A 144179-nucleotide genomic window follows, 5' to 3' on the forward strand; every position below is an offset into this window, starting at 1 on the left:
GTTTAAACAGAACTGCACCAGTTTGTACCAGTAGACCAATTCTCTCATCGTGTCATCCAACTTAGTCCTGTCAGGCTGATGTTGCTAGCAGTGTTGTTGAAATGTCTAACATACCAAAAAAGTGCATGTTTTAAAATATGTGCATATATTCCTATAAAGTGATGGGGGAGGTGTGGGGGGGCGGGGGTGTAGAAAAGAAAGAAGACCTAACAAAAACTCTCAGGCTTCAAATTCCCTTGCCTTTTTTTGCTTGCTGGCAATGATTTTCTGATGCCTTTTTTTTTAAAGTGGCAGCAAATTTATTATGGCTGCCGCCGCAACAGGTACTTGGCATTTTTGTGAGCACTGAGGGAAGTGGTGGGTGACAAAATTTCACTACTGTGGGTAACTGTGGAATGCAGCAGAGCACACTGCTGGAGAGGTGCAGTGGGTCTGAAAACACTCTGCCCTTTCCCCATCCCTACAGTCTTCTTCTAGTCCTCATGTTATTTTGGGGGGTGATTCAGGATTCCCCAAACCCCTCACCAAAGCTCTGCCTAAAATGCCACTTTCACGTCCTTCACAGTATAAAAGTGAAAATCCTTCCTAAACCATGTGATAACAGGAGCAATTATTTCCCTGGTCCGTAATGGTAATTATTAACGATTAAACCCACTCAGCACTTGGGATAAGCTGAGCACAGGTATCAATTTCTGTTCCTTTCCCACTGCATCCACTAGTTTTATTCAGAAGAGCTATCACAAGCTGTAGCAGAATGAAAAATCAATAGGGGCTTTTTCTCCCACTTCCTTCTTGTTTTCCACTGCGAGTTAAAGTTATTTTCCCCAAATGCACAACACATTGCTATTGGCTGACTCTGCTATAACTGACTGTCATAAAGTTTTGAATCCCTTAGATTTTAAAGTTCTGTCAAATTCAGTCTAATAAAAGTTACTGCATTTTTGTATACCAGCTAGGAGCCTGTTTTGTGTATTTCGTGAGCATGCAATAGCGCCTCTCATCTCCCTCTCCTTTTATTGCACAAAAGTTGTTTTATTGAATGGGAGGTAGCAAAAGATTATCTAAACTTTAACTTCTGTCTGCCAGTCTCTTCCTGTACAAGGGTGAAGTTTATTCTTGCATGGGGTCATGCTGACTTCAATGATGTTTATTTGCCTGGGCAAAAAACAGCCAGGTCAGTAAGGGTGATCAGGACTCTGCCCCTGAGTTGCAGCCTCTTTGCATCTTCTGGATATTTGAAGGATATGCTGCAGGGTCAGGAGTAGGCATTAATTATTAATTTTTCCACAGTTCTGAGTGAAGTAATAGGAAATGGATTTTGGCTTTATGTACAGCTTTTCTTCTGCTCTATTCACAAAATGTTACACAAGTAAGTTAAGTGCAATGACTTTCAAGGTGAAAAGGAGGCAGACACTGTGTGCTCAATATTGCTTACACTCATTAGGATTTTTCAGTCTGTTTCGTTGAACAGGGGAGACTTGGATGACAAGCGGCATGCTTTAGTAACAAAATCAAGAATTATTGGCCTTCACATGGCTTCCCACTGTGGACTTCTTTCTCTAGTGCCACAGAGATCACATTGTGTGCAGCCTCATTCTCCTTTCACATGGGCAGCCTGAAGTCCAGAGGAAAAGGTGAAGCCTTTTCTGTTTCTTACCCAAAATCATGCTGTAATGAAGGAACTGCACTACCTTCTTTTCAGCGCTTAGGCCAGGCTGAACTGGGCTTGGAGCTGGGGCTGGAGATGAAGACAGCACATTCTCCACCCCACAGAGGGTCTCTGGCAGCAGATTCAGGTGTTTCCAGCATCCCTCTGAAGCTCTGCCCTATTCCATGGGCTGCAGTGAGCGAGGCACAGAGATGCTCAGCTGGAATACCTATCTGGGACACAACAGGCATGTGTGAGCAACAGCTTGTTCTTTTTCTTTCTGTCATACTAACGAGCATCCTTCTGCTGCCTTCAATGCAGGTATAGCCTGATCCTCAGCAGTGCTGAGAGCTTCCCATTCTGTAAATTCTCTGTTGCTGAAGCCGCCTGAGCAAGTCTAAATTGTCTGCTGGAAAGAGCCATTCACGTATCCATGATGTCACATATTACCACAGATTTGGAAGACCCTGTTGGTTATTTAGGTCTCATCTGTACCAACCCTGCATCTGTGTAAGCCCCCATCCTGTGACACTTCTCGTCACAGCCACCACTGCTCCAAAACTTTAAGTATGACTTCTTCTCAGGCTGGAAGAGAATGCATACATTTCTTCCACAAACTTCTGTCAGATTCAGTAATGCCAGCTTATAGTGCCAGCAATGCCAGTAAAGCCAGCTTATAGTGCCAGCAATGCCAGTAAAGCCAGCATTTCTCTCCCTGGGACCACCTCAATATGTTGTATCAGTGCCCCCTCCAATGCTCTCTTCTGTGGTGGAGGGTCCCTACTAAATACTACAGCGTAGTCAAAAGCCTGGAGAATTATGGATTTCAGTGAAATCCTTTAGGATTTCCCTATACATATAATTTCTGGTGTGCTTGATATATCTCTGCATAGTCCCCAAACTTAAGGACACATAACATCATAAAATGGAATGTGTGGTAGCTTTATTTTTGATGGCTTTAATCACAACCATTTTAAATATATTGAGCAGCATATCAGGATGATGCTTACAAGGATGGTGCAGTCCTTCGAGGGCATTTTTACCTCACTACGCATCCTATTTGGATGTCCTGTAATGGCAGTGAAGTCCTGGTGGAAAAGGTCAGCAAATGCTGACCTATGCAAAGCCACACAGCTCAAAAAATTCACACGTTATAATCCCATCACTTCAACTTCTCTCTTCCTCATGCTGTGCACTATTCATCATCAGACAGGAGCATTTTCAATTCTCTGCCTCCTGTTCTCTTCCTGCTGTTCTCAAATCAAGAAAAACAGCCTCCTCCTTAATTAATTAAACTGGATTTCCTGTAACATTTTATCAGAGAGCTTATATAGACATTAATTTTCTTAGGAAAAAGCCTTCAAACTAAAATCACTGCATTGATCATGCAAGAAGCAGTAAAGTCTCTTTGGACAGCGGGTTGTTTTTGTCTGCAGCCTACACATCTTTCCAGCTGTGAAAGCTCATTTGGATGCTGAAGACTCTAGAAGCTGTATTCAGTGAGGAGTGGGGGGAGAGGAAAGAAAAAACCTCTGCAGAAAGGGCCTAAGGTTCCTGGTCAATGGCAAGTTGACCATGAGTCAGCAGTGCCCTGGCAGCCAGGAGGGCCAAGAGTGTCCTGGGGTACATCAGGCACAGCATCACAGCCAGGCAAGGGAGGGGATTGTCCTGCTCAGCTCTGAGCTGGGGCAGCCTCAGCTCCAATGCTGGGGGCAGGTCTGGGTGCCACAACACAAAAAAGACATTGAGCTGTCAGAGAGTGCCCAAAGCAGGGCCATGAGGATGGTGAAAAGTTTGGAGGGGAAGCCGTGTGAGGAGTGGCTGAGGGCACTTGGTCTGTTCAGCCTGGAGGAGACTGAGGGCAGACCTCAGTGCAGTCACAACTTCCTTGTGAGGGGAGCGGAGGTGCAGGCACTGATCCCTGCTCTGTGGTGACAGTGACAGGACTTGGAGGAATGGCCTGAAGTTATGTCAGGAGAGATTTAGGCTGGATATCAGGAAAATTATTCACCCAGAGGTTGGCTGGGCACTGAACAGGCTCTCCAGGGAAGTGGTCACAGCACCAGCCTGACAGAGATCAAGAAGTGTTCAGAAAATGCTCTCAGGCACATGGTGTGACTCTTCACATGTCCTGTGTAGGGTAAGAAGTTGGCCTCTGATGAACCTTCTGGTTCCCTTCCAGCCCAAGATATTCTGTGATCTACAGCCTGACCTCAGCAAGGCAAGGTTATGGAGCAGATCATCTTGAGTGTGATCAAACGGCACCTACAGGACAACCTGGAGATCAGACCCAGCCTGCATGGGATTGGGAGGAACAGATCCGGCCTGACCAACCTGGTCTCCTTTTATGACCAGGTGATTCGCCTGGTAGATGTGGGAAGGGCTGTGGATGTTGTCTATCTGGATTTCAGCAAGGCCTTTGGCACTGTCTCCCACAGCGCACTCCTGGAAAAGCTGCAGCCCGTGGCTTGGACAGGAGTACTCAGTGCTGGGTTAAGAACTGGCTGGAGGCTGGGCCCAGAGAGGGGTGTGAACGGTGCTGCATCCAGCTGGGGATCAGTCACCAGTGGTGTCCCCCAGGGGTCTGTGCTGGGGCCTGTTCTGTTTTACATCTTCATTGATGATCTGGGTGGGGGGATCGAGTCCACCATCAGTAAATTTGCAGATGACACTAAGCTGCATGGGAGTGTCAATCTGTTGGAAGGTAGGAGAGCTCTGCTAGAGACCTGGACCAGTTGGATGGATGGGCAGAGTCCAACAACATGAAATTTAACAAGACCCAGTGCCAGGTCCCACATTTTGTTCACAAAAACCCCCTGCAGTGTTACAGGCTGGGGACAGTGTGGCTGCACAGTGCCCAGGCAGAAAGGGACCTGGGGGTGCTGGTACAGCCGACTGAACATGAGCCAGCAGTGTGCCCTGGTGTCCAAGAAGGCCAAGGGCGTCCTGGTTGTACGAGGAATATGTGGCCAGCAGGAGCAGGGAGGTCATTCTTCCCCTGTACTCAGCACTGGCGAGGCTGCACCTCGAGTGCTGTGTCCAGTTCTGTTCCCTCTGTTTAGGAAAGACCTTGAGATGCTTGAGTGTGTCCAGAGGAGGCAACAAGGCTGGTGAGGGGCTTGGGACACAAACCCTGTGAGGAACAGCTGAGGGAGATGGGGTTGTTCACCCTGGAGAAAAGGAGATTCAAAGGTGATCTTATCACTCTCTACAACTCCCTGAAAGGAGGGTTCAGCCTCTTCTCCCAGGCAATCAGTGACAGGATGAGAGGACAGAGTCTCTTTAGGTGTACCAGAGGAGATTTAGGCTGGACACACAAAAAAATATTCTGTGTAGAAAGAGCATTTGGGCATTGGAATGGGCTGCCCAGGGAGGTGCTGGAGTCACTGTCCCTGGAGGTGTTTAAAAAAAGACTGGATGTGGCTCTCAATGACATGATTTAGTTAATACGATGGTATTAGGTCAGAGGTTGGAGTTGATGATCTCAAAGGTCTTTTCCAACCTAGCTGATCGTGTGATTCTGTGATCATAAAATACAAGATGATAAATGTTTCTTTTCTATTTTGTGGATTGCCCATCATCTCAGTTCATGAGATCACAGTGCCTGGCTTTTTACTTGGAAAGGTGAGGAACAGGAGGAGGAGTGACAGAGCACAGGTGACCATGCTGTGCTGCAAGGTGGCCTGCAGGCCTGTCAGGTGAGAATTGCATTTCCTTTCCCTGTCAGAATTTGACCCTGAATCTCATCTTGTTCATGATGAAGCAGGGGACTAAACAATGACAGAGTAGTTTTCTTCCTTTTTTTTTTTTTTTTTGGAGAAAATAAGTGTATATTTCTACTTGTCAGAAATGTAGGTAAAGCTGAAAAATACATAATAAATGATGCTCTAAATGTAAAAAAAAAATAATTAAACAGCAACTAAAAAGAGCCCAAGCTTTATTTTAATCTCTTGGCAATTTTTCTAGCTAATGTTATTATTCTTCTGCGTCCTGTAATTTATAAATATCTGGAATCACCATCAGTCACAACACTACAACACCATTCATGAGCTCCCATGAGGATACTCATGTGAGGGTGGAAAGTGAGGCAAGAAGTTCACATGGAGCTTCTGTCTCTGCTCATACCTCCTGGGGAAACAGGTGAGGAGAGATGTGTTGAGAAGGATGATGTAAAAGGAATCTTGATGCCCTGGCTTCTTCTCTCCTGCTGCCACAGGGACAGCCTTGAAGCAGTATTGATTCTGTGTCTTTGCACATTGCAAAGGTTTCTGCCAGCACCCCCAGAGGCATTTCTGACTGGTTTTCTTCTTGGTTCCTATGTTTAAGAGCTGACAGACAAGTGCTTTGTGGGCTGATGGGCTGCCCTTCACACCAGGGTCTCACAGCTGTACTGTCAGACGTGGTAAACACATAAATGACAATGTAGCCGAGACCACCCCTGGTTCATTTGTCCTTGCTCCTGGCTACAGAAATTAAAGAAACAGCTGCATGAAGTCAAGAAATAGTTGGAAATACTCTGAACATGAGGGAAATAGTTTTCAATAGAGGTGAGGCGTCTTACCATATCTATTAAAAGTGTTCCAGGGCACAGAAAGCCATCCTTCAGTGAAATCACTCAGCTGGAGACGAGTGCCAGAATGGTCTGCTCTAAAGTGAACTCTTGTTGGCCACATCAGATTGAACCTGATACTCTTCTCAGAAATGAGCAACCTCTTCTCTGCAACAGAGTAAATATTGACAGGAATTTCTCAGTCACACCATTCCCTGGATATTATTGTTTTAAGAGCAGAGTTTGCCCAGGAGGAAAATTTGGCCCATCACAGGCTATAAAGTGCATCTTCACAACAGCTCATTTTTGACTCTTTGAGACAGTGATTAAGCTAAGCAAATTCCATGGTGTAACTATCAATTTGTTTCGTTTAATTGCACATTTTGGTGTTGTTGTAGGGCGTCAGTGTCCACAGTGCTGGAGCTGGTTGCTCGCCTGAATAGTGACCAAGGAAGTTTTGGCTATGCAGTGTGGAGCCCTGATTTTTTCTTTTGCAAGTAAGTTGAACACAGCCCAGATCAGCAAAAAACCAACCAGTTGGACACCTCCCCCTCCCAGAATGGATGGAGTCACTTTGAAGTCATTAAAATTGCAAAGATTTAGTCTATCTCCTTTTGAATTTCCAACCTCTGTAGATGCTAAGATTTCCATCACAGAAAGGACATCTAGAAATTAATTGCTTTAATGTGCAAGCAGAGAGTCAAACTGCTAGCTCATCCAGCTATGGTTTCTCTATACACCTGCAGCTTTTGTAGGGGTCTAAGACTCATCAGTCTGATAGACTACACACTGCTGCATTACCATTCTGACCTCCCTCCCACTGAAACACAGTGCAATTTTTATGCCTGTATAGAGACTACATTTATATCCAGATTAATTTGGCCTTGTCTTCTCTCTGCTCGAGGAGTGTGTGCTCATAGGTGCATACACAGGTATGTATGTGCGTTTAGACTGTTAGGTTAGGATTATCTAGGACTGGGCTGCTCTACCCTGTCTGCTTTTTACCTAATAGGTGATACAACAGAAAGTCATGATGTATTTGGGCAATTTGGATTCCCAGTAGACTGTAGTCTCCCTTCTGGATCTGAAAATCCGTGGCAGCCCATCCGGCTCAGGAGTGTGTTTATACTGTGGGGAAATACCAAAGCACAGCACTTTAAACCAAGGAATGCACCTCTCTCTTGCACAGATTATCACGGAGATCTTACATTTCCTTCTTTCCCTGATCTAAAAATAAGCATGGCAACATACACACAGTTTCTGTGCCCCATCTTGGCCCCTTTCCATTATGCCTGAGGGCTTGTCTGCACCTGGTAATTCACTGAAATAGCAACTCTGGATAATGACACTGGCTTTATATCCATATATCTATCTAAAAGCAAAAACAGAACAAAAAACCATTGCATGGCTTCTGCCTGGATACACAAGCAGATCAAAAGGGCCAGTTATCCATACCACTTGCCTAAAAGCTTCTTTCACACATATTGTGAGTGACCTCCTGCAATGGAAAGCTCCAGACAGAACCATTTTTTTCCTAGCACTCCAGCAGTTGTCATTTCTGGGCAGCAGTAGATAAACTGTAGTGAATATACAACGGGACATTTTCCTTTTGTGATTCTTTTGAGATTACTGGATAGTATTTTAGTATTTTCCCTCCAGTACATCTGAGTTTTCCTTAATCACCTCATTACTATAGCCTTCTTTTTACAGGCAGGCATAAACTAGCAAGAAAATATGTCCGGTTTCAAGCTGTCTGCAATCAGCATGGCATTTTGAGAGAAGATCCAGGGTTTTTGAGACAAATAATTATCTGTGATTCATCTCTGTGATTTTAATAGGCCAAAATTACACCCAAGGATGAAAACTCTGTTAAGAATTAGGGTACTTGAGACTAAGATCTATATTTTCCACTGTGAGTTCCACTTTGACATTTAAAATATTTTTACACTGGCTTATATGAGTGAGATAGTGAGTCCCTTGGAGAAGTAAAATGATACAGATAATTTGGTTTAACTTTTTTACAAGAGGAGTTGCTCATGTGTTTTCTCTGTTTCCTTGGATACTAGAGATTTCATGTCACAGTTCAGCCACACATACATTTTCTATTCCATTACAGCACCTGGAATATGCATGAAAAATCCCCATAGATTGTTAAGACATGAACAAGGCTTCAGGAGTAACTTCAAGCAGGAACATGCTCATCAGGGTCAGACAGAAGTGGACAGGGAAAGCAAAAAGCTCATCATCTGCATAGGCTTCTTAGTGCTGCTCTTGCTTTTCTAAGAAGTCAGGACTTGCATGGCAATATTCTCTTCCCATTTTGAGGCTGAAGTTGCTTTTGGCATTAATCTGATTAAGCTCAAAAGATAATTAATTAGACTATATGCATAATTTGGACTGAAGGCTAACCCAGTGCATTTCAAAACCAATTTTCATAAGTATTTACACAATCATAAGTGTGTCACACCAATCAGAACCTCCAGCCTTAAAACTAAACTTAGGTATGCAGAATTATTTACTAATCTTACGAACCATTTCACAGAGAAATTCAAATTATTTCCATTTACTTAAGAATGTTTGCGTAGCATCTTCAAGTATTTTGCAAGTTATAAATATTTTCACAGAAAAGGACAGCTTACTGTCTAGCTCCAAAGGTATTGATATTGTTAACAGAAAAGCTGGTTTGAATAGTCTTATAAAATACGACCAGACAACTTTTAATGAGACTTCTTTAGTTTGGATAAAAGGGTATGGAAGACCTGGAAAAACGTGGTAAGTTATTCTAATTTTAGGTGGTGTGCGGTTTTTCTTGTTTGTTTAGCAGATGGACTTTTCCCATCAATGTATTAAGTTATTTTGAAAATCCAAACTTTTATCATTTACATTAAAAAGCCCCTTTTATCATTTACAATGTATTAAAGCAGTGAGTGATTCAAGTTTACTGTTTTTTGTGAACACCTACCTCTTGTGATTGTCTTGTTTATTTCAGTCAGTGTTGTTGAGGTATTGTGTTGGAAGGGCCCATGAAAATTAACCACCACCTTCAAATCACTCAGTATTCTACAGTGAATCAAGTTGGGGTTTTTCTAAGATTTTTTTTTTTTTTGATAGTGAGTATAGTTGAGTTCTGCCCCATTTCCAGTCTGAAGAGTCTTAAATTGTTCATATTTTTATCACAGGAAAGCTGTCCTCTAGCTTCATAAATATCACTTTTTTTTCCCTAGAACTTCTCAATTCTTTGACTTTCTTAGCTATTTCAAACAAGATATGGTGTCCAAGGTGAAATGATATCATAGCTAAACATACAGTGCCATAACGGCATTCACTGCCCAGTCCTTTACCATTTTATGAACAATTTGCCTCTTTCTTCCATTTCTTCCAATATTCCTTGCAGAGCAATCTGGCAGATTTGGAACCACTTTGCAATGGCAGTATCTGCCTGATGGAGAAAAAGAATCAGTATGAACCAAGCCAGTGTGGTGGTGGGCACTGGCAAAACTTCCTACCTGGATTCCCAGACATGTCCTTGCCCATGATGTAGGAAGGTGAACTGGCAGGAACTTAACATCCACTAGGGCAGGTCTGCTGTTTCCAAAAGGCATCAAGGGATATTAATACCCCAAGGCTTGTGGTGTAGTAATATTCTAGAATTGCATTGAAATCACTTTTTAACTAGTCTTGCAAAATTTCTTTTTATTGCATATACCACAGTAGAAATCTTAGCAAGGATGATGTCCCCTGCCGCAAAAGAAGACTGCAAACTTGTGGTTAGAGAGGGTTTCTGCATTGTGAAGGCTCTTTGAAGGTAGGATCATTAACTCCAATTCCCTCCCAGGAGAGTGGCTTGCTTCATGACTAATACTCAGCACAGTTAAGTGGCACAGCTAGAGTTCTTGGCAAAGCAACATATGGTGTTTTTTTGAGCGTTGTAGATACTTCATTGCATATGTTTCCCACTCTGTTACCTCACGACACTGCAGGGCACTGCTCGTCTCTGTTTATTATTGCTGTGTTAGTCCTTTAGATCTATGTCTTCAAATGTTAATTATTTAGAATATAGACAGCAGAAATTCGTAATACAAGGACAGATACAAACACACCTTTTTGGGCATTTCTTGTAGTTGAGACTCCAAATTGTGCACTCTTTCTGATGACAGACGCTGTCTCTTCTTTCCATCATATTGCGCACTCACAAGCTGGGGACTCTTTGTACAAAGCACCAAGGCCTTGGGTTTATGCCAGCTAGAAACTCAATACACTGTTTGACTGCTCGCCTGTGTTCTTTGGAACAACAGCATTTTCATTTGCACAAGTAGCCTTTACATAAATAAGCTTGGTTCAGAGGCAGGCAGAAAGATACATAGGCACACACAGCAATAAAGCCCGGCCACAGCAAGCGGAACATAGAGTTAGTACACTGTGTTTTTTCCAGGGAACTCTCTGGAAAAACCATTGTGATGTTTTCTGCAGAGTCTAAAGAGAAAGTCCCAGAACAATCCTTCTGAGTCACTAGTTTCCATTTGCACAAAGCTGGTCTTAAATGAAATGATAGAGGAGCAAATAATGATTAAACCAGAAAAGATACAAAACCTATCAGATTAAATTAAACAATAGCCAGTTTCGGATGGAAAATGCCTCCTGCCAGTCTGCTAAAAAATGCAGAGGTGAAATTGGATTACTTATTACTCAAGCTCTCTGCTACAACCTATTTTCTTACATATTGCAGCCAGGTCAATTAAAAGTATTAGGACAGATATATGAGGCTAAAGGAGAAATTGCCTGCCTTGTTTTATCTGAAAATCTCATCTGAAATCATATCTAATTAGGATAATTGTAGCTCTAAGATCTATGAATTGTACAGGTAGAGAATATGGATTACACGTTGCCTATATGAGATGCATGTTGTAGAGAGGTGAAGCACTGGAACAGGGTGCCCAGAAAAGCTGTGAGTACCTCATGCCTGGAATTGTTCAAAGACAGGTTGGATGGAACTTGGAGCAGCCTGTTCTAGTGGCAAGTGTCACTATCATGTCTGTGTTGAAGAAAATTGTCTTTAAGGTCTCTTCTGATACAAACCATTCTATGCTACTGTGGTAAGTTGTCCATATTCACAGGACTGATGCTAGAGTGAAATTGAATGCTTCAGAGAGGGTCTATGGGGGCAAATTGCACTCACCTGCACTGCTGAGAATGGAGCAGCTTTCTTCACCGAAGAAGGTAGGTGGCTGTAACACTGATTCTCTTCCCAAAAATGTGTCCCATTTATTTCTTGAGAATACACTAAGGAACAAAGAAGGAGGATTTTTTTACTAGGGACTTCTTGAATTTCTAATTTTTCTGTCCTTGGTACATTTAAGAGAGCAGCTTGTCATATAAACCAAACAGGAATCTGCAGCAGCAATATTAATGTTAAGACTCATCCTGCCCTAGGGAAAAATGAGGACCTTTGATTTTTTTCAGTAGGCCAAACCACTGAAAAGTGATTAATCCCCAATAATAAATCTGGCATGAAAAATATAAATACATGTAGGGCACCACTCTGCGCTGTGGCTGCTCTGCCCTGGCTCAGCAGTGTCACCCACAGCAGCAATGTGGCACCCCCAGCCAAAGAGCTCATCACTGCTTTGCAGCTCATCATTCTTGCTCCCTTCTTGTACTTCTTCCCAGAAGCCTTCAAGCTGCTGAAATGGTCCCCAGATGGCCCTGCTACCATCCATCATGGACAGAGACTGTCAGTCTGATCTACACTGTGGGTGGGGTGTGACCTACCCCAAAATGAGTAGAAAGCAAAAAAGTAGTCCAGCATAATTTTGATCGCTGGGTTTTGCAATGTGTATCCGGGGCAGAAAACCTTTAGACAGTTTTGGGAGAGCACAGAAAACCCTTCTGATGACCTTTGAGAAGTCAGGATGGTGACTGTCTTGAGTCCTAAGGCCCAGTGGCAGTGCCATGAAAGGAGCTGAGGTTCTTGCCTAAACCCTGTAAGGGACTGGCTGGATGTGACTCCAACTCCATAGAAATCCAGGAGATTTTCTCTTCTGATCACTCATCAATTTTCACTTCTGATCACTCCTGATCACAAGTCATCTCTTCTGATGACTTTTAAATCCCACAGGATAAAATACAGCAAGCAAACACTCACAAGTGAGGTAAACTGAAAAAAAATTAAAAGTTACACATTGCACTGGATCATCCAGCCACATACTGACATCTGTGAATGTCAAATAATAAAACAGCTGAAGAAAACAGATGAAGAGCAAATCAGAGCCAGCTAAATCAAATGGCACCAAATTCAGTAAAATAGTGCTACTGTGGGTTCAAGATAAAACTGACCTGTAACTTTTGACTGCTCAAAGAACCCCATACAGGCCTATTCCATCCACACTGCTGACTTTCTTTCCAACAACCACTTTTTTTTTTAAATTTCGAAGCATAGAAAATGCATAATCTTAGTCATGACAGTATGGGTTTCTGGAGTTTTTCTTTATTTATGTTTGCAATGGTTTGTGAGTTTAAAAAATACCATATCTCTTAATTTGGGTTTGATGTGGATTCTGTAAGGTCACCACACAAGAAATAAAATGTAGATAATTTATTTTGCTTTAAGCTGATACCCAGTAACTAACTCACGTTCCCTGATAATTGACTGCAGTTCATTTTCTGCTTGGGCAACATTTTATGTCAACCATTTATTTCACTCACAAGATAATCTTGGTAAATGATGTGATATGATCAAAGAAAGGTAAATTGAGCAATGATGCTTGTGGGTGCACATTCTAACTGATGTTAAAACTGATGTTTTGGTATTGACACAAAGCTTATTTTCTGCAAATCCAGGCTTTGTAGCCTAATAATATTTCATCCTCTCACCTGACAAATTCCAGGACTTTGTTCTGTGTCCTGCCTTTTATACGCATGAAAAAGGAATGTATATGTGATATAAACAAAATCAGGAATCAAGTCAAGAGCATCTTCATTTGGACCACATGTTCCCCCATATTTTCGCTTCAGATTAGGAAGCTTAGAGTAGCAGCTCTGCAGGGAGCATATTGGTTAGCTGTAGGTATTCCTGTCTTAGACCATAAATGCATCTATGGTTTACAAAATATCAGGAGTTGGAATATTACTCTGTAACAATAATGCCATAGTCCTAATAACGCTACCATATTGAGAACAATAATACCACATAATGATAGTTATGCCACAAAATTAACAGATGCTGGAAAAAATCAATACAAAACTGGATCCCCATGAAAGTGGGACTGACACTGCCTGGATATTTAACTCATATTTGCACACATATACTCATTCCATGTGGGTTTTCCTAGCTGGTCTGTTTGTTCTGTTAACACCATGACTGACCTTTTCATTCTCATTTAAATCAAACTCCCATCATTCACCCCTAACAGCTCCCTCTTTAACAAAGCCCTCACAACCACAAAAAAGCCCCTTGAACCTGACCATGAGCTTTAAACAATTCACCAGCCCATCCCTCTTAAGAATCCCCCTAATCCGTCTTTTAGTATTATTTCCTGCCCTGCTACTTCCCACAACACCAATGACAATCAGAGAACTGCCAAACACCTTTCCACCCTCCAACTATAATTCTTCCACTTAATTACAAAACAGCAATGATCCACTAAACAAGGGAAGACACAAATGATTTTTAATGCTAACATCACTAATAACACTCCTACAGATAATTAATCTTCTAGGCCAACTAGAGTGTACATTCACCCCCAGCAATCAATCGCATTTGCCTGTTAAATATTTTGTTGTCAAAGTCTACAGCTCTGTGGTGCACAAGTCACTGCAAGACTCTTTCCATGAGACTTCTACTTTTGCCAGATGAGAGCATCAGCCTTTCAATCCAGCCCAAGCCACACTCATCAACTCCTACACTGTTTTGGTAAAAGTCCCATTCTGGACGGAGGTGTGAGAAAACACACAAAAACTGAATACGTGTTTTGGATTTTATCTTGTGGCAAATGCCCATGGTTTCCCCATTAGCCAAGGATGTTTCCTTTCTTGGAAAATGGTTTTTAGTTCTTCACTTTTAATGTGCAAAATAAATATATCTAGCAATGAGTAAATATATAGTCACGCTGGGTAGGCCCGTGAAATGTTGTCAGTAGTGATGTAAGCCTGTTCAGAACAGGTATAGGCAACATTTCAGGGCAGTTCCTACCAACTTCTCTCATGGGCATGACCTGTGGGCTCTCAGAGGTAAATTGTGCACTGCCAGCCCTCTACCACCATGCAGTCACAACCTTTGTGCACAGCAGTCAGCCTGCACCTACAGCTTCACTGCCATTTCCAAAATGCCAGAAGCTGATGACTGAGGAAATTTCAGAACTGATGACTTCTTTCTACCTCTGTGACTTCTTTCCATGGCAGGCAGTAATTTCATGGTACTTACATAGTATTAAAGGTGTATTGGAAACACAATGTGTATGTCTTCTATTTTAAGTAATAAGATGATGATCTTTTATTATCAAAGAGATATTCCAGCACAGTCTGGAGCCTCACAGGCAGCTCGAACAGGTGAGACTGTGTCTGTAGCACTCTTGGCTTGCCTATGTGTCATTTCAAATCTGTGTCATGAAAATGCCCTTCTGAAGAAGTGTCAACATCAGAAATGTTGCAAGAGTAAGGTTCTATCGTGGTTATACTCCTATCAATTGCAGAGTTACTGGTAGGTGGTTTTAGGTTCATTTTTATGTGCCCTCCCAACAAAAACAGGACAGAACTGCATGCTGCTTTACATTTAGGTCCAGGTATCTGAAGGTAAACTTCATTTATATATGTGTTGTCTTCTCCTGTTCTAATAAAGGGGATATCTAAACACTTTTTATGAAGAAGTGAAATTCTCTAAGATAAAAAGTATCATGCATGATCAGGAAAGAAATGACCATAATAATATTCATTTGCATTTGCAAATATCTTTCGTTTCAAGTGGCTTTACAAACCCTGGCTTTTGTTCAGGCTTAGTCTTTGTGGGGGCAGGTCTAAAGCTCATACACATATTTGCAGTAAGGCCCCATGAATTTATTTGCACAGAATATGCAAAATCACAGGTACATTTAGTGAGCAGTGAAGTCACAACTCTGTAAAGGAAAGCCTCCTATGAGAAAGAAGGGATTATAGTACTATTGTTATTTGTCAAAGTAATGTTTTCAAACACTTCCCAGCTATCACTTCCACCCAAGGCTCTGTCTCAGTAAAGCCATGAAAGCACCATCCCTGAGTACAGAGGATGTTGGATCAGGCCCTCCTGTTTATTCTCCCATATCACGACATTCAAAGCACCGCTTAAGTAGCTTGTTTTGTCTCATTGACATGGCATCTGCCTATATAATCACTAGCTCTCTCTGTGGCAGCTGTCTATTAACTCCCCAGAACATTAAACTAGCTCTAATTAATCAGAAAGAAAGTAAAACTAGTGTAACACTTCAGTCTTCAGCAGCTGGTCTTTAAATAGGATTCCTGGCAGATCCGTGTTTGTCTGTAGCACATTCTGCTGCAGATGTACTGCTGTAGGTAGAAGAGCCCTTTATTGCACAGCTTCTTGCTGGATCTACTAGAGGCAACAGGAGAACACAAGCCAGAAAAGCTGCTGATTTAATCAGTTAGCCCACCACATGGAGAAGATACTGGTAGACAAGAAAAGTTGAATATATACCCCAAAATTAAAACCCTGATATTGCTTGGTCAAGCAATACTAGGCACATTTTCAGCTTCCTAAGCTAGCAGAAAGATCGACCTGAAGTAAATAATTTTATGTCTGTTGTGAACTGCACTCAATCAAAAGAAATAAAAACTATCCATGTTAAATTAATGACCCTTTTTAATTGCCATATGAAATTTATATTTTACTTAGGAGCATCAGGTCTTTCCTTTAACGTCTAACAGGTTTGGCCTCTGGTGGCAAACCAAAATAGAAAAAAATACAAACAGGTAAGATAAAAGCTAAATCTTTTGCTGTTAGAGAAATCAAAAAGACAAATTTAGAAGATATCATTCATAGCAATAGCTATCTGATGCAGAGAACAACAATGGAGTCCTTTTCTGCAAATATCAGTCAGATGCCTGATGGGGCCCCTGGCAAACATGCACTTGGGAGGCGTGCAGTCTGTCCATCAGCTTTGGAAGCTATTTTGGGACAGCCATGTGTCTCCAGGTGGTCATCATCCCAAGAGCAGATTTTCACTGGAACTGCAACATTTCAGCTCTTCAGTAGGCTCTGGATTTGTCTCAGTGTGAGCTTCCAGGACATGGTGGGCACCCTGCAGCAGGGTTATTCCCCTGTGAGCTGCGGCTGTGGTTTACCAACAGCTTCTGCTTTTCTTGTTTTCCTCCCAGGCTGCCCCTCAGAGGCTCATTCACCACCACTGAGAATTTGGCACACACAAAAGCAGAAGGCAGGTCTTGTCTTCTCCTATGAAAGGCCTTCTGTGACCCTAATTTCATGTTCATTGGGACAATAACATCTGGTGTTGACTCATTTAATGTATCCAGCATTTTAGTGTATGTTTAAATTTATATTAGTGTACCTTCAAACTGCAAGAGTAAAAAGAAAACCTGGAAAAGAGAGCTCTATATATTTATTCAGATAATTTGCTCTAGCATTGTGATGTTTGATGCACTTTAGACCCGACATTATAGCAACATATTGATTTTTGTCCAGGTGAAAGGGTGCTAACATTTTTCTGCGAGATAAATTTCTTGAACACCTTTAATGTACTGATGAAAGGCCAGAAAAATGAAGATGCCCTTAGGACTAAAGGAACAGACAGCTTGGATAGCCGGTTTAATGTTTCTCTTTCAGATTCACATTGTAATAGTCCAGGTGTTACATTCTTGCTTGTCCACAGACAGAATTTTACAATGCATTTAGAAATCAAACTTTTACTGTTTCCATCAAGAGTCAGAGGCAGGAACATTTCTGGATTGTGCATAAAGCTTTCAAAAGGTGAGCATTCATTCTGCAGGACCAATTCAACATATTATCTGATTAATTTGTGTATGAAAATATATTTAAAAAATTATATATTTTTCTGTATCAACTTATTTTTGTTCCCCAAAAGACAGTTAAGACTTTTTCCCAGTTAAAATTTTTAATATTAATATTTGTATTGTATTGTATTGTATTGTATTGTATTGTATTCAAAGTATAAACATCAATAATCTCAGGTCTGAAATTATGAAGATAATTTAGGCAATTATGAAGATAACAGCAGTTAGTGCCTTAATCCAAAAAGCACCAAAAGTGTTTTCTGCCTCGTTGCTGGCTATGTCATTAATACTCTCAGACTAGGCAACTTTCTGGAGCAGTTCAGCAAGTAACGCATTAAATTGGTGATACTGGCCCACCTCTGGCTTTTAGACAATTGGCTTTTGCTCAGCAATTTCAAATGAAAATGATAACTGCTTTAAACCAGCTTTTGAATTACATGTACTGGGATTACTAATGCAAAGGCAAGAAATGTATCAATTTACTATTACTAGTTTTTTATAATCGGGGGAGCAGCTGATTTCGTCCATTTGACTTTGGAACAAAAAAGCCTAAGGAGGGTCTCTCCTCCATGGCACTGGTTTCTGTAGAAATGACAGCTATTATTTAAACCCAGATTAGCAGATTTTTTCAAAGGACTTGTGCATGACGGTGTGTCCAAATTGATTTAGAAATGGCATTTCTGTAGGGACAAGGTATTAATTGTTTAAAAAAAATTGATCCTCATACACTATTAGCACAGCACAGCATGTCTGAGACTCAGTGCACATTGTCTCCATTTCACAAGGAGATAGTGAACACTTCTATTTCAAGTCTCATATAAGATTTTACTTTCCAATAGACCTTAATCACTGTAATGTAATGTATTTCAATTTATTTATGTCTTACTCTAAGAAGCAAGCTAGTTCTGTAAAATAATGTAGCACACTGAAATGAGGGTCTATCTATAATGCACAGAGAGTCTTGTAAAGACAGAGGTTACTGCCACTATCTAGGCACATGCAGAGATACTGCAGGGAAGGATGCATTCTGAAACTCCAGATAAATACTTGACAAAAAAAACAGTGTAACAGTCTGTATTATTATTATTATCATCATCATTATTATATTTGTAATTTATTTTTTAAACAATCTATTACAGGAAATACATCTGAACATTCAAGGCATCCATCTCTGGGCACTCAGCAGTTGTGCCACCACAGCAGCTGTGTGCAGGGCTGTCCCAAGTCACGACAGCAAAAGAGAGCTGCACAGGCACTTTTCATGGCAAAGACGGAATGAAAATGTCCTCAGGACTGGAGCATGAGAGAAAATGGCATTTACTGTTTACACTTTTTGGTGAGTTCTGACAGCAGCTGCCATCTCAGGTGCATCCCACAGGAAACTTTCCACACATCAGAAGAAATGCTTATACACCTCGGGCCTAGTTCTGGAGTTTAGAGATTCTGTACAATTTAGTATTGCATTTTCTTTTGGATACAGTATTTCATGCAACATTTTTTGGTCAGATGGAGCCTAACTCAGAAAAAGGGCCTATGAAGAGACTTGGCCTGACTCACTAAAAAGCACACTATGATTGAAATGGTCAAAGCTTTACTATTATAAATGAAAAGCATCTGGAAGAATTTGATTATTATGTTTTGGATTAATATTAATTCCTGTGCATTAAGTCTCAGGAGTTGCACTGGGGTTGCACAAACACATGTAAATTCCCTTGCCTTTGTTTTTTTCTCTAACTGCTGATTGTGGTCCTACCAGTGATCTTTCTTTTCATTTCCTTGCTCTTCTGTGACCTTTACGAAGAACATTTCAACCTTTCTGGCAAACCAGACGTAGTAAACATTTTGAAGACATAGAGCTGTTAGACAAGGAATGATAGTTAAGTTCATTTTTGGAAGTGCTTAAAACCAGACCACATATACATGTTAGCAGGTTCCCACAGGAATGTGTCCTGAGGCTACCAATCAATATTGGCATTGGGATTGTGTTACATATTCCTCAGTACCTTGGAATCTGAGACCACAAACATTTGCTTTATGGGAGACTTACTAAACCATATCAAGTTATCTATGCATATACCTGGTTACAGGGTTTGGCATGTGGGTTAGGATTTGCCACCAACAGCGCTACATGTGGCAGGACAGAGCCGGCAGGCACAAGCTCAGTCTGAATGGGTGTTCTCCACAGCCAAGAAAACACTTTTACTTCCTGCAGTGCTAGAGAGGGCTCTGTCAGCATCCACCTTCTCATCCGCCCAAGTGTCATCTCATCGGATAAAAGCCAAGCTATGTAAAAGCTGCATGAAATGGAAGGGTTACAATACATTTCGGTCACTTCTCATTTGCATGTTCCTGGCCATAAATTGAAATATGAGACATAATAGTCAGATTTGAAAGGCGTTTCATTTTGATTTGGTGGCAGATTTTCTCACACTTTGTGCCTGTCCTTCCACCCTTGCAGGAACCTGCGCAAGTGCAAAACACGATCAGAGCAGCTGTGAAGTGAAACATAACCTGGCGGTCAGACACTCACGCCACACTGATTGCACCCAGAAGGAGACTGAGGACAGGATGGAAGGCAGATCCATAGATGCTGAACTGCAGGTAAACCATGTTCCCCATGGAGAGCTCATTGTCCCAGATCCCAAAGTCAGCCATTTCCAGGCATGTGGCCTCTTATTTTAGAACAAGATTTGACCCCTGGCTGTGGGCCCAGAGCTGGGGAATGGAAGAGACAACACATCAGCTCTTTGCCACCTGGGACATGGGTGTATTGGAAAAAACCTTCTGGCCCATTCATCTGGCTTTGGGAAATGACACAAAGTGACCTTTAATGCATAGCAGCATCTAGTGCCAGCAGCACAAAAGCAGAGTGTTAGAAGGACTGCTTTTTTGAAGAGGTAGTGAAATGCTAGTGTGTATGTGCTGATGTGTTAATAGAGGCCTCTGACACAAAGATCATGCTAAAGCCATGTATTTCATTGCAGCATAGGTCTCCAAGTGGGGGAACTCTTAAAATCACATTACACCAGCATTGTCAGAGCAGGAGCATGCCTTGGCTCATGTCCCTGAGTTCTAGCAAATGGTACTCATTTCAGTGCTCTGTGCATTGCTGTGAAAAAACTCCACCAGTTTGCAAACAAAAACCTGAAAACGTCAATAGAGGCAGAAAAAGAAAACACAAACAATTCCTCTTATGCACACTAGGGTCAGATAACTCACAGTATCTTGTCATAAACTTTTATTATCCTCAGCGTTGAAGGATACAATTGGGATACTAAAACTTCTCAGCAGAGTGGTATGTTCTGATTTTGTAATCTGACTAGCAGGAATGGTCAGGATCCAGATTTGGTCTCCCTAGAAGAAAGTACACTGGAAATAGCTCTTGACAGATGTCAGAGGGAGAGATGGTGTATCAGTCCTACCGGAGTTCTCCAATAAATAAAATGATGGGGGGAAAAAAGAAAAATGAGCTTTGCTTGGAAATGGAGAAAATTGCCTAAGAAGTTCTGTCAGAGCATATAACGTTTTACTTAATGGTGGAATTGCTCAGTGAAATAGTTTCCAAGGGGAATGATGAACTTGAGCCATGTTTTCCAGCATTATCATGTGCCAATCTAGAATATGCTTTCAAATGGACTATTGTTTGCTCAGGGGTTTAGCACCTCTCTTAACACAGCTTCAGCTAAATATCTGTATAGAATGTGTATCTGTATTTTCTTTGCTTTGTATAATAGTTATTATTTTTTTTATTTATGTGGCATTGACAGTGTGTATTCATTGATTTACAGAATTCTGCCTTCTGACAAGAGAAAAGTTCTGGAATCCAACTGTTCATTTTTGGTTCCCCATCCTGTGGGAACTGAAGTGACCACTCAGCCAGAAGGCAAGGAGGGGCATGGCAGTGGCAACAGAGGCTTTAAACAATCTTTTGTGCTGCCTGTGTGGAGCTCAGAAGTATCCTGTGAAGATTTATGTGGGAATTAGATCATGCCTGTGATTACTACCCATTGAACACAGGAAGAAGTGAAAACCTGTGGATGTAATTTTTAGCAATTCTACAGAAGCCTACACCAAAAATTACCAGTTTGGCATCTGGCTTTGTGAATATACTAATCTTACCAACATTAAAAGCACTTATAATTGCACCCTGACCTTTAGATTTTGGGACTTACACAGCTAAAATAATCTAATTATCCCAGGCTGTCTGCTGATGAATTATCCTTTCAAATTCTCCTATTAACAGTCTGTAACTATGAAATATACTGCACTACATATTTTTTTCCCAATCTGACAGAAAGTTCTATAACATATAGTAAAGCCTCTCACCTTTCTCATGCAGGCTATTTTCCCTCAGACACGTAATCATAGGAATTACTCTTTCATAAACACTTCATTAAAGGAAAAAAATCTCATTGTATGACTTAGAGCATTTCCTTATCAATGCCTAAGGCGTGGCTCAGCCTAGTACAAAGAGCTTGTTTGAGGAGAAATCAAGCACATGTCCCTCATTTTCTCTACAGTGCCCCACAGTGCTGTTTTTTTCCAACCAAATATACTTCTGGTCCTGTCAGGATTATCTAACTGAAGGCCACTGTGATATGCAGGCCTGCAGTCCATGTTAACTGGAGAAACACTCCACATATGTTTGCATGGTGGTTTTTTTTCTAAATCATGTATTCCAGACTCACTGCATCACTGCACCTCCATTGTGAGCTATTTCACTCCAGCCATCTCCAGCACTTTGCATATTTGATATCACACTATGCATGTGAAGATTTTCCTCACTTGTGGTACAGGTGATTGTGTTTTATATATTCTGATAGCCCATTCATTTTCATTGAAAACAGCTTGATATTTTGCAGTTCTGCCAAAAGACTGGAACTAATCAAAAGTGATCCATTTTCACTTTCTGCTTTAAAAGGAACAAAACTCTGGTATCTCAAGAAAAACAAAAAACACTAATAGGAAAGAATAAAAAATTCAAAAACTTAGTTACTAATCTCCATTTTGGCTGTGAGTTACTTACTAATTATATTGTTTTCAATCCCCGTTACCATGACCCGTATCTGACACTGAAGGTTTCAAACAGATGATTATAATGAATGTTCCTTGGATCTATTTTCACTTTTTTGGTAATTTCAAGCATTTTCTAGTTTCTCTCTGTTGCAGATAGGAATCAGTAATGCCTATGCAGATCCTTCTAAGGTACAGTAATTTCACAAATACAAGCCACACCATTTTGACCAAAATTTTTGCTCCCATACCAGAAATGCAGCTAATATTCAGGTGCGGCCAACATGTGAATAATTTTCTGACATTTTCAACCCCGGGAGTGCAAACCAAGTCAGTGCAAACTGCAAAGTCGAGCTCCTGCCAGTAAAACCCTGCATTTACGCGGTTGTTACAAATTGTTACTCTGTTGCGCGGCGGGTGGAGCTGCTCTGTGCGGGCAGCACAGGGGGTGGGGAAGGTGGGGCAGCTCTCTCCTACTTGGCTCCATGGCTCGGGGGGCTCCCGTCCCCGTGTGCCGCTGCAGCAGGATCAGGCAGGCTCCATCCCCGGCTCCCATCGCCGCCGCAGGTGCCGGCGGGCTCTGTGCCCCCCCTGCCGCTGCGGGGCAGCGCCGGGCCGGGGTGACCGAGCCCAGCAGTGGCGGCGGCTGGCCCCGAGCAGCCCCGCCGAGTGGCAGCGCCGAGCTGGGCCACCCAGCCCTGTCGGCAGGCCCGAGCCCTCATGGCCCGAGCTGAGCCAGTAAACCCCGCCCTGCCGCGGTTCTGTTACTAATTGGCAACTTTGCTGCATGCGGGTCCTCTCTGCGAACACAGAGCGGCTTATACTCGGGTGCGGTTTATTTATGGACAAAGAACGAAATGTTTGCCAACACCCGGCGATGCGGCTTATACTCAGTGCGGCTTTTATTCGTGAATTTACTGTAGTTATGCAGGAATAGCAATACAAAGAAAAAAAGTCTATGTCACTTCATGCTTCTTGTTGGCTAAATATGGAAGAAGAGAACATTGTCTTCAAACACATCTGCAAGTTCATCGACAAAGAGTATTTATCAGGTTCTTATTACAGTGTCAGCTTCCTGGGGCTATGCTAGGAGCCACAGGGTTGATGTCATGCCAAAAGGTATTCCTACAGGCACGGTGTTGTGGGAATGGCAGCAGACTCCCAGATCAGTCCCTGCATATGTAACAGGTGGTCTCTCCTTGCCCTGTTGCCTATCTGTTCTGTTTTAAGTTTTTCTACTGGATATCTTCTTGCTCTACTATTTTTCTATTGCTAAATACTATTTTAAAATCAAGGAAAATTACAAATTAAGACAAGAGCTTAAATGAAGGCCTTTAAGGCCTGCTGAGTTCTGTTTCCCACCTTGCTGCTTGTCAATGCTGCTCCTGTAGTATTTGGGATAGAAAAACCTATCCAAAACCTTATCAAAAGCATCAAGCCAACTCTTTCATAAAGCAACGTTTCTAATGACTTCACTGGGACATTATCAGGACAGAAATAAGGAATACTTATCCCATCATCACATGACTTTGAGAATGTATACTCCACGAGAGAGACCATGAAAGATCAAGGGAACGGACAATATATTGAGGGTCTTCACTAAATCCCTTCCTCTAAAATAGCGCCAAGATCCCATTTAACACCCACAAACTTTTACCATGTCTTTTGCTCAAACACTTACTTGACTTAATATTGGCACACACTGGCATATTCTTGCACATATACTGTCACATTTTTCAGCAAATTGTTCTGAGGCCAGGTATAAAATTAGAGGCAATATCTAATATGGTCTGGAAAGTGCTTCTCTCTGAGAAATGGGTGTTGGTCAAATAATACTCAGTGAATGTGAATAAAACCTGTTAGCAAACTGCTTGTTTTCATTGCAAGAGTAAATTCGTGAAAGCCACGAGGTTTAACTCTGTGCTACTGAAATCCAGAATAATCTGTGAAACTGGCATAGCCTTATGGTGCCATAAAAGTAGCAAATGTTGTCCCTATTTCAAGTTTATTTTTTAAGCTGAATTTGGACAATATTAGGGGGGATGTTTTTGCTGTAAATGGACTTTATGTTTTCCCATTTTAAATTATGAAGACATGTTAAGTAGCAGTGAATGTGACTTACACCATTCAGCCATATATCCAGAACACCAGAGATGAAAATTGTGGCTGTGATTGACATATGTGTGTTGCTGAGCTGGTTGTGCAGTTACAGTCCCAAGTCACACACATGCTCTTTCAGCTGCTTAAGCATAAGGACTTAGAGTAACTACAAAGAAAAAATATAGAAGTACTACACTCTAAATTGCACCTTCTAATTCTGATCACTAATTTAACCACTTAAGTCTCATAGCTACCATGCTACTCTCATAGCAAGCTGGTAGGGCCCAGAACTGAGAAAAACAAAAATAATCATAAAAGTTAATGGTTTTAATGTGCTCATTAGGAATGCAGTGCCAAAACTCTAGATCACTTCCAGCTGCAGCAATGCTAGGCCATACACTTGTGACAAGCTAGGTGATTCTCTTTATTTGTTTATATTTGCATTTGTGCACCAATATCCTTGCACTTGCATCCAGTACAGGTGATCTTTGCCAGCCAGCCACTTTCTGCAGGCACCCAGGAACCCCCTCTCTTTTCTGCAGCACATGCTTCCCTAGAGAACCTTCATCACATTGGTAATGCATCCTCATTTATTTGCTTTTGATGTGTTTGAGGTCTTCAGAGTGCTGCTGAGTGTGGCTTGAGTTTGTCAGATCTTGGCCTTTAGGTGACAGGAAGAAGAAAAGCTCCTAACAGCCCAAAGGAGGCAACCAGTTTTTTGCAGAAGCTGCAAAAAGGGCAACAAAAGGCCAAAAGAAAGTCAATCACACACGATAGCATTAATAACCAGCTGCAGAAAAGCAGTACAGGAGCTGATAAATTAAAACCTTGTGATGAAAAAGTGGCAGAGACAGCTGCTGAGTAAGGTCTTAAAGCCCCATCATGACTGATGTAGTAGTGTGACCTATACAGTCTGCCAGTTCCCAACACAAGCAGCTGCTAAGATTGTTGACTGAATGTACAAATGTGTACCAGGGACAGCATCCAACTTTTAGCTGTGTTGAGGTTTGGCCAAGACTAAAATCTTCTGTAATTTTGCCAGAGCACATTTCTGTCCTCTGCTTGCCAAGATCTAAGAAGAGTGGTATTTTGGAACACTGGGATGTGAACTTAGAACTAACACCTTCATCACATCCAGAATGATTTTCAAGAAAACCTTTGAGACTTAAGGCACATTTTGAATTGTTTGTATATTGACATGCCTGCTATCTCTTTCAAGTACAGTTGTGGGAAATATTTTCTCTTTCCTTTTATAACAGAAAAGGAAGACAAACAAGGAGATAATTACGAAAGAGGCAAGAATGGGAAACGATATGAAAATAGATTAAAACTTCTAGAGAAGAGAGGGAGAAAAAAAGAAGGAAAGAATGGGGAGGGGAGGGGAGGGGGGGGGGGGAGGGGAGGGGAGGGGAGGGGAGAATGTGTCCCAGGTAAAGGTTCACAGGAAGGAGTGGTGGCGGCTCAGTCCTCATCAAATAAAGGGAAGCTGATGGTATCAATATGGAGTCAGATCATCCCATAAAGAGGGATAGAGATAGCCAAAAGGCTGAATGCAGGCTCCACAGACACTGAAAGCTTGCTGCTGGTTTCTAAAAAAAGCCAAAAAACAAACAAACCCCAAAGCTAAGCCTTTAGTAGCTATCCTGTGCTTCTCAGATGACATCTGGTGGACAAAAGCTAAAGAGATAAAAGCATTCTGCCTTCACAGTGCAGAACCTTGATCCTTGCTCACAACTACACTACTGCACTCACTGCAGGTGCACCTATCAGCTGTCCCCCATACTCTGCTTATCCACCCCACATCCCCAGTCCACTACTACAGCTGCTCAGAATAAGCACATATCACCCATGTACCCACAACTTTTTAAAATATTATTTTTAATAATTTTTAATATTTTTAATAATTTTAATAATAATTTTAATAATTTAAAAATAATTTTACATAATTTTAAAATAATTTTAAAATTATTATTCTGACTCATATGCTGAGTTTGTTTAATTCTGACTTGAAAGTCTGAGGCCAGGCTAGAGTGGGTACCCCATTTCCAAAAATAAAAATATCCATGCCCATGGAATGCCCATTGTAGCAGCAACAGGGTGCTTTTATGGTGTGGGATAGCTAGACAATTTTACCAATGCCTTCATAAGTTGACAGTTGCACTCAGAGGATTAAAGGCTTTAGTTGCTTCTGATTATTAATTTATTCTTCCTCTTTTAAACTAATTCCAGTTTACTTCTGTTACAGAGTCTGTCTTTTCTGCTTAATGCTTTACAACTACCCTTAAGTATCCCTGTTGAGGTCTCAGAAATAAGTTAGAAATATAAAGGGGGAAAAAGACACTCTGAAGAGAAACATATACAATACTTAGAAAAGTATTTATTCTGGGAATGCTTGTATCTCTTGGTGAACCACCTTGAGGCGGTTTCCTCAAGGAACTCATGGACAGGAATATTAAGTTATGGTGCAGTCCTGTTTCTCTGTTTGGCTCAAAGGATTTCAGAAAATGTCAGATATTGCTGAATCAATGCTGTGACATATGAGGCCTCCGCCATAAATAAGGTGACCGTGATCAATTGTTTGATTGCTGGCATTGCATCTTCCAGGTTAATAGCTATTTTTTATCCCTGCTATTTGTTTTTATTTTTCCCTATTCTGTGTATACTCTATTCCTTTAAATGTTAACAACTTTATTCTTTACTTGGTGTATTTCCATGCCTTCTTTTTTTGCCAAACCTTGGAACATTTTATGAAGCAAAACACACAGAGAAGTCAGTCATTTACTTCAAACACCAAGCTAAGCTGAAAAAAAAAGTGGTAGAAGTCAGAAGGAAATTATGTAATTATCACAATTGCTTCTTCTGAATTCATATTACTTGTTTACCTGTTTGGCAAACAGGCCATCCATGGCATCATATTTGGTCTGGCTAAGGTGATGTTAACATTCAAACAGCTGTGCTTTGTGTTTATAGCCACAACAGTTGAGACCACTCCAGTATTGGGCTCCTGGTGAACAGTGCTCAGATGGCATCTCCAACACATCCCACAAAGACCAGCAGGCTTGGAGTGTGCAAGAGGCTGGGAAGGGAGACACAGCTGGGACAGCTGGCCCAAACTGACCAAAGGGACATTCCATACCATACGATATTGTAAAAACAAAAGCTAATAGGTGGTGATTTTTTTTTTTTTTTAAGGTTGTTGTGTTCTAAAGCAACTGCTACATATACTGGGGCCATATTCCCAGGAAGTTGCCAGACATCACCTGCTAAGAGCAATTAGAGAATAAATCTTTATGTTTCTCAGTGCGGCCTTTGCCTTGATCTCAACCAATGAGTTTTTAATCTCAATTTCTCCCCCTGTCCTGCTGAGCAGAGCAAGAGATGGAGCATCTTTGTGGAGTCCTGGTGCCCAATCAAGGTGAACCCACTACAGGCACATCCTGGCTGAAACAAGTTCTGCCCTGCAGAGAGAATGAAATAATGTCCTGGCACAGCTGAAAGCTAGGGTTCATCTTTATACCAGCATCACAACTTGATGTCCAAGTCCCTGCTGCCCTAAGCCAAATCTAATTATGCTCTGACACCTGAAATATCCCTGCATATGATTTCCAGAACAACTGTAAAAAGTCCTCAGGATTCTGAGTAACTCACAAATAAATTTAGAGTAAATTTAGTAAATTTAGTTGTAAAGATTGACCAGGCAGAAACAGATGAGTTACTGAACAGTACTTACACTATGAGTGGACACACCTTATTAAAGCACTTTCTGGAAACAGATGATCCCTGCAGAGCAGTCCCCAGCCAGTGACCAATTTGCTGCTACAGTAACACAAAACTTGGAAGGGCTGACAATCACCAAAAGAAAGCAAATGCTAACATAACTTATATTTTTCTCTTACACCCAATAGTTCATGAAGGCCAAGGCACAGAAGACTTTGAAACACTGCTGAGAACACTTTTACAAGCCTTTCAGGCAGCACTCCGTGAGAACAACCTTCTTTATTTAATACTGAAGACTCTTTCCAGGTTTTGAAATGTTCTGCTTTACTTTTTAGTTCTTAAATACAAAGACAACAACTATAGCCATAAAATACAAAGAGAAAAAAATGTATTTGGAAAGTGCTGTTAAAAATATTAATTAGGCAATAAATTGTCTTCAGCAATCTGTGAATGTTTGTGTCCTGGGAGAACACTGGCTCCTAAAATCTCTGTAGCAGGAAAGCCACTGGATAAATAATTATTTCTGTTCCACGGAAACATCAAATAGCAATCCATTTGGAAGTTAGTTTGATTTGCATACACGGGTGAAAAACAAGACCTCAGAGCCCACCCCCAAGAATTTATTGAGTCATGTGGAACTCTTCACACTCCGACAGGACAACGAGGGTACACCCCGGTTTTCCCGAAGGAAGCAACCCACACAAACCCTCGAGGATGAGCGCAGCCAGCGAGGGGGGCCGAGAAATGAAGAGTTAAATGGAGCAGCGAGGGCGCGGCCGCCCCTCCCCTGGGCGGGTAGGCGGCAACATGGCCGCGCTGGCCCCGGTGCTGGCGGCGGCGGCCGGGCGGCTGCAGGTAAAGGCCGCCGGCAGCCCGCACGGCGGGGCCGCACCCCCCGGAGCAGCCCCGGCCCCCCGGAGCGGCCCCGGGCTGCGCGGGTGTGTGGGGCTGGCCGCGGCACCCAGCCCTGAGAGCCCTCCGGGAGCGCACGGTCGTGTGGGCGGGCGGGTCGCTCCTCGCCACAGCTCCGTGCCCGCGCCGCTTAAAATGGCTTGGAGAAAACCGAACTCTGCGCTGTGGTGGTGTCTGCTTGAAAGTAACCGAGGGGCATTGAAAAAAAAAAAAAAATTGGTTGTTAATAACAGTTGATTTTGTTATCTACAGAATGAAAGCTGTTCCAGTAGTGCAGGTGCTGGCCGACAGTTTCAGAGCTGGAAGACCAAAGCTGAACGAGCTAAGAAAGTTGAATTCATAAGAACTGCAGAAAAGCTAAAAGCTCAGTAAGTTAAACACTTTATCATAAGTATGTTTTCATTCTGTTCTGGAGGTAGCATTATTAACTCGAGGATCAAAGTAAGAATGTATGGTAATGAAAGCTTTAGTCTGAGAGTTTCATTTTCAGGAGCTCAAATTATTGTTTGTTACAGTAGCTCAGGGCAGGCTTATGAGCTCCAAAATGCCCCGTTGTTTGAATTACCATTTGGACTTAAGTTAGTCATGTAGTAAGAATTTAATAAGAATTGCTGCTCTTAGGTGCACAGAAAAGGAAGTGTGTGTGGCACAATTGAGTTCTCAGTCTTCCTACTTAGCTGAGCTTACCCTCTAAAGCCCTTAAGACATACCGACAAAAGGGGAACTGCAGCAACAGAGGATTGAAAGACTTCATCTAGAATATCTGGGCTGCTGTTTTGAAAAACAAGGGCTCAAACCAGCTCAGGCACAGAAGTGATTTAAATCTGCTTCCCCACATTTTCACCAAGTGCTGATAAGAACTACTCTGGCAGCGGTAGAAAGAACAGGGAGTTTTCTTCTCGAACACATGAGCATTATGGGGAATAGCTGATGTAGCCATTTGACTGAAGGAGAGGCTTGCAGTTGTGAATCCTGATTGAACAGGGCACTTAAGTATCACACCAGTGTTTTACACTGTGTGACTGAATCGAGTTCACCTTGATTGCCCTGGATTTTGGGTTGCGGCTCAAAATTTGAATTTGAATTTTCGCTGGGTGCTGTAAATGTTTCCAAGCCACTTGAAATGAGGCATGCCATTTAACTGTGGCCCAGCGTCCTTCAGTGATGTTGTCTGTGCTGGGGCTCCATCTAGGTGTGCCACTGCATTAATACAGCCTGTCTGCCCGCACTTTCCAGGGAAAATCTCTTGCAAGGCATCCAGAAAGAAAACATGCACATAAAAATTCACTGTGTAAACCACTGTGTGCTGAGATGATTTCCTTGTTAATTTCTTGTTAAAGTTATTGACTTATTGTGGTGTGTAGTCTTATAGCTGCGCAAATATTTTCCTTGAAAACAGTTGTAGAACAAACCAGGGATTTGTATAAAATCTAAGACAGGCCTGTTAACACAGCCTGCACACTAACCTTGGAAAATCTTGGGGCTTTGCTAAGTGTTCGTGCCTTACTAAGTGTGTCACCCTTTTTTCCTAGGCTTGCAAATATGGAAAAAGACAAAAATGGACACCTTTATAACAGGAAGAGTGATTTCAGGGTAGAATACAGATTACTAGAAGAACTGGAACACAGCATGACTGTCAGCAGAAAAATGGAAAGTAAGTGAGGTTTTATTTGGGCTTGTTTGCTTTTTATTTTCTTTAATATACATGTTTTTGTAAATTATTTAAAAATCAGTAGTACAGAGAGATGAATTTAGGTGGAAGATAGATACTGGTAAGTGTAGTGTTTCACCATGTGCTTATAAACACACAATTTTGCCAAATTCAGAAGCATGAACATTTTGGGCATCATATGTTACTAACTGTTTTCTTTCAGTCTTCAGTGTAAAACTACCAGTGGTGGAAAGGTACTGTTCAAGAAACTTGGAATCAATTTTGTTTGTATATTGCAAAACCTAATGTAGTCCAGCTAAGGCATAGTAAAAATATTCTTACCTCAACATTCACACACTGATTGTTGCCTTTAAATATCTTTTGAACCGTTCTATGTTTGCATTTTTTGGGTTTTTGGACATGACTATTCCTAGTTTACGTAGTGGTGTGAGATGGTACACAGTCTGTCCTACAGTATCTGTTTCACTTACATATTATAATAGAGCTCAAGAAAGCAAGTTACTCCCTTTACTCACAGTACTTGAATTCTTTCAACAATAATCACATAAACCATGCTATACCACCTGATACAGATCAAAGTATGTTGAAGAAAGGAAAGGGACATAGAAACAATTAAAAGTATACTTTCTTACAAATTTGCACATGTTCTGATGTGTGCCTTTTATTTAAGGAATCTGAGAATATCCTTTACATCTTGCAGCCCTTAAGAAATGTAAATTTTTGAGGAATGACTAAGATAATAAGTTTAGAATTTTTTCCATGAGTAAGAAGGGAGCATGGAATATGATGCTATGAGATGAAAAAGAGGACAGTGATGAGAGCACTACATCTCAGATGTGAAGGAGTTGATCCTAAAAGATCCGGAAGTGTACAAAGGCCCCTCCCTAAATTCCCATTTACTATGTTAAGGTCTTTCATTCACCATGATCTGTGTGCTTTAAGATTTTCTGTGATCTCAGCAGGAACCTATAATTTCCTTAATCCAAATCTTTTAGGATAGAAGATACAGCTCCTTAGTACCTAAGATGTACCTCTTCAGTAGGTGGAGTCATGAGGAGCCAAGCGGTAACAATGCAAATAAGTGCACACATGCTTGGAGCACATGGAAACATTGATTCTTCACTATTTAACACAACAAATAAATGAATCTTGTTGAAGTAGTGCATTCATATACACTTCTAAAGTTTTCTCTTCATAAATGGGTGTTTTGAAGCCTAGGTCAAAGTCTGCCTCAAAACTCCAGAAACTACCAGCTGCATAGGCAGTATTCTCAAAACTCCTCTTTAGAAATGGGAGCTACTAATTTTAAAATCTGCTGATGCTGTGTAGGGAGCTAACATGGACCACGTGCTCAGCTACCATCCAATTGCCAGTTAAAATGCTCAGTATTATGACAGTTTCTTATAATCAAACAGAATTCGTGTCCCTGCTTAGATTTATTCGGAACACTTCATTGCTTTTGTTCTTTTATTGAATGTAATGTACAAAGAATCTGTTAGAGCTATCAGCACCTTATTTTGTTTAACAGAAGCTAAAATCCTGCAGCAGCTATCAAAAATACAAAACAACGTGAAGAGACTTCAGCAGCAATTAAAAGATGTGAAGCCTACACCAGAGTGTAAGTCATGATGATGGCATTTTAAAAGATATTCCTCTACAGACAGGTTTCTTGCACAGTTGTCTTTCTCCTACAGACTTGGGACACTCGTCCAGTGTTTATGATTTTGCAGGAATCTAGAAAGGGAAGACTAAACCCAGAAATGGCAGAAACTTAAGAAATGGTGAAAGATTGAGCAGTTCTGTGTGGAAACAGAAAATTACTTGGTCTTACAAGTGGTGTGTGTTTGTTCCTTGAGGCTGTTGAAAGTCAGATTCCTATCTGTAACATTTGCCTTAGGCAAAATCAACTTGGTATTCTACTACCATGTAACTCGCTTTGATCTGGTAAGAGGTCACAGAATAGGTTCAACAGGGAACTAATTTCTAGCCACCACGTGGTTCGAAATGTAAATCAGAATATTCTACAAAAAATGCTGCAGCAGTTCATTCAGTTTGGATATTTTAAAACTTTTGAGAAATATGATCTGAAAGAACCATCCTCATGTCGTACCTACTACCTTTTGTGGAGCTCAGGTTAAGGGCCTCTACTAGCTGAGGCCTTTCTGATGCTAGAGAAAATGCATTGATTTCATTTATTCAGTGTTTTATCTATAAGAAAATCATTGTTGTCTTAAACTGTCAGTCAACATATTAAGGACTAACAAGGCATGGAAGCTGAAAAATTACGCTCAGATCATGTAACTCTACCATAATACATTCAATGTATTCATAGAGATGTTGTGCTGATTTAAATGAGATTTTAGTCTAATAATAATCTAATGGATGGGTTTTCTTCCACTGCAAAATACGTCTTCTCTGGACAACTGTATTTCCTGTCTCAAGTCAGGACTACAGGATGTTTACAGTGCAGGACAAAGTCTTACTCTAATGTTTCTTTGTCAGCTTTGTAGAAGTAGTGGCCTGCAGGTTAAATAGGATGGCTGTAATCTGGTATAAAATAGAGTTTAAACTGGAAAGTTGAGTGTGCTTAAGTCACTAACTGCATTGCTATAAAAAACAAAAGTGGAACTCTAGATTAAGTCTGTCTTATTTGGGGAATCAGTTGAAGGTTACTCAAGATGAGACTTCTTTAAGGGAAATAAACATTACAGTAATTTTATGACTGTAAAGCGCACCGGATTATAAGGTGCACTTCTGGGTGTCGGGAAATTTCCCAAATTTGCTGATATATAAGGCGCACTGGACTATAAGGTGCATTTTTTTTTTTTGCAGCGAGAATCCACCGCTGGTTCCCCCCGCATGGTTGCTGGCTGAGGCCCCGCCTCCACCCAGCAGCCGTGGCCCTGCCGGCTCCCCTCGCAGCTCACACTTCCGGGTTGGCAAATTTCCGAACTTTGTCCATATATAAGGCGAATCTGGACTATAAGGCGCACTTCCGGGTTCAGGCCAAAATTTTAGTCAAAAGGGTGTGCCTTACAGTTGTGAAATTACTGTAATGCTGGGATTTGCATCCAGTTAGCTAAGTCCCTTCATAAACACACATTTTGAGTAAATAAGAGTTTGCCATTTAAAGCTGTTTGAGATGGAAATGCATGCTTTTTTGTACACTGAAATATGTGTTCTGAAAGTCTCCACAAGTCCTGCATTACTGGATAGTGCTGATAAGTACTGTAGACTTCTTAAGTTATATGCTTTTTTCTTCTTTTCCTTTTTTAGTTGTTGAAAAGATCAAGGAAATGATGGAAGAAATTGAAAATACAATCAATGCTTTTAAAGAGGAACAGAGCCAAATGTATGTTTATACATGCTTCAGCTACTAGAAAAAGACACAATGAAAACTTTGCATTAATCTAGCAAACTGTTCTTATGATTTACTCTTTTGGTAGTGATTTCTGTGGTATGTAAATCAAAGAACAAGCTATCAGCATTAGAATCTTGATAAACTGCCTTTTGGAGTAGGTGTTATACAACTATTGCAGCATTCCAGTCTAACAATGGTTTGCCTATGAATAGGCTTTTTATGAGAGGCTGTAGAAGAGACTAGATTGTGGGGGTTTTGTTGTTGCCTTTTCATTGTCTAAGTGGGTTTGGGGGGTTTCTTTTTCTCTCTGCTGGTGTCAGGAGGGGATTGAGTTAATTGTATGCATGCCATAAATGTCTTCTTTCAGAAAAAGGATAACTTAATTCTCATTGTGTAGAGCTTTATTACTTTATTATGGGATCATGACAACTGTGCTGTTACCACTTCAGTTCTTAATCTTTGAAGAATAGCTCTTGTGTGACATTGAACAATTCCAAAATTCATTTTTGGTGAATGGACAATGAATTTTTGAATGGAAAATGATTTTTTTCTTCTCACATTTCAGTGTTTGTCTCTTTTCAGATATCAACAGCTTTTGAAAGAGGAAAAAGCTGTCATTAATGAGCTCAGTCTCTTTGAGAGAAAAGTGGAACTGTGGGCATTAGGGAGCTCGACAGCAGAAAAAGTTTGGAAATTACCATCAGCCAGGGTCACAGTTGATAAAACACTGGAAAATCATCTACCCAAAGAAGTAATAGAGTTTGAAAGATTTCTTCAGCGAACAGGAGGGCGGCAAGGAGGCTGGGATGACTATGATCATCAAAATTTTCTGAAAATACGGACAAAATATAGAGGAAGGCTGTCTTACATGGATGAAGCCCTTGAGTATCTCAGTGGAAGAACGAAAGAAGACATAGAACAGCATGACAAATGGTATCAAGAATATGTAATTTTGTATGAAAGAAAGAAAGAGGTAAAGTAACCCCTCTAAGTCTTTTGAACATTGCAGAAAGCATATTTATTTTTTAAATGCATACTCTCTTGGTTTTGTATCTGCCTCTCCAGTAGTAGTGCTAGGCAGATTTCTCTTACACTTGCTGTATTCAATGAGGTCTTTAGCATCCCCAACCTCCCAAACTGTTTGTCTTTAATAAATAATTGCAAATAAGCAAAGACATAACACAGCAGTGGGCTATGTATTGCCAAATTATATTACAAATGCTTTTGAAGTCAGTGATCTAGGAAGTTAGATGCCAAGCCCAGAGCAGTTAGTGATCCTGTCTTCCTGTTACATTTGCCTCTAAGAATTTCTGTCCCACTGCAAAAGCAATACACCTAAGACAGACTGACATGCACAATTATAATTCCCTCAAGAACTATCCAAGTAATAAAAGATATACTGACATAAGAACTACCATACAAGAGTGGGTTAATTGGCAAAAAAATTAAGAACTGAAATAAGTTTGCATTAAAAGAGCGTATTACAGCAACATTCATAACTGCCCAAAGTTATTATGATTGCTGTCACTAAAACAGTTTTAGCAGACACCTGTTAAACCTGCTTGTGTGGTCTGTAAAATAAAAAAGGAGATAAAACAAATATAGGTGGTGCTTCTTGGTTTTAAGTTTTGCCTGCAGTGGACTTTTAATTCCTTTGTGCATTTTGTGTTGTTGGAACAAATGTCATTATCACATTGAATCAATATAATATGTAAAATTTTCATGAAAACATTGATTTTTTTTGCCCCTATGGTCTCTTGCAGTCAATTAAAAAGTGGAAAGAAAAGCAGCAGCAAGAAAAAGAAAGAAACTTGAAGGAGAAAGAAAAATCAGAAAAAACGCTTAAGGAAAGATGGCTACAGCGTGAAGAAGCTCAGAAGCAAAAAGCAGAAGAAGAAAGAAAAAGAAAACAAGCCACAGTTGAAGTCTGGAAGAAACAGAAAGTAGTAGCATTTGCAATAGATCAAGCATCACAACTAAAACTAGAAGAGAAAATACAACAAAAAGAGCGCCAAAGCCACATGAAATTCCTGTTGGAAAGGAATACCTTGCAAAAAAAAGTAAAGGAGGAACTTGAAAAGCTTGAAAATGAGAAGAGAGAGGAAACGGAAAAGGAGGGAAGGAAGAAAATTGCCGCAGGAGAAATTTCTAAGTTTCAAGAGCATGTGCGTAATTTCATCTCCGTTTTTGCATGTCATTGCTTTAAATTTGATACATCCTCCTACGATATAATCAGTTAAACAGGTTTTAAAATCAAAGTTTCATTAATCGGAATCTATTATTGATTCATTACAAATAACAGTGTCTATTGCAGGCAAACAGTATGAAACCTGATTTTAGACAAAGATGGTCCTTTTCATCAATATCTAAATTACTCAAGGTTATATTTCTTTATCCACATAGAAGCAGTTTTATTTCTTCAGTAAATAATTTATTTGGGAAAATCTGCTTGGGTTATGCTGCCTAAGAAGACGTCAGAGAACATGAGTCTTGTATTCAGATGGGAGGTAGAAAGAGTTGTTCAAATATCCTGTGGGTTTCAGTATCTGTTAGGCAAAGTCAGATCCCATATCAATGTAGATACAATTACTGAAGAATTTATACTACTGTAAGCATTTTTGTGCAGGACAAACTGTAGCATGTAGCTACCTAGTGAAACCTTATTCTTTACCGTTACAATAATTTCAAAACAAAAACAAAAAACAACCAAAGAAAAATCCAAACAAAACAAACCCCCCAAAGAACCCCAACAAAAGCAAGCTGTGAAAAGGCTATATGTATATTTTTATATCATTTGTTGTACTTCTAAAGAAAAGTTTTTGCTTTTCCACTCATTATGTTTCAGGCTCTGCATAAACTGGAGCTAAGGGTTTTACAGAAACACGCTAAAGAGATAGAGAAACAAGAAAAAGAAAGAAGATTGGCAAAGTTAAGAGAGAAGGTAACTTTTTGTTTGTTTTGATCATATGTATGCAGCTTGGTGATTAAGCAGACCTTTTTCATTGGTCTGAAAAGCAATTGTTTGTAGTTATCTAAATGGTTGATAAAGGAAAACAAAAAAACATGCCTGTTATCAGGAGACAGAATTGCAGCAGGCGTAGTTGTTCCTGAGTTTAAAAAAACGGGGAAAAAAATACCAAGTATTTATTTATCTCATGGCAGCATTTCCCTGGGTAAAGCCTACAGGTAATAAAAGTGAGCTGCTATAGGGGTGGGGGCTTTCATTTTTTCAAACAGTTTTCTACCATTGGTTAAATAAGTAGGTTGTCTCCCAGAAGCATTTTGTGTGCACTGGGTTTTACAAGAGTTTAACCTTTAAAATTACTGAATTATTAAAATTTAAGGACAGCAAGCAGTGTCACCGTCTTCTATGGTGACCCAGTGAGCGTTATGGAACCCGTTTTGTGATGAACGAAAAAGACTGGTTATTTTTGGCTGTTTGTTTCTAAGGTCGAGATTCGAGTCACCAGAGACCGATCTAGGTTGAACAGACCTTCCAAGGGCTGGGAGGAACGCAGGCAAGAGATGGCAGCAGCAGCTGGAGAGCCCCTGCTGCGCATTTCCCAGAGGTGAGGAGGGGACCGATGGACGTGCGGCACGATCCAAGGGCACTTGTACACTTTATGCCTTTTTGCTTTGTTGTCAGAGCCGTCCCAGCCTGGAGAGGAGGGTCGTAGCTGCACGCCAGCCTGTCCCTGTCGCAGGACGAAGCAGCAGCCGGCATTTCCAGGGAGCCGGCACGGAGCTGGCTTGACCCGTGGCGTGTATCACCCCTGTATTTCTCGAGTGTCGGGTTTGACACGCCGGCTGTCAGACCGGCCGGCTGTGATGTCCCTTGGCATTAAAAGCGCGTTTTCCCCGCAGCTGTTGTGGCGGCCCCTTAAGCGTGGGGTCGTCGCTCTGGCCCCCGCCGCAGTGAACCGAGGCCCCTGTTCCCTTTCCTTTCCCGCTCCGTCCCCACTTCGTTTCCTTTCCCCGCTCCGTCCCCCTTCCGTTTCCCCGCCCCGGGCGGGTGACGCGATCCGGGCGCGCCGGGCGCGGGCAGCAGCGGCGAGATGGAGATGGCGGCGGCGGCGCCGTGTCCGGGAGAGCCGGAGCGGCTTGACTTCCTGCGGGAGCGGCACGTGCGCTTCTTCCAGCGCTGCCTCCAGATCCTGCCCGAGCGCTACTCGTCCCTGGAGACCAGCAGGTAGCAGCGGGCCGGGCGCCGCCGTGTCCGCCCGGCGCCCCCCCGCCCGTCCCGGGCCCGGCCGCGCTCCCCTCCCGTCGGGCCGTCGCAGTGACGGGGAGGCTTCGCCGCGGCGCTGCCGCCTCCCGCGGCCGGGGTCGGGCAGCAGCGCCCCGCGGCCGGAAGGAAAAACCCCTGAAAATTGCCCACCAGCAGGCGGCTCCCAAAAAATGCGTGTTAATGTAGGGGTGTAGTCACTGCTCGCGTAAACTGGTTGACATCCGCGAGGGAAGACTTGTTGATCCTCCTAATCAGTTTTAAATCCAGTGCTTCACTCTCTTAATCCACCCTGGAAGCCATTTTAAAATAAATCACTTAAGCTTCACTTCAGCATACTTGTTCATGTAACATACTTGTTCGTGTAACAAATATATTTGTCTTCTTTACGTAGTATAAAAGAGAAAATACTAGTGAAGTATGTTTCTCACTTTGAATTGGAGAGACATTTGTTCCTCAGAATGTACTCACTTGATATTCTTCCAGACTTCGTGGCAGCTAGTTGCCTCGGAGATGTTAGAATGCCAGGAATGTGATTACCAAGCTGCACTGGATAAAATGTTGGAGACACCTAGATGGTTTGATAATCTTATTCAGCCAATAAAATAGTAAGATTCCTTCCACTTTATAATGTCATCCTGTGAGGGATGAGCCCTGGCTTTGATGAGGTCATCCTGCTTTATTCCAGTTGAGAGCAGAAACATCTAGGACTAGAGCATAAACAAACATAAACTAGAACAGATACTCCTGGGCTGTGTGTGAAATAACACAACTTTATATTGAAAAGTTAGAAATGGAGCTACTGGAGAGGGCCAGCAGAGGGCTTTGAAGGTGGTTGTGGTTAAGGGTCTGGAACATCTGTCCTGTGAAAAAAGGCTGGGGGAGCCGGGCCTGTTCAGCTTCAAGAAGAGAAGACTGGAGAGGGTCTTGCCAATGCATTCAAATATGTTAAAGGGTAGGTGGTGAGAGGATGGGGGCAGACTCTTTAAGTGGTGTCTGTGACAGGGCAAAGGGTGGCAGACACAAACACAGGAAGGTCCATCTCAATAAGAGAAAAATCTTCATCATATTGGGGGTGACTGATCACTGAAACAGACTGCCCAGAGAGGTTGTGGAGTTTTCTTCTCTGGAGGTGTTCAAAACCTGCCTGGACACAATCCTGAGGAAACTGCTCTGGGTAAACATGCATTAGGAGAATGGGGTTGTACTAGATGATCTCCAGAGGTCCTTTCCAATCCCAGCTGTTCTGTAATTCTGTGAAATTTTGATTGCAAAGCTGTAAATCATTTATTCATTAAAAATTAGCTGGTGTTTCAGACTACTTTCTCATTTATTTTAGGTGACAACAAGGGGAAATCTAGGCCTCCTATGCTCAGTGTGTATAGGCCTTAAAATTACCAGAGCTTGCAGATGTACTAGAGCAATGACTCAAATAGCTAGCCTTAACCCCACTGACATTTGAAAGCAGCTGAAAAAATGGGATGTCTTCAGCTTAAAGAAGGAGGGATCTAATCATAGTCTTCCATTGATGGGAAACTCCTTACAAGGAGAGGTCGATGTGTACTCTTTGCAAGGTACCATGGTGATGGGGCTGGAGGCTGTGGGAATGAGGGGAGAACTGTGTAGCTGTAGAAAAAATGTTCTTTGCTGTTAGAAGAGTTAACCCTGAAAAGCTTGCCCATTGAAGTGATGGAGTCACCTTTGAGGACGTGGGTTCTCGATCCTAGGTCATCTCTGAGGTCCCTTGTTCTTCAAAAGGTGAGACCAGTGATCTCCAGGAACCCTTGACAACACAGTCGTGTTCTGCAGGGATGTGCACCTGTCTGTTGACAGATTCTAAGTAGGGGATTGAACCACAAATGCATTGTCTCCAGTTTGACTTTAAGGGTATTAAGTTTACCTTTTTGCTGAGTTCAAGGTCACTGAGTTCAGCAAACCTCTGGAGCTGGCACAGCTGAAGAAAGAAATGCTGTTACTCTTTTATTCATATTTCCCCTGTCGCTGAATTGGAGCGGTTCCATTTTAAATTAACTGGGGAAACTCAAATTAAAGAGACATTTGTTAAATAAATAAAGTAATTTGTCAGATTTTTTTTTCACTGCACTGCAGTAGAAAACTGTGGTTTTTTTCACCAAACAAGGATGGTAGAGAGTAAAATTTTCTTCAGTGTGCTAGTGCATTCCAACTCAAGCTGTAGATTGTTAAAATAACAGAGAATAAAGAAAATTTATTTCATGTTCTCTGCTCAACTTGCCTCAAAGCCTTTGTATAATTGTTCTTATCTGTAGTTATTTGCATGCGGCAGTAGTTGCATCAAGAGTAGTTTTTAAACATTCTGATTGATAGTGTTTCATACTCACTGATTGTCAGCACTGTGAGGGTTTGCAGTAGAGTGCAACTTTCCTGGTCTCTGAAGTCTTTAAGATTCTGATACTTCGTGGTGCTCTTTGTAGCACACTTAATCAGTTTCTCAAATTTCTGTCACTTCTAATGCTTTCTGAATTCTTCTGTGAAACTTTAGTCTTTGTCCATGCACGTAAACAAGGGATGGAATGTGCCATCCAGAGTGTCCTAGTACCCATCCTCTGTGGAAATGGCTGTAAATAAAGTTTTTGCACTTCTTGGCATGTGTCTGTCACCTGAGGTGCTGCTAAGAGTTGTTTTTGCTAAGACATATGTGTGATAATTTTCTGTGAGGGAGGATAGCATATGGAGTAAAGATGCAGTACCTAAGCAGTTCTGTTGCAACCTATGTATGACCACTGGTGCCAGACACTCTTGCCCACTATAAATAAATTCTATCACACTACAGGCTGTTCTTTATTAATGCTGGAGACAGACAGTCCACTCTGGATTAGTGAACTGAACCCTAATTATATGTAAAACCACTTTTAAAATTTATATCTGACATATGCACTTTTAACTGTAGATGAGATTTGCTGCCTGTGTTGTATGTATAGCCTTGTGATTTGGACCTGCTTTGTGACAATTTCTAGTGCTGATGTTGGCGTGTTGTTTGTGCGTCATTGGAAGTAACTTAGCTGGGTAAAAAAGAGTGAAAATATCTTTTTAATTGTTCTAGTAAAAGATTGTCAGTGTTCCTGAAAATCAGAATGTACAGGCAATGTTTCCAAGAAATATTTATGGTAACTGAACGGTAATCTCCTTGGTTTTTTTTTTTAATAAAAGTAGTGAATTTTTTTTAATTGTTTTTTTTATTATCCAGGGTGAGATTTTGGGTTAAACAAAGATCTGATCAATGGTAAAAGTTGATACAAACCTTGAAGAGTTAATTTTACACTTTGAAAGACAATTTCATAGTCCTCAGAAGGGTTAAAACATACTCTTGTTCTTCATAGAAATACTTTTGTGTGCAACATACTTTTTTTGGCTTTCTCTACTCAAAATAATTATTTGAAATAATAACAGTAAAGATACATATTTTACCAGCCCACTGGTAGGAATGTCACCCTAGGAGGTTGTACCATGTTATTGAGATTATCATCTGCTGCGTTGTCATTTGGCTGCTGTGTTTTAATTAGAGTAATTCTTTCGGATGTGTTCTTTGGGCTGACTCACCACCATTTTTTCTGTGGTCTTACTGTTTGTGGTTCTGCTGCAGAACCTCATGCAGAAATTAAGTGACTGTGGAGGCTCCTGTCCACATCTGCCTCTTCAGAGGTACCAACTACTGGTGGCCAAGGTGGCTCACCAGCTTGTGAGGTAAATACGAATTAAAACTTAATCTCATAAGGCAAGTTGTATTAACTGTTGATTTTCCTTGGCATGCTTAATTATAGTTTCTGGATGTGTAACAGTTGTTTCAGAATTCATCATTTTATCTGGTGTAACGAGAGCAAGAATTTCTAGAAGGATCAGCAGACAAGCATGGGTGGCAAAATATACATGCAGATAATTTTACTCTGAGTCAGAATGTCCAAGGTACCATTATATGAGCATTTTCTCTTGTAGCAAGTTCTCCCAGGTTCTTAATCCAGTGCTGTTGCTTTGGTGCTCTGTCAAAGTGAGTAATGCACTGTTGAGGGGCTATGCCCTGGGTGACTGCAATGGTTTGTTCTGAAACAAGCCCAGCAAAAAATGTGTTAGTTAGCAGGTATGATAGCACATGTTCATGGAAGAAAACAATTTGTAGGAAAGAAGGACATTCAGCATGCTAGCTACTCCACTGCTCTGTTGGATACTTGAATGTGGCATGCTTAATTTTCGATATTTAAGTAAGGTAGTCATCCAGGCTGCTTTACAACTAAGGATCATTAAAAAATACCTCTAGATGTTAATTCATCCTATATGCCTATTAATGCATTGTTTGCTTACAAAGTATGCTTTGCTGTTTGACATTGACTTCTAAGCATCTGAAATTGGGTTTGGGATGCAATGAGAGGCAGCTTACTATAGTTAAGTGTTACCTTGCATATGCACCTAATGCATCTTTAGGGGATTGTTCATGTAAGAATTCTTCACAGAGAACTAGCGCTCCATGTGTTAATTCTATAGCCTAGTTTACTTAGTAGTGGGTTTATTTGTTGGGGTTTTCTTTCAAATGTACAGGTGCTTAGGTATATTTTTAATTGATATATCATTATTATATGAAAGGAAGGGCAGTTTATGTGAAAAGCTTTGTTGAGTCAGAGAAATGTTTTCAGTACAAAGAACATCATTTCATCCAGTAGGTGACTTTTATGTATTCTAAGCTAGGCTCTGTGTTGCACCACTGTCAAAGGCTGGGAATTCATAGATGTATCTGTTGCTGCAACCGTTTGTTAATTTCCCCATGATATTTATGGTGGGAAGTGTAAGTCTTATCTTTTTCTTTTAGGTTGACAATTGCGTTTTTCGCACTCTCTGGTCTGGATATGTTGGATTCCTTAGATGTGGTGAACAAAGATGATATAATAGAATGGATTTATTCCCTGCAGGTCCTTCCCACAGAAGACAGTGAGTGAGTTTTTAGTTTTTTTATTGATATTAACATTTTTGCTTTTGCTTTTTGCTTGGGGAATAGTGGCTGGCTCTTGATTTTATAAAATACAAGGTTGACCTTCCTGAAGTGCAGTCCTGATAATTTCAGGTAGGGATGTTGAGCAAATCCTGGATATAGATCCCTCACAAGTAATAAAGCTGGGAAAAGAAATTAATTTGAAGATAAGCCAGTATAAAATAGTATAATAAAGTTGCACCTTTAGGCATTTCAGAGGAATGTTTCACCTGGTTCTAAAAGAAATGCGTACATTGTGAAATTATTGCAAGTCTAATAGTGATTTTATTGACTTCCACTCCAATGCAAGGAGCTGTGATCACAGGCGTGGTTATTTATAATAGCTTTTGGAGAATCTGAGATGTAAGGGTAAGAATTAAAAAGGATAAACATAGTCCGTGGTTGATGTTCCTGAGATCTCTGAAGGTTGAATTTACCCAAGGTTTTGAGAAGGAATAATGCTGCTGCTGAATCCCAGCTATCCTCACATAGAAAGATGCATAGCAGAAAAGCTGGCGAGGGAACTGGCAGGAAATGTCCCTTTCCTGGTTGGTTTGACAGAAGTTAGGGAGGTGCTGTTCCTGTGGGCTAGTTGGTGTTGTCAGATTTTTCGTTGGCAGTCCAGGTGAATGGCTGGTAGCACTAGAAGGGGTGGGAAGGAGGGAGGAATATGTGGGTGCTCTATGATAGAAGGTGTTGGCATGTTAAATGCTGGTGTGGGCATAGCTCCAGGCTGGTGGTTTCTAGAGAAAAGGCAATTCCAGTTGCCTGTCAGTAAAATCATGAATATGTACTTTGGATCGATGTAGAAAGAAAATTGTATGTTTCCTTCTATTATCTATTCTAATTATATACAACAAATTATATTTCTAAAATCAGTTTTACGAAATAAGCATATGGAAAGTCAGGATTGCTGGTGCTTTATTTTTACAGTAATAAAAAAAATCCTTTTTCTTACTCTGGATCTGGATTGCATCAGATACACCACAGGAACTAGTTCTGATAGATTTCTTTTTTCTTCTATTGTATTCCAGGATTGATTATTGAAAATAAAATTCCTACAAAGCTTTTTAATGATTAGAGGGTTCCTTTGTCTTACTGTTAAGAAATCTTTTCATGGTGTGCATGCTTTGTTTCTAGCAGTTGCTCCCTTTGTGACTTTTATCCCAGTCTTCAGGACTTAATTCCAAAAGAGCAAGGAAGTTTGCAAGAAGAGAGATTAGAACAGGCATTTCTGTTTGCTTGTTTGTCTTTGATAGTATACAGTAATTCTCTGGGGGTTCTACCTGGCCAGTGTTTAGAATATTGGCATTGTCTAGAGCCTCCTAGGGAGGGCAGTAAAAATCTCAACCTGCAGATGTGAAGGCTGACAGTTCAGCAGAGATATGCTCCCTCTTTTTCTAGCTATCATGCCCTCCTAAAACTGAGAGGAGTTTTGGGGAGGGCACTTTTGGCAGCACACTCTATGCTTTTCAAGTAATAAATCTCTGTTTTTCATCAGAAAAACAAGTTTCCCTTCAGTTCATTACTTTTGTATCATACTGTAATATCTCTTGCTCTTCTTGTGCTTTTGATTATAACGCTGCTTTTATTTGGTCACTTGACCACTAAAACTTCAGCGTTATTTCTATTTTGTCTTTGCTTTTTCTGTTGAACAATAGAAAGTGCAAAGTGTAAGTGATGCTGATAGCAACAGGTTGGATATTGAATGACTAAATGTGAAGAAGGGAACACCTGCACTCTAGTAATGTCTACTTTCAGTAAAATGTATTGGCTTTTTAATCCTGGGTGGATGCAGTGCTTGTTAATTGGCAGCCTCCCAGCAGCAGCGCTGCTATTCCCTCTTTCGGCGTCTTTGAAGAAGTAACTAAACTCTGGTGGGCTACAGCACTGAAGTTTTTGGTTTCAAAGTGCTTGTGCCTCTCTAGTTACGAAGGAGATTGCTAGTTTGATAGATTGGAATCTGTCCTGATTTAAAAAAATGCTAAACAGAAAACCAAAACCAGGAAAGCACAACATTTTATTTTTAAAGAAACATGCTATTGCAGCATTTTTTTAATGCATTCTGATAAATCTCTGTTTCCATGGAATATTGGTTTCTTTAAAAAAAATAAATTAAAATACTGTTTTATAATGATGAATTCCACCAATCTAAAATAACTGCATTGCATTCAGTAAAAGTCTGCACTAAGTTTGGCTCTGGGACTGAAAACCAATTTAAAAGCCTCATTTTAATGGAAATGTGTTTTTACAGAATCTTGGGTTTTGTTCTTGATTGCATCAATGGTTGAATTTCTAAAATTTGGTATCAGTCAAAAAGAGAATTCCTGTAATTCTTATTAGAAAAATAAATTTCTCTGTTTTTCACGTTTGTCCCTTCAAGGGTTCCTTTATGCACAGCACTTAACTTGATTTTTTTTTTAAGATGGCAAATTCAAATTGTTTTGAGAACCGCTGCTACCTTACAGTCTTTTTTACCACTGGACGGGAAACAGAGCAGTTGGTTCTCTGCAAACTTAGTATCTGTTTATTTTTGTCAATAACTGTTAACTGTAGGTGTACTGGCTGGGCTAGAATTATTTTTTTTCTTAGTAGCCTCTAATCTTCTGTGTTTTGAACCTGGTACTAAAAGAGTGTTTTAGTCTTTTAGCTATTGCAGAGCAGTGCTGGTCAAGGCTGCTCTTTTTGCCTCTTCTGCTCTCCTTTTCCCATGGCAGATACTACAGGGGACACAGCCAGGACAGCTGATGGAGGCTGACCTCAGGACCGACCAGAGAGACACTCCGCAACATCTGACATAATTTTCAGCAATAAAAGCTTGGGAAAAGGAGAAAGAGAGCAGTATTTGTGGTTCTGGCACTTGTCTTCCTGAGTTACCCTTATACTTGCTGAGGCCCTGCTTTCTGGGAAGTGGCTATACACCTGCCTGGTTGATAGGAAGTAGTAAATGAATTCCTACTTTGCTTTGCTCTGTGCCCACAACTTCTGCTTCACCTGTCAAACTGTCTCATTCTCTGAGTCTTCTCTTCATCTCTCTGTTTCCTTGCTTCAGCTGCTGGTTGGAGTCAACCCACTGCAGCAGAGTGCTACAGAACCTACTAGAAAATTCAGAATTTGATGGTTTAGAGCACTTCTTAAACAAAGACTCACTATACCCTGTGATGGTTTTAAGTGATACATTTGTATTTACTGGTGTGTAATATATCTGATGGCTAATGGTAACTTCACTTCAGAGGTTTGTAGTCTTCGAAATTTTGTGTGAAACTAACGCTCTCTGATGCTTAAGTGGTGAGATCTTGATCTACGGAAGCAAACATATGCTCTGTGAGCCTAATCAAAACGCAATTAATGAAGCTGAAGATTAGGGTCTGTCATGATAGACTGTTTTCTTCTGTGGGTTTATTTTAGCTGTGATTCAAACAAGTAATGTCGTTTAGGTACTATAATTTTAATGCAGGTCTTCCAGAGACTTGTTGTAATTCAGAGGGAATGGCATGTCACATGTGCAAACTGACCCTCATACAGAAACACTTTAGTAGCTGAATGCTTCATTTACTGTTGTCTTCTGCTTGTTCAAAGGGCTCCTGTCTTCTATAACTCATGCTAAATAGTTTGGCTTTATCTTGCACAGATTTTGGCCGTTGTTACCTTTCCTTCCATTTTAGCGAATGCTTTGCTTAGGTGCATAGCTGCTATGTGTGTTTTGTGTGTTCACAGCAAGACCTAACTGTTTCATTTTAGAAAGAAGGTGAAATCTTAAGAGGTGCTTTTTTTTAATTTTGAGGAGGGTAATGTTCTTTTACAAGCCTCAACCACAAATGATAACGTTTTAAGATTAACACATTATTTTTTGAAGTGTTAGTGAAATTGGGAAAGGGTTGACAAAGCACCCTCTTCTAACTAGTTGCTTGTTCTTAAGATCTTTGTCATGTCAGTGTTTTACTGGTTTTGTTCTCATAGTCCAGCTCCTTGATAGAATTTCAAGTTTAACTACCTAAAGTGCAACTCAGCAATTTAAGAAATAGGTAAGTCACAATCAGAGCCAGTTCATCACTTTTAAAAGAGAGTGAATCCAGAGCTTTGTACCCTGTAGTACAAGGTAGTGTACTACAAGTAGTGTAATTGTGCAGTGGAAGCATACTGCTTGGCCATATTCATCCACCATCCTCCCCCATAGGAGCACTGGTATTTGTTTGACCCTGCTTGAGAGCTTGCTGAAGTGGCAGAAAAACGTGCATTTATTTATCTAACAGAAGATTAGCTTTGTGTTGCATTCATGAATTGTGTTGATTGGGAGTGCCAGTGCCAGTCTGCTAAGGGAGAGGGAAGAAAATTGTAGTTTTTCACAGCTGGATGCTTCACTAGCTTTGCTGTACTAAGAAATGGAAACAAAAGGAACACTGGGACGCATTTTATTTTTCAGTCTGACCCCCCAGGGCCCATGGATACCAGACTGAAAACCAGTATGCTACATGATAGACCTAGAACTTAACATCTATCAAAGTGTAAATTTAGATTTGTATTAATGATTCTTTCTTCTTGTGTGGCAGTACAGCAAATAAAATATAAAATGACATTGACTTTTTAAAAGTCATTGATATGTGTGAGTTTTCTGATCATGAGTTCCTTGAGCAAGGATAAATTTTGCGACAGTATAACTTTATTTTATGACTACATTTGAAGTGCTTATCTGAATGTGTAATGGACTTCCATTTTAGAGAATGCAACTTTGCATTTAGTGACATCCTCTAATGCTTTGATTTACTGAAACAATTACAAGCTCTAGTTCGGTGAGAAGAGCTTATCCTTACTTTTATGTGAATGTACTGACTGAATCATCCTATGTTAAAGCTATGAATTTTAGTGTATTATATGATTTTAGTTACGTATGTAAACTCCTGTAGTTGGTGAAAGGAGACAAGCCTTGAAGCCAGAGTAATGCATGGATAATCTGAATGTGAAAAAGTAGTCGTAAAGATTTATCAATCCTTCCATGCAAGAGAAATCATTAAATATAAATAACAAAAATGCTCTGTCTGTAAAACAAAAGCTCGTAGGGTAAACTGTCTGTGGTCATACTTGATGCCCTTTTACCTATCTTAAGGACTTCTGGCTTAAGGACACATAGGTAATATCTTTTTCTTCACAGGAGAGTTTCAGCTCTTGATACAAGCATGAAGTCTATTGGTTTTGGAAAAGGGTCAGTTTTCTTTAGTTGTCAAATGTGACAGGCATGATTTTCAGCTTTCAAACCATCACAATTTATGAAATATTTGCTCTTTTTGCTCTGTCATAAGCTCCTGCAGAAAGTGGCTAAGTAATGTTAATGGTGGAAGTGAACACCAGGTGGTACCATTTCACAGCTGCAGTTAGACTGATGCACAGCAAACTGTGCTGGAGCTGAACTGGCCACCCGAGTTTTTTCCCAAGGGATACAAGCTGTGATATCATCCTTTTAATTTGGGTCTATTTAATTTTTAATTCTATTTCTGATTCTGACCGCCCATTTTTAGTTCAGGAAAGTGAAGAGTTTGATTACCAATACTAAGCTATTACATGAAACAAGAAGTACAAGTACATTGCAATAAAATAGTAAAGGCAACTTTACAGAAAATGAAATTTCACATTGTAAAGTTTCTTTCATAAACTGAAAGACAGTAATTTCCTGTAATCTGCCTTTGGTTCTTATTCGGTTTTCAACTTATATGCTCACAGGATGCTAAAATAACAATTTGAGACACTACCTCAGTGTTTCAGAATCATGTGGTTAAAAACAAGCTTTTTTCACTTCCTGTTTTAATGCTTCCTTTATCAACTCAGAATTCTATTTTTTACTTCACGTATTGTGACTAGAGATTTAGCAACTCACTTGTAATAACCGAAAGTCTAGGAAACATCTACTGCAGGCAGATTAATGCATTTGAGGACAGGATAAAATACCCTGCAAAACTTGCCCTAAAGTTTTCTCTAAAGAGCATGCTGGTCTTCTGTTTTTCCTGGGAGCCAGTGTGTGGCTGGGGAGTGGGAGATGAGAAGTACGGACAAAAAGTGTCACAAGAGATTTTAAATTCATAGCAATACAGTTAAAAGTCTAACTTTAAATCCAATTTTAAAATTGAAAATGCTGTTTTCTAGTTGTTAGAAGTTTAGTTGTACAAGAAAGGTTTTGAAATACTACATGAAAATTGAACGTCTAAAGGCAGTAATAGATCATGATTTCATTCATAAACTTTATTTTTTATCTATTTGTGTATAGCATCTGTGAATTTGGAATACAATCGAAGTGGCCCTATAACAGCACACAGACTTGGGTTTCATGCTGCAATTTCTACCTTGATAATGAGTTATAAGCTACACTCAAAGAGACCAGTGATGAGTATCAGTATTTCTGGGATTACAGCAACTGTCAGCTGAGTCCTGTTCAGCTGCAGCACTGTCTTAATTGTAGCATGTTTCCTTTGCAACAGGCCAGAATAGCTGTGTTAATAGCATAATAGCTCTTTTCTGGATGAAAGGTTTCCACACTAGTAGCATTTCAAAGTGAGTATTCTAGTTTGCTTAAGCACTTAGGACACAGATTCATTTTTACTGAAAATTAACGTGAATGGTGATGTTTTCTTTTTTTTCCACAATGTCTCCTCGGAAATATGGGACTTACGGGGCAGGAATTCTAGGTCTTCTTTTACCGATTTGTTCACATTGTGTCATTTTTGAAATAGTGAATTTTTTTGTGCTTTCCAGAGGCTGAGACAACATGAAACGCAAATTTTTGACTTCGCAAGTGAACAGACAAATGTTCTCTGCTGAAAATTTTTACATTATAATAAAACTATTATTAACTTCTTTTCTTTCTAATTTCTCTGTGTGGATCTGATTATGACACATCAGCTTTAAAGCAGGCTGAAGTTGCTTTTGTTATGTGTGTAGAATCATAAAAATGTACTTTTGACTGAACTGTGGAGGAAGTAGAGAATTGCAGGTATTTTGCTGCATGTCACTTAGATCCAAAGACTTATGTTGCAGAGAAACTTGTATACTTCAGGCCACCTTGAAATTCTTAAGCTAATAAAACCTTTCTAGTTTGGGTTTTGGTTTTAGATTTAAAATTAGAAGGTAATATGCTGCTAAATTACACCAGGCCACATTGCATAATGATGTTACTTAGGGCTTTCAGTTTATAACTATTCATTCTTATTTATTCAGGTGCAATTTTCCCTAATATCCATGAGGATTTTTAGCTTAAAGGCCAAATAACTTAAAAGAGGTGGAGAGAGTTTAAGAACACCCAGCTGTTGTTTGACTGTGGCATTCATTAGGCTTTTAGTTTGAGACACTGAGCAGTAAACAGCTGAGGTTTTGCCATGCAAAAGCAAGTTTGAGCCTGCGAAGCTGTACTTAAATCTTGACAGTGTTTGGTTCACTCTTCTATATGCTAAATCCTCAGGTTTAAACAAATTACACTGTATTACTGAGAGAAATGTTAGATTGCTACAGTGTGCTTAAAACTGAGAATTGTTTGTCCTTCTACATGATGCGAAGTATCTTGAAACAGTTCTGCTTGGGAACAGACGGTATTACCAGGCAGGGATCCAGAGAGGAATGAAAAAATATGTTAACTCTGGCCGTTTTCCCAGGGGAGCAGTGCTTTTCTCCTTTTTTTCCTGTGAGCGTGGAAGACAAGTCTGGGGATACAAACTGTATTTCCACCAAATTAAAAAAAAAAAATCTGATGCTTTATGTTTTATCACTACAGCAGTAAGTAAATTAAGTTTGCTTGTGGTTTTTCTAATTTTTTTTGTTAATCAGAGAGATAACAAACTAAGGTTGGGAACTGAGAGACGTGCACACTTTATGAAGGCTGTGAATATGTTGAACTAATGTGTCTTTGATCTCATTAGAGAATTATGGTCTATAATTAATGTTTCAACAAAACAAATTAGTTGAGTATTGTTTTAATCTTTTCCAGGATCAAACATGAATCGCTGTGGATTCAGAGGTTCTTCATATTTAGGGATGCCATTCAATCCCTCCAAGGTCAGTTAAGAATGTGTATGTGAAATGTTTTCAATTAGGCAGTAAATGATCTTGTGGGTTTTTTTATAATACTAACTGCATAATTACAGTGTGTGTAGAAGGCAGGGAATTTTGTGCTGTTAATACTGAAGTGTTTGCAGAACTTTTAAGGAACGTGTGTAAGAAACATATTAAAATGATACCTAGAACTTCAATTCTCACGCCACTGAAGAAACCGACATATAAATTGTGGCTTATCTCAGTGCAGTCTCCTCCTTCTCTGGTCTTTTACTAGCAAAGGAAAACTTCTCCAGCTGAAGAATTGTCATGAGGTAGAGAAGGGCAGAATAGCCCTGATTGAGTGATGCAGAACGTGCTGTTATTTGGTATGATAGAAAGGTTCAGGCTGGAAGGGACCCTTAAGATCATCTAGCTCCTATCCCCTTGCCACAGGCAGGGACGTCTTCCACTAGACGAGATTGCTCAGGACCTCATTCAGCCTGGCCTTCCATGTATTGAGGGACGGGGATTCCACAGCTCTGGACAATCTGTTCCAATGCTTCATCACCCTCACAGTTAAGAATTTCTTCCTAATACGTAATGTAAAGCTGTCCTCTTTCACTTTGAAGCCATTCCGCTTGTCCTGTCGCTGCACACTCTGCTAAAGTCTCTCCATCTTTCTTACAGGGTCCCTTCAGGAACTGGAAGGCCATAACTAAGTCACCTCAAAGCTTTCTCTTTTCCAGGCTGACAAATCCCAACTCTCATAGCCTTTTCTTACAGGAGAGGTGCTCCAACCCTCTGATGAATTTAGTGGCCTCTTCTGGATATGTTCCAAGAATTCCCATCCTTCCTGTGCTGAGGACCCCGGGGCTGGAGACAACATTCCACATGGGGTCTCACTGGAGGGGAGCAGAATCCCCTCCTTCTGCTGCCCACACTGCTTCAGATGCAGCCCAGGACAAGTTTGGCTTTCTGGGCTGTGAGTGCTCATGGCTGAGTCATGTCCAACCTCTCATCCACCAGGGCCCCCAAACCCTTTGCTGTCGAGGACTTCTCTTCTTCTCCCAGTCTGTACCCTCCCAGTGTGGGCTTTCCTGGCCTGGGTGTAGCACCTGGCACATGGTCTTATTAAATCTCATGAGGTTCTCATGACCCACTTCTGGAGCTCGTCCAGGTCCTTTGAGAAAGTTGATTCCCATCTGATACCGATGTGTCTGGTGCCATGTAGGCCATCCCATTGTCAAAAAACCAGCTAAAATCTTGGCAGTGACACCAGCCGGAGAGGCATGTATTAACAGACTGGGCCTGACTGTTTCATCCAAAGTCAGTGTCTGCAGCTGCAACTGGTGTTTCTCTTCCTGTGTTGAATCATGTGTATTTGATTGCACCTGATACCCACCCAGACTTAGGCTAGGCTCTGTTCAGCCCTGTTTGTCATAACCATAAGAAAGCATGCTTTGAAGTCCAGTGAACTGAGGTTCAAGAGAATTAAACTTGCATATGAAAAGAAAATGCCTTTAATTAAAGACAGAAATGAGGTTAGCAGAGGCTAGTTTAGTGCTCTCACAGATTTTCCTTTCCATCCACTTTTCAGTATGATTTGATTCTTGACTCTCAAACACAGAATTACTGTTCTTCTTTCACAGTCCTTCCTGCACACTGGGCTCTACTTTCCTTTTCCAGCTGTATCATATCACACCTTTACCAGCTCTACAGTGTAGTACTTTAAATCAGTGCATACTTTAGGAAACATTTTTTAAAATCCTCCCCAGTGTATAAAACTGGAAGAGTTTATTCTGGATAAGTTCTGAGATCTCGTAAAGGGCCATGAAGACAAAAATTCTGTAAGGTTGGCAAAGCATTGTTTTCCCCTCCCAGCACTTTCTGGTGTTTTAATTAAATTCTCTACTTCCAATAGTAGCTGCTTCATCATGAAATATTATACTTACTGGAAGTATGTTGCAGTCCATCTTAGAATGTGTTGGCCAATATACATATGAGATAAAGGGGGTGGAATTGTGTTACCTGTAGAAATTAACTACAAGGTCACTATCTTTAGAAAATTGTTTGCGCATGGATGTGGTTTTTATTCAAGCATTGCAGTTCTTTTTTCATTGTATCTACATTTGAGGGAGTGCATCTGTTTGATTTATTGGCAAAGAAAGGTTTAAAGCATTTCCAGCACTGTTACCTGAAATATTCTAAAATAACTCAGAAAAAAAGACTTGTAAATTCACTGCCATGACTCTAGGATGTGTTTGCGGTCACATCATTTTTCTTTTTCCATTATTTAAAAGTGTTCTGGTAAATCTGCCTTAAAAAATATTTCTTGAAAAAGCCTGGAAGCATTTTGGATTTGCATTGACATTTGGCATCTATTACATGCCACAACAGTGATTTCATCTTGAACTCTGAGAAAAGTGCCACACCAGAGGTAGCCAAATCTATTCAGTCACTAGGGAAATAATGGAAAAAAAGCAAGGGTTATGTTAGAATGTCCAGCTTTACTAAATCTCTCAGGGACAGGCCATTTGGGTTTGGTTTGGGAGTTGTGATGTTTTAGCTGTTGGATTTGAGGTGTTTGGCAGTAGTGTTTTTGCAGCTTTTTGGGACAGAAGCAAAAATGAAAAATATATCCACCAACTCCCAGCACAGCCCTCACAAGCTATAACAGTCTTAATTGTGAATGAAGGGTCCTCTGTCGTCACATTTAAAACATGATTACTTCTAGAATTAGAAAATAATTACATAATGAAATGGCTCCAGATTTTGCAGTCTCTCTGATTTGGTGTTATTGAAGTATGAACTAGCTTTTTAATTTAGGGGTGAACAGTCTCCTCAGAGTTTCAGATAGGCCTAGGTCTTTTCCATATGTTTAAAGTGTTGTGAATCAGTTTTAGGGCTAGATTGAAAGCCAGTATCTGCAATTTTTATGTGAGATTTTGTTAATTAACATATGCTTTCACTTAGAGGGAAAAAAAAGATGTTTTTTGTGTTCCTGACAACATTGTATTTTCTCAAGGCTGCAACACTGATACTGGTGAAAAATTAATAACTAAAAATATTTTGCGGAGTGGATCACAAAAAGGATAACAATAAATAGAATATAAAAGTGAATGTAAGATAAAAATAAATGCTATAAAGACATAGGTAAACCTGGGCCAAAATATTTCTGTACTCTGTAAATATTTTTTTATTTTAAGCAAATATTTCTGTATTATATTTTTAGGGGTCCTGTGCAACATACTCTACTGAAAATTGTCTCTACCTGTGGCAGGAGAGTTGCAACTAGATGACGTTAAGGTCCCTTTCAATCCCAGCCATTTTGTGGTTTCACAAAATGGCAAGGTCTTGCAGAATAGTTTTGAAATGCGTAAAGAGATTAGAGAAGCAGAGACACCTTGAATTAGTGGCTAGATACTGCATTTGGCAACATACCTTGAGTTTTGCTCAAATTAGCTAAATGAGCTAAAATCATGTGCTTTAGATGAAGTTAAGTCATTATAATGTGAAAAACACGCCTCTAAAGCTGAGGCTACCCACGTCCAAGTGAAGACCCCTAACTACTGAACACCTGCAAAATGCACTGTGAAATACATCAAAGCAGGCAAAAGATAAATTGTGCAATAACTGTTAGGTAGGCATGCATGTATTTAGAAATTAGATAACGTCATGCTTATGTATTTTGGAAGCATAATTACACTTCTTGGCTGTAACCAGGTATGTTGGCTTAATGGACTTAGCCCGCAGAACACACCTCTGTGCAAATGTGTCAAAGCCACTTAACTCTGTGTGTGGTTTGGCACCCTGGGTGAAGGAGCCTCTTGGTACGACAGTGACAGGTGTGAGAAAACAGTTTTTTGAAAGTGGGACTGTACCTGTGCAAGTGCATATTTAGTAGCATTCTTTATTAGTTTTTGAGGACATCTTGCCCATGCTTCTGCAGCAGAAAGTTTCTTAGCTCTGCAGTGGTCGGTGGGAATTCTTGGTGACCATGAGTTATGTATTAAGAGGTGTTCTAATTGATATAGTAGGTAACACTGTCACACCACTGAGCCAAGTTTAAATGTTTGAAAGCTTCCCCTCAACTTACATCTTTTAAGTGTTAATTCTTTTAAAGAAGTCTGAGATTGTGGGGAATGTGGTGGTAATGCCAGTGGAAGAGAACTGTTTATCTCTGAGATCCAAGTAAATCTGTTTCCTGTGCGACCTACAGACTAATTCTCACAAAAGGCAAAGTGCATAGTGAAGAGGCCCTGGCCATACTCCCGTTGTTATCTTCTCTGAGTATGTCTGCATCAGGGCATTAGCTCAGGTCAGTAGAGACCACTTTACAAAAGCAATTTAATGTGCCCTATATGTCTATTTAATGTGTGGGGTAGGAGACAGTGATGGGGGTATTGGCAGTACAGGGATGGGAGTGGGAGCTGTTGAGATTTGTGCTACCTCCTCAAGAGAGGGTCCAGGACTGGAAATAAGGGAGAGGAGGTGCAGCTCTCAACACTCACTCTCCTGTGCTCCTTCTCTGTTACATAGCTTTTTCAGTGCTGCTGAGACCATTTCACCTTGTTTTCTGCCTCCCTTTCCCACCAGTCTTTGATTCCCTTGTGTGGGGGCAGTGTCTTGCTGTCTGGTGGGTAATAACAAGTTTTCTCCCAGTTTCTTACTAGAAACAAAGCCTTTTGGCTTTGGGAATAATCATGACTTGCCTGAAAAATGTCAATTACACATAACATAATATTAAATTTGGTTTTATACTGCTTTTTTTTCCTTATGTTTTAGGGTGAATTGCAAAATAAGAATTGCAACTGATTAGGCAATAATGCTACTAAAATATCATTTAAAAATCTATCTCTACTATTCAGTATTGAGTAGTGTTACTGTTACTCAGTATTATTGTGTTTAACACAGTTATCTTCCAGTTACTCCAAAGTGAACCATCCCAAGTACCTGCAGTCATCTTGTTACATGTTGTCTGTTTCATGAAGTGGTCCCATCCAGGATGGGCCTATTAAATACCATAAAGAAAAACAGTAGTTTTAGCACAGCTGTATCAATCGCTTGCTCATTTCTGTGACTTGCATTGTGGGACTGGTCAGCCTTTAACTTTCATTTTTTGCTTCTCAGTTGACATTCAGTGATGCTTCTGAGTCCCTTTCAGTTCAGGATATTCAATGTTTTTATGATTATTTGGTATAGAAATATTTGATTTGAACTCTGATTATTATTTTAAAGTAGAGATGAAAATAGACAAGTAGCTAATTTGGTATTGCTTCACTTGATGGATTACTAATAATCTCTCACACTGCTTTGTACTTGTAGATCATTATATTGTAAAATCTCTGCTGAGGGGCCCTCCGGAGGTTTGGCTGTTTAAGAGTGCTTACCCAGCTGGCAGGAAACTAATACCCAGTGTATGTTATGACAAACTTCTGTACAGTTGAGGACATCCCATCTTTCTCCTTAACTATTTCACACATGGAGCTCTTGGCAAAGCTTTTTTCCAAAGCTTCCTACTGACCAAGTGTTTAGAAGAGCAGCAGAGTTATGCAGTAGCTTAGTTTGATGAGAAGAGCTGAGCCGAGTTTGATGAGGAAAGCTGTGCAGGATTCCTTCAGTTTAACTGTAAGTTAAATGTGTGTGAGTGAAGGGAAAAGTAATTTGTTTACCTCTTACCTTAAAAAACCAAAACAAAACCCCAAACTTTGCTGTAGTGTAAGATCTTGTAACATTTCAATATTTCTATTTTTTTCCTCTTTCTTTAGGGTCCGGGTATATCTCATCCCTATGATAGTGGGCACATAGCAATGACTTACACAGGACTATCATGTCTGGTTATTCTTGGAGATGATTTAAGTCGAGTAAATAAGGATGCCATACTGGCAGGACTGAGAGCTCTCCAGCTGGAGGATGGAAGGTAAAAGATAATTTATATGCTGCAACTCCCACAGCCCACATGTGAAATGAAACATGTAAGAAACATGTTTTTTATAGAAGTAGCTATCTTTTTGTTCTGTTAGAAAATAGTTTGATTGGTAGTCATGTAAGTCATAAAACATGTGCTGGGTTATTGAAAGTAGTTAAGTCATCAGAGGATACTAACTAGCTCTTTGAACCAAATGAAGGCTTACCAAGCAGCAAATCCTCGAAGAAGCAATTAAAGGTTTGTTTATTCAACCATTTACCTATTTTTGTATATTGCAGAAGCATTTAGGTTGAAAAAGACTCGAAATCATGAAGTCCAACTCTTAACCCAGCACTTGCAAGCCTTGCACTAAACCATGTCCTTAAGTGCGACATCATGTCTTTTAAGTACCTTCAGAGATGGTGACTCCACCATTTCCTTGTCCATTTCCCTGGACAGCCTGTTCCAGTGATAGACACCCCTTCTGATGAAGAATTTTTTCTGATACCTAATCTACACCTCTTCTGGTGTATCCTGAGGCCATTTCCTCTGTCCCACTTGGGAGAGGAGGCTAACCCCACCCTGCACCTTTCAGGTAGTTGAGTCCTCTCAGTGTTCTTTTCTCCAGGTTGAACACTACAAGCTCCCTCAGGTACTCCTCATGAGATCTGTGCTCCAAACCCTTCCCTAGCTCCACTGCCCTTTCCTGGACAAGCTCCAGCACCTCAATGGTCTCCCTTGTTGTGAGGGCCCCAAAATGGAGCACAAAGTTGGAGGTGTGGCCAGTGCAGAGGAATGGTTACTGTCCTGGTTCTGCTGGCCACTTTCTGATACAAATATCCAAATCAGGGCATCCATCATCTTCTTAGGAATCTCTGTGAAAATGTGTCAAAATAACCCAGATACAAAAATTTTAAAATATTCATAGAGTTTGGTGAGATTGTTACAATAACTGATGAAAAACTGATTCACGATTTGTATTAGAAATTATAGTATTAGTAATTACCTTTATACATACCTGGGAAACTAGTCCTCAAGTTGCAGTAAGGAAAGAAAGCCCTGTGAACTATTAGGATTCCTAGGAAGTCAAATTATTCTGCCCAAAAGAGATAAAATGGTAAATCATATATCTGTATATAGTGTAATAGGTGAAAGATTCTAAGCATAAACCTCTTGGAATAAATAAACACCAGTGTCATTATGTTGCTGGGAATAGTTACTCAGGCTCCTAAATTTTCCTTGGCTTAGAATTGTGTCTTCTAAAAAGAAAATTTAGTATAGCTTTGGGTTATATTTATGAGACTACTGTGAGCTAATCTGTAAAGAAAACACTGTGCAATTCCTTGAACTGCGTTTTATATTTTCTGTTGTAACATGGGAAACAGTGTCTAAAGACAGAAATGCTTCTTTCAGTTTCTGTGCAGTGCTGGAAGGAAGTGAGAACGATATGAGGTTTGTGTACTGTGCTTCCTGTATCTGCTACATGCTCGATAACTGGTCAGGCATGGATATGAAGAAAGCAATAGACTACATTAGAAGAAGTATGGTGAGTGTTTGCAAAATATTACTTCTTCTTGTGCTTTAAGGCATATATAGCTTTTTTTCTTAACTAAAACTATGGCTAAAAAAATCTCTGTCCAAACTGTATTACAGTAATTTCTTTTTTTCTTCCTGCTCTTGCGAGTTGAGAATTACAAAGCACATTGTTTTTTTGCATTTGTATTGTCATTAAAATGTGCCTGCTAGCAAAATAATTTTATTCAGTTTGTTTGTTCACTGCACATTAAATTTAAAATCCTGTTTGTTTAAAATAGTTAAGCAGTTGAAAGCAAGTTTTTGAAAACTATGGTATGATATTTGCGTAACTCAGAAAAAGTGCATAAAGCATTTTTGAAAAGTGTACCAATAAGATCCTCACATTTCATTGAGCTGTAATACTGCTTTTTAAATGATACACAGATTCAAATAAAATAATTATTGACATCAGCTCATGCTTGAATGTTTCCAGCCATGCACTTCATAATTTATTTATTAGATACTTGGAATGAAAAAAAAATATTAATGAGTATGTACGCTTTTTTTTTCTGTGTCTGTGCAAGTTGTCTTCATATTTGATTGGAGTAAAGGAGCTTTTCTTTTTTTTTCATGTTGTTTCATTAGTTTAATTGAATTACATTTTCCAACATTGAAACACTATTTTTTTAAGGAAGCTGAGCAAACTTGAAAATTGCAGTTCCCTGAGTGTGAGTAAACACAGATTAAACTTTTGTGGTCCACAAAAAGGACCCAAATTTATGATGACACACAACTTCTGTTGTAAAGGAGCATTTTCAGTACTTGCTGCCAGCAGCAAGGTTGTAAAATTTACGTGAGAAACAAGTTTTTAAAAAGACTTCAAAATCTCCTGCTTCAGACGAAACTGGTTTTTATTTGTTGTTTAGTTTTAGGGGAGGTAGTTGAATGTCTTAGTATTTCTTACTGTACACCTCAAGAATCTTTCTGGCACACTGCCATAGTCCTGGACAGGCTGAGACGATCAAGGCCAGGGCTCAGTCATACAAGGGTATAGACCAGCAGTCTGATCACACCCTGGTAGCGCCTTTTATCCCATTTTACCCTCTGTTTCTCCATGCTTGTTCTTCCTCAGTCTGATTTGATATTTCTGTTTCTTACCATTGGCTCTTTCCCTAACCATCCCCTAGTAAGTTGTGCTCACCCCTGCCCTGCATTCCCCAGAAAACAATCCATGATAAGGGGCTTTCTATACGATCCTGGAATCTTCCTCCCCTGCATCCTGTAAGAGCCCTTCTACCATAGCTGGTAGCTCACCTTAGTTAGCATGGATTCTCAGCATGAGAATATTCCTGCTGAAAATCCTTCTGTGGGATTCGCCCAAGGACAGTGATTTATCCATTCTCCTTTCACAGTCTGAGGGAGGAGTTTAGGCAGAGTGCTTGCTCTTACTGATCAGGTTGGGAGCATTCTTCCTCGTCTGATCCTTTCTGGGCATTAATGTTTACTGAGATCAGTCTTCAGTCAAATAGCTTAGTAGAGATACATAAGAGAATCAAATGTTACGAAAGAGTAGAAAACAAACACAACAGCAAAATCCTCCTTGTAGTTCTGTACATCACATTATCTGTTAGTTAACCTTGTGAACATTTGAGTGCAATTTTGGTCCGAAAGGAAATGGTGGAACTAGGAAGGCAACAAAGTTGAACTGTGAAAGGTATGAATCAACTTGTGTGAAAGGAGTACTTAATATACTAGGAATCTTTATTCTGGAAATGAGATTGTTAGGTGGAGTGTGAAAGAGATACATAGAGTAACAGGTAGCACTGAAAAAATAAAGGGAGTGAGAAGCAATTATTTCTTTCTAGGACAGAACAGACAGACAGCATCAGATGAGGCCATTAGTAGAGCAGGCAAGTGGAGTTTTTTTGAAAGTTTAGACCTTTGAAGTGGTACTGGAGATTTACAGTGTAATGTGATCTTGAACCAAATTTATACTTTGCTTCTAGGGTTTAGCATTAATTGTTGCACCTGCAAATTCCAGTCATTATGTTCCTATTGGAGAAATAGGTACCATTTAAAAAAAAAAATAGTTGAAGCCTGAACATGGCAAGTCCTACTAGTACTTCAGTTCACCAATAAAGTGAAACTGAGTCTTGGCCTGGTCAAAGTTCAGAAGACACTGTGGCTTATCGCAAAGATTGTGTCTTTTCCTAACTAGCTCAGAGTGTAACTTAGGGAGATCTTACACGCAATGTTCTGTAGGCTGTTAGCTTGTAGAAATATGTGTTTTTGTACAGGTTTACTCTGAATTGGTAGGTTAACTATGCACTGCTCAATAGGACTTTTTTAAACCACTGGTGTGCTTGAATTCACTGCAGAGTTGGTATGCATGTGTACGCTAATTCTGTCTGTGTTTTCTGGGTTTGCACTCCTTGGTCCACTTGGTCCATTTCAATGAATTAACTGCAAGTTGCAATGTGTCTGGCAATTCTAGGAAAAGACACAAAACCTTTGCATCCTGCTTGGTCACATTTAGAGCTGCATATGTCTGAAGAAGTCTCAGACATTCAGGGACTAGCCCATTGTGAAGATCATTTCACAGCAGTGGTTGTTCCTTCCTTTCATTCATTCATCTCTTTTCACCACTTTCCTTGAGATGTATTTCTGTTCCATGACCTGTCACAGGAGCCAAGTATTTCTTAAAAGTGTATCTCATAAATAAATACAATGAGTGTGGAATGTGGCATCCAAGAATGTTAGCTTGATTTCTCTTATTAAGATTTTGTAGATGATGCTAAAACTAACCTATAAAATGGAACTATTTAAATTCTGTTTGAGATTATTTCATTTTTTACCTCTTGTGTAAGTAACTATATAATTAATATAACTACAGGCTTTATTGTAAATGCTTATTCCTGTTTTGCTATGTCACCACATTCTGGCACTTTTTTTAGTTATAGAACAAAAGTGATTGCATTGCTCAGCACTAAACTGCTTTTACAGAAAGGTGTGGTTTTGATTTACAGTAATTTCACGACCATAAGGCACACCAGACTATAAGGTGCACCCCCCGGGAGTCGGCAAAATTCTCAACTTTGTAGATCAGATAAGGCGCACCGGAATATAAGGTGCGCTTTTTTTTTGCAGCGAGGCTCCACCCTCAGCTCCCCCCGCGCGGTTGCTGGCCGAGGCTCCGCCTCAACCCAGCAGCCATTGGCCCCCGGGACCGCCTGGACCCGGGAGGGGGTGGTGCCGCGGGCCCCTGGGCCCTCCTCCACCCGGCTGCCGCGACCCTTCCAACTCCCCCCACCGCTCACGGCTCACACTTCCGGGGTGGCAAATGTCGCAACTTTGTACGTCAAATAAGGCGCACTGGACTATAAGGCGTGCTTCCAGGTTCGGGGAAAAATTTTAGTCAAAAGGGTGCACCTTATAGTTGTGAAATTACTGTACTGTTGTATGTCACTTGTTTGCACCTAGATGAAGCACATGACAAAACTTTTCAGTTTTTCAAAGTGGCGTGCAGGTGAAGTGCATCTGGTCCGGATTCACAGTAATGTGACTGGTTAAACACAGTGCTCTTTGTAATAAGCTTGTGGATTTTTTAGCTTATTCTTTGGAATTTGTTGCCTTTAGTGATGCATTATAAGAATTATGACATTACAGTTCAATACAGCTGAGTAAGGGAGTGCATTTGTGTCGTTAATCAAGAACTGCAGGAGATTGAAGCATAAACGATGTTTAAAATGTTAAAAAAATTGAATCTTCATACAGAATAGATAGCCTTCTTGTTGTCATTCAACTGAAAAAGTGTTTATGCAATGCTGATCGCAAAATAATTCTGGGCCAGTGTTGTTGTCAGTAGAATAGTCAGATTCCAACACACAATTTTTATCAGTGTAGGCTGGTTCTTGTCTTTCACATTCGAAACTCAGATACATCAGTAATCAAAAGACAACAGACACTAGGATGCTGAGATTTTGAATGACTTTCAGAGACTAAAAACCACTGCTCTTTGCAACAATGCTTGGTTTTTTCAAAGCAGAACTATCACAAGAAGCTTTAAAAATATCATCTGCTTCTTCTAGCATAGTCTTCTTCAAATGCAGTTGTATTGGTCTGTTGATATAATTAAGGTGGTTGTAAAACTTGTAGACTTAGAAGTGAAGATGTTACCCAACTGGATTTACACGTTTCCTGAGGATAGTATTTAATTATGCAGTTGTCATGTTGCAGTAATCAAGAGCTCCTTTTGCACACAATTTCTTGAGTCTTTTTGAAAGAACAAAGAAATAAAAGTATTGCCTAGCTCTTTAGGGCACACAAGTCCACAAAGAACAGCTACTGTCTGTAAATAAATAGGCATCAGTTAGCCAAGGATCAGGTATTGTCTGTATAGTTTGGAGCTGATTGTACAGTCCAGCATAGTAGTGTCTGGGATGCGCACTTAATAGCTTTTCTTCAGAGCTAATTACTTTGTCATACAAAAGCAAGCCACCTACTCTTTAAATTGCTGTTTGTAGAGTAAATTAGCTTTGCCAGCGTAGCTTAGCTAATCAGCTTGCCTTTTCTTAGCAATTAATGCATCTGTGGAGTGTGGTAGCACATTTGTGTTGCATTCTCAAAAGGCAGTGAAAAAGGAAGAATTCACACTGTGTGCTTTTTTAACGTTCAAAAGCTCATAGAGATTACTGAAATTTACTGTTCAAATTTGAGAAATCAAGCTGCAGCTTGAAGTGTATGTGTATTAGTCTTTTTGGTTGCTTCAGCTTGTAGCAACAACTCAAAACCAGGAATACAGTTTTAATGTAGCTTTTGTGTCCTCTGTTTACATTTTTCTTCTCAATGTCAACTTTAAATGCAAATATACAAAATAATCCTTAGGTAATTTCTAAAAATATGATAGTCCTGTAGCCATTCTTTGGTTAGGACTATGGGAGTCATTAGTGGTTTGTCAAAATGTCATGTGTCTACTAGCCACTGTTCTAGAGAAAATGTGAGAAATTCATACTCAGCGCCTGGAGGATATGGGAGAAAGATTTTTGCTGCTTTCTGTCTGATGAGATACCGATCCAGTCTTGAATTGAGCAGTTGATGTAGAATATGTAGAATCTATGTGATTTAACTTCAAAAGTTTACCTCGTTGTTCCTACTAAGCAATTTGGTATTTGTTCAGAGATAATTCTATGTATTCATAGAGTATTCTATGAACTCTTGTAAAACAAACACTTCCCATTTTATGAGTAATTTCTGTATGATCCTTTGTTTCTTTTCATGAAAAATGATTTAATGGATTTTTAGGGAAGAAAGATTATTCTTACATATACATATGTTCCTAGATTGCTCATGACAGATGTGAACTATGATATTCTTGGTGCTTTGTCAGACTTGAGTTTCTCCTTTTGTTGCACTTAGCAGAGTCATTTTTCAGTGCTGTAACAGTATTTTTAAACTGTAATATTTTATAGGCCAACTTAAGTTTATTCCCATGCATATTATAATTTTCTTCTTGCTTCTGGCTCCCTTCTCATTTTCTTTAAAACTTGATGTACTTGCTTATTACTTAAGTATTGCTTCGATTTGAGTATTCTACACATAGTAGTACCTTGCATTTTACCTCTTCTTTGATGTTAAACTGCTCTTGTATTAGAGACAGATTAAATGACCTGTTTAATTTTGTTTTGTTTTGATTACATACCTTTTTTTTTGTTTTTTATACCTGGATTATATACGTTTTTCTGTGTGGCAAAGACACACTTACCCTTTTTCAGGTTCCTAACATACATCACAATTAAAATTAATTCTGTGAAAGTCATAAAAACTGCCTGCATTGAAACAGGTCTGCTTTGTTAATTCTATTGTGCCAAGAACTTTTGGAGGTTCAGAATGTAATCAGGTTAAATTGTGGCAATGATCCGATGATAATTTTGCTGGTAAACTAAGAAATTGCAATGTCTGTCAAAGTGCTGTGGTTCTAAAGTAACTGCTTTGTGGGATTTTTTTTCTTCAGTCTTATGATAATGGCCTGGCACAGGGAGCTGGACTGGAATCTCATGGTAAGAATGTCAAAGTGTTCTACACCTTTCAGAGTGCTATTGAAAATGCTGTAGGAGGTGCAGGGTATGCCATACTTACCCTGCTTTTCTGATTTTGAGGAAGTGGTGAGAAGGAGCAAATCCGAAACATACCTCCAAATATCACTTCTTCTTCCTTTAAATCTACCTTAATATCTGAACAGACAGGGTCTTAACACCTCCATTAATCTTACCTTATGAGTGTTTTGTTGGAATGTGTTGCTTGTAGTTCTCAGCTGTCGCTGACATAGCAAACTTTTTCCACGCGTGCCATTGTTACTCTGAGGATTTTATCTGCAAGAGATTGTGTGCAATGTAACTGATTATTTCCAATTTCAACAGCTTTGGTAAAACCTAGAAACATTTCCTCTGATAAATACAGCATCTGTTACGGGTTCAAATCTTGAAGCAAGAGTTGGTAGATCTGAAGATAGGAATTCCCAAGAGACTGCTATTTTTAAGCAGAATGTTTCTATGCAATGTGAATTAGCAGTCTGCTTGTGACAGAGAGGCTTTTGACTTAGGTGGCTGATACTAAATCTAGTGCTATGATCTGTTTGACAAGCTGGTGATTGGTCAAAGGTTGGACTCGATGGTCTTGGAGGTCTTTTCCAATCAAAATGATTCTATGATCCAATCAAAATGATTCTATGATCCTATCAAATGTTTCCTATCTTTATGCTTAGTATTGAGCTTTGATGGGATTTTGTCTGTTTCCTTCTTGTTGGATAAATAAAGCTGAAAATTTTAAATTATAACCCTAGGTATTAGAACAATTGGTTAACTAACTTTCAGTAGAACATTAGTGATAACAAAGAGCAGTACTTCAGCACTGCATTTCAGCATCAGAGTGAAAATAATCTTACAACTCCTGGAGTCTTCTAGCACCAGGATATTGTAAGGAGCTTTGGGACCTGAATCATCTGTCAGCAGCTTGCTTATGGTCTTTCCCAACCTCTGATTTTATTATATCAGGCATTAGACTCAAACTTTGATGGCTTTTAAAAAGTGATGAGTTTATCTTTTTAAGCATACAGTTTCCTTGACAGCAAAAAATTCTGTAGAAGCACAATTTGTGTACTACAGCCATGAGGGTCCACAAGTCTTTTTCACTGTATTAACTGTGAGCTGCTACTTTTTTAAAAATAATTTTAGTTTGATTTTTTTTTTCTTCTTCACCAGACACTTCTGCCTGTTTATGTCCTCTGAGGGATTGTGTCTGAGGCTGGCTTTGGCATCTCTGCTTCAGTCTGATTGCTGGAATTCCAATAGATTTCTTTTTCAAGTTACAAATGAAGAAATGTTTCTGTTGCAATGCCATTTACTTACTTCTGGATTGCTGTGTAATGTAAATTGCATGGCATGGAGAGAAAAAACAGCTTTAGGAAAATGAACTGCAAGAGCTGGGTTGAGGGGGTTCCGTCCTCCCTTTGGCATACCTGCTGAGCTAGAGTGTTCTTACTTATTTGGATTTTAGACTTAAAATTAGCTTTTTCGTGCTTTTAGAAGTCCATTGATTTAATTGCTAATAACTTAGTTAAAGTTCTGACTGAGATCGGGCAGGCTTCAGAAAATCTGTGTATCAGAGCACTGCAAACCCTGCTCTCCCTTCACAGGTGGCTCTACATTTTGTGGTATTGCATCACTGTGTTTGATGGGCAAACTGGAGGAAGTTTTTTCAGAAAAAGAACTGAACAGAATTAGAAGATGGTGTATAATGAGGCAACAGAATGGCTACCATGGACGACCCAACAAACCTGTGGACACTTGCTATTCCTTTTGGGTTGGAGCAACATTGAAGGTAGTGTACAGAACAGCTAGAAGGATAGTTATTGACTTATTTGATTTATTTAAGCACCATTTTCTTTACTTGGAAGATTTAGATATTTGACCAGTATTTGCTCCAATATGCATCAATGCCTATAAATGTATTTTATCTTGCCAAAAATGCAGGAAATGGTGGTTTACCAAATTAGTGGTGTCTGTGCTGTCACTGCTTCTCTGTCTATTTTAAAATAGGCACTATATTCTACTGTTAAAAATATACTGAGACTTAGTTAAAGACTTAGTATTAAAAATATACTAAGATTTTATTCCGTTATGATGTAATTTCTTTTCAGCTCTTGAACATATTCCAATATACAAATTTTGAGAAAAACCGAAATTACATCCTGTCAACTCAAGATCGCCTTGTTGGTGGATTTGCCAAGTGGCCAGACAGCCATCCAGGTAAAATAACTTCTCAAAATTGCAGTGAATGTGTTCTAAGAAATACATTCCAACAGTCAGTCATCTGAAAGATGTAAGGGAAACTGTATCCTTCAAAAAAAAAGAAAAAAAAATACTAGAAACCCCTCAAAATGTAGTAAGGTTTTCATTCTTGAAGTAGAATGAGGGAGATGAAGTTTTTCCTTGTTCAGCCACAGAGGAAGTGAGCTGTTGTTGTTTAGAGTACTGTTAAAAGAATATCACTGTCTGTTTAGTATGTGTTTAATTGTTCTGTTTAAAGGGAATATTGTGTTGTAAGTACCCCTGTAAATTGAGTTTAATATGTCAAAACATTTGTTTCTTAGGAAATTAATAATTTAAGCTTATTCAGAAGTCGTAGATATATGTAAAAACAGTCAAAGTTTGCACAGTTCTATACTGTGATTAACAGATTGTGGTCATACAACTATGTCTGTAGGCTAGTTATTATGCTCTTGGAAGCAGGTAATTTGAAGTAGTGGAAAGAACTGAAAAGGATGCTAAAATCTTGTAATTTTAAAAGTTGTTAGAATTCAATTAAGTTTATGCAAACTTGGGAAAACAAAGCTTGTGGCAGTAGTGTTTGCCCATGGCATTTTGTACAGGGAAGATAAACAGTCTTTAAGCTGACCAAATAAGACAAAAATTTAGTCATAATAAAGGAACAGTCTGTTTAGAATCTGTGTCCTGATATTTAATCCTTCCATAATTTCATTTTGAACAACAGAATTTTTCAAGGTGAACCCACCCTGAAAGTACAGTTCTTGTGATATATTTGCTTCTGCCTCTTCCCTGAAAAGCAGTTCAGGATTTCTGAGGAATTTAGATGTGTTTACTCCTCATCATATAGATTAAACAGTATCATTTGGAGCGAGTATTTCAATTTATCTTAGTGAAACATTTACCTTGTGAGTCAGAGATTTAAAAAGTCTGTTTCAAATACCCATCGCATGTAAAGTGCCTTAACCTGTCTTAAACTTAATTTCCTTTTATGGCAAGGTTGCCCCCCCTAGTTGACCAAGGGAAACCAGTTGAGGTAATTTAAGACTTCCAATACTGTTCCTTCCAGGATCCTTCTGGACAAACTATCTGGTATATGGCTAGGTAAACACGTCATGGGATGGGGGAGCAACTGGTGAACGCATTGGGCAAAAAAGGTTATAGTGTGTGGTGACTGGTGAGTGGTGACCTGTCACTAGAGGGGACAGGTCTAGTCCTGTGCTCTTCAACGTCTTCCTTAATGGCTTGGATGCAGGACTGGAAAGAATACTAAGTGAATTCACAAACAACACTAAATTGGGAGTAGCTGTTGACTCCTTTGGGGGCAAAGAACTGTTGCAGAGAGACCTTGACAAATTAGAGAGATGGGCAATCACCAACCATAAGAAATTTAACAAGGGCAAGTCCTGCCGTGTATGGATAGACTGGGAAACAAGAGTCTGGAGAGCACTACTGCAGGAAGGGCCCTGGGAGTCATGGTCAGTGGCAAATTGAATATAACCTGGCAGTGCCTTGGCAGCCAGGAGGGCCAAGAGTGTCCTGTGGGACATAAGGCACAGCGTCACCAGCTGGGCAAGGGAGGGGATTGTCCTGGTCTGCTCTGAGCTGGGGCAGCCTCACCTCCAGTGCTGGGGGCAGGTCTGGGTGCCACAACACAAAAAAGACATTGAGCTGTCAGAGAGTACCCAAAGCAGGGCCATGAGGATGGTGAAGGGTTTGGAGGGGAAGCCGTGTGAGGAGTGGCTGAGGGCACTTGGTCTGTTCAGCCTGGAGGAGACTGAGGGGAGACCTCAGTGCAGTCACAACTTCCTTGTGAGGGGAGCAGGAGGGGCAGGCACTGATCCCTGCTGTGTGGTGTCAGTGACAGGACGTGAGGGAATGGCCTGAAGCTGTGTCAAGGGAGATTTAGGTTGGCTATTAGGAAAAGGTTCATCACCCAGAAAACCGAGGGTGTTTTTGAGCACTGGAACAGGCTCCTCAGGGAAGTGGTCACAGCACTAACCTGAGAAAGTTCAATAAATTTTTGGCAATGCTTTCAGGCGCATGGAATGTCTCTTGGGGTATCCCATGCAGAGCCAAGAGTCAGACTTTGATTGCCTTTGTGGGGTCCTTCCAACTCAGGGTATTTTATGATTCTGTGATTCTGTCTTTTAGCACAATTATGACTGTTTGATATAAGATTTAAGAAAGGCAAGACAAATAATGATTTTTTCTCTTTGCTGTAGGGGTGCATGTTTGTGTATTTTCCAGGCTTACTGTAGCATTTTTTTTTCTTAGGCAGTTGGTGGCATAAGTCTGTGGTAATGTTTTGAAAGAAAAAGTAAAAAGTTAATGTAGTTCTGGTATGAAGAAAAACTATAAATGCAACATTGCAAAGATTACTTCTGAGGACTTGTGTTTTCGTTGTTAACAGATATGCAGCTGAGCTTCCTGCAACCTCAGTCTCGTATCTGAAAGGCAAGCTTTCTTTTGATCATGGCTACACTAGAAAGATTCCTAAGACTTAATCAGAATTAGATTTTAACTTCTGTTGCTCCTGCTTTATAAAAACTGTGTTTAAATTTGGGGACTCAAGCGGTCTTTGCTATGCAATAATGTTTTTAGGAAGAAGACTAGAAGAAATTTCAGAAGACAGTAAACTGCTTGTGATAATGTATGTGTTATATGGACTTGCAATGTTAACAAGTAACTCTTTCCAGCTGATTATTCAAGGAAATAGTATTTTGTAGTCTTGCTGTGTTCCCATGCTAACAGACATCAAAACATTGTTGGTTACGAAGACCACTAGAATTATTTAACACAGAACTAATAGGACAAAGAAGAAACAACCTCAGGCTACACCAGAGGAGGTGTAGATTGGATAGCAGGAAAAATTTCTTCACCAGAAGGATTGTAAAACATTGGAAGAGGCTACTCAAGGCAGTGTTTCAGTTACCATCCCTGGAGATATGATATGATTGATATGATATGATATGATATGATATGATATGATATGATATGATATGATACTTAGGGACATGGTTTAGTGCTGGTCTTGACAATGTTGGGTTAAGGATTGGTCTCTGATCTTAGAGGTCTTTTCCAGCCTAAATGATTCTGTGATCCTTTTAAGTGAGATACTAAATTATTGACACCTCCACAGAGTGCTGTGTGTGGAGATTTTGCATGGGGCATATGAAATTCCCCTTGTCTTTTGATCTTTTGCCTGTGATTTCATGGGCAGATGATCCAATCTGACTGCTTGCTGCTACCCAGAGGAGGCAGACTCGGCGAGCTGTAACCCTTGTGTAAGGTGAGCATCAGGGGCAGCATGGAACAGGAGAGTAGGAGTATCCCACTGCTGGCAGTCATCTCTTGATCAAGCTGCATGAATTCCTATCCTTAGGGTAATCTCTCAGGAAAAAGGGAAGATAGGAGAAGTAATGGCTTCTTCAGTTTCTCTAAGCTTTGTGGCTGGCAGCTATGGGCACTAATTTTGTTGTTTCAGTAGTTAGCTGCTCATAAAGTAATCAGCCAAGAAATGCCTGCAAGAAAAAAATTTGCTTTTCGGCCCGGTCATTTTCAGATACTTAAATCGTTTTTCTTTTCTGCTTTGGCACTTTTGAAAAATAAAGTCGTGCAGAAGTTGTTATAAAAGAAGTCTGGACTTTAGTTCATGTGGGTAGCTTTGGGCAGAAATGTTTCCTTTCCATCAAAATTCAGGTTTAAAATACATCACATGATTACTTGTTTTCCTTGGCTGTAATTACTCAGAGGTGTTTGAATATGGGAACACGTGGCTATTACAGCCTGAAATAATTTTATTTTTCCTTTTTTGTCCTTCTTTCAGATGCTTTACATGCCTACTTTGGGATCTGTGGTCTGTCATTAATTGGAGAATCTGGCATTTGCAAAGTTCATCCTGCCCTGAATGTAAGCACAAGAGCATCAGAGCGTCTTCACCACCTTCATCAGATCTGGAAAACACGGACTTTAAACAGCATTCAGATGGCACACACCTCTCTACATGACTGATTTAGACTTGAATTTAGTTCTGGTAGCATAATTGTAGCCCAGGGTTAAAAGCCATGCATAACCAATGTGCTCTTTTAAGTGCTGGAGTCATACAATCAGATCTGTGTTGCTGGCATCACTTTGATAGGGAGTTGCCTTCAGCAGGTTATTCTGCATTGTGAAAAGGGGAATATTTTGTTTATATAGAAGTTTGTCACCGCAGACTGTAAATGGCTTTTCAAATGGCTTTACTTCTAAGAAATCCCTTGAGGCATTTAAACTTCATTTTAATTTTATTTTTTTAAATTTGTGCATACTGTGTCAAACTATATAATGGGGAGTATTTTCAAAATTGTTTACATATCATACAGTATAGCACAGAACATTGAAGTTCTTTATAATCTTACTGTTTGACATATTTTTGGGTAGAAAATCTCTTATATTACAGTAATTTCACGATTATAAGCTGCACCATTTTGACTAAAATTTTGATCCCAACCCAGAAATGCGGCTTACACTCAGGAGGGGCCAATATATGAAAAAAGTTCTGAAATTTCCCAACCCAGAAATGCAAGCCAAGGTGCCGAGCTGAGCACCTGCCAGTAAAACCTGGGATTGCATGATTGTTACAAATTGGTTACTCTGTTGCACAGTGGGTAGAGGCAGGCTCCCTGCCGGCAGTGTGTGAGGGGAGGGGGGGATTCTCTCCTACCGACCCCGTGCCCGGGGGAAGGTCAGGGGCTCTATGTTGCTGGCCCTGCAGCCCGGTGGGAGGCAGGGGCCTCTGTGCCTCCTTCATGCTGCCACCCAGGGTGCGAGTGGGCTCCATCACCGCTGCGGGTGCGGGCGGGCTCCATCTCCACCTACCACCACCGCGGGTGTGGGTGGACTCCCACCGCCACTGCAGGGCGGCGCCGGGATGAGCAAGCCCAGCGGCAGCGGCGACCGGCCCTGAGCAGCCCCACCAAGCAGTGGCGCCGAGCTGGGCCACCTGGCCCCGTCGGCAGCCCCGAGCGGGCCGAGTCCACCTGGACCCGAGCCAAGCCAATGAACACTGCGATCCCGCGATTCAGTTAGTAATTCATTACTTTGTTGCACGTGCGGCTTATATACGGGCAAAGACCTAAACGTTCCCGACACCCAGAAGTGCGGCTTATAATCAGGTGCAGCTTATAATCATGAAATTACTATAAGTCTCAGTTAAAAGTTACCTATTATCAACTTTCAGATTCCATAAACTTTGTTTTTCACAAACAAATTAATTAAATACAAATAAAATTATTTTATTCAATATACTGGGCTTTTAAAGTTGTGTGGCCTTACTAAGTGGATTTCATAATTCTTCTGAGTAGGTTTTACACAGATGCAGTAGATCGTTAACCAGACAAAGAGTTTTCATCTGAAATAGGTTTCATGTGAAATTCACTAAGAGTGTGGCATATTGATATGCATCAATAAGAGATATTCAACCCAGTCTTTTGGAAGCATACCTGTATGCAAGAGTAGGATTAGAACCTGCTTCTAAAGACAAATCTTTGCAATACATTGAAGTTAAAATTAGAGTAATGATTAACATTCTCAGCTTCATAGTGCTTTACTAGTGCCTTACTTTGTATGCTTGAAGTGCTGTTCAGAGTTGAAGCAAGTAACTTTGCAGCTGGTGTGTTTGTGGCAGGTCAGTTTGTGCATTCAGTAGACACCACAATGTCTTTCTACTTGCCAGTCATTAACAGCACTTTTCTTTTCCTAAAGGTTCCAAAGACAACTGAAGACTTCTAAAAACAGATTAGGTGCACCATTTGCCACTGCTGAGCCCAAAGAGACAGGATGTGTAGACCGTTTTGACCAGCAAAAAGAGCTTTGGGGATAAACATGATTCCTGTTTTGCAACGCAGGGCAGGTGCAAAGGGTAGTGTAGTTAGCTAGGTAGCTCCCTAGCACACGTCAGAGAGGTCCATTAGGTATCTTTAGGCCACCAGAATAATCACATTGTCCAAACCTGTAGCAGCCTTCCTACCTAAATAAATAATTTTATTTCTATAGCAGATTAATTTATGTGGTGGCATTGGGAGCATAATTAGTGATAAGAGATCTGCTTCTGCAGGAGCAGATCTTTATCACTAAAGCACAGGAGGAGTAGGCTAAGCTGTGTCATCTAGACATGGCCCAGACACTTTACTTGGAGGAGGAGAAACTCAATTGTTGGAGAACTAGGAGAACTATGAGGCTAGTACTGGAGAGTGGGAATGAGGTGCTTGAGTAGGACTGTTGTAGATTAGGAGAAATGGAAACTGGGAGATACTGAGGCTGGAGGCAGGAGCAAAGAATGTGGAGTAAAAATGAAAGGATTTGAGCTGCCTATGGTTAGATTAGGGAGCAAAAGAAAGGTACTGACTTAAGGAACATGAAGGAGTTAAGGGGTGAAGATAGAGCTTAGGACTTGGTTTTATTGCCCACATGCTGAGATGACCAGAAATTCAGTCACAAATAAAAAGAACTAACCAGATACCTAAAAGAGGATCTCCCAGGCAGGGGGCTACCTACAGCAGTTCCTGTGGGAATCCCATTTTCCTAAATAGGCATAATGGGATGTTGGTCAGCAAAGGCTAAAGTAGCTTCCCTGAGGAGAAATGTCTTAGGTCATGGGGGGTCTGTCTAGATGAAAACCCATTTAAAACAAAACAAAAAATCTTGAAGTAAAAATTGATCACAAAGAAAGCATGGTATTTTCTTTTCTTTATCTCAGATGGTGACCACAAGTTGATTTCATGATGGGATGGGATGGGTTTCTGGAACATGGTATAGCTACCCATCCCTTCCTCTGCTTCTCTGCCTTGCTGGTGAACCATCTTTGAGTTTTTTAGCATTTACTATGTACTCTGGTAGAGGGAGTAGCTTTGAATTTCAGAAGAGTTGAATAAGGTGTTCTTAGTCTCTGCTGGAAAACAGCCTAAATGTTTGTTCTTACTTAACTTCATGAGAAATTATGTATTTTATTATCATGAGGCAAATCCATACTTGCACAATCTTAAACTATGGATCCTGAGTTAGCAGATTCTCAGCTGTGAGGGACATCAGGGTCCCTCAGCAGAAAATATGGGGATAACAGTGAAAAATCGTATTACGTGAACAAGAAAATTTCTCGTGGCAAGTAATTTAACAGTTATCTGCCTCAAAAAGCACGTAACATTTCTTGCTACGTTTCCTGTATCTGTAAACTACCCTGGGTTCTTTATGTGGATTTTACATGTCTTACCTCCTTGACCTCCAGTTATTCTACAACATCTTTTTCAGGCTGCATGTTGACAGCAGAGCTAGCCTTTCCCAAAGGTTGCACGAGGCATATTTGTTTCTCATTAACTCCCAAATCTTGATGAAAGCAGTAAAATATCTATGTTTTCACCTCACACCGGGTATCTAATTACCTTAGTTCTTTCAAAATCTTTTATCTTTTTTTAGATTGACAGAAATCTGTACTGATAACCAACTCTTCATTCATAATTTGTCATTCCAAATGTCCCAGTTGATGTCAGGCAAACAAATGATGAATGTTCCTGTGCAGCAGACATCTGGATTCTGACTGTGTTGAATTGCCTCTCTGATATTTGTGGTTTATTGTGTCTTCTGACTAGAAAAATGTTAAATGATAAATCAGTGAACAAGAGTTTCACAGAAGTCCATAACCTAAAATCACTTTTAAAGGGGATACATCAAAATAGAGCTAAAACTTAAATGTGAACTGTGAAGTTTAAATGTAGCTAGAAAAAGTAAACCATGTGATTATTACCTACCTCTAATAATTTTGTGTTATCCACAGCTTTACATTGCTGAGACTGAACCTACATAAGAAATTAATGCATTAAATGGCTTTACCATGTGCTTGAGGATATAAAATTTCTTGGCTGTCAGGCTGACGAATGTGAGTGCCTCTATCCTATCTGAAACACTCCCAAACTCTATGTATTGCCCAAGTTTCTTTTCCAGAAAAACAGCTTTAAAATGATATGTTGAACAAAGAAAGTCAAATGTATCTTTTCCATAGGATCTGAGGACTGGGGATATAAACATTGTCACATTAGGGCTTTCAGGCCCACTTGATCTGTACATAGCTGCTGGTAGATATGGTAACACCATTTTAGAAGGCTGCTTCCAAGCATGTCTGTATTTATGAGTTTTCATATTGAGAACTGTTTTTTCTAAATGGAACAATCATCATCACTGAAAAAAAATAGCAAGTAGATTGAGTATTGCAGAAATACCTGAAGTACCAATGCTGAAGCATGTAGTAAGAATACCTTGCTCTGTGCTCTATTGCCCAAGATAAAAGACAACCTGAGAGGAGCTAAAGAAGCAGTATCAAATATGCTTTCTCCATGGATGCCGGTGTAAAAATTAAATACTCAGTAGAAACTGTTGTGTTCCCTAAAAAATACACTTCAACTTTTTGCTGAGTGAGCCATTCAGTGTGGGGTGGCCTAATATAAAAGGGAAGAAACAATGATTTCCGAAGTCAGAGCCTTTTATGGACAGCCCGTCCCCTGGCATTTTGGAGAAACCCTGCTATCAGTGTCCCTATGAAGGTCAAAGAGATGTCAGGACATGCGTGAGAAGCAGAGAGACCCTAGGTAAGAAGATGCTATTGCTCTAACTAAATAGGAGACATGTCCAAAATTCATCAGTTGAATGAGATTGTTGGTCTGTTGACATTGATGTTAAATACTGTGGTGGTTCTGAAAAGCTCTTTTTTTGCTTTTGCAAGAAAAGACAACTTTACAAGTTTTTCTCACTTCACATGACATTGGGTGAAAAAGAAGATGGCCTCAACATCTTTATGCTAAATGGTTATTAAATTGCTCCATTGATTGGTTACATGTGTTGTAAATTTACACTTTACATTCACCATTTTTAAGCTCATGTGTTCCTGGTCTCTATTTGCCTGATTAGTTTCTGAGTTTAATAAAAATCAATGAACTGTTGGGAACTGGAGGTAAAACTGTAATTTCTTTTGAATTGTAGCTCTTGTTATGTCTTTTTTTCCCAGTTACATGTTCTGAGTGAGGACCTGTCTTCCTGAGGGCACAGAGAATGACAACCTCCAAAGGTTTTCATGCTGAATCCAGCAAAGGCAGCAAACCCTGACACTAGTACTTTATTTTTGAGGCACTGGAAAAATGCCTTGTTTGATAACTACAATGTGAGAACATGGAATCATAGAATGGTTTGGGTTGGAAGGGACCTTAAAAATCATCTGTTCCAACCCCCAGCCATGGGCAGGAAGACCTCCCACCAGGTCAGGTTGCTCAAAGCCCAATCCAACCTGTATTTGAATGCTTCGAGGGATGGGCCATCCACACCTTGTCTGGGCAAACCTTTTCCCAGTGCCTCACCACCCTCACAGTGAAAAATTTTTTTCCTAGTATTTACTCTCTCAGTTTTAATCCATTCTCCTTTGTCCTGTCACTACATGCCCTTGTAAAAAATCCCTCTCCAACTTTTTTGTAGGGTCCCTTCAGGTACTGAAAGTACTCCTACTGCTATACGTCTCCCCAGAACCTTGTCCTTCCCAGATCAAACAACACCCTCTCGGCCTATCTTCACAGGTGGGATGTTCTAGCCCTCTGACCGTCTTTGTGGCCTCCTCTGATGCATCCCAAAAGGTCCATGTCCTTATGTTGAGGATCCCAGAGATGCATGCAGCACTCCAAATAGGATCTCACCAGAGCAGAGCAGAGGGGCAGAATCCCCTCCCTCCCCTGCTGCCCAAGCTTCTTTGGATGCAGCCTAGGGCACGTTTGGCTTTCTGGGCTGGGAGTACTCATGGCTGGGTCATGTCCAGCCTCTCACCCACCAGCACCCTCCAGTTTTGCTCAGAACAGCTGCTCTCAATCCATTCTCTACCCAGCCTGGATTCCTGTCCACAGGACTTTGCACTTTGCTGCACTAAACTCCATGAGGTTTGCACAAGCCCCCTTCTCAAGCCTGTCCATGTCCCTCTGGATGCCCTCCCTTCCTTCCAGTGTGTGGGCAGCACCCAGTGCCTCAGTCACTGGCACGCTTGCTGAGGGTGCCCTCATTCCCACTGTCCCTACTGCCCTCAGGGATGTGGAGCAGTGCCAGTCCAATCCCATTCCTTGTGCAAGGCTGCTCATCACTGGTCCCTGCTTGGGCATTTAGAGTAGACCACAACTCTTTTGAGCGAGACCATAAAGCCCATTCCTTATCCATCGAGTGCTCTACCCTCTACCCTCTCCAGTTTAGAGCATGTTACATGGGACAGTGTCAAAGGTTTTACACAAATCCACATATATAATGTCAGTTGCTCCTTCCACATCCATCAGTCTAAGCCCATTTTAGAAGGCCACAAAAATTGTCAGGCACTATTTTCTCTTAGTGAAGCCAGGCTGGCTGTCACAAATCACCTACTTATTTTCCACATGCCTTAGAATAATTTCTAGGAGGATTTGCTCCATGATCTTGCCTTCCACCAAGGTGAGACTGGCATCCTTTAAAATGTGTGTCTGCTGGTACAGGCTCTTTACTTGGGAAAGGGATTGGACTGGACAAGCTGGTATCACTGGAGAACAAATCAGATTCTGAGGAAGAATATGGCCCTGACTTGCGATAAAAAGAGGAAGTTCATTGAGGAAGAGAAAATCTGTATGATAACAATCTGCACACTTTCACTTTGAGAACTAAAAATGTTCAAGAAAGAGCTTTGAACTTGCCACATAGGTTGTTTATATTAAATACACAAATGCAAGGAGGGAGATAATGAATGTAGCAGCTGTGTTTTGACAACAACTTGTGAAAGTGGCTTCCATGTTAACTCCTAACTGATGATAACCAAGCCCTAGTACAAGGACCAGGAGCTACTCTGTTGCATCGAGTCTGGCTGAGTTGGCTTTCCCTTAACTGCCCTCGCAGTGCTGTGTTTTGCACTGCTGGCTGGAAAGGTGCTGATAACCCAGTGGTGCTTTGGTTGCTTTGGGTACTTTGGTTTCATAGCATATTACATCAGCTCAGGTATAAAAGCTAAGAAAAGGAGGAGGAAGCGGGACATTTTTTATTTACTATGTTTGCCTTCTGGAGCAACCACTCCAGGTGCTGAAGCCTTGTTCCCAGGAAGTGGCTGAACATTGCTCTCCAATGGGAAGTAGAGAATAAGCCTATTTTTTTCTCTTTGCTTGTGCAGGTGCAAACTTTCACTTTTGCTTTAGTAAACTGCCTTACCTTAACCCGTGAGTCCTTTTCAATCTTATTTTCTCTCTCCTGTCCAGCTAAGAAGGACAGTGATGGAGTGGTTGGTAGGCTTCTGGTGCCCAGCCTAGGTCAACCCAGCACACCTGTGCACCCATGGAGCACTGCTTTGGATCTGGGAGAGCATGGAGGCTTTCATGAGGCTATTTCTGCAAGATCCAGCCTGGGCTTCCGTCCAGAGCTCTCCCTTTGCTCCAGACATGACACAAAGGCTCTGCCTTACCCTGGGAGGGAGGATCCCACCTTATCCTTTTATGTGAAATCTGCAAAAGTAAAATTTGAAGTGAAAATTACACAGGTCAAGGGAATTTTTCTGTGGTTCATTGCACTTCATGAGTGCTTGTGGGACAAGTGCTTATGCTGCCTAGAAAGCTAATATGCAAGTCTGCTGTTGAAATTGCATGCTGCCTTTGTTTAATTTAAAGGTTTCCCTAAGCACAGAGCTATATTCATTTGCTGTTGTGCTGTCCAGAAGTCTTTGTTTAACAACCTTCTTTAAATTACAGCCAAACCTCACTAAAATAAGCTCACTTGACCAAGATGCATTTTGATCTTTGTCCCAACATGCATTCTGTTTATTTTATCATTAAAACCTCCTTTGAATTCAGGCCCGATCATGTGGAAAGGTATCATCTGTGTAAACCTGTTGCCCAGGGTGCATTTGTCAGGGGTGCTCTTTCACAGCAGGTTAGACTAAGAACTCTTGGGCATGATGTATGGACAGTTTATCCTGCCTTGGGGTACTTAGATGGACTATTTCTTCCAGTTCCTTGGATTCCACTTTATTTTTTTTTAACGCCACGCTACCTCCCCTGAACTCCCAACCTGTGAATTCTTAAACCAGGGAGAGTTTTGCTCTGGTGAGACAGTTTATTGTAGGGCCAATCCGTGAGGTACATAGATGGGAAGGTGGGATGGGGGGAAGGTGTCTATAAATACCATAAAAATACTTCAGAAGAAATCAGAAATATTATCTAGATTGGGCATGCATACACTGTGTCTGTGCGTTTATACTTCACAGATCAGCTGTCCTCGAGAGGCACTCGCTGGCCAGCATCTTCCAAAATATCCTCTGAAATATGCAGTTCTCTGGTGAGGCCAAGGACAGGAGTGTGCTCATGAGAAGTTCTGGTGAAGCTTTCCAACACAGGCACAGGACTCTTCTGTATTTTTATATACAGCTCTATATATAACTCCCTGTATGTGGCCAGAATGAGTCCTGCAGGGCGGTGATAACATGCCCTCTTTGACTTCCCAGTTGCTATAGATAGCTTCCATGCAAACTGCTACTACCACCAAATTTTTGTGATGGCTCCATGCCTTGACATCTGTTTTCCGTGTAGAAAAACTCCAGCCTCAAACAACTTCATTCTATGGAATGAGGAGCTGCTGATACAAGTGAGGACTGTGATGATGGGCATCTAAAGAAAAGGTGTTAACTGCATTAACAAGGTGAGTTTCCCTGGCCATAAGACAAGTCCTCTCCCCTTCCCTTCTGCCAGCACTGGTTTATCCTAGTTTTTATTAAACACAGGAAAGAGGGAAGAGCAGAGGCATGCATTTAATCTGCCCAGGATGCACACTCCTCCCTGCTGAGGGATGTTGCCAGCTCTGAGCACGAGTTGGGAACAGCAGCAATCAGTGGGAAAGATGTTCCCCAGCCCTGTGACAGCTCCTGAGCTCCGTGGCCACCAGCACAGACCCGGCCAGGCACCCGAGCCTGCCCCTCGGGCCCTGTGCATAGCAGCAGTTATGTTCCTGGATGCATACTTCTGCTTCTGCCCCTGGATGGTCTGAGCACTGCATTTCCCTTACCCTCTGCCTGCAACTTCGCAGGACTGTTGCAGGGTTTCCCACCTCCTGTGACTCCAAGTCATGGTCCAGAAGCCACAGAAAAGGCAGGCTTCACAGGTCCCTGCATATAGGAGACACAAGCACACTGGTTTTGGCTGCAGCAGAAACCTGAGCAAACACGCAGGCATTTGAGATGTTACGTAGCGTCTGTTCCCCAGGGAGGGCAGTTTTTTAAGCCAAAGGCTCCACTGACTCTGGAGAGCAACAGTTCCCACAGTTTCCCTTCTATAAAAGGAAATCAAATTCTGCAGCAGCTGCTGATATGATAACCAGTCTGAACTGGACCCCCCTCCCATCCCCTTAGTGGCTGCACAGCCTACTCCAGCTACCCGCAGGCCACTTGTCCTATCAGAACAAACTGAGCTTTCTGGTGCTTTTTGTTTCTAGTTGGATTTGAAGTCAATAGGGATGTAAAACAAGACTTTTTCTTCTTCATTTTTTCTTTTTTTTTTTAATAACTAAATGCCCTGACCTCAGCCACTTCAGTGAAGTTCTGTGCACTGGAAACATTGGCAGATGAAGATTCAGGCACTTTAGATGTGCTTTGTCTTAGGGATTGAGACAGCTCTAGCCTAAACACTTCTGCTTGTCTACTGTTGTCAGTCAGGAACAGATTATTCTTGTAATGGTAAAAAAAAAATTAAACTGGTACAAAATGTCCATTTTGCCAGCATTTTACACACTACAGTTCAATATAAACACAGTAAAAATGTAATAAATAATGCAATATTCCAAACTAGTATGAGTTTGTCTGTCTTTAAGTTCTTTGAAATCCTTGCCTGACAAGGATTTATTTGGGGAGGGCACTGAGAGGGGTCACCCTTGGCACACTAACTTGTATTTGACTTTCCTTTCCCCAGCAGGGCAAAGTGAGTATGCCCCTGTGGATTCAGTGTGTGGTAACTGAATTGGAGAGAAGTCTGTTCCACTCAAGCTGCTGCATCAAGGAGGCCTTTCCAAGTATGCTGATGAGAGCTGCTGTGCTTGTCAAGCAGTCTGTAGAAGTAAAAGGAATGAAATAAGAATGGGAATAGAGAGAGATTTAATTTTCTATAAACTCCAGAATAGTGTATAAGTACCTGAGGGCCAAGCAGGGACTCACATCATGAGGGACTGTGCTTCTTCCTGTGACCCATGAGATGAAGGTGACCAAGACCACACAGCAAGGTTGGCAGCAGCTCACTTTGCCCAGTGGTACCTGCGGGACAACACCTGGAGCTATGGCTCTCTGCTTCTGCACCCTGTGCCTGGCTCTGCACCTCATGACGCTTTGTTTGCCCTGCATAACAGCATACATGGGGAGCCAGGCAGAGTCATGATTTGGGGATTTGGACCCCAAATGCTGCTGGCCAGCCTTAGCATCAGTCTCAGATCCAGGACAAATTTATGCACCACATCCTCTCCACACGACAGGACTAGGGAGCAAAAGTGTCACTGTACTCCACCCTTGGCTTTTTATTAACACTAAAAGGAACAATTTTCTTTGCAGTGGTTTCAGACAAACTCCCCCAAGCGACATTTCTGACCTTTTGCTCTGTGATCCGCATCCCTTGATAAACATAAGCCAACTTTGTGTGAGCCACTTGTTCTTTGACAGGTCACCAGAGCCTTTGTCAGCCTTCAGAGGAGGAAGGAGACATCGGAACTCTCAGCAGTGCAGTGCTGCCTGCCAGAGGCAGCAGGCAGTGCTCCTGCAGGCGGGTACTCCAGCAGCATGACAGGTGCCTAAGTGCTGATCCCAGCTGGATGCTGTTGTTAAGTGGAGTTATCGGTGTGGGGGTCCAGGAGAGCCTCAGATGCCCAGCGGGCACACAGGTAAAGGGGCAGGCTCCTTGTGGTGCTGTGTGACCCTGGGAGGGGCAGCCCTTGGGCACAGCAGGGTCTGCATCCACCTTGCTCTGTGCAAAGTCAATCTGCAGGGAGCTTAATCCACCTTTAGAGGGGATTAAAGACTTTATTAACCCATGGGTAAATGCAGGGGATGAATTTCATTGTAGGAACACAGCATGCCATTTTGAAAAAGGAAAGTTAACTCAAGCCTAATCCTGGTATAGTTAAACTGAAGTATTAAGCTGAAAGAAAAGTGCAGAAGCCCAGCTGACACATTTAAACCTTGAAGGCATGAATTAGAGAATAAGACAGGCTTTGTGGAAGGGCGTAATAGTCTCTGAAGGCCAGCTGAGCCTAAAAAGCTTTCATGTCTATGCTTCATTCTTCAGAGCCTTCACAGTCACAGACCTGCCCCTTTTGCAAAACACACAAAATTACTAAAACATACGTGACAACATTTGCATGCAGATCTCAGCAGTGCTCATCTTTCACATATCGTTCTCTGATTTGCATGTCTCTGATTTCTTCATTAGACATATTGTTTTAAGTAACTGAAGAGAATCAGTAAATTAATAGACTCAAACTTGCTGTGTTTTGCTCAACTGATATTTGTTAAAAATCTAGATAGCCCAAATTCTCTTTGTATTTTCAAACTTGATTAACTGTAAGTTGCAACAAAAAATGGCAATTACATGATATATTCATGGTATGCATAATTACGTACTTTAGCTTATTCCTCATAAATATCTAATAACATACTCAATACATTAAATATTAATAATGGTCTACATACTTAACCCATATTTTTTAAATGAGTTTGTTCCCAGGGGCATGTGACACTCTGCTAGTATCACATGGGCCAGGCTAGGAGGAAATCATACACAAAGATAATTTTTCAAACAGTGCAGACTCCGTTTTCTCTCTGTACATTATTTTGTGTGTTTGTGTCTCAAAAATACTGAATGAATATATTAATGGAAATACAACAGAGGTCTTTAAAGGGACCAAAACTAGAGATAGGTATCTCCAGTGTCAAAAAGGTCTGAGAACAAAATATCTGGCTCCTGTATATCATGGATTTGGAATTCAGTTTTTAATTTCACTACATTTACCTGTGCCCAAGAAGTTACAGCCAGAAGTAAAGAAAATGAGAGGTACAGGCAAAGGGTAAAAATCTTCCTTCTGGCACCTAGCAAACAAGTATGTTGTGTTAGCCACAGAGCAGCAACAGCACTGCTTTGTTAAGTCTTATGTGTTTAGAGTTCTTGTTTTTGCAATTTTCTATTAGATTAAAGTATATAAAAATAAATAAAACCGTATTTCAATCTGTGGTGATTGGGTGGTGTGGGGGGTGATGAAAATTAGATCACTAAAGAAGTTCAGAGACATTGAAAGGGTAAAAATCAAACTCTCCAGCAGAAAGATGTGATTTGGCAGTTGCATCATGGGGATCTGGGGACCCCAGGTTAAATCTGAATCCTGAGTGGAATTTATTAACATGGTTGTCAGGGTGAAGATGCAGGAGTTGGCCATCCTTCAACTCTAACTAAATAAGGGTTTCAGTTAGAATGTAGAAGAGATGCAGAAGCAGACGGTTTTCTGACTGCTTACCAAGAGACTTTGGAAACTTTTGCTCCTTTGTTTGCCCCAGAACAGCACAGATGAGGGAAAAAATGGGGAAAAAAATGGTCTTGTGGTGCCTAGAAAATCTATAGAGATGAGGTTTATTGCTGGGAGAGGTTTAGGTCTGCATGCAAGTACAGTGCTCTTTGAAATACTTCAGTCTCATTTGTCCTGCTTGCAGCACCTTTGCAGCCATCAGAAGGCCTCATCTGTTTCATGGCAGTTTTTTTTCCTGCCAGTGACAGTTCACATATACATCACCCCCTGCAGAAGGAAGGAGTTTATATAAAATTCATAAACTATTCACATGGATTCTCTTTCATATTACTCAAGCTGGATGCAGGTCTCTGAAGACTGTTCTGAGAGTAAAAGCAGGTCACAGTCTTAACAGAGACATGCACACTCACATTTTGGAGGTGCTTCTGTCCTGACTTCAAATGTTTGCTCACATGTACAATTCAACAGTGAAGCATTTCACACTGAATACTGGCACAGTTTTCCACCATCTTTAAGACCACCTTTCTTGGATCTCGATTGTTCAGTGCAATAGGAGTTGTCTGAGATGAAAGGATGTCTACACAGATCCATTTTCCCCCTGCATACTATAAAATGGAAGAGCTCTTTCTCTTCTCTGTACTGAATAATTTGTGCTAGCCCTTAACCGTATCTGCAACTGGTTTCAAACATCCTTTAAGTAGATTTCCTCAGGTGATGATGGCAAACAAGTTCAGATGTATTTACAGGAGCACAGTGGGAGAAGACCAGCCCCACCATGGTACTAGACAGCTACTGAGGGTGTGTGCTTGACTGGATTCCCTGTGAAATGGAAATGGGAAAATACCTCATAGTCCTAGGGGAACAGAAAGACAAAAGCATCTGAGTAGGCTTCACTGCTCAGATTTAGTTTAGAAGTCAACTAAGGCAGAGAAGGAGATCAAAAGGAAAATCTAGAGCTGTCGTTGCTGTCCTGGGAGAATCAACATAATTCACAGGTCAGGGAACACAAATTTCCTTTGTGTTTTATTTTGTGTACCAGCATCCAACAACAGAACCCTGTGTTTCATGGCATTTCAGGATTGAAATACAGGACCAGCTTTTCCACTGATATAATATTATACCAATTAGTTTATATAATTTGATTATCTGACTGGTATCCTTATTTTTTTTGGAGACCTGCTTCAAGTCTAAGTAACAGAAAACAAATATGATCTTACATGTTTCACTTTAAATAATATGACATACTCTTAGGTAATTTCATGACAACAGAAGGTTTGAACTGATTGTCAGACATTCTGGTTCCTCAGAGAGGAACTGATGTAAAATGAGGAACAGAAGAAGGGAAAGTATGAAAAGCAATTTCATATCTTGGATTTATGTGGAACAGATGAGGAGCTATTTTCAACACACAGCCCACCTCAGTAAAGGTTGTGTAAAACACAGCCATCAGTTACCAAGAGGGGTGAAAGTCCCTGGGCCGCCAGCTGCAATGTGAAGCTTCTCCATCTGTCCATGGCCTTCCAAGTGTACATTCCCCTGTCAGCCTCCTGCCACTCAAAACAAAGACTAGCACAAGCTGTCTGCTGTCCAAGGGGAAGTAAACAGGAGCCTCCTCAGAATGACTACAGGAGTCGGTATTTTCTGCAGAGGACAGTTCCAAATTCCTAACTAATCTGGATACATGGAGAGACCTTGTGTAAATGCTGAACAGTCCACAAGGCTCTGCTCAGGCTTGCTGGACTTGCAGAAAAACACTTTTCTGCAGGGCTGATAACAGAGAGCGCTGTCATGCAGGGGCCAGGATCATCCTGGCTAGAGCTGCTTGGGAGGATGCCATTCCTGAAGCTGTGAAATCAATGCAAAAGTGGTTTGTGGCTTCCTCATGCTTTACTATCACTGGCAGCCATCTGAACCTGGAGTGCCAACAGAGCTAATCCTGAAACAAAACCACTCCAGGAAGAGATCATGAAAGAACCATCAGCTTCTTCCATCTTCTCCTATATCCTTCTTGCCCCGGCTAATTTCATGACTTGAGCTACATTTACATCTCTTTACATTTACATTTACATTTATCAATTTATGGAAGTGGGACATGAGGAAGTGAAGGAAGAGGAACAAGGAACAACTTTTTCTTAAGTCCTTGAATTGCAGTCCAGGCTGGCCAGAACCTACAAGGTTAGGCAGAAATAGAAAACCCACAACCCAAATACAACTACGGAAGGAAAAAAAAAAAAAAAAAAAAAAGAGAGAGAGACACAGCAGCCAGAAATTCTGAGCAAATAGTTCATAATACTGATATGGCTTGTGTCTAAAGAACACAAGACAAAACTCTGATTTGCAGCAGATCTATGGTGCACGCACCAGAGGAGACTCTTGTCTCATGTACTTTGGCTGATGGTTTTTGGGGCTTGCTTTACCTAAACATGACAAAGCTGCAGGAACATTCAGGTGCAGGCGTGTCTTCCACTGAAAGGATTCTAGTGGAGTAAGTAGCTTGTGCTGTGGAGCACAAAGGGCTGTAAATTCCCTGGCTTTTCAGCCTGTCATTACCAAGCCCTAGGGTCAAAGGTATGTTTGTTCTTGGTACTGGTTATCATTTGGAGATTCACTGGTATCATGGTACAACCTTCCTTGTGACGCAGGAGTGCCACCACCCACCTGGTTTCCTGCAGATGGCTGCTGGGCTTGAGCAGCCTGGGAGAATCAAGGTATTCTTTCAGGCAGTCCCTTGTCCCAGCCTCAGCCAGCCCTGCTCTCTGCCAGCACACAACACTGATGCAAAGAAATTGCAGTAGTGAAAATTCCCTACATGACTGCCATTTGGTGAGCTGAAATCAGACCAGGAAGCAAAATACCTCACATTGAGTTAAATTATATATGGAGGATTTCTCAGCTGTGTGGGTAATGACATCTGACTGTCCCCAGTGCCACTGCCCATTGTTTATCCCTGGGCTGTTTGCATAAAAGCAAGAAGTGTAGCACTGAAAGTCTGTCTATACCATAATAATGAGCTATTTGATTAATGAGTAATTTGATATACATAATTGTACAATATCTAGTAACAGAAAAGTCTCGAGCTATTCATGAGTCCCGTTTCCTGAGAAAGGAAGGATATACTGTTTCAGTGAGTAACCTGTAGAGAGAATTTGAGATAACATTACTACTATATCAATATCTTAGGAAATGCAGCCTCCGAGGGGATACATTATACTGTTATAAAATACTCTTTGGTGTGTTTTCACCACACAGGGGTGATGTGCTCCGTGGGCTACCTGATAGCTACAGCATAAGAAGGGCTTGTCACCTTCCGCCTCTCAGCTTGGGACAGGGCTGATGAGACAACAGTGGGCTGGCCATTCCCTTGTCCCTGTCCCCAAGGCCTTGCAGGGAGCTGGGACCTTTGCATCTGGGAAGGTTTGGCTCCAGAATAGGAAGAAATGAGCCACTGCTGGCTGAAGTGAGCTGCAATTCCTCTACCAGAAGCAAGGTATATATAAGGCCTGGAGTGGGGACAGCATGGAGCAGAAATGTGATGTCTGCCACATGTCAAACACCATTCCCTAGCTGTCCTGTGGAACTCCCTTGCCTACCGTGTCTGGGTGGCTGTGCAGTGCCTCACCTGATAGCTGATCCTGTCTGGTGTGAACATTTCAGTGGGGCCGAGGGTTGCCTTCATCAAGCAGAGGAGGGTACTCAAGTTGCTGGAACCAGTTTTTCTGTCACAATTGTATACAAGGATGTCATATCCATCTCATCCCTAGAAGTTGCATTAGGCCTGGGATGAAGAAAAAGAGATGATAGGAAAAGTTCTTCTTTCTGTTTAACACACCACCACTCAAGTGCAAACACCAGGGACAGATCATACATGCAATTACGCACATTAGTAGGTGTTCTCTGTTTAAACACAATTTGTCATTTAGACAAGAGCTTAGAATTCAATAAAACCAGATGGAGCCTGGGTACAAATGCACCACGCTGTTCCTCAGCGTACATCCACCACAAGCTGTGCTTTGGAACGGGGCATGCCCGCCTTGAGTGCTGCCCTGGGGGACATGCACCGGCACCAGCCCGGTGCCACGGGCTCAGCGATGGACGCAGCATCCCTCAGATTTGATGGGACCGCCAGTAGGTGCAACTTTGTCAGCTTCAACAGATCTCCCTCGGCAACCCAGCAGAGGCCAGAGGCGGTGCTCCTGGGCACCCCTAGGCGCCTGGCAGAGCTGCGGCGACGCTCCAGGATGAGAGGCTCCCAGGAGCATCCCGTGAGCGGGTGGGCGGGCGGAGCACCGGCGGCAGCAGGACAGCCCTCCCCCGGACAGCACCGGGAGCAGCGCCGGCGACATCCCGGCTGAATCCCGGCGTGGCCATGGAGGCGGACAGCGCCCGGTTCGGCTACATCCTGGAGCTGCTGAAGCGGGACAAGGTGGGGACGGCGGGGCCGCACCGGGGCGCCGCGGGGCGGGGGGCAGCGCCGCGGGACACGGCTCCCTCCGTCGGGCTTTTGCGGGGAATGCGGGCAGGAAGGACTGCTCCTTACAGCTAAGGTGCTCCGGAGCATCAGCTGATATTTGCCGCACACTTCCGAGGCTACGAGGTGAAAAAGTTAAAAAGTGAATTCCATGCGAAGCGTCCCTCAGCCCAGCGCAGCTGGGCGGGATCTGTCGCGTTGCAGCCCTGCTCCTGCTCCGTGTGTGAAAACCAGGGAGCACCAGAGATTCAGGTGTGGCATTTGTTTTTTTTTTTTTTTTTTTAAATGAACCTGCCGCAATATTTTTAAACTTAGAAACTAAGTGTGGCAAATAATAGTGCTATTGGAAATATTGCTTGTTCCAGACTCATCCTGATGACTTTCCAGCATATCTCCAAAGGCTGCCTTCACAGCCCGTTCTTTGTGCACTTCTTTCTCCTCCTCCCTCTCCTCCACACCCTCTTCTAAAAGTTCTGGAAGAACCTTTAGAGCAGGTGAATGAGAAGTTTCCTGGATGTTTTTCTGAATCTGCTTGTCTGGGAGTAATCATGCCAGGGCTTCAAGAGAAAATTCAGTCTAGTTCTGTCCATTTTACACACCAAACAAAATCATAAAGTGTTTCAGGCCAGAAACTCCTTGTGCCTGGAATGTCCCTGTAATGGGGTGCTACATCTGTCCTTTATCCAACAGTTAACCAGTTTCTTAATTCTGTACTTAATTCAGACACCCGCTGCAAGAGCATATGGCTCGATAGACAGCAAGAGTTGGCACAGTAGTTTGAAATATGCATGTTTATTACAAACAGCGCTGTTGTTTATACATAGACAATGACATTGCCAAGTCGCATCATCACAGACATTTGATGTACATGAAGAAAAGGGCAGCAGTACGAGTTGTGTGACTGGCACAGGCTTTCCATAGTGGTGATCACTGCCTGAGCTTCTCCAACACCCTGCTCTGAGACCTCTTGCTCTCCACATTTTCCTTTTGCATTTTTTGAACCTTCAGACCAGGGTTTTAGATTACAGCCTCTTTGTAATTTATTGATGTTATCCAGCAGCTTGGAGGTGTTCTGCTGGGATAATTAAACTGCTTTCTCAGATGGCATAAATCATGCCAGCAAAAAGACTCTTCTGCATAGTAAACTGTTTTTGCTTGGGGTCAGGGTATTGCTGCTTAGAGGTTCCAGCACTCCAGTCTCCCCAATCCCATTTCCTCCCATCAATAAAGCTTTTGCAATAAAGCCTAGAAGCATTAACATTCTCTGAGCTAACTGCTAAGCATCTGGCTTTCACTGAACAAAGACCTGCTAGAGCATCAGGATGCAATAAGAATACTTCACTCTGACACACTCACCTCTCAATATGCAGGGCCCCTCCAGGTACAATGCATTAGCTCTTGAACCCAGGGCATATGACCTCTTTTGGCAATCATGCTGTTTTTCCACTTAGCTGGCAACCTCTCAAACAGGGCAAATCATTATATATCACTTTTCCCTGGGGGAATGTCACTTCAAAAACCTGTTGTCTCTCTTAATGATCTGTACTCATTATTCTCCTCACTCCCTTTCACACATACAACTTGCACATAGTACCTGGAACAGAAAGATACTCGTAGCACTTCCAATAAGACAGTCCTTGTGTAATCCATATATCCACAACATCTGTTTAGGCTCACTACAATGCTCTCTGAGATATTCTGGGCCTCCATGGCACCTGTCACAAATGTCACAGTAGCATCTGAGAACTCCAAACTACCCCTGAGAGACACATTAACAACTAACTGCTTTTTGTATCAGAGGCACTGGTGCAGAAGGAGATTGTATGACCTTCTTTCAGGACTCTGAAATCTCAGTTCAAACCACAGCAAGGGCACCCATCTATCTCAAAATTATGTGTTATTCCAGAAATGGTCTCAGGCTTCTTCCAATGCTTCCCCATCCTTCCCCCAAATTATTCTCTGTAAGTTTACTTTTGCAATAGTCAAAACACACACGCTCATACCCCAGCTATTCACCCGAACTCCAATTTGAAGTTTTACTTTCATAGGTATATGTTTTCTTTTTTGAAATGCATGTGAGAATTCTCTTTAGACAATTTTGGATGCTGTAAAGAAGCAATCATATCTGATGGGCTAAATGATACCAGTACTTGCCATGTGTTTTGTAAAACCATTCTTGAGCATTTTTCTGTAAGCAGAACACAATCAATAAGCTGATATAAACCAATGTGAGTTTCAGAGGGAAGCTAACAACATCAACACTCTCCCTGAGATTCCCTTTTTAAATTGAAATAAGGATCTTGGCACACTATTTTTTCATCAAGGTCCTCACACTTTCTTTTTTCCCTCACTTGACTGCTTTGTTTAACTATATATTCCACATTCCACACGGTTTGCAGAAACCAACATTTTGTGGTTCATAAGGAACAGCTTTAAAAGCTGTTCTTCAGAAAAAGCTTTTAGAGAATGAAAACAAGCCCTAAAACCCATATGATATGAACATGAGAAATGCAGAAAAATAATTTTAAGAGCATTTCAAGTTCTGCATGCTCTCCACTTGTAATCTGCAGGTGACACCAATTTCTGTCCCCGCCTTCTGCTAGGTTTCATGTAATGACTAATGCAAAATTCTCTTGTGGTAGCATTTTTGCTTTTGTCCAGGTGACAGTAAGGGGTAGAGTTATACAGGAGTTCGAACTGAAATCACAATGAGGAGCTGGAGAGGAGATATGCAACATTAACTTGTGGCTGTGGCAGCTGGCAGGTGGCTCTGGAGCTCTGGTCCTCATGCTAAAGAAGATAAGGCTCTACATATTTCTTGCTTATGTGAAGGGAAGTGCTTATTTGGGGTCCCTATTTCTCTAACAGCAATTTTCTTCCTTTTACAGAGTTTCCAAAAGCATGCCAGAATGTCTGTATATTGTGAGGGGTATTTGCACAAAGAAGTGATTCTGGTTGAAAGAGTATGTAAAGATAACTTGGAGGTCAGTGTCAGGCAGGAGCATTGTTAGATACTTCAGAGAGGTCTGAGTTTAAAATCTAGCAGTAAAAAGCAATTAAAATCCAATCTACCTATCTTGACTGCTTTTAACCAGTTCCTTGACTGGGTTAGTCAGCCTGTGTGACAAAGGTGTTTTTCACATCTTAGATGTGTCCTCATCACTCTAACAGTTTTCCTGAAGCACCTAGAAGCACATGGGATGTGACAAGGCAAGGGTGAGCTGCCAACTTTGTCTTCTGTGACAGGGGTATCCACAGTCTGAAGTGAAGGAGAGAAGCTCCTGATGTGTTCCATGTGTACTGTACTATTTATCGCATCATATCTTTACGGTGTTAGAAACTCAGCCTGTGACTGATTTCTTGTAACTGTTTTTTCTTCTTTCATGCAAACGGTTTATATCCTAAATCCTTTTCAAAATAATCTTGCATTTTCTTTCTGCTAAACAGTAATAATTTCTTTAGAGGTAGCACTCCCTCTTCATTCAGAACTGGAGGATATTTTGATTTCAATGTCTTGTATTTTGGGGAAGCTTTTTCATCAGAATTCTTCCATTTGCTTGGCAAGTGACTACAATCTATGGAGGGAATGAGTAGAGTCCTCTGTGTGTGGACTATCGTATGTAGCTGCTCCTGGGATCCTCTGCTGCTTTCCAGGTGTCCTGGAACTGAAGCAGAGTACTGTACATGTGTAAGTTAAAAAGTGAAGACACACTGAACCAGTCTAGCATACTTTGAGACATGCTAGCTAGAAATCCTACCCAAAGCTTTTGCAGACCCAGTATTCTGGCAGTTCAATGAGTGCAGTCTTTATTGACTCAGCACTCTGTGTACAGCAGTGGCACGTGGGAGCTTTTGAACTTGTCCAGTCCAGCTGATCAGGTCATGGAATCTGTTAGGAAACCCATCCAGCCTTGAGGATTATGGTCCTGTAGCACATCTCTGCAGAGAAGAAAAACAACCCTGAACCAGAGGATTAGAGACTGATATTTTTGTTTTTTGATGAGATCCTCAGGCCATAGGTATGTTCACTTTGAAACACCCAAGGTCTACAGATCCTTGCTAGCTCTTCAGGGTCACACAGTTGAAGAGCAGCTATTATGAAGTCAAAATTGAGCCTCTATTCCTGAGCCAAAACAGGCACATTTCTCTCAGGAAGCATAAATTCCTGCCTTATTGCTGAGGCAACAATTTGTCTTTCAACCTGCATGACTGGGAAAATTCTGTGGATAGAAGTCATCTTCTTTAGGTTCAACTGTTCAGGACTAAAGCAGAGAAGCAAATTTCATCACTGCCAATTTACAGAGAGCAGGATGAGGGCTAACACTCCTCTGAACTCATCCTGAAAGAAAATACATTGCACAGTGAGAAAAATGTCTGTGTGATAGCTCAGTCCCCAAGCCAGTCATACTAGCTCTGGAAAAAGTGTGCTCTCATCCTGCATATCTCCACTGTGATGCATTGGCTCTAACATTTGCACTCAGACGAAGGCAGACCAGCAGGAAACTGAGTCAGTCTCAAGCTGTGGGTGCAAAAACAGCACGAAAATAAATGTTGTGAAAAGCTCTGGTCTGAGGACCTACTGAAGGCAGAAGAGGTGTTGGTAGAACCTTACTGGTGCTTTGGAACAGGCTTATGTTTTTTCCTGCAGTAGGACTGCAGCTGCACTGTTTAACAAGTGTAGGATTTAGCTTGTTGGAAGACAGTGCTGCATCCTTCCTGAAACTATTTTGATAGTTAACACAAATGAGCACTTGGGAGATTTCTGCATATTAATTATTGAATTAACAAGCACATTTAACCTGAGGTAGTGGGGAAAGCAGGATGGCAATACCCATCCATCCTACTTTCTGTTTTCTTCTGCTGTCTTGGGAGTGCAGAGCATGCTGTACTCCTGATCAGACCCTGTCTGTGAGGCAACCGGGGTGAATTTTGAAGGAGGTGTAGAGCTACTTAAACACTACCCTGGTATTACTCCAAGCAAAAGGATCCCTTGTGAGCAGAACGGGTGTCCAGTAGATGCTCATCTTTGGCTGCAAACAAAGCAGAAGGGTAGGTCTGACTTCTGTAGTTATGCTGATCTTATCAACCCCCTTTTCAGAAGCTAAGGACAGAAGTCTTTTCTGTCACTGGTTTGTGCTCTTATCTTTTTAATGTATCAGTCATTCCTAGCTGTTGCTTTTTCCTCCCAGTACCTGAAGTTAACGATAGTTTTGGCACTGCAAATTTAGTAGTCCCAGGTGAGGGGAGGATCAAAAGGCTAGTAAAAAGATGTAAGTGCAGAAGAGAGAGTTTTGCCCTTTGGAGACCTTCAAGAACATTTTCTTCCATGTAATGTCTTAATACGATGGAGGTGGTAATTAGAGTCTTGCTCTAAACTACCCTGAAGGGAGAGCAAACAGGTACACAAACAAGATAATACCTTAACGATCTGTTAAGAGATTGAACAAAGAATCATTCACAAGTCCTTGCAGTAACAGTAGTTGGCAATGTGGTACTCCTGAAGACTTCAGGAGGACAGGGGAAAATGTGTGCTCTGTGCTTGTCTGCACTAGCAACATCCATCTACACCTCTATCACGGAGCACAGAATAGTTTTCCTTGCTGAGCCACCAAGGACAAAATTACTGTGTCAAAGGCAGCCTTAGAGCCAAGGGGTCTTTGTTCTAGTCTGAGGCTGATATTTTATTTGGCCCTGCATCCACCACAATCCAGTGGGTAGTGTGCTACTGCAGACAAGTGCTTATTAAAAGCTGCCTGCCTGTAAGGAAAGCTGGAATCATGGAAGCTGGGGAGTAGTAGAGGTGGGTAAAAGAAAATATACTTATTCAGAGGCTTACAAATCATTATGCAAAACATAGTTGGAAGGCTGGCAACACATGACCTTACCAACCCGTTCTCCCCACACCCAGTTAAGCGACATGTCTCAGTTTGAATACACTCACTGTACATTTACTGGTATTATCAGAATAATTTCAAGCAAAGAACTCTGTATTTTTATGATACTGGTTACCAAAGTAAAAGCTAAATAATATCTTTATAAGTCTTCTATAGAGAGTTCTTCTTTGCAGTACTGGACATGTAGAAAATCATCTCTGTCTTCATGATTTCTGAGTGTAAATTTCCATTAAAGTTTCACATCCAGGCCACTGAAACCCAGGTGTAAATAATGACCAAGTAAGGCATTTCAACTGTGTTTGTTTTATTGACTCGTGTGAAAAGTAGTTTTGAGAGGAAAAGGGAACTTCTTATCCTGATGTTTTTCTTCAAATAGGCAAGTAGGTCAAATTTGGTGTTTGTCAAACTGACAGTGTTTCATCATTCACATAACCCAGGCCTCATGTATTTTAATTAACTAAACTTCCTTCTGCTTGTAATGTGAGGACAGTGCATGCTTTCACTCCAAGCTTGCTAACTGGTGTTCTTTCTTCCTTAGGCTAATGCTATGTTAACTATTGCCACTGCAATGGTTGTGTCTACACCCTTGCAACACCTGAAGGTGCTGGTAATTTAAAAGTATTTTGTGTTTGTTCTGGTGGATGGTGAAAAGGGTATTTACTACCCCATTTCCAGTGGAAACATGCTATAAGGGAAGGGCTGGAGGTGCTGGCCATCATAACCACTTCCTTACCTCATTTTCATCCTAGCTGCCACAAAAGCTGCCTGGTGCATGCCTCCTGCATGATATTTGAGAACCATGGCAGTCAGGTAAAGTGCCCAGAGACTGGAAAAGGGGAAACATCATACCTATTTTTAATTAGGGACAAAGGAAGGTCTGGGGAACAACAGACTTGTGAGCCTTGCCTGGGAACATCATGGAATAGATCCTCATGAAAAAATGTTAAGGCACATGAAAAACAAGGAGGTGGTCTGAGACAGCCAGAATAGCTTCAATAAGGGCAAATTGTGCCTGACCAAACTGGTCACCTTCAGTGACGGGATGACTGCAAAAGTTGACAAGGGAAGACCAAAAGATAACTTCTGTAAGGTCTTTGACACAGTCCCCCATGACATCCTTATCTCCAAATTGGAGAGACATGGATTTGATTGATGGACTATTCTGTAGATAAGGAATTGGCTGGTTAGCTGGAGCCAGAAAACGTGGTTAAAGGCTCTATGTTCAGGTGAAGGCCAGTGATGAGTGGATTTCCTCAGGGCTCTCTCTTGGGACTGGTACTCAGTATCTTGGTAAATGACATGGGCAGTGAGATTCAGGGCACCCTCAGCAAATCTGCAGATGGCACAGAGCTGAGCAATGCAGCTGAAACAAAAGAAGGAAGGGATGCATCCAGAGGGACCTGGACAAACCAGAGACGTGGGCCCATGAGAATCTCATGAAGTTCAGAGAGTGCAAGTGCAAGGAGCTGCACCTGGATCAGGGCAATTCCAAACATGAGGACAGACTGGGAGAAGAAGTCATTGAGAACAGCCGTGAGTAGAAGGACTTGGGAGGTCTCATGGATGAAAAGTTGGATATGAGGCAACAGTGTGCACTTGCATCCCAGAGAGCCAAATTTATTCTGGGCTGCATCAAAAGAAGTGTGGCCAGCAGCATGAAGGAGGTTTATCTGTTTACCCCCTTCTACTCTGCTTTTATGAGATTCCACCTTGATTACTGCATCCAACTCTTTGATTCTCAGCAGAAGACAGACACAGATCTATTGGAGTGAGTCCAAAAGAGAGCCAAAAAAATGATCAGAGGACTAAAGCACCTCTCCTGTGAAGACAGCTGAGGGAGTTGAGACTGTTGAGCATGAAGAGAAGGTTCCACGGAGACCTTGTTGTGATTTTTCAGTACTTACAGGGGGCTTATAAAAAAGAGGGAGAGGGAGTTTTTACATGGCCAGGTAGTGTAAAAACAGGTCATGAATTTAAATTTTGAGAGGGCGGGTTTAGATTAGATATTAGGAAGAAATTCTTCACTGAGAGGGTGGTGAGACTGGTTGCTCAGAGAAGCTGTGGGATGCTCCATTCCTGGAGTAAGGGCAGGTTGAATGGGGCTTGAGTAATCCGTTCTTCTGGAAGGCGTCCCTGGTCACAGTGGAGGCGATTGGAATGAGATGTTTAGGATGAGAAGACACTATCTTAAGCTGAGTCAGGGGAAATTTAGGTTGGACATGAGAAAGAATTTCTTCAAAGCCCAGGGAGGTGGTGAAGGTATTTAAGGAAAGAATAGATGTGGCACTTAGGGCAAGGTCTAGTTGACAATATGGCTCTAGGACACAGATTAGACTCGATGGTCTCAGAGGTCTTTTCCCACCTGGCCGATTCCGTGATTCTGTGATCCTCAAGGTCCCTTCCAACCCAAGCCGTTCCACTGAGCAATCCTGCGGCACGGGCACCACGGGCGGTGGTCGGCGGCAGGGGATGAGCGGGAGAGCGCTCAGCACTCGCGGCTGCCGGGACGGGCGGCATTTCCGGTGCCGCCCGGCCGAAGACAAGGACCCAAACAATAGCGGCGCGGTCTCGCTGTCCCGCGGGGGCTGCGCGGCGGCGGCGGCGGCTGGACAGCTCCGCGGAGCGGCGGTGCCGGTGCCGGGGCCGCGCCCGCCCCGCCCCGTCCGCGCTGCCCCGCTCGCCCGCCCGCTCGCCCGCCCGCCCTGCCGCTCGCCATTTTGCGCCGGGCGCCGCCGCGGGCGCTGCACAGTCCCGAGTACCCGCCCGGGCTGACGGCGCAGCAGGAGCAGGAGGAGGAGGAGGAGGCGCGGGGATGGAGAGCGATCGGCTGGAGAGCCCGGTGAGCGCGGGGGGACCGGCGGGGCGCGGCCGCCGGGGCGCGGTGCGTTCGTGCCTCTTGGTGTGCTGCGGGGGGCTGTAGGGTGTGTGTCTGTCTATCTGTCTGTCTGTCTGTTTGTCAGTGCGCCGACAGGTCGGTCAGTGTGGGGCTGTGAGCGCAGCCGGGACGGCGGCCAGGGCTCGCAGGGAGCTCCGACGGGCGCGGTGCCGGAGGGAAGCGCTCCCGGGAGGGCGCCGGGCGGAGCGGGCGCTGCGCTGCCGGGGGCGGCCGCGGGGCTCACGGAATTACTGAGGGGCCGTTCCGACCCACGGGCGGCTCTTTGTGCCACGGAGAAAAGACGTAAATAAACGTGTAAATAAATAAACAAACAAACAAACAAATAAATAATGTTCTCGACTCGGAACTATTACCCTGATGAAGTCAAGACAGTTTCAACCCTTAAACGTGAATTACACGGAAAAGCCTGTTGTTTAACCAGTCTGACACTTGATTTCTTTTCTTTTCTTTTTTTTTTTTTTTCCTCCTCCCTCTTCGTAAGCCAGAGAGCAAGCTAAACATATGGACTCCTATTGTTAAGAAGTATGGTTGCATTCGTTTCGCTAGGTCCTTGAGTGGAATTAAGACTACTCCCCTTCTTCCCTCCCCTGCAATGCAGACATGACCTAAAGATGAACTGAGTTTGCCTAGTGGCAATGCTCACTTCAGTTGAAATGAATGCTGTCAGTGCTTTAATAAATGTTAATTGAGATTTGTTTTAGCCAGAAAAGTGCCTCAAACCAGATAAAAATGTGTGCATTTATTCTGCAGAGCTGGGGTTTGGTGACATAGAGAAGTACCATAAGTCTTGGTGGCTCGTGTTTTGCTGCACTTACACTTTTTTCTCCCTCTTTCTATCATGAAGGTTGCCATTAAGGGTATTGAAAGAGAGCTTATCTGCCCAGCATGCAAGGAATTGTTTACCCATCCACTGATCCTTCCCTGCCAGCACAATATCTGTCACAAATGTGTGAAAGAAATACTTTTTGCATTTGAAGACTCCTTTGCTGATGGAGGCTCAGAATCCTCTAATCAGAGTAGCCCTCGAATTAGAATCTCTGCTTCTAGCATGGACAGAATTGACAGGATTAATAGATCAGGTATGTATCAGAATTTGTGCATGTTTTTGTGATTTTATTATTAGACTGGCTTGAGCTGAATGGTGTCTCCATTGCTAAAGTGTCTTCCTGGTACTCCTGATGCGGTTATAGAGATGACTTAGGGATAGTGCTACTCTTGTTCATTTTGTGTCAAGAACAATGGGAATATTTTTAAGGACAATGCACTCTGTTTCATCTATAATAGATTCGTCTTTGTGGCATTCTATAAATCTTTATAACCATTGTGTTTGTGTATTTCTGTATTTCAGTTACATGGAGATGTAATAGCATTGTGTTCAGTAGCATGGAGATGTAGATTTTGGTGATTTCCTTGCCTGCTAGTGGTTTGCTCTGGTTTCAACCAGCCCCAGTGTAGTAGTACTGACTTCCTTCTGAGCCTGTGCAGACTTTGCGAGCTAGTTTTGTCCTGCCCACTTCATAACGTGTGCAGTAAATAATTTTCCATTCGTTATGATTATTGCACGGTTGTGGATTTGAAAGACAGATGACTGTAAGCAGACAGCCCTAACATCCTCCTTCATTGTGGTACGCTTAAAGATTTAAGGAGTTCTTAGCTTTAGGACTCCTTATGCTCTTTGTGGTATTGAGCTAGAGAGATTCTTGCAGTTTTTGTAATCCATCTGCCTTTATACAGACCATTGAAAGTGCTTTGTGCATGCTTTACTTCTTGAAAGATACCTCATCTTGGCCTTCAGGCTTTCTTCTGACATAATTATCCACTTTAAAACCACACTCCCTGTGCTCTGGAGGAGTTACCAACAAGACAAACTCTAAAGCTCTATCTTATATTTCATGTTACTAAAGTTCATCCTTCCCAGTTTTCACAGATCAAAAATGCAGTTTCATCAACTTCTTTTAAACAACTACTTAGTACTGTCTAGTACTGAATTGTTAGTACTGGTACTCTTTCAAATCAGTTTGTTAAGCAAAAAGCCACTAGTTCTTGCTACTCCTCTTGCTACCACCACCCTGTCCTGAGATATATGAATACAAGTTGTTTGTTGCAGGAGTTGTAATCTTTAAATCCACTGTGGTCTGCCACCCTCTTGGCAAGCTAAGGGGAATATATCTCCTCATCAAACCTGATAACAGAGAGGTGATTGCTTGCCTAGAGACCTGTCTGATGAGCAAGACAGGGTTGAGATTTGGGAATAATGAGCTTCCCCCCTCTTACCTCAAAGAGCATTGGGCAGATGCACATCACAAGAAAATTATCATCTCAGACAGTTCAGATTTGCAGAATGAAAAGCATATGGAAATGGAAGCATTAAAGAATAATTTTTAAAATTCAGATTATACTGTCTTTGCTTCTAATGTTACAGGCATTATAGCTCCGTTGCTATATTGAGATTTACTCTTGGACCAGTTTGGTACCAGCAGTGGTCACCAGCTTGCAATTTAGATTTGCATAGTTGTTGTCTTGCATCTGGAGTACTCACACTGTGCATTGCCTTGCTGAATTAGCTTCGTGATCTGTAGGGGAATTTTCAAGAAAACACCTCCATAACAAAGAAAATGTAAGGAAAAGATCCAAAGTGGTGTCTCATGTGCTTAATAAAAACCCACTAGAACTTCTGGGAGGCTTGTGCAGGGCATGTCAGTGTCAAGAACTTAAGTGTCACATTTCAAAATGAATATGACACCTTCTTCCCACTGTTTTTGGGTTTCTTTCCCCCCACTTAAAGAATCCCTGATGTCTCCATAAGGAATATAATCTATTTAAAATGGGTTGGCATTTAAATTCTTTGTATACCAGAAGGAGCTAGTCTGTATTTGGTCATGTTCTGTATTTGCTGTGCACACCCAGCTTGCGTTTAGGTGTACAATTTATATTAATGTAAAAAGAACAGAACTCATTGAAATGGAGTGTATGTGCTGCTTAAAATCTAGTGTGTTGGTTTAAAAATATTCCTCTATTTATATTGTATTAAAAATAATTTCTAGTTGACAAAATCTTGCTGTATGTAACGTGAAAATGAAGGCTATTTCTTATTGCTGTTCCATTATCTCTAATGTTACTGTAATTACAGTGTTGGTGTAATTAAGGCGTGTAATTTGGTTATGTTGACTCTCGTGCAAATGTTTGAAATATCTCTCCCTGTGCCCCTCCCCACCAATGCCTTCTTTCTCCCTTTTCCTGTTCTGCTTAAGTCTTAAAATTGTTTGATATGCTAGGAAGTTAAACATTATTGCCTTTCAATCCTGCAGGAGTTTAACAGCCACAGGAGAGAAAACAGTTGATGCTTTTCATTTGAACCATTGTAAACCAATGGTATATCTCATTTTTTGATGTCTAAACAGCTCTCTGTTCATTGTTTGCAGCCTCACAGAGGAGGTCTTTTGGGTGCAGAGGTAGAAATGCTTCACTTCTTGTGTTGGCTAGAGATAGTCTAGCATTTAGATCTCAAGTTAAATATTGTTGGTTAGCATATAGCTTTTTGTCAGTGGTCAAGTCCACAAAAAGGCTTTTGCAGTGAGCAAAGGTGCCGCAAAGAAGTTCTACAAGGACAGCTTTTCATTCTGTGCAAGACTGATTTAAAGGTCAACTGGACTGGAATGCAATTAAGAGTTGGATTATATTTTTTTCCTTGTGTGTGTATGACTGAATATACATTGGTGGGTGCAAAAATGCACACAGAACCACAACAATCACCACACCAGCTCTTCCACCCCCTGCTTTTTCATATTCAGGAGCTACATGCCCAAGTTTCAATGAAACTGCTGTCTTGCTGGTAATGAAGTATGATTATTGGATTGGTCTTGCTTACATTTATAAGTTGAGTTTGGCCATGGCTTCTAAAAGGAATGCAATGTTGGTTCTTTATTGTATCTAAGTCTACTTAATTTGATGAAGAATAGATTGAACTGATTGAAATTTACACCTACTATCATATAGGTAGTTCTGAATCTCACAGTTTATCACAGCACATGAATATGTGAAGAAAATGAAACATTTTATACTTACAGACTTATAATATTTGGTGTGTCTAATGACACAAGCAGGTTGAAGGATAGTCAGTCTTTTAATTATATCTCGTTTCCAAAATTGAGCTTGTCTGAGCAGGTTAGCCATTGTGTGGAGTTTTTTAACACTGATTAATTTTTTTCTTAATGTAATGGTTGGTCGAAAATGGGAGAAAAAGTCCCTGATTTCCTCGTTGCCACGGTATGGGCAGACACATGGCAATCCATGGGCATATGGTGTCCTTCAGGAAAGATGTGAACTGAGCTAAACACAAATCTGAATTTCACACTCAGTGGAGGACAAAGCAGCTGATCAGAAGAGGAAGTTTAAATGGCCTCAGCTGAAGGCTGAAAGTGTCATAAAACGGAGATACCATATGATACTGTCAGACTTCTTGGAAAGCTGTCCGGGTCTGCTCTTTTTGCAGAAAGCTCTTTTGATTTGTGAAAAACTAAAGTATCTGAAAGTAACATTTTAGCTCTGCTGGCTGCTCTTACGAGGCCTCTCTGTTCTTCCCTCTCCCGTTTCCTTCCCTCCCCCTCCACACCCTCTTTTTCTCCTCCCCTTCCCTCTTTACCCCTTCCCCTTGCTGTCCCCATATGCTTTTTCCCCTTCCTTTTTTCCTTCCCCCTAAAAACTCATCCAAAAATATTAACTGAGTTATGGGGTGGCAATACACATTTCTATTAAAAAAAACCCCCCCAACCTTTCAAGAGAATCCAGTTGACTTTTAAATCTTTTTTTTTTAAACTTTCACACATTTAATGTCCATGTCTTCCACAACCATAGAATTCTGGTAATACTGTTTACTTGAAAACCACAACTTTAAGATGTCTTATCCCTTTGCGAACCATTCACTGCAACTTGGACTTTTAAATATTTTAGGTGTTGTACCTCTCGTTGGGAAGATGATGTTTAAACATTGTCTTTAAAGGACATACTTAAGATTGCTCTTTGACTTGAGTCTTTGCAATCTGTATTTGTGAGTCTGAGCATGAGTGTATGTTAGGATAAATTTTTTTTAACTGATTGAGCAACTTACTGCAAGTGGAGCAATCAGTTTACAAATCACAGTGGAAAATTTCATGTGATGATTTCTAGTATTTCACAAAATATGTATTTGCTTGTTGTAAGCTGAATTGGCAAAGTGTAAAAGAGAATGTGGGTAAGATCTAGGTTTCTCTGAGCTGCACATCTAAATATGTCTATGAAATCCAAGGGGTTTGTTACTCTGTATTTTTTTTTTATGTGTGCTTTTTGTTTGTTTGGATTTTTTTTTAATAACCAGAATTTAGTTTCAGCAAATTGGACACAATACTGATAGGAAAGATAGTGTCCAAAGTAATTCATTATTTCATCAGTGCTTTCTTCTTAAAATACAAGTGTAGAAATCCTTTAAGCAGAAAGCAAATGAGAGTCTTAATATTTTAACACTCACTAGGCAAAAAGAGAGTGTATTTCCTTATTTTTGAGTGTTCAATTCACAGAACATGCCAGGAAGCTTAGCAAATAGATTTACAGGATTTAAAAGAGGAAAGAACCCCCAACCTAAATTCTCATAGTGCTGTCGATGAAAAGGGATGAGACATCTGAAGGTGTGCAGGACTTCCCTGATACTGGATTGCTTTCCGTAAACAATGTCACCAGTCTCTGCAGAGCATGGCTCATGATGACAGTCTCATTTCGGTCCACCACAGGCAGAATGAAAGGCCTCCATTGGGATGGATATGAATTTCAGATTGTATTTTTAAACTTGACCACTGCACCATGGTTTTTTTTCCTTGTTATCTTGCTTTGTCATTGTTTGCTCTCTGCTCTAGCATTCTACTTGTAGGCAGTCACGATATGTGCCGCATTGTATGATTATTTTCTTAGTTGCAGCAAATGTATGTATTCTAGATCACTTTCTGTAGCTGTTGTCTGCATGGCACTGCATGTGAAGTCATCTTTTTGTCTAGGACATTGTAGAAGTCTGTGTAGAAGATTTCTCTGTGTTCCTGTGTGCGGTGCTAGCTTGCAGCATACACTGGAAATACAGTTTGTGTTTCACTGTTGTTGCTGTGCCTTGCATGCGTGTGTTACTGTGTATGCCAAGTTATAGGTACTGCAGGATGTGCAGTAATTAATTCATTTCAAGTAAGTACTAAAAAAATGTGAAGTCAGACAAAAATCTCTGCTCCCTAAAGCAGAGAGTTTCATACCCATGCCTTCTGTCACCCATCCCGTTCTGTAAATGCAGCCTAGTTGTTCTGCTCAGAACTTACAGAAAGGCATGAGACCAAGCTGGGTGGGAGACTGTCAGTGCATGCACACTTATCCATGCTCTGATTGTGACTTCTTAGCTGACAGTCATGCATAACTACCATGGGTCAAATTTCAAAGATATTTAAAGGAATAAATTCCTAATAGGAGTGTTGGTTTAGTGCTTTATTTGAAGAGACTGGAAAGGGCATGATAGGAATGGAGGTTTTGGATTGTTAGGTGAAGGAGCAACAGGAGAGCAGCCTAAAACAAGTGTATTTTGGGTAGCATAACAGGACACTTCAGTAAGAAATAAAGCATTAGCATTTTTGATGGGAAAATACTGATTAAATACAGAGAAGAACAAATTTCCCTTTCTAAAGAAGCACCAATTTCAACACTAGGAATTCAACTCTAAGTTATACCTCCATTTACAATTTTGTTAGTGTCCTGATTTCAGTTGGAATAGAGTTAATTATATACTGGAGTAAATATTGGAGGGATAACAATAATTAAAAAATAGTAATACAAAAGAGAGAGAGGAATAAAATCCAAGAGAAACAAGTGATGCACAATACAACTGTTCACCCAGTGCCCACCCTGTCACACCTGACTGCCTCTAGTTTATGTCCTGGACATGACATTCTGTGGTATGGAATATCCCTTTGGCCATTTGGGTCAGCTGTCCTGGCTGTTCTCCCTCCTGACTTTTCATACACCTGCTCTCTGGTGAAGCATAGAAAACTGGAAAGTGCTGAATCTGGGGTAAGCACTACTTTGTAACAGCCATAACATCAGTGTGTAATAACCTCATACTGAATCCAAACCACAGCACTGTACCAGCTACTAAGAAAATTATTGCTAACCCAGATGAAATCAGGACAGTTAGTTATACCAATATGCAGTGCTCTCAAAGAGATTTTAAAACAATGCACCAGCACTACAGAAGATTATTTTTGTTTGTAAGGGCAAGCTGAGAGGATGCAACTTAAGCCTAAAGACTGGCTTAGCCTGCTTTTGAAATACATAAAGGATTCTTTCTGGTAGTTGCAGCCTGTGGGTTCGTGAGTGAGATGGGATGCACTCCTGGATGGGTAACCTCTTACCTCTGAGTTTGTGTGAGCCATCTCCTTAACAGACTCAAAAGCCTTCTTAAGTTACTGGCTTTTCTTGAGCATGTGATTTTATTTTGGAGAGAGGGGGAAATTTGTGTAGCTGTTTTGTAAGAGTGCAGTTTGTCTGCAGTTCCCCCTTTAGAAGTTAATAAAGGAATTACTAAAGGTATAATACTCTGTTTAACACATCCCTGTGGATTTCTGTGGCTTCTCAGTTCAGGGTAGCATAACCTCTCAGATATAGATACCTCAGATTCCCTTTGGTGTGCAGGGCTTATTTAGCAATGTCCTTTATTGAAGCCTTTCAGGAGGGGCTAAATCAGCCTCAGCATTTTTTGACTAAATGGTCTAACTGTCATACTGTTCCCTTGTTTTCCTGTTTTCGTTTTTTATGGTACCTCTTGGGATGAGTAAAGTAAGTTTGTACTCAGCCAAAGCAAACTTCAGGGAGCTCAAAGTTGGCTATGTATTTCTGTTGCTCTGGGAGTATGCATCTTTCACTTCAATATGTTAGGAAGCTGTTGCTCTCTATACTGGTAACCAGTTAATCTAAAGAACCTCTTGGCTTCCACGAGGTTTTGTGTTTATTGTTTCAGAAGGTTACAGCTTGAGTGCATCCAAAACTAGATAAAGAATATAGAATTGCAAGAGCTAAATTTATCTTTAAATAAAATTAAGTTTTAGAGTAGTAGTTTGTAATGTCCCTTGGAGTCAGACATTACGCTACCTTGTCAGGGCAATTGTATTCTCTTTAGCTTGGCAGACTGCATATGAATTGGTGTTGTACTGGTTTGGATGATGTGCTACAGTCTGGAATTGGTTCGTAAATTCTTGTGCTTCTTTTAAAATCTAAACCTGTTGGGTTTTTGCTCATCCTAAATTGGGTTTTGTTGTCTACACAGGCAGAAAACGCAATTCACTGACTCCTAGATCGACTCTGTTTCCTTGTCCGAGTTGCCAGCGGGATATTGATCTTGGAGAGCGTGGCATCAATGGCTTATTTCGGAACTTCACTTTGGAAACCATTGTGGAAAGATACAGACAGGCAGCCAGGGCAGCCATTGCTATTATGTGTGATTTCTGCAAGCCTCCACCTCAGGAGTCCACCAAGAGCTGCATGGACTGCAGTGCAAGCTATTGCAATGAATGTTTCAAAATTCACCATCCTTGGGGAACTGTGAAAGCCCAGCATGAATATGTGGGACCAACCACCAACTTCAGACCCAAAGTAAGTATTCTGTACCTTACAGAATTCAGGTTGCAGCATTCTCATGTAGCTGCAGACATATCTGTGCAATGATGGCTGCTTTTTAGGACCATGATTGCTTTATTGACTACTGCTGTTATTTATTGAGTGAACCACAAGCTTTTGCTCTTTGCTGGTGGTCAAGTGGTTTTCATTGAAGGGGCATTAAGAACATACTTGCATACTTGAAGGGTCATGTAAAAATAACGTTTTTTACTTTGTGGAATGGACTGTGTTACTTGTGATTTGTTCAGTTTTGTTCAGTTTTTTTTTTTTTTTAAGCCCTAATAATCACAGATCACAGAATATTTTGAGTTGGAAGGGTCTCACGAGGATCATGAAGTCCAGCTTTTAAGTAAATAGCTCATACAAGTGTTGAATCCACACCCCTGGCGTTATTGGCACCTTGCTCTTGAGCATCTAGAATGGGACTGCTTAGGGAGGATGCCTGTGTGTGGTAAACTTGAAAACTCTGACACACCTGGCCTCTTCCATGCTCCTTTTAGGCACATCCCCTTTGGATGCTTTGTGCTTAAACTTGATCCATCACCAAGCATCTTTTTTCTCTCTCCTCCTTTGCATCTAACAAGAGCAGAAGGTGGAGTTAAAGTCTCCATTATTATTGCACCATTATTTTTTTATCTGTAGCAAATTTCTAGTTTGTGCACTGGTGCTGCTGTTACTGCATTCAGACAAAACAGTGATAACAAAATGCCACTACCTTTGTGTCTCCAGCTGGTGAGCATGGTGCAGCACATGGCGGTGTCTCTGAATTTGTTGCATCACAGATGTTACATGTCACAGATGCCATCTTGCTAACCAGGGACTGCAGCAATGGCCTTAATGTCCCAGCACATTCTGTGTGCCTGTGCCTCCTTGCTGGAGGTCCCACAGATGCCAGAAATGCTGATGGTCAAGGAGTCCTGATTAATGATTAAGTAAATTTGATTAATGTGCAATGTGTAAGAAGCTCTTGACTGATGGTGTATCTTCCTTCTGAGGCTGGAAAAATCTGACCCTCTAAAATTAGCAAGCTGGCAGATAGTGAACATCCAGAAGTCAACTTGGTGGTGTTTTCCTTGAGTCTAAAACATTAATGCCAGTTAAAAGTGGACACGTTCTTCATGTGCTTTCAAATGTGCTTGCACATACATTGTGTGAAATGTCCCTCAACTGGATAAATGAGAAGGTTGAAAGTTTGCATACTGTGTTCTAGCCCTTGGTTTAAAATTCTCTACAGCTTGTTAAAAACTTCTCTTCTATGGCATCTAAACCCTCACAGCTACAACATCGCTGTTTGAAAATACCAAAGGCATCTTGTGATCCCTGTGCACTTCTAAAAGTGCCCTATGGTATTATACTACATGCAGACTGAATTCAGGATTAAAAGTCTACAAAGGCTGAATTCTCTTGAAGCAGAGCAAGATGGGGTGAAGTGCTTTAGATTATTCTGATTGCATAGGTATACACATGTGGGATTTAGAATTGTGTCTAATTATATGTGAAGAAGGAAGATGGGGAAAAAAGGAGAAAAGCATAGTGTAGTCAATTTTAGATACATCTACTTCTTTGAAAAACTTTGCAATAGAGATATGCTGATCTTTACTGTGCTCTTATAGAAACTTTTCTGAGGACTGTTTGGGCTTAATATAAAGAAAGAAAAGTGCCTTTTTCATTGCACTGCATTTTTGAGACCTGAGCTGAAAGCATGAGATATTAGCTGATTTCCTAAACAATGTTCTCAGTCACCACTTTAATTTACAACCAGGCTGGAGAGCGCTTTGTAGCGTGTGTGGTGGAGATGGGAGAAGCACATACTGGGCTGATTGTTCTTGAGTTTTGAGAGAAGACAGAGCAGTCTGCTGACCTCTGCTGTCTCTCACATGCAGGCTATAATTCTTGCTTGTACGAGGAGATGAACAAGAATACGGCTTTTCTGTGAGGTGTGGCTACACACTGCTGTGGAAAAATTACTTTCACAGACTAACCGACTGGCTGTAGATTTTGGAAATGTTTACCTGCGCAGATGATTTTCTTGGCAGTTTCCTTTATTCCCCTTTTTTATTTCCTTCCAAATCCAGTAGTCAATTCAAATGGGATTGTTAATAGCAAATTTGGTTTAATGGTAGTCTGGAAGTGCTGGTGAGACTGGTGTCTTTGGGCTTTTTACATAGCCTAAGATAACGTTTGAGACTTAAAAGCTGGTTTCAGGTTTTAACTCACTATGTCCGTATTTGTGCTGCTCACAATTTTCTATTTTTATGCTCTTTTCTGACTTTTCTTGTGTGGGGGCATATTGAAACTGAAAAGCTTCCTCGGAAGTTCCTCTTTGGTAACTTCTATGGAATAGATGACCCAAATATTGTCTTTCAGTGCTCTGGAGTGACGAAAAGCAAGCATTACTTGTTTTTTCAAGCCAACACACACACACACACACACACACACACACACACACACACACACACACACACATGCTGTATATGGTTTAATCTGTTGCCTGAGCTTGGGCTGGAGCAGCACTTTTTAAAAATCTTTGAACTTTTCTTTCAATAAATTCAGTTTTTGAAAGATGATTGTTAGCAAACATCAGCTTTCTTGCAATGCCGTTTGAGCTAATCCTGGAAGTAGCACTCAGTGTGAACAGCTTGTAACTGGAGTCAGACAGAAAGATTGAAACACTGGAGTCTTTTGTCTTTCAAATGACTATAGCTGGTGGTGGTGGCTACACTGTTGCTCCAAGAGCAGTGGCTATGTGGTTTATCAAAATCTAGCTTAGACTTTGCTACAGTGTTATGTCAGCTCTTGCTTTAAGAAACAGTTCATAGCTATTGCAAGAGATGGTGGCATGAGCGTGGTTAAGTTTGACAGGCCGAGTGTGTTATATATTGCGTGTACAGCTCTGAGCAGGAGTGTAGGGTGCTGAAGGCTTTGCAGACAACATGGGCTTAGCAAAAGATTGATTGCTACATGGAAGCTACACAGACCCTGCTAGAGGTTTACTTATTGTAAACCTTGTGAAATTGTGAGTGCTCATCTGGTGACTTTCAGTGATGTTGACAAATGTAAAAGGTAGAAAATGAACTGACTATAAGAAATTCACTGATGAAATCATAGTGCTTTGATTTTTTCTTGAGAACCTCCATTTCTGGAAGTATACCTGTACTGTTTCTGGTCTTTTCCTTTTTTTCCCCTCACAGATTTTGATGTGTCCAGAACATGAAATGGAGAGAGTAAACATGTACTGTGAGATCTGCAGAAGGCCTGTTTGTCATCTCTGCAAACTGGGTGGAGGTCATGCAAACCATAGAGTAACAACCATGAGCACTGCCTACAAAACCCTTAAGGTGAAAGAAAATATCATTGGACCTGGCCTTAAGAAGGCAAAGAGTACTTCTTATGTGAGGGCAAACTCCCAGTGGATGGAAGCCAGGATGTGTGTTTAGGAGACTCTGAACTAGGCTTGAGGCCTGTTGATGTGCAACATTGGTTAATGTATATATTAATGTGATGCAGGGCACGTTTAAGAAACTACACTGTGTTTGCTATGATGCTTGAAAACATAACGCCTGATAAGTGCTTTCATGTTATTTCAGCTAATTGTACAGCAGTACAGACGATGCAAAAAGTTTAAGTGGCTAATCAACTTTACAATCAACTTTTTTTAATATAAGTGTTCAGGTAGCTTGTGGTAGAGGATACTTGAGAAGCACTTCTGAAAATTTTGGATCTGAAGTATCTTTTGATATCTTTGTATGAATCTTTATATGTTTCTGAAGCTGCATAGTTAATTTCCTAAACAAAGCACAACAGAAGATTTCAAACATCAATTTGTTATTAAAGATGGCACCTACTTCCTCTTCTTCCTTTTCTTCCTCTGTTGCTCTCAGGAGGAGTAAAAAAGGATCAGATTAGTGTGCGTTGTGCTCTTTGGCCTCCTCACGAGTTTGCAAGGCTTTTCCTGTACAACTGCTAACTCGTGCAGCTAAGGAAGTACAGGGATGCTCGCTCCTATATCTGTGATTTGAACTACTAATTTTTCTACTAATTTCTTATTACAAATGAGTTAATAATTATCAATTCCTTTCTGTAAGTTTAATGTCCTGAAGCCTCTTTTTCCCAGTCTAAGAGATGGTGATTTCTGGGTGGTTGGGAGCCAGCTGACACTGTTACCTCTGATCTTTAGAGCCTGTGCCACCAGTCACAGTTGCTCTGTAGTCACTGCAGGTCCCCAATCAATTCTCCACAGGACTGCTGCTCATAATTGGTGTGTCACACTGTTGTCCTTATGGCTAGATAAACTAAGGATGTGCTGGATGACCTGCCTGTACTGGTTGTCACTTTGTGTGAGATGCCCTATTCTTGCTGTTTTACTTCAACAGGAGAAGCTTTCAAAAGATATTGAGTACCTCATCAGTAAGGAGAGCCAGGTGAAAGCTCACATCACACAGCTGGATCTGCTGCTGAAAGAAACAGAGGTAAGAGTGGCTTGCAGGTTGTCTGGGGTTGGCCTTTGTACAGGCACAGGAAGGATTCAAAGCTGTTTTCAAAGTGTTTGAAACATTGGGTTTTTCAGTTAAGTAGTGAAACAATTTTTGAAGTATGGTAGTACTGTATCACACATGGTTAGATCTATCTGCCGTATGGGAAGCAGATAGAGGGAAGTTCATTTTTGGGTGCTGCTGTAGATTTAAATGAAATAAAGCTTACTTGACACCTTAGCCAAAGAGGGTTAAACATAGGGCATTTGTGTATTTATGATGGTGCACTATTTATGTTGCCTGTTTACCTTGAGAAAGTCAGAATTAAGGGCAAAATCTCCCTGCAGAAGAGTTACATACAAGCTGAAAAACATGAAGGCAGAAATTGCAGAGGCTCCTGGTACTGGTGTATCTTGATTACAGATTGCCTCTGTGTTTTGCATTTTCTTTTATCCAGGGCAGTAGTCAGAGGTGGCACTACAGTTCAGAGGGTGTACATGGACCCTCAGTTCAGGGTGAGGTGATTGGGGAAGGTGGGAGGGAATCTAGCTCCTGGGAAGACTTGAAGACTTCAGAGACTGATATATTTTTGCAGTGCTTTTTCATGAGCTGTCTAGACAAATGTAATGCATGATTCAAGGTGTAATCACAGGAATACTTTCCTGGTCTTCATTCTCTCTTAAAGACAGCAAATGCTCACTACTAGCTTGGGTGGTGTGCTGATGTCATTTTTGGTGCTGAATAGCATAACAAAGCTCATTAGTCTTGTCTGTCAAATGGATGACTAGATTACTGTGATGTCTTGAACAACCTTAGGTATGTTTCTGTACAGAGCCACAGTGATACAGAATCTGTCTGAAGTGTCTTTTGTTTGCTCCTAGTGCAACAGTGAAAGAGCTAAACAAGAAGCATCTCAGAGTTTTGAGAAATTGTATCATGTCCTGGAAGAGAAGAAATATGCAGCTCTTAGGGCAATTGAAACTTCTAAGAATATAAGGCTGGAAAAATTGCAAACACAAGTGGAAGAATACCAAGGGCTCCTGGAAAATAATGGCCTTGTAGGATATGCTCAAGAAGTGCTTAAAGAAACTGATCCCTCCTGTTTCGTTCAAACAGCAAAACAACTTCATGTCAGGTATCTTAAATATCTTCTGTTTGAAGTGCAGGTATATTCCAGGATGTCCATGCAGTTGTATTCTTGGGAGATGATTCTGGTCATGTTCAGTTGGAATTCCTGCATTGGAGTGTGCATTAGGAAACAACACTCAGGAGAGGAGTGCTCTTGTCCTGCCACAATGCCTAGCCCTGTTCAGTGGGACGACAGTGAAAGGGTAGTCTGTTTAGGTCCCTGACAAATTCCTTGTCTCAGAGATTTTATCAGGTATTTGCAAGTTAATCTAACAAGTCTCTTCTGCCTTTAAGCTCTTTGATCTTTGTGTTCGCTACTAGTACCTCACATCAGTTTTGTTCTTTGAACATAATGCTCCAAATTGTTTAAATGCTTGGCCAACTGAATGACTACCTGTTCATTATCGTTGCACTGCTGTACAAAAGGCCTTTTAATTTTGCTTTTGAGAATCTTTCTACAGAGACAAAAAATTCTGAGTGGCATCAGTAAGTACATGAAAACAGGACTTTTTTTAAAGCAAAACCTCACATTTTTACTTTAAGGCATGTCCAACTTGAATTGCCTTTTTTTCTCTTGTGCTATCCCACTTCTGTGTTTTCAGAATCCAAAAAGCTACTGAGTCTCTGAAGAGCTTTAGGCCTGCAGCTGAAACTACTTTTGAAGACTTTGTGGTGGACACTGCCAAGCAAGAAGACATCCTTGGTGACTTGTCCTTCCATTCCAATGGTAAATTCTGAGAGCATCAGGTCTTTCTCAAGTTTTAGCTTTAAAGATTTCTCTGGAGAAAGGCAAAACTTGCACAGGGCAGCAGTTGCAGAGCTCAGTGTTGTGGCTTACATCATTCCTTCTGTCTCCACGATTCATAAAGCATTACCTGGCAGCAGTGTTAGTTTCAACTTTCATAAAGAAACTAAAATGACATTGCCTTCAGTACCACTGGCTTAAAAAAAAAATTGTAGTTTTATCACACTCAGTCTTTCTAAGAACTTTTTATTGCATGACAGAAAGTAATAGTTTTTAAAGCTGCCAGAAAAAAAAAAAGTTCAAGCCTTTCAAAGTAAAAACAGAAAATAAGGGATTTATTTAAGTTTATGAACAGACAACCAAGCTCATCTACTCCTTTTAACTTAGAGAGTCAGGTTCCCCCCTTTAACAGTACTATAGGTCAACAGAGGTGTTATGTCTTGGTTTTAGACAGTATTAAGAGGTGGATGCCTTAAAATTAATTTCTTCCCAATACAGTTTTAACCAATCCCTTTTCACCAATAAGTAAAAACAAGTGCGAGTAGATAGAAGTGAAAAAATAACTAGAAAAGCAAAATAGCAATGGGCAAAAAATAACAGTCACTAGTTACAAAGTGGCTGAAATCTCACAGGGGCACAGATAGGTGTGGAATACAATAACATTTTGGGTTACCCAGGATTGATTGTGTGGTTAACTCCAAAACACACTGTATCTAAATTTCTGAGGTTCTTTTTCCCTCATGTATTCCAGGTCTAGAAATACCAGAAATCAATGAAGAGCAGTGCAGAATGTACAACAAAGCTCTGATCAGCTGGGAATGCCCTGAGAAGACAGATTCAGCTGATATCTATGTTCTTGAGTATCATAAGCTTAATAAAGAAGAGGAGAGTGTGACATGGCAGAAGACTGAAGTTTGTGGCAAGAGCAAAGTGTTATCTGATCTTGATGATGACAGCAGCTATGCCTTTAGAGTTCGAGGATACAAAGGGTCTATCTGTAGCCCTTGGAGCCGAGAAGTTATTTTGCGTACTCCGCCAGCTCCAGGTATGGGGTTTTCTTATGCCCATCATTGCTAAGAGCTGAAGGTAGTTTTCCAGTAGCTCCCAGATGTCTCCTACGCTGTTACCAGTTTCATAATTGTTCAGAAGCACTGTTATAGGTTAAGTAGGTAAAATACAGAGACTGTTAGCTTCCATGAGATTCCTGGTAGCCTTTAAAAGTAACAAATTCTAATGCCAGTATGACTTTAAATGTAGTTTATAAGCACAGAAGACCAAATATATAACTAAGCAGATTTTTTTGGTACTGTTTTCAGTTTTCAGTTTTCTTTTCGATGACAAATGTGGGTACAACAATGAACATCTCCAGCTGAACCCAAGAAGAACCTCTGTGGAAAGTAGGGCTGGATTTCCTCTGCTTCTGGGGTCTGAGCGCTTGCAGGTTGGATGCTACACAACCCTGGATTACATCATTGGAGACACTGGCATTGCCAAAGGGAAGCACTTCTGGGCTTTTAGTGTGGAATCCTATTCATACCTGGTGAAAGTGGGAGTTGTTCCTAGCAACAAGATACAGAAATTGTTCCACAATACCCATGATGTGACCAGTCCAAGGTAAATTGCATACTCTTGCTTTAATGCATGTTTTACATAAGGAGATAGCTTTTCAAAAAAGTAAATTAGCAGCAAATCTGGTCTCAGTTAGTACACAAGGTGAACCTAACCAGTGAAAAGTTTGAAGGATATGGTGAAAGCAGGTTGTCCCATTCATCCTTTACTATTAGCAGAAAAATGTATTGATAATCCAGAGTCCTATTTTCTTTCTCTTTGGGAAAGAAGTCAGGTTCCTGTCGATGCCAAAGAATGTCAATTAAAGCAAGAGGATTAAAAATAAGTGTAAGTTTTAATTAAGCACTGCTTAATTATCAATAATAAGACTCTGCCTTATTAGCCTTAGCATATAAGGTTTGGCAGCCTTTCAGAAGTACAGTGCTCACTGTATATATTTGTATGGTTTTGCAGTAGCTGTGGATTCCAAGTCACTGGCTTACCCCAGGCTGCATGTTTACATCCTGTATTGGAGTGCTACTGAGCACAAGCCAAAGTATAGTGGACAAAGTAAAGAAATTTCCATCTCACAATCACAGTTGTAGCAAGCCTGGATGTGTGTAGGAACTGCAGGGAGGGAGACTCTCTCCTGAGGACTCTTTTCCAGAAATTTAAGAGATGTTTGGCTTCCTCCTGTATAGCATCAGGAAAATGTGTCAGCACAATCTTGAGCTGCTTAAAGCAAGGTGAACCCATTTGCTAAGTGAGAAATTAGTTCTAAATGTCCTGATTTCTTTTTCCTTCTCCACATAGATATCTGCAAAATTTTAGCTGACACAGAAACAACTGCCCCCACAAGCATCCCAAAACTGAAATCCTAAGTAGGGAATGTCTATACAGATCATGTGCTTCTCCATGTGTCTTTATCTGGGGACAGAGGTGGAGGGAAAAGCATGTAGTCTGACCAAGAATGTCTGCAGACTCTTCGGTAACCATGTGGGAAACTGTTCAGGAAAGTCTTCAGGCAGAGCACTTTAAAAAAAGCCCACAAACTTAAACCACTAAAACACTGCCTTTTCTTTTGTGAATTTTGCAGATACTGTAAATGTAGCAGCAATCATGGAAAACTCACAGGACATGTTCTTGTCTGTAAGGATTAGGCATATTTGCTAAGTTACTTCTCAAGTTAACTATTTTACTGTGCCTGTTGGTTCATTAATGATTGCTTAGCATAAGTACATTTAGATACATCTACTCCATAGTGAAGCCTTCTGTGATCTTGTCCTTATTGGAATTCAGCTGTTATTACTTGTTTGAAGTAACCCAAGTGAGTCTTCTCCACCTACTAAATACATCTTCCTGCCTGGCTTAAATATGTTTCACTGGGGTAAGCAAAGCCTGGTGGGATGAGTGCTGTGACTAGAGTGTCTTGTTGGTTACAGGCTCTTGAGAGGAACAGGCAGGACAGAGTGGGGGGTGGCACTGTCTATAACATAATGTCTGGAATGTATGGAGCCTGCAGTTGGCAGGCTGCAGTTGCGTTCCTCTGGGTAAGGATTAAGGGACAAACAAATTGGATGTCATTGTGGGAATCTACTACAGGCCACAAGGAACTAAAGAATATCTCTACATCAACCACCCTTGTCTTTGTAGAGCACTTCTGCTTGTCACGTGTTAACTGGGAGCAGCACATAGATGATACAAACAGGTCCAGAATAGTCTTAAAATGCATGGATGATAACTTCTTGGTCTGGGTACTAAGGGACCCAGTTGAGAAAGGTGCCCTCCTTGATTTTTTCCTTGTCAACAGAGATGATCTTGTGAGCAAAGCAGAGATAAGTAGCTGTCTTGGCCACAGCAACCACAAAGTGATCAAGTTTTAAAATGTCTTGTCAGTAGGAAAAGTGCCAGCAAAACTTCAACTCTGGACATGAGGAGAACAAACTTCAGGCTGCTCAGTCAGTAAAGTCCCTTAGGAGGTCACTATTGAAGGTGCTGAGGTCCATCAGTGCTGGTCACTTTTTAAGTACCACCTTGTAAGGGCACAGGGGCAGGCGATTCCAAAATGTCCTAAGTCAAGCAGCCAAGACAGAAGGCCGGCTTGGGTGAGCAGAGATCTAGACCTAAGGCAAAAAAAAAAAGGGTAAGGCCAATAGAATCAAGGTTGGGCAACATGGGAGAAATAAAGAGATGCTGCTTGACATTTGAAGGAGAAAATTCATGCGGCCAACACCCAACTGGAGTTGAAGCTGGCTAGAACTGTGGAACAATAAAAAAATGTTTCTTAAAAATATGTTAATAGCAAAACACAGTCAGAAATACCATTGGCCTGTTACAGAAGGAGGATGACCACCTCACTACTCTTAGACAAGAGACAAGACAGGGATGTTTAATGCTTTATTTGCCTTGGTTTTCAACACCAGTGGTGGGCTTTGTGGTCCCAAAACTTGAGGACCACAACTGTGAGAATGATAAACTCCCAACCAACCCCGAATTTGTGCAGTATTTATTGTTCCACCCCAATCCCCATAAATCTGTGGGGCTTGATGGGATTCATGTTAGAGTACTGAGCTGGCTCATGTCATTGTGAAACTCCTCTGATGTTACAATGGTCTTCAGAGGTGCCAGTCAACTGGAAGCTGGCAAATGTTGTCCCAGTTTTCAAGACTGGCAGGAAAGATGACCCTGGTAACTATAGGCCTGTCAGTCTCACTTCAGTGACTGGTAAATTATGGAGAAGATTATTCTGGGAATTACTGAACAACACCTGAAGGACAATGCAGCCACCTGGGGAAAGTCCTGCTTGAAAAACTTAACCTTTTCTATCGTGACAAAAGTAACCCACTGAGCTGTCCAAGAAAAACCAGTTGGTGTAATCTCTTACGATTTCAGTAAAGCTTTTGATGCTGTCTCTCCCAGGAGCCTTCTGGAGAAACTGTTCAGCACACAGCTGGATAAACACATTGTTTTGGATGAGCAATTGGCTCCTGTTTTGGGCACAAAAGGTTACAGTGAATGGGGTGACACCAGACTGGTGACCTGTCACTAGTGTGTGTCACTAGTGGAAGCCAGTGGATGCAATCTTTTTGGAGTTGTCTGTCTTACAAAAACATTTTCTCCAGTTCACATCACTGATCCCACTTCAGCATCTGACAAAAGCACATGGTTTTTTTTTCTGTTGCAGGTATGAGCAAGACAGTGGTCATGACAGTGGGAGTGAAGATGCCTTCTTTGACTCATCTCAGCCTTGCACCCTGGTCACTTTAGGCATGAAAAAGTTCTTCATCCCTGCTACACCAGCTGCTCCCAAGGATCCAGCAAGCAGAATCCTTCCCCTGCCGTCGTGCTTGGGCATTTGCCTTGACTGTGACAGAGGCAGGGTGGGGTTTTACGATGCAGGCCGTATGAAGTGCCTGTATGAGTGTGAGGTGGATTGCTCTGGTTTAATGTACCCAGCGTTTGCTTTGATGGGCGGTGCAGCAGTGCATCTTGAGGAAGCTGTCACAGCCAAGCACAGGGAGTACCACGACGACATCTAGTGCAGTAATCTCTTCCTGTTCTGAGACAGAAAATGAAAGCAGAAGAATTCTACCTTAGCTTTTAGTCCTGATAAATTATATTCTACCTACATGTTGCTCACAAGCCTCTGGCCTGTGATTTTTTAAAACTAAATGGTCCAGGCACTTCCAGCACCAGAGGAATTCTCCTGCCTTTCTTGTGATCTGTGCAATGCTGTTCTCCACAGACTTCTTTTCCTGGGGGAAGCAGGGAAGAAGTCTGACTAGCAACCAAAATTTACTTTTCAGGACTAGCAACCAAAACTTACTCTTCGGGGTAGAAATCTGCCTTTTATTTAACTTAAATCCTTGCATAGTCAGTTTTGTATTTAATGAAATCAAAGCTGGCGTTGTGTGATTGCCATTTTCCTTTTAAGAAATCTGCCTGAATGCCTCTGTGGGGTCAAATGCTTTCCAGTTAACCCCTGAGCACCAGTTGGGCCTTTCAGCACAAAATAGCATATTAAAAAATAGAATTTAAAAGAGGAAGAAATTAGAAATGGTGTTGAATGTTTAAGTTATACTTGGAATGATGAAGGTAAACTTGAATCTGATTGCATGTTGTATACCCTTAATGTGATTGTAAGTTAAAACTCAAGTTCTGACACTCAGTGTCATATAGTTGATGGCATAATGGTATTCTTTATTCTTCCAGGCTTTTACTATAAGCTATCTAAAAGAAAGTGCAATTGTATCTTAAATGTCAGAATTTGGAGTCAAAAATCAGAAATGTTTGCATGTGTGAAAAATAGTACCTGGTATTTAGGCAAAAGCAAATGAGTTGCTGACATGAGTAATCATATGTGAATTAAAAAAAAAAAAATCAGGTATTTCTTTTAATACTTGCTTTTATAGATTACTTTTTTATCTAGTAGCAGCTTGGATTTTTTTTAGTAAGAATGTTAAAAATGCACTGGTTAAGTTTTGAGACCTAATTTCTGCCTTAAAGGATGTCTCCCTTCAAATTTCAGTTCCTCTGATGTTAAAAACTGTATCACATAGTAGTTTTTCACAGAATCATAGAACCATGGGAACAGCTTGAATTGGAAGAGACCTTTAAAGACCATCTAAGTCCGAGCCACCTTGTTATGGGCAGGGACCTGGCACTAGACCAGGTTGCTCAAAGCTGCATCCAACCTGACCTTGAACACTTCCAGGGATGGGGCATCCACAGCTTCTCTGGGAAACCTTCTCCAATGTCTCACCTCACTTATTGCTAGAAATTTCTTCCTTATATCCAATCTAAATCTATCGTCTTTTAACTTAAAACCATTGTCCTTTGTCCTGTCTCTCCAGGCCTTGGTAAAAAGTCTCTCTCCATCTTTCTTTTAAATCCTTTTTGTATATTAAAAGGCTGTAATAAGGTCTCTCTGAAGCCTTTTCCATGCTGAACAGCTCCATGTCTCACAACGTCTTCACAGGATAGGTGTTCCAGTCCTCTGATAATTTTTGTGCCTCTCCTCTGGAACCATTCTGTGCTGGGGACCCCAGAGCTGAATGCAGTATTTCAGGTGGGGTCTTGGTAGAGCAGAATGGGAAAATCATCTTCCTTGCCCTGATGGCCACCTGGGCAGCTTGTGATGCTTTCTGTGCTGTAAGCAGACATTGCTGGTTCATGGCCGATTTTTCATCCACCAGGATGCCCAAGTCCTTCTCTGCAGAGCTTCTCTCCATCCCCCAGTCTGTATTCATAGTGGAGATTACCTGGATCCACGTGCTTGGTCTTGGGGACACAGCAACACCAGTGCCAGTACATACCCTCGAGGGACGCTGCTCATTGCTGGTTTCTGCTTGGACATTGAGCTGTTGATTGTGATTCTTTGGGTGTAGCTGTCCAGCCAATTCCTTACTGAATAGTCCATTCACTTAAACCCTTCTCTTTCAAGTTTACAGGTAAGAATATTGTGGGGGATCCTGTCAAAGGCCTTACAGAAGCCCAGGTGCATGGTATCTCTTAGCTCTTTCCTTATCCACTGGTGCAGTCACTTGGTCACAGAAGACCCCTAGGTGAGTCAGGCAATGCTTGCCCTTAGTGAACTCATCTGGCTGTCCCTGTTCACTTTCCTGTCTTCCATAAGTTTTGACCTATGTTCCAGGAGGATCTGTTACATGATCTTACTGGGAGTGGAGGTGGACTGCCTCTCTTTATAGAATCCTATGTATAAAAAAAAAAGTAGGGTGCGTGCACTGTTGACGTGTGGAAAAATAAGGATCTAAAGTGAAGGATGTTTCTAATAAGTACTTGGTGCTTTCTAATTTGGGGATAAGCTTTCTAATTTGGGGATATGCTTTCTGATTTGGGGATAGTGTTGCATCTTGATGAATGTGTGTGAAGTATGCTTACTAAGTACATGTATACAGCTGTAGAGCTGTGAAATGGGACCTGAAAATCACAATACAGTTAAGTGAATGTAGGTCATAATGCAAAACTTGTGTGGGCTTTGCTGTCTGAACTGTTTTACTGATCTGACCTGGAGTCCACCTCTCTCAGTGTCTTCTCTCCTAAGCTCTGACTGTGGCCACTGTTGGAAAAAACTGTCAGAAATGGTTGTCTATGCCAGCATAAGCATGACAACCTTTTTGGGGCTAGAAACGCCCAGCAAGGGCAACTTCTTGTCTGGATCTCACTTGCAAATGTTTCTGTCTTGGTAAGGCTGTGTGGAAGTGCACTCCACAGATTGAGCATAAGTTACATGAGAAACACTTTTATGTCCCAGCAGTAGGTGTGAAGTATGGGGTATCTTTTGGAATTGTCTCCTCCAGGAGAAAGGACAAACTGTCTCTTACTAGTTAGCCTTTTGGTAATTTCTTCTGTTTTAGATGGTTATCATCATAGCTGTTAATTTCTGTCATTCCCTCCCTTTCATCTTCCCTCTTACTGGATTGAAGCCATTGCTCTCTTCCTGCCTGCTGAGGCTGCCTGAACAGTCTGTCCATAAGACACTCTCTTGCTGTGAAGGATGAAGAAGTTTGGTGTTTTCCTTCTTCTTGTAGTCCTAAAACCATATTTTCCTTTTTGGTTTTTTTTTTTTTTGTTTGATACCCACTACTAGGCTCATGATGAAGCTTCTTCTGCAGTGTTTTTCATGAAGTCCTGATGGTTAGCTGTGCACTCAGGGTTTCCCCCACCTGCTGTGCTGTTTTGCATTTGTTCGTGTTGATAATGCTTGTTTACCTAGTCACTATGTTCTGAGGGCCTTCTGCAGCTCTTCAGTCACTTCTAGACTTGGATGTTCCTGAGTAGCTTCATTGGTAACACAAACATGCCCACGTTTTAGCTGGTTTGCTTTTCCAGGTCTTGGAGCAAACTAAGTCGTAGTGAGTCTTAACAGATCTCTCTGCTGTGAAGATTTTTTGTTTCTTCCAGTTTTCCTCCCTCCAATATTTATTAAACCACAAGTCAAGCAAACACTTAAAACTCTTACATTAGTCTGTTGAGTAGGTGAGTCATGATCTTGCATGTAAGTGCAGCAGTCAGAGCCAGGAGAAAGGATTCTCACTTCAGTAGCTGTGACTTCTCCCCTTGCATAATTGGCAACAGTCAGTTCATCTACCAAACTGGCTATTGGCTTAAAACTCTGGGTTGTAGGGCTGAACTTTCTTTTCCAGACCAAATCTCCTTCCATCGACAAATGTTTCATTTTTGATTCCTCTGTTTCAGAAACTGGTCTAAATTAGAGCGTTTATGTCATGGTTAGCACTCCATATTTCCACATTTAGATTTTTTTATTAGCATCTGGATTGGTATCACCAGACCTTTTGTTACTTTATGGAAATATTCATAAATGGAACACTCTGTTGCAGATATGGAGACAGTGTCTCAGACTCATTGATCAGAAAAAAGATTATTGGTTTGAGAATATAGAAGTAAGAAATTAAAAATGTAGGGGCTTTTTTCTACTAGAGTTTCAAATTCATTTAACATGTTCTATGCAATTACTCTACTGGTCAGAAACTGATGCTACTTTAAACATTTATCTACCTTTTGATATATCTGTTTGTATTTATCTCATTCTGAGTTTAAAAATTTATTTGGCTTTTGGTGTTACTTGAATACTTAGTATGCATTCCAGACAGTACTTTTTGGTGCTTACTCCAGCTTATTAAATAAAAAAACACACTGTCAAGAGGCACTGACAACATGCTGTGATATTTTTTCCACTACCATGGAAGTGTCAACTTTCAGAAATACAGTTCAGCAGTACTTGCCTATCTAAATAATTATTTTTTCAAGTTTCTCCCTATGAAACAGCACTTTACAATGTAGACTAAGCTAAAAATGGTGTGATATTGTGTGGATCTTTGTGCAATATAGCTGTTTGGTGACTATGGTGTGACTTGCAAAGCTTCATGCAGCTGTGAATCATGTAGACACTTTTTAGATACCTAAAGCTTTAACAGAAAGGCCTTGTTTGAAAATATTCTGAAATGTAAAAGTGATGTATTGTTTTTTTTAAATAAAAGCTGAAATACAGTATCTTAGTCATTCACATTATTGCATCCTGGCTCCTGAGTATCCTGGTTGAAATAGTTTTTCCTGTGAAACATGACAATAGGTGACTTGTGGGAAGAAAGCACTGCTTTGGTTCTCAAATGTGCTCATACACCAGTACCTCTCATTTCAGGAGGACTAAAGCACAGTTTGGACTGACTACGAGGCTTTTACTGATGCTGATGTTAGGAACTTGGCTGCCTGAGCCTCCCTCCCTAGTCAAGGAAGGAAAATGCACATGCAAAAGAACTTGATGCTTGGGTATTTTCAAGGGAACCTACCCATTTCCCAACAGAGGAAGCCGATGGTGCTTAGCTCTCCAACTTGAACAGCTCTGCCAAAAGACCTTAAGTTGGGTGGACCTGCCTGGCTCCAGTTCTGACAATTAAATCCACTTAAATCTGCATTCCTTTGTTTCATTCAATCTTTACATTTGTTGATGCTGTTGTTTGCAGGCATTTTAAAGTTCAGCTCCTGTTGACTGCTGCCTTCAGGCCAGCTGTGTGTGCACGTGCAAGCAAGGGATGCTGTATCTACAGGGAATCTCCCATGAGTGCAGTTAAAACAGCCAGTATACGGATGTGTGTGCTTTAGGAGAGGCAGACTGACACTCCTGTGGAAGGAGGAGTATTGAAACCAAGAGCAGTATTCTGCTGAATTGTCATGGAATCACAGAATATTTAAGGTGCAAAGGGACCTCTGGAGATCATCTAGTCCAACTCCCCTGCCAAGGCAGGGTCACTGTCATGGTTTAGGATCCAATTAGGTATTCCTCAATTAAGTGTTTCCATGGAAACAGCCTTTACATGTGCTGCTTTCTCCCTTCCCTCCCCACTGTGACAGGATGGAAAGGAGAATTGGAGGCACAAAGAGGTTAAAGATCACAGGTTGAGATAAGGAGAACTGAGATAAGGAGAAACAGCAATGAAATAAGAAAATAAACAGCATCATCAGCAATACTAACAGCAGAGTGTATAAGACAGGCAAATAATTGACATGGGATTGCTCAGCATATGGAAGCCAGTGCCACCTGAGGGCACACCTGGCACACCTTGGTGGAAAACCCCACACCCCTCTGTCCCCACTGTGCAGGGTATAGAATAAGCTGCCCCTTATGGCTACTGCACAAGGTAACTCTGCCCTTGACAGAGCGAAGACATTCAGTTAGAGCCAGGGAGAGCAGGAGTGCTTCCAGGTGGATTTTTAATGTCTCCAGTGACACTACAACCTCCATGGGCAGCCTGTTCCAGTACTTTCCCACTCTCAGTTTAAGCTCTTCCTCATTGTAATGTGGAACTCCTTGTGTTTGATTTTATGGGCCATTATTCGTTGTCCTGTCACTGGGCACCACTGAAAAGAGCTGTGGCACTCACATTTGAGATATTTGTATTCATGAGATCCCCTCTCAGTCTTCCCTGCTTTGGACTAAACAGGCCCAGCTCCTGCAGTCTCTCCTTGTGAAAGAGATGCTCCACACCCTTAATCATCTTTGTGGGCCCTGCTGAACCCCCTTCACTAGCTCCTTGTCATTCTTGTATTGAGAAACTGGACAGAGCACTCTAGGAGTGGCCTCCCTAGGACCAAGTAGAGGAGCAGGACCACCTCCCTCTTGACCTGCTGGCAGTACTCTTCCTGATGCACCCCAGGATCCCATTAGCCCTTCAGACCACAAGGGCACTGCTGGCTCACGGTCAGCTTGTCATTTGTGAAGACTCCCAGATCCTTCTCCACAGAGCTGCTCTCCATTAGGTCAGCCCCCAACCTGTACTGGTACTAGGGGTTATTCCTCCCCTGTTGCAGTACCCTACACTTTCCCTTGCTGAACCTCACTAGGTTTCCCTCCACCCAACTCTTCAGCCTACCAAGGACTCCCTGAATGGCAGCACAGCCTTCTGATATATCAGCCCCAGTTTCATACCAGAAAGCTTGTTGAGAGTGCATTCTACACCTTTGTCCAGATCCTTGATAAACAAGGCTGGATCAAGTACTGCTCCCTGGGGAATGCTACGGACCACAGGCCTCAACTGGATTCTACTCTGCTGACCCTCTGAGCTCTGACATTCAGCCAGTTCTTGATCGCCCTCACTGTTCATTCCCCTTATTGCACATTTCCTGAGCTTACCTACAAGTATGTTATAGGAGACAGTGTCAAAAGCCCTGCAGCCAAGGTAGATAACATCCACAGCTCCCCTCACCAGCTCATCCTGCCATGCCATCACAGAAGGCCATCAGATTGGTCAAGCATGATTTCCCCTTGGTATCCAAGCTGACTACCTTGATTACATTCTTTTGTTTTACAGGCTTGGTGATGACTTCCAGAGTTAGGAAGGAAGGTGAAGCTGACTGGCTGGTAGTTTCCTGTGTATTCTCTTTTTGAAGAAGGGAGTAACATTGCCATTTCTCCATTTACTAGGCACCATTCCTGTACTCCATGATTTTTCAAAGATGATGGAGAGTGTCTAAACAGTGATACCTGCTGGCTCCCTCAATTCCCTCAGCCATCTTTGAGCATGAGGACATCTTCTTTCTTCCAGCATTCCTCTCTTAACCCTGATGTCTGGGATTCCTGAGAGCTGGCCTAAGCAGTAAAGACGGTGGCAAATAAGGCATGCAGTAATTCTTCCTTCCCTGTGTCTTCTATCACTAGGCCACCCAGCTGGTTCAGCAGAGGCGCCACATTTTCCATAATGTTCCTTTTGCTGCTGATATACTTGCAGAAGCCCTTCTTGTTGTCCTTCTTGTTGAACATCCCCTGCCAGACTCAATTTCAAGTGGACTTTGGCTTTCCTTATTGCATTCTTGCATACTCTGATGATGTTCCTATAGTTCTCCCATGTAGCCTATCCCTTTTCTCTACATCCCATAAATTGCTTTCTTCTGATTGAGATCAATTAGAAGCTTCTTGCTCATCCATTCAGATCTCCTGCCCACTTGTTTGAATTCTTTATCGTGGGGATACACTGGTCTTGAGCTTGGAAGAAGTGATGCTTGAATACTCTTTAGCTTTCTTGGACCCCTTTATCTGAAGTTAGCTCTCAAGAAGTTCAGGATTCTAGTCCTCAGCGTTTTACTTCCTCCATGAAGATCCTGAGTTCTACTACAGCCAAGACTGCTCCCAGCTTTCTTATCTTTGACCAGTCCCTTCTGATTTGTTACTGCAAGGTTCAGCAACAGACTTTTCTTTCTTGGGTCCTCTTCCACTTCCATCAAAAAGTAACCCTCCTGGTAACTGGTCAACTTCCTGGGTGTGCTGAGCCATGCTGTCCCTCCAACAGTATCAGGGTGGTTGAAGTCCCCCAGCATAACCAGGGTCTGTGACTGTGAGGCTGCTTCCCAGGTCATCAACCTCCTTCTCCTGATCAGGTGGCCTGCAGCAAACACCCACAACAGTGTCACCCTCGTTCACCTGTCCCTTAATTTTTACCCATAAACTCTCAGCTTTTCATCTGTGCCTGAACAGATCTCAACACATCCTCAGTGCTCCCTCACTTATGAGGCAATGCCATCACCTTGCCATGTTGACCTGTCTTTTCTATAAAGTACACAGCCATCCCTGACAACATTTCTGTACTGTGAGCAATGAGATCAAGGCCCTGTTTAAGTTTCTAGTTCTTTTTTATTCCTCATGCTGCATGCATTTGTGTACAGACATTTCAGGTTCTCAAGAAGGGACATAAGAGGATTTACCAAAGCCATACACACCCTTGATGTGGCTTGCCCTATGGTTCTCTTCTTGAGAGGCAGCCAAGGGACATTGATTGCTGTACTAGCTCCACAGGAGGAAGCAGTGGCAGGAGCATTGCCACTTCAGACACAGCACATCTCCAGCCCTCAGTCCTTGCATTTAAAGTCTGTCTCACCAAACTGGACAGCCTGCTGCCAAAGATTGTCTTGCTCCTTTTAGACAGGTGGTTCCTGTTTCTCCCTGATAGGTTATCATCATTGCCATAAAAGCCAAAATCTCCTCGATGGCACCAGCCACAAAGTCAGATCTTTATCTGCACTATGGGTCTGCTTGTCTGTCTCTATATCTTTCTCTCTGTCTTTCTATTTCTTTCTCATCTGTCTCTATTTCTCCAACAGGCAGCATAGATAGGAAGAGGACTTGGGCACTAATATTTTCCACCTGCCTCATCAGGACTTTACAGTCTTCCTTGATCCTGCCCGTTTTTTGGCTTGAGGCATCACTTGCACCCTCATGAAATAGTAGCAACTACTAGTCCATGCTAGTGGCAAGTTGGGCTGCTCTCTTGGCGACATCACGGATCTTAGCCCCAGTGGGCAGCACAGATCTTCTGCCTCTACGTCAGGCTGGCAGATGGGGCCTGCAGTGCCCCTTAGTAGAGAGTTGCCCACTATGAGTAAGCTTTTGCTTTGGCTACCATTCTCTAGTATGTTGCTCAAAGGTATAAATGACAGTGGTTTTTTTTTTGACTGAAATGTAATAAAATAGACAGAAGGCTGTCTGAGGAAGCACTTTAAAAGGGCTGTGAAGAATATTTTGAGTACCCCACCAGCACATGAATGCAGAGCTGTCTGGTGCATCCCAGGGTGTTTGCCATCAGGGGAAATCTGAGACGGTTCATGGTCTTTGGCTCAGTTCCTGCTCAGAACCAAGTGTCTGAAAGCCTATTTTGAGATTCAGAAAAACAAATGGTGCATCTGTGTGAAGAGAATTTGCACTGGAGTCTCAAATTAGAATTAGTGTCTTTGATTTGGCCTGAAGGATATTTCTAGCTCCTTGGCAAAATAGTAAGGCTTTTTGTGTATTTATTGCCCAACTATAAACATTGCACTGAGAAAATCTAACTTAGCCTGAAAGGACCCATTTGTTTTTGTAAGCCTGCCTGTTTGACAGGCTTAGTCCTTGTTCTTAACCCTTTGTATTCTTCCTGTCTCCCATAAGACATTTGCATGGGAGTAGTGGGGGCCTTAAACACTATAAAAATACTTCTCTACAAAATTATTTTTTCCTGTCTGTTTATTAAATTCTTCCTCTCTTTTGCTCTATCCTAGCTGGTTTTCTGCTCTTTTCTCAGACCTGAAAACAACTAAAGCAGCAGTACTCTCTGCTCCTCTGTTCACTCTGACTAATGAAGAAAAAAAAGAAAAAAAATATACAGATCTAGATTTAAACTATCAGATAAAAGTGGAGAGAAAGTGACCTAGGTAGAACAGAAGACTTTCAATTTGGTAGAAAAAAAAAAGAGGGAAAAAAAGGACAAGTAATTTCAGAAGACAGGAAAAATAACTATTTTCTTCTTTGTACTCTTGAGTGACCGTCCTGCATGGGTGGTTGAGCAGGGAAGATAACCAGGCAGGTAGAGGAGGCTCCCACTGGTGCTGCTAAATATGGACAACTCACAGAACAGTCTGGCTTATTGTCCAGAACTGTTTCTGAGGTTGGTAACCCACTACAAACTGGTGGGCTAAAACAGGGGAACATTTAGTTTCTTCCTATATGGTACAATGTGCAAGTGCCTCTGTCTGAACTCGAATAGAAGGATTATGTTTAGACTGTCTGTGTTAGTTCATTTAAAAGATGCCCATCTCCAACAAAAATGTTGTCTCCATATCTATCCATCCTTCCTTAAAAAGAGAACTGTGGTATAACTTTCAAGGGTAGAATTTCTAGAAATCTAATTTAAGTGAGTCATCATGTTTTGCCATATAGCATGCCACAAAAACACCATAACTAAATTGATGGAAGAGGAAAGCTTGAGAAACAACCTCATAAATACTTCAAAACCAAGGTAGGAAATACATGAAAATTAAAAAATGAGAATTCATTTGAGAAGTCATTTCATAATGGAATTGCAGGGATTTGAACTAAACACTTGGCTAGGAAAAACTAATTTCATTTCTTATAGTACCTACCTATATATAGACATCCTGGGTAAATGTACTTATATTTGTGCTTAAGTGCATGTATCTGTATTTTTTCCTGGAAAGTTACTTGACTACTCATTACATTTTTAAGAAAGTCAGAAGACACCAGGACTTATTCAAATTGTTCTTAGGCCCATCTTACTCAGAATTGTGGATATTGTGGGGCTCAGTGTGTTCAATGCAGCCAGATATTTAAATTATCAAGATGACAGAGGATGGTCTGTTCCTTTCCTCACTTGGGAGTGAACAGGGTGAAGGGACAGTTTACCTGAGACAGAGGGACCTGAGACAGTGCTGGTAGTGCACATCAAGCCAGAAGATGTGAAGATGTGGCATTGTACCCACTGCAGCTGACAGGATTATCTTTTCTCACTTTTTTCCTCACCAAACCAGTAGGTGCCTCTTGATAGTCCAGGGTATTTATGTAGGTGTAAATTAATTGATGCTGTTTTTATTGTGACTCTTTCCTGCCTCACAGGGAAACAGGCAAATCCTTCTACAAAGTAAATGTAGCCCAAAGTGTTGATTTATCATTTTAAAATTTACAATAGAGAGAGACAATGACAATAGAGATCATTTTAGAGAGCCATTGAGACAGAAAAAAATGTATAAAGAAGGAAAAGACTGGGACTTATTATGAGAAAAAAAATCATGTGGAGTACCAGGTTTGTATTATTTTAATTTTATATCACAGCACTTTGTTTTTTCCAGACACAAAAAACGATGAGAAGTGCATTTTCAAGACTAGAGAGAAAAGAAATATTTTTCTGTGTAAATTCTATTTGTTGTCCAAATACCTAAAATCCCTTGCAAACTCAGATTTCTTTATTACCTTTTTTTTTTTTTTTTTTTTACTTTTTGCGTTTGTATTTTATGAGGCTGCATGAAGGCAGGCTGCTGGCCAGCTCTAAGCCCCATCCAGTGCCTCATGCACTATCCAGGCACTTGTGCACCTGGCAGGCACAGCACCTACAATGGTGCCTTACTACTCCAAATCAAGGGGCAATAACACACCGCACATAGATTCATGGTGTCAATGCATTCAAGAGTAACTGAGTATGAATTTATCTTCCGGCACCCTTTTCTGACTTGCTGTGAGAACAGCGAGTACAACAGGACACAATGCCTTGTTGTGCCTTTCTGTGAGGCTCTGCCATGTTTTTTGCTGGTTTTGGAGCAGAGTGAGCAGATGCCCTGGCCTCACCCCAGTTGCTTGTGCTCTGCTGTTGTCCATGTGGGAGGACAGCCACTGTCCCTCAGAGTTTCATCTCTCCCTGCTCAGGGGTCTGGGACTCTTCAGTCAGTACAAACACTGAGGTTTTGCCAGTTTATGAAAAGTCCCTGAGGTGCCTTGGTGTGATCCTCTACTCCAGGAAATGCCTGCTTGGGCTAGCATCAGCTTCATCCTAATAAAGCCTAATAAAATTGTGTATATTGGTGAGCCTGGAACATATAATACAGCACCAAGAAAGAAATGCTGAAATATTTGTAAGAATGCATAGTCAAAACATATTGATGCATAAGTAGGAACAAAAATAGTTAGGAGAGCTGGGCTATCTGGTTTCACAGCAGCAATCAACAGTATTTCCTGGGAGAACAGGCTTAGAATTCTTTGTTCCGCTTCATGTACAGTCAGTGTGTGCTTTGCTTTATACAATCTGCAATCCCACAAGCATCCATTTATTTCTCAAGGGAGAGGCCAAAAATTTAAAGCTGTGTGAAGTGCTCTTTGACTTGGGACCAAACGACGCTTTCCCAGTGCTGCTGGTAGCACTGCGTTGTCCTCAACAGACACAAGAAACGAAAAGGTACAAGAGCTGGCTGCTTTGAAGCACATCTAGGAAATTGTTCTTTTCCTTTGAAATGCAAACCCAATGGCAAAGCCATTGCTCCAGTGACTGCCTTTCTGGTCCCTTTGATATGGTACACTCCTTGCAAATGTATGCTAGAGAGTGACAATCAAAAGGCTTTGAGATGCAAAGGAAAAGAGAAATCGTGTTCTTATTTTCCACAGCTGTTATGCTAAGCAATACACAGCCTGTTGAAATAGAGTTCAACAAGTAGCTTTGAAGAGACCAACTTGTTGAAAATTAAGTTAAAAACTTGCCCCTCCCCAGTGTGACTCAGTAAATGATAGTACTGTGTTTCTCTCTTCACATCAATATTGTTCCCATTTGCAATGTTTTTGCCAGAAAAAAATTTGTGTTTGGCTTTGCCAGCTTCTACACTGAGAAATCTGCTTGAAGTTCTTAAGTCATCACTAGAGAATTTGAGAAAAACATTCTCTATCAATACAAAAAAGATTTCTTAGTCACTAAGTTGATTTCTTAGTTGCCATTTGTTCCTGCTGTGGAATTAGCAAAAAGCAGATTTTTTACACATGATTATTTCCTTTTAAAGTGATAAAGAATTTTTTCTCCCTGTGATTCCCTCATTTGTTGAAGATAGTAAAAAGAAAAGCAGATTCTATTGAGAAAAAAATAAATGGACAAATCTACAGTTTTTTCTAATTTCAAAACAAAATTATATTTTATTTTAAAAAGGACAAAACTCTAAATGATCTATGAATTATATCCTCCTGAACTGAGACTAAGAAAGTAGATATCTGATGCAGACATAATTATTTCTCCTTTTCAGTGCAGACAGGATTTCAGCCATGTTCTTTAACCCAGCTTATCTATCTTTCTGGCCTGAATTTACCCAGTTTCCAAACCAAGTTTAGGTTTCATTCACACATTTACTTTGTGTATGACTAAGATGTTCAGCCTCAAACTGATTGAAGCTATAAAATGGGCTTTGTTCCATGGCTTGCTGAAGCGAGTAATAGGTCAGAAGAAAATAACTTTAAGCCAAGATACTGAAAAATGAATAAAGGATATGATTATTAATATTGTGGAAAGATTAGGTAATATAACTTTGTCATACAAGAACCTGCCAGTTTTATTTCTCTTTTCTGTAACTAAGTTACCAGAATATTTTTATCTCTCTGCCCTTCTCATAAAAGATTTAATTTAAAAAGTTTAAATGCTTGCAGAATATTGTATTTGTTGACAAAAATAATGGTAGAAATACTTAACAGATGATTAATGTTAGTTCACTTCATTTAACAGCTAGGACTTTCTATCTTAACAAATGATAAGACTACAATATTGCAAGTTACAAAACTGTTGAAGAGGAAGGACAATCCTGTTTTAAGCCTTCATTAAAAAGTTCTGATTTGATCCTTGGGTAGTTAATTTGACATAGTTAACATCAACAAGCTTCTGAATATTTAAGTTTTGTGTTAAATTTTTCACATTTAATTATTAAAAATATTGCCAGGTTCAACAGAAGAAACAAAAAAATACATGTGTTGAGCCTCGACAGGGAAATACCATTTTGAAATGCAGCTATATTGTACTTAAGAAAGTACTCTATTTACAAAATACTGATTGATTACTTCCTTTTGCAAAAAAAAATGCTCCATACAACAAGGCTGTCAAAAACAAAGCCAAGCAAATGGAACAAAAACAGATTTGGGAAAGTAGTTTAATTTGTCTAGCTTGCATCAGTTTCAAGACCTTACCACCGAACCTCCATAGCTTCATAAATTCCTGTATAGGCCCCAAAAGAAGACAAGATCAATGAATTTCATAAAACTCCCAATTAGTTTTCTGCTGGAGAGATGCAAGTGTATGCTGACATGGATGTCACAGAATGGCGAAGATCTTAACAACAGACATGAAAGCATATCATATTCAAAAGAAAACCTAGATCCTTGCAAAGAAATAGTTTTGGGCTTCTTTATGTTTCAAAAAAATTCTCTGCTGTTTTCCTTATCCCTCACGTGCATGTTTTGCTTTTCATAGCATGACCATTTTTACACACAGTGATGACAAGTGCCTGGAGTTTTAACCTTGGAAATCATGGGAGTTAGCATGATCATCTCTGCTTCTACCAAAACACTCAGGTTCAGTTTTAAATAAGTATTTCTTCAGCCCAAAAGCCTGGCACTGCGCTATCTGCAGTCTTCCAGGTCTGACAATTAATATCCTGAGGGAAGCAAGCAGTCAAGTCTGCTACAGGAGGACCAGAGACCACTTTCTGGGCTACTGGCAGGGCTGTTGCTCACTGCATGTTGCATATAAAAGTTGCAGACCTTTGCCTGGCTGCTTTGTCACTATTTTCGATACCAGGCTGAAGTTAGTAGGGGTCAGAGCAGTCCATGCTCGGCAAGCGGGATTGTACTGGGTGTCCTCCCAGAGTGTCCATGGGGCAGATGCCTGGGACGAATTATGAGAGAAAGATTAGACAAGAGTATACAGGAAACTCTTCTGCAACAGTAGCAGTGGGGCCCTACCTGTGTCCTGACCATGGCATGGCTGGCCAGCAGCTGAGAGTCACTCCTGGACGGGGTCAGTGACCCCTTTTCAAGGGGAGAATCCAGAGGAAGGCTGTGGATTTGTGCAGACAAGCAGCTGAGGTTTAGATGTGTCTCCTTTCTGCTTGACTTGATGACAGACCATAATGCCACAAAGAAAAATCTGTAAAGGCCAAGGAATATGTGTTTCTGCTTGGAGTGCCATGAAAGGCAAGGAAGCTGGGGTAAGAAAGGGGAGGTTGAAAATAGGATACTTGCTTAAATGTAAAACCTACAGCTGAAAGTAATACACTGCACTCCTGAAAGTGAGTTATGGGATTGCTGCAGGTGGCAGAGATATAGATGTATTAATTTGTGCTGCAGAAATAGAGGAAGCTCTCTGTTAGCGTCTATTTCAATGCAGACAAATATAAATTTCCTGCTATAAAGGCAAAATATTTCTAAATGTCAGTGAGGAAGAAAAAAGTACTTAGAAGGTCAAAAAAGTGATTATCTGAATAGTCTGTGCCAAAGAATGCCTGGTGTCAAGCACCCACAGTACCAATCAGTTAAAAATCTGTTGCTTCAGAGCAGAAGATACTTGCTTCAACTTAGCCGTCCTTCTGGATGAGACATGTGGGGCTTTATGAATGTGTCCCTTCCAGGGTCCTTGGAAGGAATCGTGAACCAAGCTTGTGGCCCCAAACAGCTCTTGCTGAGGAGCACCCAAAATGAAATCCGACCACAACCAGAGCCAGCTGTTCCAAACTGTGATTCAAGGGACCCATCCAAAGACCAGGAACGCCCAGCAGCAGGTCTGTAAGCGTAGCAGGAATTCCAGTCTGGCAGCAAACTCCGTGGCCAAAAAACCCCCACCATCCAAACCGCAACACGAACCAAACCAAACCAAGTGAAAACAAAACCAAACAAGACCCCCAAACAACAAACACCGTCCCAAACACAAACAAGGAAGCCAAACTAAACAGGTAAGCCGAGCCCAAAGTAGCGGGCCCCGCTGTGTCGCGGCGCTGCCGGCAGAGGGCGGCACTGCCCGAGCGCGGGGCCGCTCCCGCCGGGAACGCGGAGCTGTCCCTTGGATGGCGCCTGACACAGGGAAATGGGAGCCTCCGCCTGCCAGCGATACACCCCAGCGGCTGCGTTCGCGTCCGCAGAGCAGCTGCAGGCCCACCGAGCGGCAGCAGAGGCACTGGCTTGCCAGCTCTCCCCTGTGCGCTCACTGGTTATATAGTCGGATGCCCGCGGAGATCTCCAGCCCTGTAGGAAGCACCTGGGAGTCCTGAAGCCCCATCCAAGAGCTGAGGAAGAGAGGAGGAATGCTTTGCCAGCAGGCTCCTACACAGAATGGAGGACAACGAAGGCCAAGTCGCTGCTGGATTGCCAAAGAGGTGTCGAGTCTTTGCTTACCCAGGTTCCCCATGCAGAAGTGGGACAGGTGAATCTGTGGTCTGTGTCACTGGCAGAGCTGGGCACTGTGGTGGTCTGGCCATCTGTGGGCCATCTAGGTGTGATCCAGGAGATTCAGGATCACCACCCCTGTACCGTGTCTGCTTTTGTTGCACTGCTGCTAAGACAACTGCTGCAAAGTGCAAGAACAAGTTGCAGGATACATACGCTAGGTATGCCTTAGGTGCTAGGCAGAGTATATAGATATATTAGGCATACATTTTACAGGGGTAAAAAATTCTGCTGTGCCCTACTAGTTGATATAAATAAGAGAGATTTCAAAAGCTAGCCAACAGGCAAAACATAAGACAGATGTAGTGAAATAAAACTGATGAAAAAGCGTATGTGTCCACTTGGCAGTGCAGAGGATCAGGCCTATGTACACTAAAAGATGTTTCTATCTGCACTTGGTTAATGCATCTACCAAACATGCTTCAAACTTACTTTCTCTTTAGAAGCACTCAGCTTTATGCCACCATAGCAGGAGCAGCTAAAATGCAGTGCTGCACTGGCACTGTGTACTAGGTTTGTTTTCTTGACTCCTGGATCATCAGGTGGTCGGGGGTTGCTTGTGTTGAGTGTACAAGCCAACCAAAAAATTACACACCTTTTCTCTTCCTAAAAGAGTCCTGTGTTCCAAGCATGCTTATGAAACATCATTTTTTTTTGCACTCAGGATTAAATTTGAACAGACGCCAAGTACCTTCCCTTCTGCATCCTTCCCACGCTTGTAGTTGAGAGGCAGTGTCCTGTTCACAGTGCCTAGGCAACACCTACACACTGCCTTTGTTCCCCTGGCTCTGTGCAGGGGGACAATATGGTCTGTAGGCAAGTTGCCCCAGGTGAGGTGGAGCAGAGCCTTCCTCTGGCTGAGTTCTGGTTATCTCAGCTGGAGGCTGGTCTTGGCATATGCTCACTACATTCCCAGAAGGACATACAGCTTGTTCTAATACTGACCACTCAATTTGCAAACACTGTGCATCCAAGACTATAAAAAATTGTAAAACCAAAAGGCTTGGAGAAGATCACACTATCATATCTTAATCTGATAATGAACCCATAGGTGGAAAGAGGACACAATGCTAATTTACAAAACAGGCTTCTCAGTCTAGAGGACATTTAAAAAAATTTGCTGCTGTTGAGGGGTAAGTTTCTTTCCTTTTGTTCCTTTTTATTTAGGGATTTTTTTTCTCCATTAATTGCAAGAAAATACTAATGACTGGGGACTTTAGAAAAATAAAAGGAGTGTCCAAACTCAGTGGAACAGGGCATCTGGTTGCCTTCTCTTACCTGGGTGTTTCTCTCCAAGGGGGAGAAACACCAGAAGAATTGGGCAGGTAAAGGACAGGGCTGGAACAGCTGCTGGCTGACTCTGTCTGGGCTTTGGAGGAGGTCAGTCGGAGCTGCCGCTTGGAGGAGGGAATTCACTGATGCTGCTGGGGCTGCTTCTTCTGTGGAATGAGGCTCTGCTTGTGAGAGCAGCTACTGACCTGGGACCTTACTAGCACCTACCCCACTGAAAGAGAGACCTATTCCCATCTGCTGAGGTGCCTGGGATCCCGAGCCTGGCTACCCCTGCCCTGTTGGGAGCTGGGTTGCCGCTGCCCCATCTCCACCTCTGAGTTTTCACTGCACTGCAGCCCCACAGGCCCTGCCTGCCCAGACATCCTGCTGGCACAGCGTGCTGCTCCCAAGAGTCCTGCAGGGGCACTGGGACTGGGCACCCCAGGGTTTGTGAGGCAAAGCCTCTCCTCCATCCCCTCCCGTCTGGACACCAGGATCGACACTGCCCCAGGGAGTTTTTAGAGTCAAGACCTCTCCTCCATCCCTTCCTGTCTGGGCCCAGCTTCCATCACTGCGTGCTCCCCAGCCCACCCCACAGCGCCCCCTGCAGGCGCGGGGGAGTCACTGCATGGGCCCTGCCCGGCCATGAGCCTGCAGTGCCCCTGCTGGACGTGCTTGGAACTGCACCCAGGGAAAGTGCCCACAGCCAGGAAGGGTCCCTGGGCTCCTGCTCTGGTTCCTGTTAATGCTGCAGCTGTTGTTGTTCGTTTGCTTTGTTACACACACTAGTAAAGAACTGCTATCCCTATCCTCATATCTTCATCGGAGGGACCCTTAATTTCAAAGTTATAATAATTCAGAGGGAGGGGATTTACATTTTCCATTCCAAGGAAGGCTCCTGCCTTCCTTAGTAGACACCTGTCTTTCAAACCCAGACATTTGTCTAGATGGGGTTGTAGCCATCTAAAGCAGTTTCTCAGTATCTGAATATCTGGATCTCCTACTAAACCATGGAAGTATTCAGCTTTGGAAAGGCTTTCTACTGACAATTATATCAGCAAGAGTATCTTTAATTTTTTTTTACTTTCTTTTATCACATAGGAGATAATTTTTTTTCTATGATCAGTTCAGTAAATAATTCCTTTGTAATAAAGAGCCAAATACCAGAATAATTTATGCAGAAGGGTCTCAGCCATGGTATGAGTTGATCACTGACAACTATGTCCTGTAACCTAACATGTCCTTAACCATTCCCCACATGAGAGTTTCCACAGATTCCCGAGGCAGAATTGGTGGTGTCCTCCTCTCAAGTTATGCAGCAGCATAACTTGTGTGATTTAATTTTATGATGGAGTTCAACAAGTCACCCTCTTTCCTAGGCAAAAGTTTCCCAAATTTTAAAAGATTCTTATTACATCACTTCCATTTTTGTCCTTTCTTTTTAAGTACAACACTGTTTGCCAAATTCTTTAATCTGTCTCTAAAAGTCACACATTCTAGCTTGCTGATTGATTCCTCCACCTTCTCCATGCTCCTATTTTTATGGAAAGACAGGCCCAAAACTGAACACAGAGCCAGGGAGAACAGGCAAGTGCTTCACGTCTCATATTTGCAAGCATACTGTGTAGAGTTTGAATTACATATGTCTGTTTTCTCACACTCTTAATAGCTTCTTGTCTGTAAGTTTCAGCAGATTTCTTTTTCTTGAAGAGGAAAGAAAACTGATTTAAGAAGGACACTGCTTCTCTATGGCAGCTAGAAACCTTCTAGCTAATTAAACATATGAAAGTTATAGACTATTGTTTTTGAAGATGTCAACTGGAAGGCTGTTTGTTCACCTGGAATTACTAAGCCAGTTTCACATCTAGGGCTTGATATCTGCTGGTTTTATAAACTGTGTGCTTGAAGATAGCCCTGGGAGAAGAATGGGTTGTTTTTGGCATGTTCAGCTGCTGCAATGTCTCTGAGTATTTCTTGGCTCGCATTTCCAAGGGATCCAGCATGCTTTGTTCATGTGTTTTATCTGCTGTTTGCATTTTTGTGGGTTTTTTTCATGGCTTATTACCTCAGCCTCACTTAGTAGCATTACGAGTTTATCCTACAATTAGCACAAACATTGTAATAATTTTCTCCTCTCTGACACATGCACACTGGTTTTTGTGAATCATCGGTGTCCTGTTTTAAGAACTATACCATCAGTGCTGTGTCATGATTAAGTGAAGAAGGGGTCTGTTTCAGGCCAAGGCTGCTAAGTCACATTTTCTGTAAAGAGCAGTGATGTAATTCGGTATTACACTTTTAAACAGCAAAACTGATTCAAGATACTTCTGATCACATTGCCACCAGCTGCCTGACTGCATTTTTCACACTTCCAGCAGACATTTTTTAAAAGGACAGAGAATGATACTGCATGGGTGAGAATGAGCAACATGCAATGGGAAAGGGTGAACATCTTTGGCAATTAAAACACATTATGAAAATGTGATGTGCAAGGATGAGCCAGATACTCTTTAACCAGAAGAGACATACAGTGATTTCTTATTTCTAATTTTTTTTTTCTTAAATGAATTATTTTTATTCAGATCTCTCCTGGTTGTCTTTGATGATAAACAATGCTGTCAGGTTTGTGGAATTCTTTCCATTATTATACTGTAATTTAACTTGATAAGCAATTTTCTTATAGTCACACTAGCAAGCCTACTGGGAGCCTGAGCAGTAGTAATCAGCACTGACTTCCAGAGGGGAGTCCTCTCTAAAGTCTGGAAGCTTTATTTTATTAAAAATAGGTATTTATAAATTACTCAGCAGACTGGGAATGATTTTATTCCAAAAACTGGTTTGATAGACGCTTTGAAAGTTTTCTCTGGCAGTGATTTTAGCAATGTGTTGCTTACTCTGCTGATGCCAGCCCGTCAAAGAGTGGTGAGAGTTTTATGCCTATTTCTGAATCAGAGTGCAGCAGAGGATTTCCTCCACAGGTGACTGAGTAGTTATTTTGCATTGAGAAGTATAGCTAAAATAATCCTGATAGGGTGGCAAGAGACAAACAAGCCTCTGCAGGGTCCTCTGGTAAGGAATCCTGCCTATCCATGCAAATACTGGTAAGCTGGAGCAGTTGGTTCCTGGGCGTAGTGGAATGGCTGTGTGAGTTCCTGGGTGGCCAAGCGTGGCTGCAGAAGGCCGCCCCATCAGGGAGCACTGCCTGAGCACAAGGCAGTGACAGCCATGTAAAAGGGCTTCAGGGAACCCAGCAGTGACAGTCAATGTCATGCAGCAGAGATTTTTCTCTTTCCATAGCGGGGAAGGTTCATTTAGTGTGCATGTATGTGATGGAGGGGTACAAAACAGAAAAGTACAGTAAGCTTGACCTCTAGCTTCCCAGTCTGTGACTTTGCATAGAAATGTGGGGTTTGTTTTTCAGGGCAGTTCTGAGATCCACATATTTTTACATGCATGAATCACAAAAATGGGACCTTGCAGCCAGAAAACAGCACGAAACAACAAAATGCTGGTCAGGTCCCAAATTTGCTTACACATTGCAGAGGTTGTACATAAATACAGGTATTTAATATATGCTTTTGTGTGAGGGCAAGAGCATTATCACTTAATACATCTAATTCTATGAGGTGTGTTTTTTCTGGGAAGTTTATAAAGATACTTGTTTTTTCTTGGAAGTTTATAAAGATACTTTCTTAATGGTTCTTTTCAAATAAACTACCTCTTTTAACAATTAGGGATATTTGCTATAATTCACTTAACTTTGGAAAATTCTAATTCCAGAATGATAGGCAAAGGAAACTTAAAAAAATTACATTATTTCTTTGCTTTGGGAGTTGGTATTATTGCATTTACTGCTCTGTGAAAGTGGCTGCTAAGAGGAATAAAAATGGATTTTTTAAAAAGAAAGTTCTTGCATTGTGCAACTTTGGTCTTTGCGTGAATTGCAGTGAAGTGTCTTAACATCAGTCAATGTTGTTCCTGCAAAAAATGATTTCATGAAGCTGTTGCTTTTTTTTTTTAATGACCAACACACAACTGATTTCAGTCAGTTTTTAAATAGGCATATCCACAGTTCAAATACAAGAGGCAGTATTTCAGGTTATACAAATACTAATTTGTAATCCCATGATCAAGTACCTGTGTGCCAGGCAGCTGCCTGTGCTCAGAAATAGATGGCTTCAGTGCTTTTTAATCACTTTATCTTAGCCGCTTTGTGTTTTGCTGATGAACTTACCAAGGTTGGTGCATTTTTAGTAAAGTCTTTTTAATAAGTTTATGGATAAAGCAAGATTCATGGGATGGGGACACTTGTTTTACTAAGCTGTCTTTTAAGTATTTAGTGTCCTGGGATGATTTTTCATAGTAAACAACTGTTCTGGAAGCTGAAGGGCTTCTTCATCTTGCTATACTTCCAGCTTGGATAATAACTACATAAAGTTCTCTGTCAGTCATGGCCCTAACTAATGCCTTCTTCACGAGGAGTGATGGAAAAAAATTGCTGTACTTTCATGATGAGGCTTGTTCCCTTATTTCCCCACCTTGGAGGGTCCTGTGGTATCATTCCACAGTAGGTTTCCCCTGGCAGTGGAAGTGATCTGTTCCTTGTTGCTAGTAGTTGTCCATGCTATAATGCAGCGCTTACTCCGGTCGTTGTGCAGCTTCACTAAGGACGTCCTGGCTTAATACTGATCTACAACGCTTTCTGCAATGTTCAGAATAGGCCTAAAATTCAGTACCTGCAGTCATAATGGCCAAATTCAGCTGGTGATGTAGTCTCCAAGTCACCTGAGTTTTTACTGCTGACTGTGGGGGAAATTCTTCCATAGAAATAGAGAGCACTGTAGTGAGGAAGTGTCCTCTGTTGCTCTTCATGTAGTCCATGAGTTGCAGGTAGCTCAGGGCATTCCCAGTCCAGTGGTAGGCCTGTCAATCAGAAGGGTTAGTCGAGGGGTGAGACCAAAGGATTTGGGTCAATACTCCCATTAGAAGAGGCAGAGCTCTCCAGTGCACAGAGCTGAGTCATCCCCTCCACTTGAGTGAAGACACCTGATTTGTTTACTTTGATTACTCTCTGAAAAATGACTTGGACACACAAAAGGTCCTCAGGACAATGCCAACTTTGTAAGCAATGGGTATTTGTGCTGTGACACTAAGAAGAAGTGTTTACTCTGATGGTTAAAAGAAAAGTAGTTCCATCAGATAAAAAGGGCTGTGTCCGCTTACAAGAAGAGTGAACTTGTCCCTGTTTTGTTGATGGCTGTGCACCTCTGTATGCCAGATCTTCAGCTTGGGTGCTGATGTTGTCTTTAGATTTGTCAGTACTCTGGGACTCTTTTTAAGTGCAGAAAAAAAAAAGATTCTTCTCTTACTCTTCTTTCTGCCTAATGTAAAATTCCATGCTCATGTCTCCTATTTCCTAATTTAGGGACTAAGTCAATCCATTATCAGCAAATGTAATTTCCCTAAAACAACCTTGTCAAAATTCAACTGGCCAAGACAAGCATGTCTGTCTGAACAGCCAACTGGACCAACTTCAACACTTTTTCTCCTTAGCTTGCTTCCTAGCACAGTCCAGGTATGCGAAATTCATTATCCTGGCAGTCCATACATTCCCTTGATGTCTGAGAACACAGGAATGATTATTAACTAAGGAAGAAGAAGGCCTCCTGCAGTCAGGATCACAGCCATTAAGTTTGCAGACAGAACCAGTCTCCAGTATTTTACCTTTCAGATCTCCGTATATTGTTAGGATTATTCTTTAAGATGGATGGAAGGTGGAAATAGCCATTTTTCAAGATGCAGTCCTGCTGTACACCTGGACACTACAAACAACATAGTGGCCTATTAGATAAAATAAAAAGAAATTAAAAAGCAATGTTCAGTCATTCAGATCACTTGAAGAGAGAAAGGGTGCATATACCATGATGTTTAAACAGATGTTTAGTGTATTGTAGTCAATATTGCCCATGTCTTTAAATAGAGATTGAAAACTAAATAATAATAAAACCATTGAACCAGCTCCTGTCTTCAAAGAGTGCCATTGACAAGATGCTGGAGCATAAAGGAGAAAGTGCTGAGCAGACAGCAAGCCATGATTTACAATGAAAAATACATTTTATTTGCAATTACCAGATACTGACAAAATAAACATGAAGTTTGGGCCTTAAGGGCCTCAGCAGAGAGTTTCACCTCTAATTTTACTGTGACTGAGATAGTCCTCACTGCTGTCCCTCTGGCCTTAGTGGGTGAAATGAGATATACCACACCATGACATTGGGACCTTGGTGCCAGGCTTAATTCATATTTTAGCACGTCTTTGCTGCATGACTCTGTGTAGTTTTGCTTTCCTGTTGTGCAACAAAGTGTGTTTGATTTGTGAAATGCCCTCTGAACAAACCAGTAACATGCTCAGTTTTCTGGACTGTCCTGAAAGTTAGGAGTTAAGTCTAACATGAGGAATCACTACATAAGGAAATATAGCATCTAGACCTACCTGAGTATACACCTATGTCCTTACTTTCAGTCACTTTCATTTAGTGGTTGAAATTTTGAAGCCTTCTGACATGCATTTTGTCATTAGTGCTAACTATTTTATCGGGACTAGTTGCTAGCCCAGTTTGTTTTTCCCTTCCCAATACTCTTCCTGATACACCGATTTTTTTACTATTAATGCTGTCACCACTGTTAAATCTGGAGAAAGGATAGTTTTGATGGCTATGGTTATTGACGTATTCATAATAGGAAAGACTCTTTAGAAAACAATGAGATGGTGCTCAAAATCAAGTGAAGACAAAGCCCAGGGTCCTGAAAAGAAAATCATCTTAGAGGAAGTCAGAAATTTAGGACTACTTCAGCTAGAAGTAAGATGTGTGGAGAGGGGTGAATTCAAGAACAAACAGCCTGATAATGCCATAAGATGTTAAGATTGAAGTGTTGGTTCAGAAGAGTAATATGATGTAAGCAGTATATAATCCAGAGTCGTGACAAATTATATTTGAGAGGGACTTGCTTGTTTTACTCAGCAGTATTACATTTCTTATAATCCACAGCACATCCTAAGTGCCGAATCCTCTTCTTCCTGCTGGGTATATTGATTCACACTGCTTTCCCAGTGTTTGCATTCTTCTTCACAGGGACACATGACTAGCCTGAGGAATTTTGCAAAGTGCAGGTTGCAAATTCCTTAGTACAGGACTGACTGTGTCCTAATATGCATTAAGATTTTGAGGAGAGAATGGCCAAGATTAGTGCATGAGAATTGTAGGGATTAATGAGATACCACCTCCATCTGCATCAGACAACGCAGGTTGGAGGTCCGAGTTCCAGTAATCTCTTCTGCCCAACAAGGACACCAAGATGACAAGAAAATGCTTGTATTTGTAGTAGCCTGAGCAGTGTCTACAATTTTGTTGTAAAGTTATAATTGGGTGTGTTCCAAGAGACAAGGGAGAGGATGAAAGTCATGAGAATATTTTTGGAAAGGTAAGTGAAACGACCTGAGTAATTTTAGGTCAATCTTTCATTGATTTGTGGCCTTAAGATGGAATGTTTGAAAGATTGAAGCAGAATTAATGACAGACAATAGGGCTTAAAATAAAATAGGGTTTGTCAGATGTACTTAATTTAATTGCTTTAGATCATGGATTTAATTGATTAGAAGTATACTGGTTTTCTTGGACTTGACTTTTTTGGACACATGACAGTTTGCTGTTGCTTCCACAACCTTGACCATTGTCTTGACCATTGTGTGGAGATTTCAGGTATTGTCTGTAGTTTGGTAGCCTTTATTTGCAGCTGCCTGTGCCCTGGCATGCAGCTGAGAGGGAAGCCTTGCCTGTACGTCACAGATGCCTTCCTTGAGAACCCCAGCTAGCTGGGCAGCCCTTTGGAGTACAGCAAACTACAGCTAATTTTTCTTTAACAACTATTATAGATGGAATTGTGGTATATTGTGGTGTATTCTTCTGTCAGCTAGCATGGATGCAGTTGCTCACTATTATGTACTCGGGTTACACTGAATTTACTCACAATCAAATGAGTGGTGAAAATGTGTGAGGTTAGGAAAGCATGAGAATGGTTTTGGAGTCTGATCAATGGCCCTACAAGGGAAATTTATCAGCTTGGCATCTAGCTTTCTTTCATGATATAAAAGTCCTTTCTGGGGTATTGCATCTAACTGTTTATGTTTTTATAATCTACTCATGAAAATCATAGTGAGAGAGCATAAAAGTCAGTGAGAAAATGTATGCCTTGAATAATCCTATCAAGGGTTAAGGTAAATGAAAGGTCAGTATTTTATGAGGAGTATGCCAATTGGCTGGTATTTTTTCTACAGGATATATGTAGATTGGCCTCAATTTTTAGGTTTCTGGCAGAAGATACTAGGTGTCCGTTCATAGCTTCTGCTGTTTTTGACTTGAATACACTTATGAACTGATCAAACCTACAGAAGTAAGCACCCACCAATAATTACAGAAGTACTCATCTTCTCAGGTCTGATTCTTGAGTGAAATGCCTAAACTTATACTAAGATATGCATTATGTTAGATCATCAGCAGTTAAGGTTTTATTTAGCACTATCACCCTATCGGGCTACAGTCATTAACACCAGTTTGATTTTGCTTATGAGATGCCAATTTGTGTCATTTCAAGGCAAGCACTTGAAATTCACTTATCTCTCTTATCTATATTGAGCATCAGATGGAAAATATTTTAAAAGATTGTAATCTCTGGGAAATAAAACAGGCATGCCATCTCTGCGGAACAAAAAGAATCCTTGAGTTCCCTCTAACTTCAGTAAACTATTCAATTATTCTTTCACAACATGGCTGACTAGATTTATTAGTCATGTGCCTCTGTTATTCAATGTTCAAATCCAAACATGACGAAAGAGAAATAAATAATGGGCCCTTTGTTATCCCCTAATCCTTCAAAGCATTTTTTAAATTAATACTTTGACTATACCTAATGCTTTAGTGTAGAATAGAAACAAAGATAGGTGAGGACAGTCAGGTGTTCTGCCAGCTCTGCAATATTTGACACAGACAGAGGAGTACAAACACACAGAAAATGCAGCTATTTGAAAGAATGATTCTTTTGGAAGTGTAAATTGCAACATCTATCTAGAGCATGAAAAGTGCTGTATTCCAGTGAGATTCCTATAGATACTGATGGAGCCGATATATTGAATACAGTTTTTAAGGCTGTTAGAAATAAGCACATGCCTAGAAGTTTTGCTGACTTTAAATTTATTTGAAAACTTACCTGAATAGAAATAGCCAATAAAATGAAGGGCTTATAAGATTTTTGCTGGTATTACATCCATAGCAAAATACTATGTGAAAATTCCTGAGACTTATCATAACACTGTCTTCTGTTCAGCATTCCTAAACCCTTTCTTATTTTTACTCCCTGTCATCTCATACTGCAGTAAAAAAACCAGATAGCTGAATGTGTTTAAAAAGTTATATTAAACTTATATAAAGTTTAATATAACTTATTAAACTTCATTAAGTCTAAATTTTTTAACCTATATTGCATAGATATGCAAAATGTGTTTCATTCTTCTAAACAAAATGAAAATCAAAAGTAGAAAATTCTGCATAATCACACTAACATAAAATTTGTTAATAGTTCACTTTAAAGAAGATAAAATTATACACTTCTAAGATCATCACATATATAACCACTAGTCAATCTTGCAAGATGCATCTTCATTCATTGTACTCAGGAGAGTGCCTGATTTCATTACGGTAATTTTCTAACTCAGAACAGATTTTGTATTTGAGCACTTTTTGTGAATAGCTATAA

General features: G+C 41.2%; 3 protein-coding genes and 1 long non-coding RNA gene across 5 annotated transcripts; all 4 read left to right on the plus strand.

The window, feature by feature from the left end:
- Positions 1 to 18368: 18368 nt before the first annotated feature.
- On the plus strand, positions 18369 to 21499 carry LOC117010482. The gene is made up of 3 exons (XR_004420684.1): positions 18369 to 18549; positions 19672 to 19814; positions 21002 to 21499. It is a non-coding gene; the product is annotated as an uncharacterized LOC117010482 (long non-coding RNA).
- A 7338-nt stretch (positions 21500 to 28837) lies between these two features.
- On the plus strand, positions 28838 to 37820 carry CCDC112 (coiled-coil domain containing 112). Its single transcript, XM_033084816.2, has 10 exons — positions 28838 to 28898; positions 29208 to 29323; positions 30488 to 30609; positions 32156 to 32245; positions 33904 to 33979; positions 34571 to 34961; positions 35752 to 36153; positions 36834 to 36929; positions 37439 to 37557; positions 37635 to 37820. Exons 1-10 carry the CDS (start codon positions 28851 to 28853, stop codon positions 37663 to 37665), a joined length of 1491 nt encoding a protein of 496 aa, XP_032940707.1. The 5' UTR covers positions 28838 to 28850; the 3' UTR covers positions 37666 to 37820.
- Positions 37821 to 37960: 140 nt separating this feature from the next.
- Positions 37961 to 71472, plus strand: PGGT1B (protein geranylgeranyltransferase type I subunit beta). The gene is given in 10 exon segments (XM_033084817.1): positions 37961 to 38177; positions 43051 to 43169; positions 51176 to 51243; positions 56991 to 57142; positions 58544 to 58676; positions 64656 to 64701; positions 66336 to 66520; positions 66840 to 66948; positions 70796 to 70930; positions 70933 to 71472. Coding segments are annotated over 10 exon segments (1125 nt in total). The 5' UTR covers positions 37961 to 38043; the 3' UTR covers positions 70977 to 71472.
- Positions 71473 to 96598: 25126 nt separating this feature from the next.
- On the plus strand, positions 96599 to 121376 carry TRIM36 (tripartite motif containing 36). 2 transcript variants are annotated; one of them, XM_033084868.1, is made up of 11 exons: positions 96599 to 96721; positions 97623 to 97857; positions 100201 to 100230; positions 105102 to 105427; positions 108643 to 108789; positions 109825 to 109920; positions 110805 to 111058; positions 111654 to 111778; positions 112548 to 112841; positions 113113 to 113410; positions 116529 to 121376. In XM_033084868.1, the coding sequence occupies exons 1-11, from the start codon at positions 96695 to 96697 to the stop codon at positions 116881 to 116883; spliced, it is 2187 nt and encodes a 728-aa protein (XP_032940759.1). In that variant the 5' UTR covers positions 96599 to 96694; the 3' UTR covers positions 116884 to 121376. The 2 variants fall into 2 exon arrangements, with proteins under 2 accessions (XP_032940759.1, XP_032940760.1); XM_033084869.1 differs by lacking the exon at positions 100201 to 100230.
- The last annotated feature ends 22803 nt before the right edge of the window (positions 121377 to 144179 follow it).

This window comes from Catharus ustulatus, chromosome Z, assembly GCF_009819885.2.
Source record: "Catharus ustulatus isolate bCatUst1 chromosome Z, bCatUst1.pri.v2, whole genome shotgun sequence".
NCBI classification, from domain to species: Eukaryota; Metazoa; Chordata; class Aves; order Passeriformes; family Turdidae; genus Catharus; species Catharus ustulatus.

Excerpts from the sequence above, each read along its gene's own strand:
- CCDC112 (XM_033084816.2), top strand. The coding sequence starts at position 28,851 with ATGGCCGCGCTGGCCCCGGTGCTGGCGGCGGCGGCCGGGCGGCTGCAG. Across the intron at positions 32,246-33,903 it reads TGTGAAGCCTACACCAGAGT|TTGTTGAAAAGATCAAGGAA; the intron begins GTAAGTCATGAT and ends TTCCTTTTTTAG. Across the intron at positions 36,930-37,438 it reads TGGCAAAGTTAAGAGAGAAG|GTCGAGATTCGAGTCACCAG; the intron begins GTAACTTTTTGT and ends TTTGTTTCTAAG.
- TRIM36 (XM_033084868.1), top strand. The coding sequence starts at position 96,695 with ATGGAGAGCGATCGGCTGGAGAGCCCG. Across the intron at positions 96,722-97,622 it reads GCGATCGGCTGGAGAGCCCG|GTTGCCATTAAGGGTATTGA; the intron begins GTGAGCGCGGGG and ends TCTATCATGAAG. Across the intron at positions 112,842-113,112 it reads GCGTACTCCGCCAGCTCCAG|TTTTCAGTTTTCTTTTCGAT; the intron begins GTATGGGGTTTT and ends TACTGTTTTCAG.